The 116822-nt window shown below is 39.5% G+C and overlaps 2 protein-coding genes across 3 annotated transcripts; both read left to right on the top strand.

Moving 5' to 3' along the window:
• The first annotated feature begins 17378 nt into the window (after positions 1-17378).
• NKX3-2 (NK3 homeobox 2) lies at positions 17379-18709 on the top strand. Its single transcript, XM_021554382.1, has 2 exons — positions 17379-17775; positions 18218-18709. Exons 1-2 carry the CDS (start codon positions 17379-17381, stop codon positions 18694-18696), a joined length of 876 nt encoding a protein of 291 aa, XP_021410057.1. The 3' UTR covers positions 18697-18709.
• Positions 18710-43360: 24651 nt separating this feature from the next.
• RAB28 (RAB28, member RAS oncogene family) lies at positions 43361-106078 on the top strand. Of its 2 annotated transcripts, XM_021554453.3 has the most exons (8): positions 43361-43623; positions 50672-50768; positions 55926-56014; positions 64858-64987; positions 96759-96862; positions 99227-99304; positions 104424-104521; positions 105418-106078. In XM_021554453.3, exons 1-7 carry the CDS (start codon positions 43546-43548, stop codon positions 104514-104516), a joined length of 669 nt encoding a protein of 222 aa, XP_021410128.2. In that variant the 5' UTR covers positions 43361-43545; the 3' UTR covers positions 104517-104521; positions 105418-106078. The 2 variants fall into 2 exon arrangements, with proteins under 2 accessions (XP_021410128.2, XP_021410129.2); XM_021554454.3 differs by lacking the exon at positions 104424-104521.
• Positions 106079-116822: the final 10744 nt, after the last annotated feature.

Raw genomic sequence — 116822 nt, 5'->3', positions numbered from 1 at the left:
TATAAAAAATATAAAATGTTTGCCAAAAATCTGAGTTGCCATATTTTATTTTTCTTCAGTTGTTTTACTGAGGAACTTGTCTTTACAAATGTGTCTGGTTGGAGTCATGTCTATAAACTTTACCTGGTTAGTGTCTTTAAAAAATGTTCACAGGTGCTTATATTTTAGGTATGTAAACAGGAGGGAAAGTCTACAACTGTTTGCCTTCCTTAGGACACTATAAAAATGCTCACATAATACTTTAAGTAAGTTAGTCTAAAAGAAGAAAATATCTTAGCTCTGAAAATTATTCCTTTTACTTTCTACCTTAACTCTGCTGCCATATTAATACATGCCTTGGTAGCATACTGATTGATATATTCCTGTATGTTACTAATACTGATGTTTATGCACAGCTGTAGGATATATTAAATCTTCCCTTTTTTCCATTTTTTCCCTTTGCCCCCTGCAGTAGACATGGACCAAAGATGTATATTTTGTTTCAGCCTTTGTTCTGTAAGGCTAAACAGGCTGAACTGTTTGTTTTTCCATGGGTAATTTCCAGACTTTCGGTGGGATTTGGAGTCATTCCCTGCACCTGTTCTGTTTGTTTCCTTTCACCTGAATTCAGTAGTTAGGCTGCTCAGGAGGTCCTAAGGAAGCCTCACCACTGCAGTGTACATTGTTATCATTTATTCTCTCTGCTGGTTGTACCTGTCCTGCTCCAGGACAGCTCATCTTTGCCTGTTTCACAGGCAGAGCTCTTCCGGTGGATTATAATGATTGACAGAGCTCTGACTTGTGTCAGATCTTTTTGACTGGCTCTTGTCTGATATCTCAGTAGATAAAAAGAGCTCTGAAGATCAGTGTCAGTCTCTCAAAGCTGAGCTCCTAAGAGGTGTCCTACTGTCCTTCCCCCTAGTGATGCATAGCATTTAGGAATAACATCTGGGAACATCTTGTGTATGGAACATCTCTTTGATAATTAAGTTATTCTGTAATACAAAGGCATTAAGGGAATTCTTTTTCTGCAGGACAGCCACTTTAAGAGAAAGTAAAAACTGCCAATTCCACAGATTTTCAGCTTATGCATGTTTCACTTACTGCCACCTTCTTTCTTGTCAACATTTATGCTAGGCCACATCACTGTCCATCTATATAGGGAATTCTTTCCCAATATTTTTTTGCTTAGTAGTTTCAAAGTTTTATCTAAATTACTATTGCCCTTTACAGGAACAGTACTAGTCTGCTGTAGTTAAGCAAAATGTGAGAAACTTCCTTGATAAGGAAGAGTTTCTTTACTGAAAGGGTAGTTAAGTGTTGGAACAGGCTTCCCAGGTGGCTGGTGGAGTCACCATCCCTGAACTGTTCAGGAGTGAGCAGACATGACACCGTGCTGTGACTGAGTTCATATGGTGGCATTTGATCGAGGGTTGGACTCCATGATCTTGGAGATCTTTTCCAACCTCCATGATTTTATGATTGAATGTTTACAGCTTCCAATTCTTTTGTAGCTTCTGTCTCCCAGAGCCTTTCCGAGCACAAGACGGAGTGGAAGAAGAATCAGTTCCTTGGTGTGTGGAGCAGGAGTCACATTAAGGCAGAGTAGTAGAGTAGAAGACTCAGGCACAAGTAGTCAGACATTGGTTATGTGGATGATTATGACTGGATTTATTGCTGATACAGTATCCAAGTATTGCCAGTGTAAGACAAGCAGTTCTAAAGTGTTTATATATAAGCAGGAAGAGCTAGAAGTGTTTACAGTCTTTGGCTTTGCAGAATTCACAATTCTAATGCAAGCACCTCTGGAGCTACTTTAAGATTTTATCTTGTTATGTGACAGTTCCTCCTGCAATTCTCACCTGGTTTTCATCTTGGGACAAATCATACTGCTCATCAAAGACAATTGTAAAGTGGGAGAGGGAGGAAGTGCAGAAGACTATCTTCTGCCACAGTCACACCTATCTTCTTCAGAAGTGAGGTTTGTACTCCAGCTTGAATCTTGACATATGTATAAAGCAGTGATACTTTCCTAGCCCGTGCAGATTTAGAGGTCAGGAGAGAAATGCTGTCCTGCACTGTGATGAAACAGAATGTACTGAAAGTGTTTTATGGAGAGCTTTGCTCAGGGCTGTTTGGTGCAATAATGGGGCTAGGCTTCAATTCCAGTAAATTTCTAAACCACTTGGCTGGTTTTTTTGTTTTAGTGGCTGTTTGTTCTTCCAGATCCTTCTCTTGGGACAGCTTCATTTCTCTGAATATTAAAATACTGAGTGTGCAGAGATGTGCTGGTGGAAGACTGAGTTCAACTCCTCCCAGAGTTTTACAGAACAGGACCTTGAGTCCTGCTTGCCATGCCTCATCTCTCTGTGTTACCAGCTGGCTGTTGGCTTATTCTTAGGATCTCTTCATATTTCTGATGCATTCTACTTAAAGGCTATTTGCATCTCTTAACTCTCTTCAACTTGAAATACTATAGTGTTGTCTACTATATAGATTTTAAATCACGTTAGTGGATTTTTTTTAGTTGTGTTTCTTTGTGATGGATTTTTAAACGACCTAGAGGGTCACCAGTTACAAGTTTGCAATTTTCATTTTTAGGTGGGGTCTGGCGAGTTTTTAAGTTTTGCAACTGGTGAAATTTCCCTCTAGAGCCTGATCCAAAGTCAGTAGGTGCACTCAGCAGTTGGGGCAAGATTTTTGCTGATGTTGGCAGTTTTCTATTCCAGCAGCTTCTCTAGTAATGCATCTACTTCTCTCTTGAGAGAGGCAGGGGTTAATCTGTGACATCCATCCCAAATACACGTGTACTGCTTCTCTCCCAACAAATGTTCCAAAACTATCCTATACAAAATGATCCCTGGCCCCGATCCCTCAGAGGCTGCATACAGTCCTGAGCTGCTTTAATCTCTCCAGAAACTCAGTAAAAATTTGCCACAAACACTTGGTTGCCAAGAGCAGCAGGTGTTCCTCGTTGTAGTGACAGTCAGAGATGTCCGCTGTGAAGCAAGTTCAACACCAGCTTGGGTGTCTACACCTAAAAGTGGCCTGATACCTGTATCAGGTTCTGCATTAGGAAAAGATCATTTGCCACCACAGACTTTGGGTACTGCCTTGCTGTTGGAAGAGGCAGTGGCACCTCTGCAACACTGAGCATCACTGGTCTGGAGAGTTGCTGCCCTGAATCTGGGATACCCTGAGTGCCTTTACAGATCCTTCCGAAGCAGCATTTGATTTCCTTGAAGGTATGCCTGTTTATATTGTAAAGAATGAAAGTAACTGGTATGTTTTTATTCTCTTCCCAGTAAAATTTTCAGTTTTAAGGTTTAATGGGACCATCTTGACAAAGGGGATTGCACATTCATACAGCATACACCTACTCCAAACTCTTGATAGCTCTGATATCCTCATAATTCTCTGCTCATTCATTTTGTATAGAGCTGAGAACACTCATACCTTCAGTTTCAACAACCTTCCATCTATTTCATTTGCTTGTAGCTTCAGTTTGGAGGAAATTGCCCATGTCAGCCTTCTGCAGGTCTTGGCAACTTCTTAAAGATACTGTGCTCGCTTCTTCCAGTATATTCCTTGTCCCAGCTATGTACGTCACACTCCATTGATTCCATTGGCTCCTCAAAAATCTGAGGCCTGTTTCAAACAGGGTGGGGTTTTTTCTACTAAAACATGAAAGTTTAAACACCTAGGAAATTCTATCTCCATTCTAATCTCTGTTTCAAGATGTTTCACCAAAATTCCTTGAAAGGGTATTTCTCATTTAAACCCGTTTCCTCTTTCAAATCTCAGCTTTTTAGTTATCCTTGCTGGCTTTGTGAATAAAGTCCAAAAGAAAAACATAATAAAAATAAATGTCTTGCTGGGAGTCCCTGGATAGCTGTATTTAAAGCTAGGAACATAACACTCCTGCCAAACAACCGGGGAATGAAAATATGATTTGAAATGGCTGTAACTTTAGTACAGCATGAATAGATTTTTGGCACTGACTGTCAGAGGGGTGGGGTTGCATGGTCAGACTGTGACTGCAAGACACTTTTCACCTTCCCTTTTCTGCCCCTTTGCCAGTGCCTTTCTCCATGCCAGTGTTGAGTTGTACAGTCACAGACTGCTGGATCAGAGAACTTGAGATCACCTCTACAAAACAAAACTGCAGATTAGTTTTTGATGTGATCATTTTATTAAACCAGCTGCTGAGGAAACTGGAAAAATACTGCTGCCTGCACAAAGAAGATGTCCACATGGCAGAGAGGGGCTGTAAAATCACCTTCCCATTGTGCCATGGATTTGAGTGCCCTTATGTTGATTATCCAGGTGCACCATTAGCTCTCCTATTTTATGGCATTTATGGTACCCTCTCTATCAATAATTGGTGTATAAGTGAACAGCGAGGTAATTTGTGGGCTTTATCCCTTCTAGTGACAAAACAAAAAGAGGCTTCTTGTAAGAAGGCTAGATTATGCACCACCAAGGATGAGATATTTTATTTTCGGTATTTGTTTAGGGTTGACAAAAAATTATACTGACAATGGAAAGGTATGTATCTCTATCCTCACCATCAACATCTCATATCAGCAAGCTCAGGTCCCCTGAAATGTGGGGAAGCTGTCTCAGAGCCCTGGTCCCTGGTGCCACCAAATACACTGAAAATATCTATGCTTTCCACTGGGGAAACATAAACCTTTCTGTCAGTTCAGTCTGGAGATCAACTACCTGCTGCAGTCCTGGTGAGCTCCATTTGGGGCTTTTCCTTGTGGAAGGACAATGCTCACATGTGGCTCCAGCTGAGCCATACACAAAGTGCAGCTCTTATCAGGCTTAACTAGCTGGTGGGAAGATAGCTAAAGTAGAAAAAGCTCTACATCATATTTCAGAATAATTTGGACCCTCACAAACCACATGAATAGACCAAAACTGAACCATATTTTTAAACACAGCTCATTTGCTGATCACACAGCTGGACAGCACAGGCACCGGCTGTACCTCTGTACGTGTACTGAGGATGTAACTGAGAAGGAATAACAGAGCTGTATCAAAGCTATCAGTCCTACTGTCAGCTGGAGAACTCAGCCCTCCAATGATGTCTTTTTCTTTTCTAGATCTCATTGTAACGTGTCACACATGCTGTGCAATGATTTATATAAGTCAACATACATTAAAATGAATTAATAAAGAGGAATACATGAAAGAAAAATGTTCTGTGATCACATTCATGATACTCCAGCATCATTTCCAGTATATAAACTTGAAAATGTTAAAATTAAATAGTCAATCCCGCTCTGGTGCCCAAAGCAAGCAGAGATTTGGAATGTGACTTTCCTTTCAGAAAATGATAGGTTCACTCTGCTCTTTTTATATAAACAAGAGCTAAGGATTGCTCAGTAATATAGTGCTTATTTAACTATATTTATTCAGGATTTTTCATTCTAAGTAAATAGGCAATATAAGGCCCCTTTAAAAAGAAAAATAAAACTTATGATAAAACTTCTTTCAACTAATTTTGAACTTAGAACACTATGTGGCCCTCAATGACAGGAAATATCCTCTTGGGGAAGCCCTAATCAAAGTAAAATGGTAGTCTCCATTCCCAGCAAGATGTCACCTCCTTATCTGGCTCAGAGGAGGGCCTGGGGACAGAGACTGGCATGAAATTGGAGAAGAGGAGCCACCAGATATGAGCATGAAGGGCCACTGAGCCCAGGGGGGCCCTGGAGGTTGTGTCCTTTCCACACCCTGCTGCCGACAGCGCTGGGTGGAACCGGAGCACCAGAGAGGGGGCTGGAGGCTCTGAGAAGGGGCTGAAGGTCCATTTCTTTAGGAAGGTTTGGCACCAGCACCTCTGGAAGTCAGCCACAGAACAGCCACTCTCGTGGTGGGAGGAAAAGACTGGCTGATCCACTGGGCAGGTTGCTCCAGGTTGTTCCAAGGATGTGATGTCTAACCAGATCCCACAGATACCCAGTGATGGCAAAGCACACACCACCTCCATTTCACTCAACCCTTGCTGATTATTAGATTTAAAGAATTTTTTTCTAACCTAAAATTCTCTTTTGCAATTTTTGCCTTTGATTCCCTGTATGACCATATCTCTTTACAGTGAGATCTCACCCCCTTAAGACCTGTATTTTGCTTCATCTAGTTTTGTTACTTTTTTGCTTTCAAAAATAAAAGCTGTATTTGTTTTCAGCTTTCAATGGCTCATATATTTTCCTTCCCACTTTTCCACTGGAAAAAAAAAATAAAAGAGAAAAGGCAGAATAGCATGAAACCCTTAATTTAGGCAGAGCATAAAGCAAAGGTTTCTTCTGTTTTGAAATAAACATATAAAAAGGACAGAGTTCTGCATTAAAAAAATAAATAACTAAAAGATAGGGAGTGCTTTTCATTATAAAACATCTATGGTAGGGGTTTTTTTTATACAACAGCTTCAGATTTTTACCCTGCAGCCATGCTTTGCAGGAATCCCTGGGTTTGCCTTAACCTGGAGCTAGCAGACACAAGGATCTTCTTCAAGAGCATCCAGGAAAGAAGAAAGGCAGCTGTGCCATGTAACACGTGCACAAAGCTTTGCTGTTACAGACATATTGTGAACTTCATTTTTCTTGCATGAACAAAAGACTGTCCAGTTACCATTATCACCTCATGATGAATTTTCACACGGTTTTGTTGTATTTCCAGATTTGGGGATGTTTTACTTCTGAAAGCAGCAATTGGGTCAGTGTGTAACGGATAAATACTTAAAGTACAATTGGTTATTATTTGCTATGATGATTATACACCACAGTGGCAATAACCCAAAGCTGAATAATCTATCACAAGTGAACACAAAGCCGAGTAGATGCTACCAGAGTAAAGGATGTGGGGATGTTCTGTATTGAGGCACTCTAAGAGACAGAGAGGGAAAATTCTTCCATTCCTTTATAGTGGTCTCCCTTTCCAGGAAGTAGAATAATGGGCAAGGGAGGCACTGCACTATTCCAAGTTCTCCTAATTCTTTCCTTAAGATTTTTCTACTTGATCTCTTCAGGTAATGGGATTGTTCAAAGACACCAGTGAATAGAGGGCATGCTTCACAGATCTCATTCCTTTACTCCTCTCCCTCTTTTCCCACCTTACTCAAATTTTCTTAGCTTTTATCATCTCTTTCCTTCGGGAAAAAAAAATGGAAAGTGTCTGGCAACTCTAAAAGGAAAAGGAGTCCAATTACTTTTGTTTTCAACTCAAGGGCATCAGTCTTAAACTGTCCATCTGCACTATGTCTTCAATTCTCAGTGACCAGGGGAAAGGAATGATCTGGAGCCAGTTCAACATAACCATTGGACCAATACTTGCTCTGTGCTGGCCCAACAGCTAGAGTATTTTGTCTTGGTCCAGTTGGGATCTAGCAAAGGTGAAAATTCTAAAATATACTGACAAACAACTTCCAGCCTATTCCAATAATCTGGCCAGAATCATCAAAAGTGAGAGGTGAAGATCCTGGTGCTGCTGAGCTCCCATTTGCCAGTAAGGGAGCCAGCCCAGCAGGGCTGAGGCCTCATTCAGCTGCTTTTGAGATTTTCCCAGCCTTTTCCTTCCATAAAATGCCCACCTAGAAGGCAGGTGAATAACCTAATTGCAAAGCAAGGCCAAACTCTGGGTGCTACAGAAAGGGACACCCACTCTCCACACCAAGCCTCAGACCCTGTGGTTCTGAGCAAGTCGCTCAGGACAATTTTGTGGGGACAAATTGTGCAAATCTTCTCTAGAAAAGCAATTGCTGGCTTGCAATTTGATTGGGAAAAAATGTTTTCCAGGCACAGAGAGTCCTGCAATAGCCACTAGATGGCAACGGGTGCCTGCCAGGTGAACGGCGGGCATAAGTCCAAATCCACCAAGTGTTTTGTTTCCAGATGCGATATTAAATTCCATGTAATATGGTTCTATCTTTATAGGTACATCAAACTTCTCCAGGAACAGTGCATTTAAATTTTTTTTCCTCAAGTGCAATGAAATAGATTTGGTGGTTTAATAGAAGCCATCCATTCCGTTCCATTCTGTTTCCTTGTTTAGGTCCTTCTCATTTCTCTCCTTTTCCAGCCTCCTCTTCCTAGCACTTTTCCAGTCTAATTCCCACCATCCTCACTTCTCATTTGACATCTTTCACTGAATGTCCATTTTTTCCCATCCAAGCACTTCAATTCTCCCACAGGATTCCTCTCAGACCTCAGTTCTTCCTTGCCTTCTGCTTGTTCTTTTCCTTTCCCTATCCCTTTCCCGTTCCCTCATCAGTTTCTTGCACACCCTTGAATCGCATATAATGTAACTTCTCCCTTTGCCCGTATCCTCCATTTATTTCTTAAAAAATCCTTTCTTCAGATCCATTCTTCCCTCATCTCAGTCTTCTTGGTATGACCAAGAACTTTTGTGGGTGAAAAAAGCACATGGAGCTACTGACATTGAACCAGGTTAGCCTTTACCTAGGGGGCCTTTACCTTATTAGACTCAACATCAAAAAGCAGCTGACCCAGAAGTTGGGAAAATAAAACCTGTTCTTCAAGGAAATTATTGAACACTCTCTGGCTCTTGGAGAAAATGTACTGGAGATTTTTCTGCCAGCTGCATCCAAGATGCCGGGCCACATGACAAGGGATATGTATCTGAGCAAGCTACAGCCTGTGACACCCCACTATACTCATAAGTTGGTCTTATCATGAGTCTCAGAATCAACACTTTCTGAAAAGCAGTTTATTAAATGCAAGAGTATGGCACTGCAATGCTCTACCATTAGTACCACTACCACATATTTTGTCCAAAGGGCTGGGACTATTAGAACAAAACAATGCACAGATCCCTGCCATGACATTGATTTGTCTTTTCAGCTCCACAGCTGTTAGACTTGCCTCTTCCTCACCGAAAGGATCTCACTATCTCATTATCCAGGTGTTCTGGCATTTAAAATATCCTCTGTAAACGCAGCTGTTACCTATACCAAAGCAGGTACCTGAGCTGCCCGGGCCTGCTTCTGCAGTCACCATGAAGAAAGCAGCCCCAGGAGCTGTGGGGTGCACTTGGCTACAGGCAGGCCAAGGAGCAAGGCATCTGGGGTTGGAAGGTGCAAGTTCTTCCAACTCAGACTGCAGGGTGTCCACTCTTCCCTCCAGCACCCTGCTGCTCTTCCAGAGCCTGCCAACAGCTCACAGGGATTCAGGGTCAATATTCAGGTCCTATGCTTGCAGAGGTTAGATGTCAAGGACACACTAAAATAAATAAATTAAACCCTGTGAAAGAAATATGATTGTACGTGAAGGGAGATTTTGCCTGTGGGAGATTTTCATTCCCTGCACGATAACTCTGGGTAAAGTCAGAGGTGTGGATATCCATGACTGATCCATACACACATATACCATCTGTGTTTGGAATGTTCAGTCAGCCACAAAAGTCATCACAACACTACAAAGATCTTGGACTACAACAGCGTTGTTGCTTATATTGTTGCAGGCTATACTGCAGACATTTTTTGGAGCTATAAAGCACAACAACTCATTTTATTGACTTGTGTTTCCTGATGAGGGAGCATATCTGATGCAGAACAGTCTCTGAGAGGTGTTGCACAAAGTGTACAGTGTGTGAAAGAAATATAGACACATCTGAAGTCCTCCGGAGATATGAAAGTTGATAGCAACATTTTTGACCAAAGCCTGTGTTTTAATGCTTCCTACAGGCAGCAGTTTACTTTGGTCCTGTACAGGGCTGGAAACCTAAGAGTACATGGATAAAAGCATGGGGTTGTTAATCAGCTCTCATAAAATACAGATGATACTATAAAGCACCAGAAGGTCACACCACAGACTACCCTCCTTCCAAAGCAGGGAGAGCAGAAAGCTCACATTTGTCTGCCAAAAATAACCTCGTCCATAGTGCAGGATATCACAGTTGGCCATCTTGGAAATATTCCTTCCAGACAGCACTCCTCTATTCAATTTCACTTGCAGGCATATTTCTGCATCCTTTAGTTGTGAAAAACCTGGAGAAATAAAAGGATTTTCTTGGTTTTCCAAGGAATCCATAACTGGTGTTTTGTCCACCTACATTTCTGTCCATCTCCCATCACAAGAGTTTTCCACTAAATCACAGGAATCCTTTAGTACTGGATGCTTTTCCAACCATCTCATTCACACTTGGTCATATATAGGGTAGGGTACAAACTGTTTTTCTCATATGACATGTTTTTATTTGTCATCTACCACCTGCCTTAATATATTTTTATGTTAGGTAAATCCCAAAACATGTCTAGAATAAATTCTAGAAATGGCTACTTGTATGATAGGAATCCCTGAGAACCTACTCAGGAGACAACCTAAAATTCAGAATATCTAAAATTAGGCAAAAAGAAAAAATAATAAGGAAGAAAGAAATTCTGAGAGGACAGAATTTAGCATCATAAAAAGAAGATAGAGTGCTTGTTTGTAGATATCCATAATTGACATGCTCAAAGTCTCTTTCCTTTAAGAATATTTAGAAAATAAGAACAATACCTGTATTGCCTGCAGACAACTTGTGTCATGTTTGATTTTTTGGTTTGTAATATTCAGACAGCAAATTAAATCTGCAGGTGTACTGAACAAAAGAGACTCACTAATTTATACGTGAAGTTTATATAAAGTATTTGTATTCTCACTGAGCAAGCCAAAAGAATTAGTGATTTAATGTAAAAGCTGTGTTCAGATGAAATGTACAGTCACTGTACATACAGAACCATTGCCAGTGGAAACAACTCACACAGTGGACCTGCTAATTGCCCTAACTTCATAAACTCAGCCCTGGATCCGAGCTCTCCTGCTCAAACTGCTTGGCTTGGCTGCTCCACCGCAGGTCAGGGGGCAAGGCCAGCGCCGTGAGCCTGCGAGGCAGCTGCAGGCACGGACCCCCATCACACAGCAGGCAGAGCTGGGGTCTTCCCTCCCAGAGGGGTCACAGTGCTCCCAGAGAGGCAGGGCTGCCTCCCTCACATGCACTGACACTCTGGGTCCAAGCTGCTGGCTTCCTTCAGCTGGCCAGCACCATGGAACTCCAGGCACCACTCCATGCTCGGTGAGCTGCTGGTGCTCTGACACCTCTGCCTGCCCTCCAGCACAGGAAGGCAACCACACAGGCCTGGGTCCACAAAGGGACGGATATTCCACAATTCTCATCTCCACAACACTCCATCTTTGAGACACTTGAGTCAGTACAGGAGCTCCTGAGTCAGGTCTGCTCTCAAAGCAGCATCCCAACAGCCAGCACTGATTGCAGGAGACTGCCCAAAACACACACAGAAATGCCACATCCTATCCCCACAGTCCAGGCTTCCTATTCAGTGTGAGAAGGATGTGAAACAAACAAATCCTTGATCTCAAATTCTGAAGTTTTTGGGCAATCAGTGATCTGTGTAAATTTATAAGTCCCAAAGAGTCCCACATTTTACCTTTGGTGGATGTCTACTCCTGATATGAATAATAAAGAGATAGAAATATTTATATAAAATTACTATGACTTGCTATCAATAAAGAGGTGACTCTTAGACAAAGAGGTAAAATCACTTCAGAAATGTAAACAGTGCCAGTATCCTGAGGGGCTCAGTTGATTTACCTAAGCATCAAAAGCAATAAAAATATTTAAATGTTACTGCAATGCAGCCATTGATTTAGTTACCAAGTAAGTCCATCATATGTGAAAAGTGAGCTCAACTCCTTCAAACAAAAAGTAGGAATGGTTATTATTTCTATATAGTTGGAAGCACAGTGGTAAAGGAAACCTGGACTTCATATGATGTTGTACTAAATAAACATCAAATGATTAATCTGTGCTAGAAATGTTCTTAAAAGCCTAGAGACTTGCACACAGCAAATGCATCTGCTGTAATATGGTGGATAGTCATTAAAATGTTCTACTAAATAATAGGGAAAAATTCAGAACAAGTAAATATACTGTATGGATGAAACACATAAATGACATTTCTACCATTTCTACCTCATTTTTTTCTATCAGGGACTGCAAATAAAACAGATTAAAAGCTAAATACAGTGTCTGTAAAAGCTTTACTTAATGACTGTGAGAAGCACCTGGCCGTTTGCATATGCTGATTTGGTTTTTGTTAGTAAAACAAGGTAATCTTATCCAGGTTGTATTTCTATCCTACAGGTAACTACATCCGAAAATAAGGAATATATAGCCATCTATGTCTTTAATAGGAAACCTAGCATGGAAATAAGGAGACAGTCAAAAAGAAGATTTATTTCAAAAGCTGGTGGTGCCTGAAGGCAGATGTGGGACAGGGCTCTCAGTGTGTACAGAACTTGTTGCCTCCTGGCACTAAGCATCAGACACAATCATGCAGCTCCTCTCCTTCCTGAGAGCATGATGTGGTTAGACAGCCTGCATGTCTTTTCCTTTTCAAGGTCTTGCAAGGAGGAATAATTCAGGAGAAACTGCCATGCAATGAAATGAAATGTTGGTAGGTTTATTTTCATGCTTGGTACTCAGCATGCCAAACCTTCACTTGTTAGTGTAAAGATGAAGTAACAAGAGGGAGATTTGGGTTGTTTTCCCAGAAACAGCATCTCTGAGCAATAAAACTCAAGTGAAGTTGTGTCACTGTATGTAGGTATGCAACCAGCAAAATTCAAGCATTCTTTCAGTTTGGTTGTAAACTCTTGTAGAAGTGTTTTTGTTTGAGCCTCCCAGCCCTAAAGGACACAAGCTTTTCCGCATATAAGGAATGAAAGAGATTGTAAAGCAACTATTAAAACCTACTGAGCTAATTTGCTAACAGGTTGTCACATCAGTGAGAATAAAGTTCTCATTGTCAGCATTATATTTGCACATATTCAGTTGAATTCTAAAAATCATTCAAATTTTTGTCTTAATTGTGGAAGGTAAATCCTTCTCTCACTCAAGTCTGGAAACATCTTACAGTTCACATCTCAGCAACAACACAGGATCCTGGTTACAACTGCAAAAAGCAATCTGAAGACTGAGTGTTGCAACAGTTCATTATATGAAATCCCTCATGAAATACGTGGAGAAATCTTGACAGAAAAGTAGTTTAGAGATGTACATCTGTCACCTACTGTGTAGTTGCAGTTACATTTATTGGAAATAAATTGTTATTACTCAACAAATAGAGTCAAAACCTGTACAAAAGCAAATTACATAAGATTTTCCTGCAAAACCAGCAACTTGTCCAGGATATGTTTGTGTGCCTTTGTTGCACAGATAGCAGCACAGATGAGGTAAAAGCCATGAAAGAAACCTTTCCCACTACCAACAAGGGATTCAAATTCCTTATAGAAGGAAGCACTGTTTGTACCACTGCCATCTTCCACCTAAGTCCCTGAAAGACCCAGCCAGAGACTCAGCAAGGATTTGCATTGCTCTAAGTATATCGGGAGGCAAACTAGTTTGGGGAGACAGATTGTGTCTAGAAAAAAATCATCTCTAATAAGGTATGGCAAAAGTAATACCTACCACCATGCAGGCCCTGGGAGGTGCTGCCAAGAGGGCTACAGTGTGTGGTAGCCCCTGGCCATGAAACTCCTTGGCCTGCCTCAGAGCTGAGAAGAGCTTGGAAAGCAGAAGTGGTACTGTGCTGGCTTGGCTCTGCCCCAAAACTGGCACATGGAGATTACACCACTATTTTCTCATACTGAGCAAATCCTACCCTGAAGGAAAAGCTATAACATTTCCTTTTCCCACTGCAGTGTACTCCTGCCCAGGAGATCACCTGGGTCATTTTATACAACGTTATATATTATGGAGAAAATCTGTGCTCTCCACAAAGGCTTTTTTAAGGTTTTGCAGCCACCTTTCCCTGTGCTTTCACATGTGATAAAAAGGCTTTTATAAGCAGAACATATCTTTCCCCATTTCATCACCCCACATGTCATATGCAGTGCTTCTGTGAGAGCGCTGCCTCTCACCTGGCAAGCAGAACGGCTCCGGTGGCTGAGAGAAGCCACCTCCGCGGCAGCCAGGCCGGCTGCCCTCCCGCTGTCCCGCTCATCCCGTGCTTTGTCCCGTGCTTTGTCAGCGGGGCCGCGCCTGGCACCCGTGTGCCCGCACGGCCCGGCCCGGACCGGCCCGGCCCCGCTGCACCGCGGCCGAGCCGGGCCCCGGGGGCAGCCCCGGGCCGGGCAGTGCGGCCGGGCCGCCTCTAGGTGGGGCAGCCCGGCCACCGGCGGCACCGGCAGCGAGAGCGGGGCCAGCCGGGCCCGGGACAGCGAGCCGGGCCCGGGACAGTGAGCCTGGCCCGGGACAGCGAGCCCGGCCCGGGACAGCGAGCCGGGCCCCGGGACAGCGAGCCGGGCCCGGGACAGCGAGCCGGGCCCCGGGACAGCGAGCCGGGCCCCCGGGACAGTGAGCCTGGCCCGGGACAGCGAGCCGGGGGTCTCCGGTGGGCGCGGGGAGAGGCGGCTGTGAGCACGGCGGGTTTGGTCTTTCCCTTCTGAAATGTAATACACAACCGAGAAACGGCGGGCCCGTGTGTTAAGGAGTATCACGGTGTATAAGGTATAAGGTATATAAGGTGTATCACGGCTTGTGGCCGCTTCCAGACGGCGAGGAATGGGAGGTGCGGAGCTCTGCCAAGGGTGGAGGCAAGGTGGGAATCGTGCCCCCCTCAGACATCCCCGTTTCAGGCGCTGCCCTGCCTCTCCACTGTGTCCATCATGTCCACTCCGAGCCTTTTCCAGCGAGCACAGTTTGCGCCGCCGCGCACCGGAGGCGGCCCCGTGCGCCCCGCACGCCGCGGCCGGGCAGCCCGTGCCCTGCGGCGCTGCCAGCCCTGCGCCCGGGTGGCCAGCGCGGTGCACAGCCGGGCCGCCGCTCTCCCCCATCCATCCGTCCCTCCATCCATCCCTCCATCCCTCCCTCTCTCCCTCCCTCCCGCTGCCCGTCTCCTCGGCGGGGCAGGGGCCCGGGCGGGCCGGGACCACCCAGCTGGCCCCCGGCACGCCGGCCCTGCCCGGCCTCCCTCCGCCGCTCCGCCGCGCCTTAACGCCGCTGCCGCTCGCTCTCCTCCCGGCCTCTTCCCCAGGCGTTTTCTCCCCCAAACAGAGGTTTGCTGATCAGAAAGAGGGTGCAGAGATCGCCTGAGTAGGAAAATGAAGAAAAATATTAAGAAAGGAAAAAAGAAAAGGAGGTAGGGGAGAGAGAGGGAGAGCTGAGTAAATTAGCAAAGAATTAGCCGCTGTAAACCGTATGTAGGTATTTTCAATAGCTTGGGCACGAAACTCTGTAAATCAGGGTCTTCCTGGGCTGGAACTCCGTGTCCCGGAGCACAGCGGGAGGCTGCACCGGGCTCGCCCTTCTCCCCGCCGCTCTCCGGCCCCCGGCAGCCGCCCGCTTTGCCCCGCTCCGGCCGCTCTGCCGCACCTGAGCAGAGCCCAACAAAAGAGACTCCCTGTCCGGAGCTCCGCCGTGCCCCGACTTCCCTCCCGGCCATCTACCCAAACCACGACTCCCACGACCCGCACCTCCAGCCCTTCCCCTTGGAAGAGCGGAGCCCTTCCTCTGTCCCCGGGTCTGAGGCCACTCATCTCCTCTGACATCCCAAATTTCATCTCTTGGCTGTTAAGGAGCCTTTAAAACACTCGTGCAGCACAACCTTCCTTGTCCCCTACGTATATTCTTGTAAGTGGATTTCTCGCAGATTCCCTAGATGCTTCTTGTTTACCTCCAGCTCTTAAAATTTCCCCTTTGGATATTTTTTTAGTGTATCGTGAGACCGAAGTCTTTGGTGGCAAAGCGATGGTTTTCCTGGGAAAAATTTAGGTAAAAGGTGAGTCCAAGCAGGGTTATTAAAATAGTCTGAGTTTGTTTAGGAAGATAAAGACAACTCCCGCTTAGTCATGCAGAGGTGCTCTGCAGTTTTGCGCTGTGAATGAAAGTGGGATTATTTGTTTTATTGATTTATTTTTGATGTAAAAAATATGATTGAAAACATTTAATTCGTGCCGGAGTCGTTGCTAATCAATTATTGTCGCTTCGTAGTCCACTGCAAACCGACGTTCATCTCTGTGAGATCAAGCAGTGAGGTGTTGGCGGTGGCCACACGCCTGTGCAGAAGACCGGTGACACCCGGGGAATTGAGCTCATGGAGCAAAGCGGGTTCGCGGGTATCTTTTTTTCTGTGATTTATGTCCTTATGTTGCCGCGTTCACCCAGCACCAAACACCCATGTTCGTGAAGCACGGGCGTTTCATTTCTCGCGTACCTGTTTGATACCCTTGCCGGTATTTTTATTAGCTCCAAGAATGCCAGTAATATTTGAAAAAGAGAAAAGCATGATGCTTGGGCGCATATTGTTATTTTGGCAACGAGTCGCAGATACACAATTCACGTGCGTGTAATAGTTTCCAAAGTCTTCCTGTGTAGGGCCGTTTTCTTTTAGGAAAAGCATCGTTTAGGGAAAAGAGTTTAATCTGCGAGAAATTGCTTTCCTATTACGGGCTTTATAAGCCCCATGGACAGAAGACTGTAGTTAATATAAACCCGACCATATTTTTAAACAAACGCAATAGTGAAAAGCGCATTTTTCGAAACCAGCCGAGGCTGATTTGCGTTTACCCCAACAGCGCGGGCGGCCGGGGGCTTGGGCGCTCATTCCGCCGCGCTTACAGCCCCGCACCGGCACGGTGCCTCGGCCCCGACAGATCAGAACAGGCGAGTTCCGCGCCCTTCCCCAGCGGCGCGCAGCAATGCACGCCCGACCGCGGCGTTGGTCCCGTCCCCGTCGGGACCGAACCTTCCCCCGGCGCCAGGCAGCAGCGCTCTGCCGAGGCGCGGCGAGGGGGAAACACCTCTGAACGACGATCCCACCCTCTCCGGGTGGAAGCCGCCGCTTTCCGCCGTGCAGCGGGACCGTCCCTTCGAGGGTCTCCTCGGCCGCGGCCGCCGGGGCAGGCGGGGGCGCCCCGCAGGCCCCAAGGGGTTAACAGGCGGCGCGCCCCGGCGCGCGCCCCGCGGAGCCGCATCGGCCCGCGGCGGGAGCCAATGGGCGGGCGGGCCGCGCGGGGGCTGCCCAATGGGAAGGCGCGGGGCCGGCGCTGTCGGGCGGCCGTGAGGGATGGCAGCGCCGCCGGCAGAAAAAGCGGAGGGCGGGCGGGGGCGGGACAGAGCGGGGCGGAGGCAGCGCCCGTGCCGCCAGGGACCCGCGGCGGCGCCCGGCGCAGCGCGGTGGCCCCGGTGGCCCCGGCCCTATGGGCGGGCGGGCCGGCAGTGGCGCAGAGAGGCTGCTCCCGCTGGCGCCCGCCCTCCCGGCGGCAGAACAGGGCCCGGCACCGGCGCGGCGGCGGCCGGCGATGCGGTCGCCCAGCTGAAGGCGCGGCACGGTCCGCTGCTCGTCCGCGGGGCTTGCCCGTCGCCGGGCCATGTCCGTCCGCGGCGGCAACGCCCTGACGCCTTTTTCCATCCAAGCCATCCTCAACAAGAAGGAGGAGCGCGCCCGCCACGCGGCGGGGCGGCCGCCGCTCCCGGGGGCGGCCGGCGGCTGGCGGCTGTGCGGCGCCGCCGAGGACCCGCCGCTGCCCGCGCCCGCCGCCCGCGCCCCGGCCCCGCGGACGCTGGCGGGCTGGGACTCGGACTCCGCGCTCAGCGAGGACCCCGAGGGAGAGCGGCGCTCCGAGGAGGAGGGCGCCGGTGGCAGCGCCCGCCCCGCAGAAGCCACGGGCGGGGGGCGGCCGGCGGAGGAGGAGGCGCAGCCCTCGGAGGCGGCGGAGCGGGACACCACCGGCCTCAGCGACAGCGAGATGTCGGCCGCCGTCTCAGGTAAGGGCGGCCCCGATGGCGGCTCCTCCGCACCCGCGCGAGGAGGGCGGGAGGGTCCCGGAGGGCTGGGAACGGGAGATGACCGTGGCTCTCCGCCGGCTCCCCCCGGAGTTGTGCGACAGGCTCGGCTGTGCCGGGGGGGAGTGAAAACCCGAAACGCATCCCGCGGGGCGAGGGAGGGCGGATCGGGGAGGGCCTTTGGCCCGGCTGAGCCCGCAGCTCGCCAGGGCGCCCGGCGCTTAAAGGAGAGCGAGGAGCCGCGGCCGTCCCGGCGAGGGGCGGGCAGCGGCTTGGCGGGCTCTCCGCTCGCCCCGTCGCTGCGGACCGGCCGCAGGGAGCGCGCCCGGCCGCCTGTGCGCGGGTGCGGGCCTCGCGAGGAGCGCGGATGCCGCAGTCCCGGTGCCTGCCTGCCCTGACCGCCGTGCTCTCGCCCTGCCCGCAGATCGCAGCCCTCCGGAGGAAGAGGACGGAGTGGGCAAGTGCGGGAATCTGCTGCCGGGGGAGGAGGAGGCGGCGGCGGCTCCGAAACCGCGGAAGAAGCGCTCTCGCGCAGCCTTTTCCCACGCGCAGGTCTTCGAGCTGGAGCGGCGCTTCAACCACCAGCGCTACTTGTCCGGACCCGAGCGGGCCGACCTGGCCGCCTCGCTGAAGCTCACCGAGACGCAGGTGAAGATCTGGTTTCAGAACCGGCGCTACAAGACCAAGCGGCGGCAGATGGCCGCCGACCTCCTGGCCGCCGCCCCCGCCGCCAAGAAGGTGGCCGTCAAGGTGCTGGTGCGCGACGACCAGAGACAGTACCACCCTGGCGAGGTGCTGCGGCCGCCCTCGCTGCTCTCCCTCCAGCCATCCTACTACTACCCCTACTACTGCCTTCCCGGGTGGGCTTTGTCCACCTGCGCTGCAGCTGCCGGCACCCAGTGAGAGGCACACATACACACGCCCCCGGCCCTGACACCCCCACCATACACACTGGCAGCCAGGAAACCCATCTTCCCTCTGCCACCCCCCCCATCCATCAATCCATCCGTTCTGCTTCTCAAGTCCAGAACCCCAGCTGCAGCTCTCAGTGCCTCGGACAGTATTTATTATTATTTTATTGTTATTTTTAATATTAATATTTTTGGATGGTTCCTCACCTTCTCCTCTTTCAACGTAGGACTTCTTGGCCACCCCCACCCTGACCCTCACCCTCTCCCCATGCTGCCAGCCGAGGACTCTTGCGATTCGGCACAACTTGTTCATGGTATCCATGTTGTCAGTGTATTTGGTGTAGACTTTTTGTTTGTTTGTTTTATTTTGCTTCGGATGGGTAGAGACTCGATCTTGTGTGGAGAAAAAGAGAGAGAAAACAAAGGAGAGGGAAAACAAAGTACCACCCGTGAAACCAAATGCAACTCAAAAGAGGAGATCAAGGACTCTCTCAGTGGATTGTAAGGAAGATTATTTTTGTCGTCTGGGTCCTTGGTCTTCCAACTTGTTGCAAACTGAGTGTGCCTTGTATGGTGCTGAATGTATGGAAGCCTCTTTCAGGTCCCCCTGCTCTTGTTGCCCATGTTATTCCTGTACTCCATGATCCCTGGCAAAGGATAAATATGTCACAAAAGGGTGAGACTTATATCGAAACTCTGACTTCTTGTTTTCCTTTTTTTCCTAAGATCTTTCCGTGTTCGGGGAGGGAGGAGTTATGGATTTTTCGCACTTTCCAGATGTATTAAAGTTGTTGTTGTTATTTTTATATTCAATGTGAATATTTCTAGTCAGGCTTTTTAAGAAATCGATGTAACAGGAAATTTTAATACCATCAGTGCCTTTTACAATTCTTCTGCAGAGCTCTCCTCCAGGGGTAGGGGTTTCTGATCTGCTCAGCAATGTAATTACAGTCTCTTTCTTCCAAGGTAACTCGTTGCTTCTTCCCCCCCCTTCCCCCCCCCAGTTTCTCTTTTAATGGCACTGTGCACTCAACTAGATTATTTACTTCAAATGAATTGTGAATGTTTGTAAGCTACCCGCTGTACTTGTTTTGTTGGGGGTTTTTGTTTGTTTTTTAATTTATAAACTTTAGTTTAACACTTACCTCTGCTGCTTGTGTCGTTCCTGAGAGTGGACATGGATTTCCCCAGTGATATTTTTTCCCCGCAGCAGACCTCAGGGCGTACCTCAGACCACATTCCTGCTTTTCCCACTTGCACGGTGAGGATCGTAGGGCCTGGCGGAGATCTGGTCAGTGCCAATGCCCATTCCCTCTGTGGGAGGCGGAGGGGACCCAGGAGCTCTGGCCGGGCGCCTTAGTCACTTCTTTGGTAATGCCTGTCCCAGATGGAGCGATCCCCCATCTGCCGGAGAACCGGGATCGCTGGCTGAATTTACGGGCGCTGGTAGCGGTGCGGACGCGGTGCAGTCGGAGGAGCCACTGGGACCTCGAGCCGCTTTTCCCGGTCGGTGGCAGCCTCACCGTGCAGCTTGCGGCCACTCTACCGCGGGCCGTGCCCGTTTAAAACCTTGGCAGATCCTAGGGCAAGTGCGTGGGTCGGTGGATTGTTTTCTCTCTGCCGGAGCCCGGCGGAGAGACCGGGGACGCGGGTTCAGGCAGCAAGAGGGGGCTTCGGCGACCTCGACGAAACTGCCCAGGAGGTCTGTGTCCCGACACCGCCGCGATAGCCGCTTGGGGCATCCTCCCGCCTTGGACTGCATCTCCTGCAAGCCTCTGTTGAGAGCCCGGGCCCTCGGCGCGGGGCTGGCTGTTCTCCCCTGCCGCCGGCTGCTGTCCTGGGGCGTCTCCGCCAAGGCTAGCGCTGGCCGAAGGGGAGGGCAAGCTGACCTGGGGTGGGCAGCTTCCCGCGGGGGGCCGGGGCCGGGCAGTGGCGCTCGGAGGGACCGGGCCCGGTGATGGCTGCAGTTGTTTCTCAGCGCCGATGGAGGCCTGCCCGCACCACGCTCATAGGCGGCCGCGCTGCCTGGGCGCCGCTGATTCTTCATCACCCCCGGTTTCTTTCCTTTCCCGCTGGTTCGCACGGGCTTTCGCTGCGGCTCCCGGGCACGGAGGGGCTTGCAGGAAGCCCCTGCTGCCCCTTCGCTTCCCGACCGCTGTGCCTGCAAGCCTCCCCGAGATGCAGCCGGGCTGTTTCCCTGTCAGCCCCTCGCTCCGGCCCCCCCTTGCTGTCATTTCGCTTTGCCCAGGCTCGGGCACCCCGCAGGCTAGATGTCCCCGCGCTGGCACCTCCAGCAGCAGCGGCTGCCCGTGGGCTGCCCCAAGCCCAGCACGGGCTGGGGACGAGCTCTCGTTCCCAAAGCCGACAGCCGTCGTGACGCCGGAGGGTTTGGTTTTGTTTTGTCGAGCGTGTCGGCGGTCCTATGCAGCAGTCCCCTGGCAGATACAGGAGGGCTGACATTTATTTGGCCCGATCCGAAGCTCCTGTCTTTTTTTTTTTTTTTTTTTTTTTTTTTTTTTTTTTTTTTTGTAACTATTTCCTTCCGACATTCCCAACACCACTTTCCTTCCTGGAAAAACGAAACTTTTGGACGGCAGAATTTGAACCCCCGTGCACTTAGGGAGGTAAAGAGGTGCCGCTGCTGCCCGCGATTTGCTTTTTCCTGGCCCCTGGGGACGTTTCTCTGCCTGCAGCCCCATACAGGACGCCGAGCCGCTGACTCCCATCTCAGGTTCGATGGTACAGGTTTTGTCCCCGGCGGGGGTGGCTTCCAGCAAAGTCAGCTGTGGTTCCTATCGGGCCCCCTCTTCGAGGCAGCGAACTATCTCTAAGTGTAATTTTTTTCCCCGCTTCGGTCACTTTGTTGTATTATTTTGATTTATGCTTGCTAACAGATGTAGCGCTCTAGGTAACCTCCTGATATAAAAGGGAAGTGACTGTTATTAGAGGTTCCTTGGTTTGTAACACTGGGTAACAGAATAAAGTGTCAAACTATTTTCCTATGAACCAGGTAAAACTAACGTGCATTTTACTCGAGACAGAAGTTGATGAAAAAGCTGATCCGAGTAAAGTTCCCCGGAATGTTAGTATTGGTATTTAATATCGAACATTTATGCATCGACAGTGTCTTCTTTTGATCTTCACAAAATCCAATACTTGAGAAACATCAGGATATGATACTGGGAAAATTTAATTGTTATTTTAATGGAATTTTTTTCTGGAATTAGAGTATTCCTGTTTTTCTTTATACTTTTCATTTTCGAAACATAAAGCAAACTCTCTGCATCCTTTATCTTTTCTTAATGGCAAACTCTCCAGTAACACACATGTAACTGTATTGAGGCCAAAGGAATTACTCTGTATTTTCGGCGCTTAAGTTATCAGCAAAACCTGGGCTCTAACAAGCTCTCTTCACACACCCTCAAACGCATATTCAGCTCATCAGCACATACACGGCTGCTACGTAAAAATAATTTCCCTAACGATGTGTCCCAATGTCGGTGTCTCTCACAAACCCGAACCGTACAGGGGCTGTGGGAATCATTTCCCATCTGACCATAGGCAAGCTGCAGTCTTAAAAAGTCTTGCAAAGACAAGGGGGAGAGGGGGGAAATACCGCAGCTCCAAGAAATTCGATTGTTGAAATGTAATGTAAATTGTGTATATCTTTGCATATGTCTCCATTGGCGCTTGTGTTTGTGTATTAAACAGTCGCACAGGCGCAGAGTCCAACTGCCTATATTTAGCTACCTCCCGCTCGCTCGCAGGGTAATAGAACAGGAAACCACAGAAAACCCCCCTCGCCCCCATCGCACATACACACACACACACACACACACACACAAACACACTCAGGTAGAAATCAGCGACACTTTCCCGGGAGGATGAGAAGCAGCAGAAGATACCGGGGCACAGGCAGCCCCCCCGGCAGTGCAGCACCTGCCCAGCCTCCCAGGGGCTCCCGGGAGCAGGGGCCAAAGGTGGCCCGAGGTTAAGGGCCTCTCCCCGGCAGGCCTTGGCAGGCTTTTTTCCGCTCCGCTTCTCCTGTCAGTGGGACGGCGACGAGCCCCGAGGGCGGCCCCGCGCCGGGGCCGCGGAGAATCCCGGCCGCCTTTCCAGCGGCTCTCCCGGGTCTGCAGCGCCAAAGCAGCGGGGCAGCCGCTCCTCTGGAACGGCTCCGAAGACAAAGACGGGGGTGCTCCTCCGCACGGCCGGAAAGCCAGACCCCGCGGCCTCTGGAGATCCATCCAGGGCGCTGCCAGTAGTGTCTCCATCGAGCAGCCTGGCTTTTCCCGAGGCATGGGGAAAATAAAGCGCAGGTCTTTTTGTCCCGGCCATATAATCAAGGGTATTACCTCTCCCAGCTTTTCTGAAAGCCACAGTGTGGACTGTTCCTTCGCGTTGTCCGCTGCTGCGGACACAACGTGATTAACCGGGGAGCAAGGTGAACCAGGGAGCAAATGACGCGCTTCCCAGCCGGGGGTCGCGGCAGTCAGTGCCGGCACAGCGCACCGCTCCGCGACAGGCAGCCCTCCCTCCTCCGGGGGCGAGCAGAGACGCCGGTGGGCCGGCAGGCTCTGCCCGAGAGCTTCCAGCCCCGCTGGGGCTGCCGCCTGCGGGACCCCCGCCCCGCGCTGCGCCGGGCAGCCGCGCTGACCCGCACCGGGCGGCTCCGCGCCGCGGCTGGCCGCTTCCTTGCCGAGGGACCGCGGGAGAAGGCGGACTCTTACCTGTAGCTGGGGCTTGCCATTCTCCCAGAACACGTTTAATATTTGTGGTGTGGGATTTTTGTTTTGTTTTGGGTTTTGTTCGTTGTTGGGGTTTTTTGGTGGGTTTTTTTTTGTTTTTATTTGTTTGCTTGTTTGTTTTTTTTGTTTGTTTGTTTGTTTTTTGTTTGTTTGTTTGTTTGTTGTTGTTGTTGTTTTAAGGGAGGGACGGAGTGGAGAGAGAGGGCTAGTTCACGCCTGGGCTGGCCAGGGACGAGGGCTGTCCTCCTCCACCCACACCTCCCTGGCTCCCTCCTAGACAGGTCCTACGGCCCACAGAGGAAAACCCTGGCAGAGGATGAGGGATTTGGCTCCTCGGTTCGAGGCCCTTGGGGTGACTGAGGAACCATCCCCGGCTCTTTCTCCGATGTTTCCCCGGGCCTGCTGCCCCATTGCGGAGCCGCTAGATGTGTTTGGCATCCCAAGTGATGCTGGCGATAGTAAACGTGATCCTCGAAAAGAATTAGAGTGGGGAGTGGTGGCTGCAGAGCTGCAGGTTAAGTCGTTTTGTGGTTCTCATGTGCGCCTGTGGCTTCTTGCCTAAAATCTGACTCGGTAGTAAAGAGGCCACGGCCACGGCCACGAAGGACACGGATGGCAGCCAACAACACATCCTCTGCTGAAACAGAAACTAGCCAGGAAAATCTCCCGCAGCAGTGGCTCGGAGCTGGGAGAGACAGAAAAGGGTTCAGAAGGCGACCCACAAGGATTACCTGATGTCTACATAGGGGTGCAAAGAGCCACCAGAAAATAATAATAATAATAATAATAATAATAATAATAATAATAATAATAATAATAATTATTATTATTATTATTATTATTATTATTATTATTATTATTATTATTATTATTATTATTATTATTATTATTATTATTATTATATAATAATAAATGCTTGTGGGTATTTTAAACATTTTTTCTTTATTTAAAAAAAGTAAGGAAAAAAGAAAAGAATCATGGGAAAGTCAAAAGCGACCTTTTCATGCGCGTCCGATTGACAAGTAAAGCAGTGCTTCCACACCGAGCAAGAATGGTAGGAAACCATAAAACAGGTGAAAAGGAAAAGACGGGTCTGATTTTCAGCTTTTTGGGTCTGGAGGGTGTCAGCTTGCGAGGGGCGCCGGTGGCCGGGCAGAGGGGCGGCTGGGGGGTGGCGGCCAGGCCGGGGCCGGCGCTGGGGCGAGCACTCACGGGACAGAGCCGCTGCTCGGGACGGGGTGCGGGTTATGGCGTTGTTTCCTAAATTGCTCTGTGCTGGAAGCAAATCCTGCAGGCGGTGACGACTCTGGAAAACACCTCTGCCCGCTGCTTCAGAGCCCGAGTCTGCCCGTCGGCTCCGGCGGTCTGAGGATCCCGCTCAGCAGCGGTGATCCGCTCTCCGTTAGAGTCGTCTGACGGCGAAATCCCCGCTGCTTGTCTCCCGGGTCGGGGTAAACCACTTTGCCCAGGGATCTGCACCGCGCTTAAACTGGCCAGAGAAACGCTTTGTGTCGCAAAGGACTTGAGTGATAATTAGGGATGAAATGCGCGTGGAGAGGACTAATATTATTTTTGGCTTGTGCGGGAATAATACAGATTTGCAAACTGTACGAATAAAGGCGGGTAGGCTGGAAGAGGAGGGAGGGAAGGTGGTTCTGCCGGCAGTGCGCTGAGACAGAACTCGGTGGCGGGGTTTGTGCCGGGCTCCTCTGTTCAGGGGGCGAAAGCGAGGGACAGGTCGTGTTCGGGACTTGCCTTTAGGCACTCGACTGCGATACCGGGCGGCGGCAGGGGGGTGGCGGGGTGCGCAGTCCTGAAGGCACCCCCGAAAAGCCACGGGGACATTTTCCTTTGTGCCGTGCACAGATTTACCGTGGCGGCATTGCCACTCTCTTCTGCACGGCAACACAGTACTTCAAAATGACCACATAAGACAAATAGTCTTTACTTGACTTATTATTATTATTATTGTTATTATTATTAATAATAGTAATAATAGACGATTCGAGGTTGTCTTTACTCAGTTAAGAATGAAAAATGGTGGCAAAGGGGGAACTTCTATGGACGTAGTACATTTTCCCAGCGACCAGAACAAGAAAAGAACACGTGCTCATTTGCTGGTTATAAACTCCACTCTGCAGGGGTGCAGACTGTGATTTTGTCAAGCACATGTGAAGGTTCCTTTAATTTGTCTGAAATTTTACTAACTTCCCGGATTAAAAAAAAAAAAAAAAATGTCTGGAAGAAGCAGACGGGTTTCCTCGGTCTTCGTGAAGAGTTTTTGCTTTTTGCTGCGCGGATTCGCGGCCACTGGAAAGTTCTGTTTAGGTGTCCATGTCAGGTCATGGCTAACATAGTTTTACCCAAAATACCTCCAAAAGATACTGAAATAACAGCTTTGTTTTTGCGAACAAATTATTTCACTAAAAAGGAACAGAAAAAAAAAGATGCAAGAAAAGAATCTATCACAAGACCTCTTTACGGGGCGAACTTTAAAAGGAAAACCCCGACATTTTTATCTTGGAAAATAATATATGCAAGATTTGCAATATGGAAACTACTTTTAAACAGATCTCGCCTTGGGAAGAATGTTGTTTTCAGTGGGGTGGCAAAGCCCTCGGCCAGGCAGGCATGGCGGGGGTGAGAGGGGGCAGCGGCTGAGGGCTGGAGAACGCGGAGGGGCCGGGGCCGCCGCACGGTCCCGGTCCTGCGGAATCGGGAGAGCGAGTCCCCGGGCATCCCCTCATACAAAGGACAGGAGCAGCTACGCGGGATGCAGCATGTGTCTGGCAGAAGACATATTCCAGAAGCTCTCCCCATCTTTTCTCTCCTGCCCCTCCGGGACGTGTCTGCTGGCTGCTCGGGACAACTTCCCATCGCTGCCGCATCCCGCTCGGCTCTCTGCTTCTTGCCTCCCTCTCCCTGCAAAACCTCTGACTGATCGAGCGCCTGTCCTCTGTCCCCTCGCCGTGAGCAGGGCCATGCAAGCTGGCGGCAGAGCTCTCGTCGCCGGCCGTACCGACAGCGGGGCGGGAGCTGCCGGCGGCCCGGCCCCGCAGCGCAGCGGTCCCAGCGCCTCTCCCGGGCCCTGCCAGCGCCCCGCGGGGCTGCTCCCGGCCTCCCGCGGCCCGGCAGGGAGGGTCTTCTCAATGCCAGGCCTGTGTATTTGTAGTTTGATTTCGCACGTCAAGGATAATTTCTTCATACAACTTAATGGACGCGGCTTGACATCCATAATGATCACTAATCATTCAAATTATTTTTGCTAGCGCCCAGACATGTTCCAGTTGTTGTGATAGATCGCGTTTCACCCATAATGACGGACAATTACCATTTCTAATTCGCCGGCTTTTGACACCTAAATCCACCCACCATATGTGGCTGAAATGCGCCGGGCTCGGCGGCGAGGTCCTGCTGACATTTGCAGCGAGCCCCTCTCCTCTGAGCGGGGCACCTGGGATGCCACCCACCCCCCGGCACCCCCGGCCCTTCCCCAGGCCGCCGGAGCCCCCGGCGGCAGCACCGCGGCCGTGGCTGTGGGTGCGGCGGGCCGGCGGGGCGCGGAGCGAGTCCCACGCGGAGCAGCCGGGCCCTCCTCTCCTCTCCCCGCCCCGGCGCCCTCGGGGCAGCGGGGCTGTGCTCGCCCCGAGGCGCTTACACATCTCGGAGGAATCCCAGATGGAAAGCGGCTTGATCCGCCAGCCAGGGCCATCCCTGTGGGCTGTTCCCTTCCCGCCGTCCTTATCACCACCACGGCCGGGGAAACCCGTGCTTCGATCCTCCACGACTCACGGCCTTAAACTGTCCTCTGTGAAAGAGATAGCAAAGCGTGACGGGGAGGTTCAGCTGCAGACAGGGCGCTCAGTGCCTTTGCATTGCTTCCATCACGTTTCCTGGGGTATTTACCTCCGCAGTTCCCCTAGAACTAGATGCACACGATGTAAGGTGTCTCTGTGGGACCCGGTGCAGCCAATGGAAGCAGAATCAGCAGCCCCGCGCCTCCGTCCCAGCCCTAGAACCAGTCGCCCGGCACGGCACGGCCGTCGGGGCACCCACACGCTCTGTGGACAGATTCACCCCAGTACTGGGTCTCTTTTGGAGAAAAGGAAATATGAAGATTCACCCTGGGTGATTTATTCGGGATTGTTTGGGTTTATTTGTTTTTGTTTGTTTATTTAGTGGTGTTTTATTTTGGTTTTGTTATTGTGCATAAACGAATGAAGCCGCCGTTGTTTGACTTTAATCCCCGCACGACGGAAGCGCCACTGCAATGTCGACGGCACAACATTCGTGCCCAAACGCTGCAAGGCAGAAACTTCATGTTTCTACAGAGCGGCAGGCATCGTCTGCTTTTTTAAACCCTGGCTATTTCTGCTGCATTAACGTTTGAAGAGTCACATGAAACATTCCTTCGTCAGGAATTACTGACTTTGGATACAGTCACAGTTGCAAGGACGGGCAGAGAGGGAGCAAAAGTCAGGTCCTGATGTTGTGCTGCTCCGCATTGCAATGTCCCCTGACGCAGCCCGATGAGTGGTCAGTGACAGAGAAGCCCAGACAGGGCCACTCAGGCACGCGTGTTTCCAGTGGGACAGCCACGGGGGATGGCGATTACCGGGGTGAAGATCACACATCGGAGCACGTCGGGCCATTACCCGGGCCTTCTCAGTATCCCTGGTGAGATAAGTCCCCAGGCTGTTCCCCCCGAGTGCTTCCACAAAACCCACTCATGACCTCGTTTCTCCGCTGGGGCGGGAGGACCGACGGGCGAGCCAGGGATGAGGACGGGGGCAGCGCAGTGCCACAGCCGCCGGACTCCGGCTCGCTGTGGCGACAGGGAACTGTCATCGTCGGGAAAGTGCTGAATCCGGCCCTGCTGCACCTTCCGCGGCAGCAAAACGGCCCCGCGAAGGGCAGACACATCGACCCCCGCTGAGGTGCAGGAAATGGGTTCTCACAGCCTGTTTAAGCGAACAAGTGCAAGGATTTAGCCGCCCATGCACTTTAAAATAAAGGCTAAAGGGGTTGCCTGTCTGAGGTTTCTCGGCTGCCGAGGAGGTATTTTGATGAGGAGGTTTATTTCTAGTTAAACTTCCAAGGCATGTCTGAGGTGTTATTGCACTTTCCCCAAGAATTAAACAAAATACTTTCTCAGCCCCCAAATTTGGCATAAAGATGATGGGAAAAAAAAAACAAAAAAACAATCACCAGCCCAGTACATACTGAAAAAACCGAACAACTGTGTGTCAGCCTGACCTGCCGGGAGCAGGGCTTCTCACCTGGGCAAGGCAGGCTGGGCTGAAACAGCCCTTCCAAACACACCGCCGGGGGATCCCGGAGTTCCGAGACTGGGGCTCCGAACTGCAGCATGCAAAGCAAAGGACCCACGTCCCTCAGTGGGAGCAGGACTGGGGCTCAGATGCTCGGTAGTACTAAGGCAGTAATGAAGGACACGCCAGTAAGATTCCCTCAAATTCATCAGAACAGTAATTGCTAATGATCTTCCCTTGCTTTGGACATACAGGCTTGATTAAAGGGTTTTAAAATTTTTTCTTCCTAAAATTTCTGCCAGGTGTCTGGACTCAGCTCCATTTCGGGCAGGTTCGGTCTGGGGCTTTTGCCACGGTTTAGATCACGTTCACACCTTCTCCACCCTGACCTTCACATGCACGCCCTCATTGATTATAGCGAGCTTCCTAAAACCAGGAAAAACACCATGGCGTTCAGGAACTAGTGAATAAATTTTCCTATATATTTTTGACAAAGATTATCCTCTTATTATATGAATCTATGTAAAGGCTGGTGATATATAAATTTGGGGGGGGGGGGGGGGGGGGAAGAGAGAAAAAAATAACCTATATGTTCATTCTTTGCTGGATAAGTAAAGAAAAGCAATGTTCCAGAGACAGAAGGTCCCTTTTCCTTGATAACTTTGTAAGATACATAATATTTTATGTCTTAACATACCACCTTAGACTTAGAGATCTCAGTGAATTGTGTGGAGCAAAACCTATTCTGCAAAGCATACTGGATGTTCATTCCTTCTGCAGAGTATTTTGTAGGCACTGTTGGAACAGAAGGGTCTCCCGGCTTCCTAGCAATTGTTCCACAGTGGTATTAAAGAAAGGACGAAGACCTCAGCGCTTCTTGCTTGTCACCTTTCTCAGGAGATCCCGCTGGACGGTCCCACAGTCCCCGGCTGGTACGTGGCGTCTGACACTGCCATCTTGTGTTCTACAGCTCCAGCTGTTATTTACGAAACCAATTTCAACGAAAACGTGTAGCCGAGAACATAAAAGGTGCAGCTGAGACAGTTAAACACATTGTCTCAATGGGAGGTGCCAAGTGCCCGTTTTATTTAAAAGGCTAAGTTTCAATATTTTAGCTCCTAGATAAAGAGCAAAGTTTAAACATATTTGAGCCTGTGAGACCTTCATGAAGATGAGCAGGTATCTCTGTCTCTGTCATAGTACAGCTCTCAGGTACTCTCAGGTCTCTCCAGTGTCGCTTTTCTTCTAGTTATACTTACCATTCTCTAGGAAGAAAGTAGTAGAATTTATTTATCCTGGTCAGACACAAACATGAAGGTCATGTCAATATTTTACTGCATATTTTCTGCCTTTGCTACCAGTGCTGTAACCTAAGACAAATCTGTGCCGACTCACCACGCAGTTCTGGCTTCAGTAGCTAAAACTTCATGAAGAGAAAAATGAAGGAAAATAATTCAGATGAGGCAGGACAAAGACATTTCCCCCATCTTAATAATTCTAACTGATAGGCACAGACATCAGGCCAATGAGGACAGATGGAGGTGAAGTGAACTTGATATACAGATATATGTCAGTAATAAATGTCAAAACATTTTGGGCAGCTGAAGAGTGAAATGGCAACAAAATGGGCATCTCTGGAAATACAAAAGTGCTGTCAAACTGTACCTTTTGTTTTTACCTGTTTTTTCCTTACAGAAATGGCCTAATGGAAGGCCAAAGTTTATTTTATGTTTCCTGACTTCTTTTTTTAATGTTATGATCTTGATTATTTAAACATTGTTTTCTTTTTTCATTAAAATAAGTATAGATTGCAAATCACCGTAACCCTTTAAAAGTATTAAAATCATGTAAGAATGGTGTTATTAGAGTAAGTGATGAAAACTTTCTGGTCAGGACTTCAAAACATGTCAAAATAATAATGAACAACTTGAGTAACATGTTGGAAATAATGTTAATTAAAAGTGTCCATGCGCAGTCCCTTTGAGGGCATGTGAATAAATATCTAGCAGTTTCTATTGGGGTCTCAGTTCATATTGAAAATGAGGAAGTCTTTATAATTCATAACTATTACAGAGATTTTATAAATGCTCTTTCTCATATTTCCCACTGGAAACCATTAGATAATCTGTTTTCATTATATACAGCCAAACATTTGGCTTAATATTTTTGTTTTAGAACAGACCACAGAATCATGGGGATATTAGCCATCCCATAATTTTTAGGGGTACCTTAAAGTCATGTATATTTATTCCTGTCTTGAGAATTTCTTTAAATTACAATCTTTGATCCTTGTTCTTCTAAAAATGTTACCCAAGATACATATAAAACAGAAGTTTCCTACTCTGTGTTTTTTCATTAACCATCTACCTTCCCACCCACTAATGCTGTGAATTTAAGAGTCTACATAATTGAGGCTGTAAATTAACAAAAAAATCCAGACAGCTAGAGCAACCAAGCTGTGGATGGTACATTGGTCTTAATGTTCTTATATTAGCACATTAGGCAAGCAGAAAGGGAGCTTTTCATTCATTATGCCTAGGTGTTTTTATTTTATTTTTTTTAATGCCAGCAAGATTAATTTCTTTCCCTGACCTTCCTTCAAAACCAATATATTTTTGGGGCCAAAGATGAATTAAGAGAGATAGGAAAAGTGTGTGATTGATGGATTATTTTAGGTATCTGAGAAAGACTGTGAGTAGGAAGCAATGGGCTGCAAGAGTAATTCAAACTGGTTTTCAGTGTTCTAAACTATGAGTTATTCAGCAATTCAAACTGACAGCTTGTAAATGTAAATTTTATTAAATGCAGAGCAATAAAATTTTGTAAGTTTCTGTCATTTTGAATTTTAGTGGTTCAAATTGAAGCCTCCAGCCTTTTAAATCACAACTTGTAGGAGCATAGCTCTAAAGCATCCATTACTCTTAAATGTGTGCTTTTCAAAACCTCATTATTGCTTTTGCTCACAAAATATCCTTGTCAGGATCCAGGTCTGCATGTCTCGTGTCAATGACAGGCTGACAGGCTCATGCCCTCTGTTATGTTTACAGCATATATTGTATAAAGTTTTCTGCTCTGCATTCTCACTAGGCAGAAAATAAAACAGGATTAGCAGTGATATCACGCTTCACACCAGCCAGATTTTCTCCTTTGATCTCAAAAAAATTTCTTTACATGTGCAGTGCAAGAGTCTGGCTCAAGGATCCTTGTTTTGCTCTTGAGACAGACATTGCCTGATTCAGGAAAACGCCTACCAGTTAAAGCTGAAATGTAGCAGGCAATGTCTTGGAAAAGTTCTTGCATGACAGAGTGAGATCAGTGGAGAACTTTTGTAATATTTTACTGGATAACAAAGCTTGAGTAGAAGACAGTTTTGCATAGGCAAAGGACTGCAGGACCTTGGCCAAACAACTCAGAAATTTATGAGAATTTTTTTTTTTTCAGAAGATTACAACTGCCATCGAAGAACCAAAGTGAAGTGACAGAATTGCACAGCATCCAACATGTTTGTGTTTGCCAGCAGGGATCTAAAATCCAACCACTTCACTTGATGTGCTCCAGCAGTCAGAGATACATACTGTTTGTGTCTGTGGGTGTATGTTTGTCCATTTAAAAGGAACACTAGCAACTCAAATATCACATTTCCTTTAAAAAACATGTATTCGAGTTACAAGTAAGGATAGAAAAATCACTCCAAACATTTCAAATTGTGTTGAATTATGAGAAGAATTAAAGAGACACCACATCTAATTTTAAGTCTGAATCTAAATTCTCATAGCAGTCTAGATATTTTTATAGTATTCCATTGTCTATGCAATAAGCTGAGTAAGCTCTCAATTAATTGAATACATTGTCAAACTGAATATGAATTTGAGTGTGTTATTAACTGGCAAAAAATTTACCTAAGTAAAGTAAGGTAAACACAACTGATCCATTATAAGACGTTAAAAGTATAGGTGGTGGAATTCTCAGGAAACAGCAAATGATACCTAATCTTTCACTAGTAATAATTGCATGTTCTCAAAACCTTAATTGCAACGTTTCTTCTTGGTCTACTTGAGTACAGTACTAAATATGCAAATTCTGTCACAGTTTTCTTCCAGCTTTTCCTGATGTGCTTCTCCTAATTCCCTCTTCCTTAGTATTTTCTATATTTACCACGTTGCTAATACACCTCTATGGTTTGGCTCGACGTAGATCTGAGATAATCATGCCATAAAGCACTTCATCTCCATCAGAAACACCTACAGTTTTGGCAGCAGTAATAGAATTGCCCTCAATATGTAATGTTTCCTGGGAAGAAATTAGTTTGGAAGAACATAAGTTAGTGTTGAGGAAAAACACTTTGAGTGAGTCACAACTTTTGATACCACATCAGAAGAAACTTGATACAAAGTAGGGGTTTGAAAACCAGTTATCCGAGAGATGTAATTCTGCTGGTCATAGTCTCTTATGGAAAATTGGGAGATAGTTCTGATTTTAGTTTGTCATGGGCAATAAGAAAGAAGAACAGAAAAACTATCAGAAATATTAGTTGTCATTCCAGCTGAGACACATTGACACTGAGCTGTGAACTTTACTGTGCTAAATTATATAAATAATGTCTAAGGAAGCATGTTTATTAGAGCTATGACAGGCCAGCTAATGAACTGGTACCCAGCTCCCAGCCAGGATGTCAGCTCTTCAGTTTGCTGGATGTCATAGCAGCTGAAGCAGCTGGAGGGACTTGTGTCCAGCCTGATTGCTCACACTGTGGCTTAGGTTGCTGATGAGGATGAGCTCAGGTGAGGCTGTGGTGTGGGTTCATTGCTGCCAATGGTGGTAGCAAACCATGGAGAGGGTGTGGATGGTGACATCCTGAACTGCTGCAGCTGTTGGCTCCTGAACACAGTCAGAGCTCTCTCCCACGGTGGGTAGTGACACGCATGCCTGTTGGGCACAGAAGACATTTCAAAGCTGATTAAGGTATTACATTAAGCTATTCAGATGGGGACCATTTTCTGGCAAAGCACACTGGGGTAGTGAGTGCTTTGCCTTCATTTGCTGATGTGGCAATGAAATGGCACAGCTGATGGCTGGCTGGTAAGTTTGTGGACAAAACACTAGGCTTCATCCTCCAGAATACTGTATCTTATATAGACTATAACAACAGGATATAGCTGAGTTGGAGGATACTAAAAGACACTCCACAAATATTTCAAATTAATTTTGGACTGAAATAGTTGTTTGCTTAAGAAAATCAGTCCTGGGTGTCTGTAGGTAAGTGCAAACTTACTTTTCCCATGGAAGTTTCACAGGAAAGTGTGCATCCAATAACTCTAGACTGAGCTATACACCTGACTGCATTGCTTGAATATTCACAGCGGTTAAAATCTGTAGTCAGACATGACGATCTCAGTTCAATAGGTGATGTAGACAGGTATAGCCAATAGATCATATTTGTTCCCTAAAAACTGCAAATTGCAACCTAGGGAAAAAGGAAAAAAAAATCCATAGTCATGGGGGACAATCAAAGAACAATGAGACAATTTTATACAATATGAGAAACAACTGTACTGGATCATCAGTACCTTCCAGCTGCCAAGTACTTATAGATTGGGTTGCACAGTGAAGGACCAGAGGAGTAGAGGCTCTACAGTGACCAGTATAATAAAATCTAATAGTCTGGGGAACTATTTATCTTTGAGCACTCTGAAAGCATGGTTGGCATGCGCTGCAGTGAATACAGACCTGCACTGTCATGACTATGACATCTGCAGTTTAATGTTGGAGGTTAATGTATATTTGGAGAGGCCAAAGTAGGAAACCTGGAGCTCTTTTCTTGCCTTTGAGGCTAGCAACATACATGACTTTGAACAGGTTGTATAGATTTGGCAGAAAGGAGATTGCAGAGGGTTTCCAATATCAAGATTCATTAAACTCATGTGTGTGCAGTTCATTGGATGAAGATCAATAGTGAATAATTATTGCTGTGAAAGCTGATCATAAAAGTGCTGAAAGGGATATATTTGCTATCATATTAATATCAAATGATATTAAATATAATTTGCAATTAAAAATTTATTCAGAAAATTGAGTTTGTCTTCTGAATTGTTCACACAGTCTTCACAGACTGATAGATTATAGAAAAGCTTTAATTGATGTATTTCCAAGGGATTTCTTTTGACATATAGCTCAGAGTGAAAAAGAATGTTAATAAGGAGCCCTAGGCAAGTGAAAAATAGGGTGCATTGCACCACAGGTTTACTTCATGTGTCATATTAATGTGATGGCTGATTTGCTGAAAGATTTTTTAGACATGGACAATTTAGACATGATAGTGTATGGGTTTGCATGTCCTGGTTTTGGTAGCAGGGGGTGGGGGTGGCTTCTGTGAGAAGCTGCCAGAAGCTTCCACCATGTCCAACATGAGCCAATACCAGCTGGCTCCAAGATGGACTTGCCACTGGCCAAGGTCAAGACAGTGGTGGTGCCTCTAGGAGTTAAAGAGAAGGGGGAAAAAACTGCAAAAGTGCAACTGAAGAGAGAAGTGAGAATAACAAATGTGCAAACATCAAGGTCAGTGAAGAAGGAGGTGAAGGATGTGCTTCAGGCACTGGAGCAGAGATTTATCCCCCTGCAGCCTGCAATGCAGACCTTGGAGAGGCAGGTGCTCTGTTGAACTCCATGGTGGAGCAGAGATCCACCAGCAGCCCCTAGAAGATCCATGCTGGAACAGGCAGATCCCTGAAGGAGGATGTAACCCTTGGAAAACCCATGGTGAAGCAGGGGAAGAGTGTGAGGAGTCCTCCCCTGCAGAGGAAGGTGAGGTAGAGACTATGTGTGATGAACTGACCACAGCCCTCATTCCTTATCCTCCTGCACCCCTTGGGGGAAGGCGCTGGAGAATTAGGGAGTGAAGATGAGCCTGGGAAAAAGGTAGGGGTGAAAGAAAGGTGTTTTAAGTTTTGGGTTTAATCCTTCTCTTTCTACTCTGATTTGATTGGTAATAAATAAAATAATTTTCCGAAGTCAAGCTGTTTTTTCCCATGATGGTAGCTGATGAGAAATCTCTCCCTGTGCATATCTCAACCCATGAACCTTATATAGTATTTTCTCACCCATTAACCTTATTATAGTATTTTCTCTCCCCTGTGCAGCTGAGGAAGGGAGTGACAGAGTGGCTTTGGTGGGCACCTGGTACTGAGCCAGGGTCAATCCACCTCAGGAAGATATCATCTGTGTGAATTTTCACAGAGGAGCTACACATTAAGGCAGAAAAATGGAAATCGGTAGATAAGGTGAAGATGGGAGAATTAGATAAAGAGGAAATTATGATGGATGTTACTGAAAGAAGTATCAGGTTGCAGGGGATGGGCCATCTGAGCAATAAGTTTCAGGCACAACATTTTGTAATGCATTTCTTAAAGGGCTGCCCACAAAAAATGGGATCAGGCTGATTAACTGGCAAGAAGATTTGGGAAGCTACAGCAGAGGCTCAAGGTACTGGGCCAAGAGAACTGGATAACTGTGGTCCAAAACCCTTGATGTGGGACAAGATTCAGCCATAGAGATTGCAAAGTCATACACTTAAAAACTAGTAACTAAATATTCTAGAGAAGATGAGATTTAATAGCTAATAGTTTAAGAGAAGAATGAGATGGCTACTAGATCTACTGGAAATGTGATTTTTGTGTGAAAAAAAGCAAATGCAATTATTGTGCACAGTAAAAAAAGCTGGGGGAAACGGGAAGGAAAGTGGACATTTTTGATTATTGCACTTGTCTTCCCAAATAGGCATGCTGAGGCTCTGCCTTCCAGGGAGAATCTAAACATCTGCCTGCTGATGGGAAGAAGTAATTACTTTAAGAAAAAAATTTGCTTCTGTGTGTGACTTTGTTTCACATATTAAACTGTGATTATCTCAACCTTCATTTCTTGTTTTTGTCCTTCTGATTCTCTCCCTGCTCCCACTGAGGGAGGGGGAGCAAGTGATTGGGTGGAAGCTTCTCTGTCAGGTGGGATGTTGTGGTTTACCCCAGCTGGCAACCAAGCCCCATGCAGCTGCTTGCACACTCCACCATCAGCAGGATGGGGAAAGAACTGGAAGGGTAAACCCAAAACATGGAATGAAACCACCAGGTCTTAGAACAAACTTCCAAGAAAAGTGGTGAGAGCACATGGCTTTCCTGCTTTTGTGATGGAACTTGATGGTATACTTCAGAAATTCAACAACAGGACAGCAGTAATTCAGGTGGATCCTTCCAAAGCTGCAGTACATGTTGGAAAATAATTCTAGATTTTCCATAGTGTTATTAAAAAAACCTATTTTTTGAACTGGTAACAGGTCAAGACTATGAGAAAGTTTTCTCCATTCTTCTGACAAGCATTGTGGTTTGGGGACAATAAACAGGAGTTCCCAGTGATCCTCTCTGTTCATGTGGGAAATTCCAAATTTGCACGACCGTCTCAGTAGAAGTTAGTACTTAATTTGTAAATTAGTATTTATTTTGTAGGTCTTTTTGACCCCTTCTCTTTCTCTAACTGTTGTTATCCTGGTTGTTGCTGGACTTTATGCTCTGAGTTACATAGTGTGCTTTAGTGAGAAAAAGGGTTTACCACACTGAAAATGTGGTGTGGCTTTATAAGTGAATTCAGCTAGTGGAAAGACAAGATAACTTGTTTGTCCATTCACGCAACAGGAGAGCAGGTTTCCAATGTGGGTTTTTCATGTTAACTGTGGCTAGAATTAATGCCCATGTCTTAAATACTAGCCAGGTGCCAGTGAGCTATTTCCCTTTCCACAATACAGGGGAAAAGGTAGTGCCTTAAACAAATTAATAAGTTACTGCTGACATTTCTCTCCCCTGCCCAGCAGAGTCAATGTCAAAGGAGATAGTTTCAGTGGGACCACATACCATGGCCACTATTGCCAGAGGGAGGATGCGGTCAGCTTTCTCTTAAACATTTAGCTTGGCCTCTACAGTCTTGTGCTTGGTGAACCTCACTGGCCCTGTTTTACTGGGTAGTTTGTGGGGAACAGCTGGCTAGTGGTTCTTCTCTGTTTTATTAGGCAATGTAGTTCATAAAAGTTGCAGCCTTCAGTTTAACCATATTCCTGTGTGGAAAGTCTTGTTCACTGCAGTGTCTGGGCCAGAGACGTTTACATCAGTGCAGCCAACAGCATTAAAAACAGTTACTCCTTACGTGACCTTAGGTTAGCAGGAAGCAAGATGGAAGAAAGCTCTTCCAAAAGCAAGGATTTCCAACTTGAGTAGGAACTGTTTTCTACGTGTATAAAAACAAGTAATTATTTACCATTTCCACTCAGTTGTCTGTCTAGTCAGGCACATTAATCACTGAGTTTCACTTAAGGCACAGTCATCAAGCAGAGCAGAAGAAAACAGTGTCTGGTAAAGACATTAGAGATGACAGAAACTATTTGGATTTTATTTGCAAATCTGTAGTGCAATTAAAACCAACAGCTGCTCTCTACTCTAGAGATGAGTGGTAAACCCGACATTATAATGGAAGTAAATATATTTTCTTTTTAAATACACCCTCCACTTTTGTGGCAACAATTTTGCTTTTCTTTTCAAGGACACTTTGCTCATTCAAACAAATGGAATGTCAATTTCCACATTTAAGAAGAGGAGGATGCACAGAACCCAGCTACAGAGACTTGAAATAGCAAAACTGGTATGAATGAAACTCAAAAGAGAATGAGTATTGTTGTGTAAGCATGGACAGAAAAAGCAGAACAAATGGATGTTCTGTATTGGTAACAGAGGACACAGCTCATGTCAATCACTCTGAGAAGTGTGTTGTTTCCATCAAGTGCTGTAAGGACAGTGCAGATGACTTGGCAGCTAATGACCCTGCATTCTTGAAGAGAATGGCAAAAAGGTTGAAGGCTCTCACACATGCTATTCCTTTTCTCTCAGTGCAGATTCCACAGTCATCTTGATTCACACCTTTTCTCAGAACTTGGGAGAAGCATACCTCTATTTCCTATGTAGACAATGATTTTTGGTGCTTTTGTAGATACTTGCATAAGGGAGTACAAGCTTATACTATATTCTAAAAAAATCCTTCCATATTCAGAGATCTAGTTTGCATTTGTACAGTTTGCATTTGCAAACATGGAGGACTATGTACGCCACAATTGCTAAGTCACGGTAACTTAAGAACAAGGGGGCAAAGGAACCAAAACTGGAACTGTGCAATTTCTTCTTCAAACTGAAACTGATTATCAAAAATGGTTTTCTAATTAAACTGTAACAAAATGACAGGTAAAAAAAGGAGTATTTCTGACTGCCACCTCAAAACATGAGCAGAAATGAAAATCAATGTCTTGCACTAAAAATTTTAATGGGGATTTGTAGGGGTAAATGGGAAGAAAGGGAATGCGTGGCATCCAAGAACAACACAAAAATTCACAGGGGCCAGGAAGTAAAATTCCTTTAAACCCAAATGAGGTGAGGTCAGGACCTGGCTCTGTCTCTTGAGATGGACAAAGACGTTGCATAAAAATGTGGACTGTGAAGAATGAATAGTAAAAACTCTCACTCTTGTCTCTGATCCTCAGAAATTCCCCCAGATTTCCCTTTCCAGCCCTCCTTTCCTACCTACATATAAGCTATAACTCCTCCACTGCTGCCTGTCTCCTCTCCTAAACATCTCTGACCTGTCCTGCCACGCTCTTGAGACCTTTGTCTCCCAAAAACTAATTCAGAAGTTTTAGAGATTCTACTTAGGGAGAGTTACCAAGCCTTTAAATAGTCAGGCCTTTGCAACTAAAACTGAACTGAAACAATTTCAGTGATATTCTGAAGAACCAAACCAAGTGGTTTTGTTCTTCAGAAGGTGGAAGATCTACTAAATGGCATTAAGCAGTAACAACAATTGATCTTTCAGACTCTTCAAGTCCTCAAGTGAAAGAGAACATCTGTGTAGGTTAAACCAAAGTCCTCTGGGTTTACTTTTCCCTGCAGCTTTCCATGGACTCCTGAGAGGTGTTTTCAAATGCTCACAGCTTCACTGATCAAGAACTATTGAAATGAAGGGAAATGGAGCAATGTAGCTCTTCCCTTGCTTTTTTGGAAGTACGGATATAGAAAACTATCTATACCATTTGTTTCGCATATTAAGAAGTCAATTTAACGCAGTAGAAAATGGTCAAGTAAAGTAATAGGCCAACACTTGACGGAGAATGAGGATGCAATTACTTTCTTGTTTGTAGACTTAATGAAACATGGGAATTTAAAAATTGTTGTAATCTCAGTTATTATTCACAATATTCTCATTTGCCAGTGGGTTAGCAGTGAATTTTCATCACAAAGAAATAGCATAAAGTATATATAGAAATTATGATGAAAACCAAAAAGAGCAAATATCAAAATATAGACAGAATGTCAAATAATATATATTTATTTAACAATAGATATTTATTTTCTGGTGACCCAGGCACTTTTTAGTGAAAACTCCATTCAAAGTAACTGCTCAAGGATTTTTTCTTATTATTTAAAAAACGCATAAGACTTTCAAATTATTTCTATACTGACATACATGTTTTCTTTTACTGCAGTGTTCTGTTTTTTAATTCCAATGCTTTTCAACACACTTTGTGTATTTCTTTTAACTATGAAGTATCAAACACTTTGAGAATAGCTTCCTTTCATCTATAAAATGCTATCCATATTTAGTAAAGATGGCAATGACAAAAATAGTTCAATTTGAAAACCTCCCAGAGGGGATGAGTTGATAGCAAAAATTTGTACCACTCTGTGCAAAATTACCACACCATGCTGTTAATGTACTTGCTGAACATTGCAAGCAAGATGAGTAAAGATTTGCAGTCAGATTGTTTGCCCTGTTATGCCACTAAAGTTAAATAATGGTAAACAACACTCTTTGGTAGTATTATTGTTAAAGCATTAACTCCACCAGGCAGCTTTTTTCTTGTACACTCATCCTTTATATAGTAAAAAATAATTTTAGTACATCCCTGTTATTCACAGATTTAAGCAAAGAGGTTTTTAGGAGCTGAGTTGTCCAATTGCATTACTATGATATGTCCTGGGGTAGTTTCCATTCATTCTTCTTAGTAATCAATAGCAAGCATGTGTGTTTATCCATACCAAGTATTCATTGTATTTCCAAAATTATGCTTTAATACATAACTGCTTATTTAAACAAATCAGATACATGGGCTAAAGACAAATTTAAGCCTGTGAATACAACACTGAAGATTAAAGAGAAGCAAATTAAATTTTGGGATAATTATAACACATGCATTTCTTTGTGGTATTTCAAATGAAAATACACGTAGTCTGGACATGTAAAGATCCTTGCTCTCTTATCATACTGCTTTTGCACATGCAGCTTCTCATCTTGTGGGTTCAATAGAACCCGTTTCTCCTCAAAATCATCATAAAGCTTTAAATTGATATTTCAAAGATTTAAATAAATATTTCATATTTTTACTTAATGTGACTGAGGTGGCATTTCAGATATATGAGCAGTTCCACCAACAGTGGTTTATCAAGCATGTGCCTGCCTTGGAGTGAGATGTGGAGCTTTTAAATGTCTAATGCCAATTGTACAACTACTCAGTATTCCAGAAATCATAAAGGAAAATTCCATGTTTGTCCCTATTGCTCTTCCTTCCAAGAAATGCTGTTCAGCTGAGCCCTGATGTTGATTTTGCTGAAGTGCCAAGTTGAGAAAACCTGCAGTACCATTAGGCTAAAAGATGGTCTGAAGTGGAAAATAATGAAGAATACATTTAATTTGATTCAAAGTATAGAGTGACAAAGGTGTGTGTATTGTTTTTTATTAGAATTTAATGTACTTTATGGTGTATCTGTCCCCTCTCCTTTTTTATTTTTTTTTTCCAGAATGTAATTGGAAAAGCATTTAGCCTCAATTATGCAAACACATGAATACATGATCAATATGGAACTTTCTTGATCCATCTGAAGATTGAGTAGAACAGTGTACTTGTAATATTGGCAATTTCAGACGTACATTTCAAAAAGAACACCTGAAAGAGACTGAAACAGGTATGATTCCTATTCAGTTGTTCTAAAAATTCTTAGCTTGTTATTGAATCCATTAAAATACATCTATACTTTAAAGAGTTCTAGATGTTTCTATTCAAACTGTCATAAAAACAGTGCCCAAAGAACTGTTGTCACTCATACTGGAAAAATATGTCAAATAGAGGCTTGAACAGATTTGGTTTTATTTGATATCATTATTAATGACTTTTGAATAGAAAGTGTAGTTCTTAGACTTACAGATATAAGTAAGTTGGGATGGTTGACATGCATTTTGGAGGACAACATTATAAATAAAATTTTATTGACAAATGTTGCAAGTAGCCTGAAACAGGATTAAATTCAATGAGGAAAGGCAGAAAGTACTACAGTCAAACAGAAATAAAGCTTCAACGTGTATGAAATGCCAGCAACAGGAGAGCATCCAGAGGCTCTTTTAGTAAATCAGGATTTGTGTGAGTCAGCAATGTCATACCGTCAAGAAAACAAACATCATACTGGGATATATAAACAGAAGTCTTGTATGCAAGACACATGAAGTAATACTTCCACTCTGCTCAGTATTCCCAGGGCCTCAACAGAAGTACTTTATCCAGTTTTTGGCACAGTACTGCAAGAAAGTGGAGAGGGGCCAAAGGAAAGCAAGAAGAATAACCAGGAGTCTAGAAAAGACAACCTAGGGAAAGATTGACTGAGGAGGAGCTGTTTAGTCTATGGCAAAGATGACCGTCTGAAGGGACACTGGCAGTTTTCAGCTCAGGGAAGGCTGATGCAAAAGAGGAGATGATAGCCTGTTCTCTCTGGCCATGGTATGTAATAAAAGTAATGGCCTAAAATTCAGCTAGCACTATCTTTACAAGTTTTCTTACTGATTGTCTATATGGATAGAAAAGTTCTGCAGCTCTAAGAAAGTCCCTAGAATTGGGATTGTTCAGTCTGCAGAAAAGAAGGCTCCAGAGTGACCTTACTATACAGACCCCCTAAAGTGGGAATGAGAGCCAGAAAGGGACTGCATGGGAGAAGGGGAGTGCATGTAGGGATAGAACAAGGGAGAGATGGCTTTAAACTGAACGAGTGCAGGGTTAGATTACATCAAGAAGAAATTCTTCACTGTGAGGGTGGTGAGGCACTGGCACAGGTTGCCCAGAGAAGCTGTGGCTGCCCCATCCCCGGCAGCGCTCCAGGCCAGGCTGGACGGGGCTTTGAGCAACCCGGTCTAGAGAAAGCTGACCCTGCCCATGGCAGGGGTATTGGAATGAGATGATGTTTAAGGTCCCTTCCAACGCAAACCATTCAGTGCCTCTACGATTTGGCCGCCACAGCTATTTATTCAGTTGCCATAGCGCACCGCCGCCGCCTCCCCGGCCAGCCCCACACGGGCCGGCCCCCCCCGCGCGCTATGGCCCCGCCCCCGTTGCTTAGTTACCGCGCGCGGCGTCACTGCGGGGCCCGAGCCACCGAGCGTGCGGCCGACAGCCGGGCTGAACCATCTCCCGGCTCTGTGGGGCAGGAGTGGGTGTGTACCGAAGCAGCAGCTGGACTTGTAGCTGTAGCTCCCGCCCTCAATTTACGGTTTCCCCCCTTCTCTCAGCGCTGCTGTTGGTTTCGCCCGTGCGGACCATAGCGACGGAGGGCGCGCCGAAGGAACATGGCGGCGGTGGCTCCGCCGTTGCGGCCGGCTTCGTGAGCGCGGCGCTCGCTCTTCTCTCTGTCCCGCCCTCGCTCCTGCACCCGTCTCCTCCCGGCTGCTCTCAGCCTATCCTTTCTCGCCGGGGCCGTAGAGATCATGTCGGACTCGGAGGAGGAGGAGAGTCCGGACCGCCAGCTCAAGCTGGTGGTGCTGGGGGACGGCACCACTGGCAAGGTCAGTGCCGGCCCCGCCGGCAGCTCCTCTCCCTCGCCGCGGTGCCCGAGCCCCTTCGCGGCCTTCCCCTTGACGCTGCCCCTGGCTGTGCTGCTGAGGAGGGAGCCGCCCGCGGCCGCTTGCAGTCTGCGCGCAGCCGCTGCGCCTGGCGGTGCCTGGCTGGCCGCTGCCCCTCGGCTCCGGGCCCTGCCCGCCGCTGTCCGCGCCGTGCCCGGCAGCCCAGCCCCTGACGGGGCTGCCGCGCCCGAGGAGGTGTGAGAAAAGGAGCCCTGAGAAAAGGAGCGGCGAATAACGTAATTCGTGTTGTGCTGGGGGAGTTTCCCAGGGACCCCCGTGCGCTGCCGATCCGCTCTGGAGGCAGGAATTGTTCGGCTGGAGCCGCTGGAACAGCCCAAAGCCGCTCTCGGGGGCTGCAGTGCCCCGGGCGTGGAGGGCTGGGGTCGGGGCCGAGGCCGAGCACGAGGGTTCGCGGCTCCCCTCCAAAGGGACGAGCAGGGAAGGTCGCTTAGCTGGGTCTGCAGGCGCCCTTCCTTTCGGATACAGAGCTACCGAGCTGAACAGTTTGCATCTAGTGGAGTTACTTTTCCAGAGTTTGGAAAGGCACTGCTGGGTCTGTTTAGTTTTCGTTTGTAACTTTTATGTTTTTGGGTCTTTTTTCCCCTATGTGCAATCACCATAATGAAATCCTCTTTTTAAAAGTTTATTTATCAACAATAATCAAAACAAGCAAACAATAATCAAAGAAATTTCTCTTTGCAAAAGAGAAATGTTGACAAGGAGAGACCAAAGAAGGCAAAAGAAAGGCTGCTTTCTAAACTGTTTAAAATAGTCACTGATCTTAACAATGCATTTGAACATCTCTATTGTCATATGTAGCCTAAATAATTTTGTGAGATATGCCTGAAAATACTAAATTTATTGTATGATTGAAGTACAGAGTTCTTTCCTCTGTTAACTTTTGAAACTACAAGAAGAAGAAATTATGCTTGCTTCACAGTTCATATGAAAAGTGGAAATGTTCGTAGAGCTGGTTTAAATGAACTGCCTTACATTAATAGGAATAAGCTGTAAGTGAAAGTACATGTGGTTTTGCTCACTTACTTATTCAGAGCTCTATAAAGAAACAAAACATTTTTTTTTGTCTCCAGTGATTCTAAACCCAGTCTGAAGTCGTATTGTGTTCATCTGAGTAAGTAGATGGGCAATTCCAACCAGCTGTGTGATGAGAGCATAATAAATGCACAGCATTGACTGTTGAAGTGCTGCTTCATGGGTAGCATTTCCCAGGAGTTTTCCATTCAAATTGAAGAATCCTTTCACTACTGCTGTTGAGCAGCTTGTGGCAAGACCTCTCGCCAAACATGGATTTTCAAGCATTCTTGAGTTTTGATGTATATTCCTGTTGGTTCTTACATCTCTCACAGGAGCTGCCATGCACTGCATCTCCTGCTGACTCTAGGAATTTCACTCTTCCATGGCAGATTCTTGGGCATGACCAGAGGCAATACTCTGGTGGGCTGCTTTTCCTCCCCTTCCCCCTAGATGATGCTGTAATAGAGGCTCCTTCCCACCATCCCTGTTGCCTGGCAGCACTCACAGTTTTATTGTAAGGTCTTGTACAAATAAAGAAGCAATTGGGTCATGGAATGGAATAGTACCTAGTACTATTTTTTACCTCAGAAGACTAAATTGTTGAGGTTCCTCTCTTTTGTGGTCTACTCATTCTGCTTACTTGTTGAAACCTGTGTATGTCTGTGTGCTTTCAGCTCTGAATTGCCTGGCTCTCACATCTGGTTCACAGCTGTTTTTTACGCACAGCATACTTATCTCTCTTTTACTGTGCAAGGTGTTGGTTTTCCTCTTCCTGTCACTCTGGAATCATGAGACAGGAGGTGTGTAGAAAGTGATGGGATATATCTGAAATACTGTATCTTGTATTTAGTGGGAGGTATTCACATTTGGCTTCTTTTACCCCCTCTTTTCCAAAAAACAACAACAACAAAAATTTGTTGCTGTGGGTCAGGTGGAAACTTGCTGTTTTCCTCAACCATTGATGTGACTTGGGTTCTGTGCAAGGATTGGTAGCAGCTTAAAAACAAATCAATGTACGTTCAAGTTAAAGATAATGTTAATGCTTACAGTAGCTAGGAATTGCTCTATTCATGAGGCAAGGGAGGGGTGCTGTGCTTCTATTAATTTGTTTTGAGGTGGTTGAATTTATAATTAGATACTTAGAATTTTAAGGATAGCAATAAGTGCTTCTGGAGCAAATACAAGTAGAGAAGAGTAAAAGTGGAAGAAGGCATAAGAAAAGTGAGACAGAATAGATTCTGTAAAACTCTTAGGGTAAAATAGAGATGGTAGGGTAATGGTAAACTGTGGAAAAGCAAAATTGAGGGAAGCAAGACTGGTTAGTCAGAAGATAATAGAGGATGATTTTAATGAACTAGACAAACTAGGAAAACAATCTAAAAAGCATTCAGAAGTGGGTACAATGTGAGATGAAAAAAGCCAGCAATTATTAATAGCAGTTGGCTCTGTAATTCTGAATGTAGGAAGGACATATATACACAAAACAGCCTTACATGTCTAGGTTTTAAGTCAACCCACTATTGTTTGGCCAAAATTATTTTCCATTAAAATAAACCAACATTACTAGTATGGATTGAAAAAAAAATGATGTTATGATCCCGATATTTCTACTCTTTATGTGCACAGGTTGGCTTCATACTGAAATATACATGGATGCTGATTTGAGATAGAATATTGTGATTTGCTAATGTTGAAAAAGGTTTCATGCCTCTGGAAGTAAATCTCAGAGCTGTTAATGGAAGGGAGCTCCTGAAAAATAGGTGTGCTGAGATTTTCTTTATTTGCTATCTGTTGTACCTGGAACTAAAGTATGGTAGCAGAAACATTCTACCTTTTCTTTCTGGTAACAATGGATGATGAAAATGAAATAATGAATGTTCAAGCTGGTATGGAAGTTGCAGGACCTAAAATGTAGGCTGGCATAAAAAGTAGTGTCCTGCTTACTTGAGGATTTTTTTTGGATAGCAGATTTTGAAGCATTATGCCAATTCTGAATTGTCTTGTTACACTTGGGCTCAAAAACTTCATAGAGGTGACAAAAATATTGTCACTGGTAAGTCTTGCAAATGGAAAATGGAATGAAGTGTTCTGTGCAGATTGATCCAGCTGCATCAAATAGATCTGCATCAACTAGGTCTGCATCAAATAGATCTGCATCAAATAGGTCTACATCAAATGTCAAGAAGTTATGATAATTTTCTTTTTTCCAATGGAGAAAGTTACATTAGTAGTTAGCAGTGGAATGGAAGGACATTATCTTGGACATTTATGTGTTTTAATGGTAGTTAAAGCATTTAATTACTTAGCCTAGTGTTTGTTTTAGTTTTGTTTGTCCTAAAATTCTTGCCAGTAAGATAGAACATGACTGAGGGATGAGCGTAGCTGTGCTTGGATAATGCGTTGATGTTCTAGAAAGGAGTAAGAGAAAGGATGGATACGTGGTTTTTGGAAAGTAGATTTTCAATTTGGGGCTAAAGTTCATGTGTGAATGGAAATTCATGGCTTCAGAACTATGTGCTTGCATCTAATTGAAATTTGGGTTTAGTTTTCTTTCTTACTATTATGATGTTACACTTTGGCACAGCTTTCTCAAAACTTAATTCTATAGGATTTTACTCAAAGATTTGTCATTGGTGGGATTTCCCCTGCAAGTTTCTGGTTGCCCTGATTAGTAGTCATTGTTAGAGCTGGCTATGATTGATTGTTCCATTTGACTTTCAATTTAATTACTTGTTAGTTTATTTCATAGATATTGTTTGCTTTTTTCCCTCTTTATTGTGTATGTCTTCAAGAACAGCATGTCAAATTCAGTTTATGCTGAATTGTTGACATTGAAAAACAGAAGCAAGGAACTGTCATGCCTTTTATGTAAGGTTATATTCCATATTTGCTTCTTTCAAAAAAACTTTCCCAAATATCCTATTGTATTTTGAACTTAGAATACTGTACTTATTTTTTTTTTTTACTGCTTTCATGGTTGCTGTACAGTAGAGGCCAAAGACATTTTCTTGTTTTTAAAAAACCCCAACCTTCAATAGAGTAATTTATATTTAGAATATTTAGAATAGGATGTTGACATTCACTTTGAAGTATTTAAGGCAGGTGTGTGAACCTTCCAAGCTGATGGAATTTTTGCTGGAAATTCTGCTATGCAAGCTGATGGCCTGTTTGTCTTAACAGAGCTACAAAGGAACAAAGGCCTTAATTCTGTCGTACTGTTTTCTGACCCTGACATTGAGGTGGAATTGTATGGAATGCAACCTTTCTAAAAAATGGTCACTGATTACTTATTTATTTTTGCAACTACAGTTCTACTGAACCATTATTTAACTTTCATTAATTCTTATATAGATTGTATTCAGCATATTCTCAGGTAAAACTGTTGAGCAAAATCTTTTCTGGCAAGCATGGCAGCGAACACTTCTGGGATTTGAAGGGAGTATTTGCATTGTAGAGGCACTTGAATATGCATTGACATAACTTCTTTGTTTATTGTTGTAAAGAAGTTTAAACTGTTGCTCTTGCAATTTTGTGGATAAATACTTGTTTTGTGAATAATCACAGGATCCTAGACTGGTAATCCAACACATTCCTTGAGCTCTAACATTTATTAGGAAAAAAATTTAAGGAGTTAATCAATGATTTTGTGTTATAAATTCTTTTGCATTCAAGAGCACAGTGGAGAAAAACTGTTTAAGATGACTTTGCCATGCTGTTGATTACTTGCTTCTCTTATAGGGTGGCTGTTAATTGAATGTATGTTGTTTCTTCTTACTAACAGCTCTAGAAGTCCTCAGGGAATCATGAGTGTCACAGAATGATAAGCTAATATTTTCTGAGCCTTTAAAACAAGAAAGGAGTGGTTACTTATTTAACTAGGATCTAAATTAGTCTGTTGGAGAATATAGAATATATAATAGTCAGATGATACTTGAATAATCTAGGCATTAGTTACTTTTCCAGAAAGCAAAATTCCAAGAATACTGAATGGTATATTCCTGCAGTCATCTCATTCTCGTCTACATCTTTAAGGTCCTGATAGATTAAAGATGTCTTTGTAATCTTGACATGCTAACAATTGGGATTAAATGAATCAGTTCTACTGACTCTTTCAATACTGTAGTCTGAATCTGTATTGAATTTTATTTTGTGTGTGTTGTTGGTATTAGTGTCACATAACTGAAGGCAGAAGAATCTTCTCACGATACATCCTTTGTGGTCTTCCCTCTTTCCACAGGGATATAAATATATAAGCATACTCAAGCTATTTCTAGTTTACTTGCTTTTTACCCCATTTGTTTTTTTTTTTTTATTTTTAATCCTCTTGGGGCTTGAGTTCAGTGAAGTAAATGAAAATGTTGCCGTAGGCTAACTCTGACTTATTGAATTGTTTCCTAAACATATCTTCTGATATTAAAATATCATTAATTATTATATGCCAGTGATATGAATATAAATATGATAAAGAAACATGAAAACAGTAAATATTGCTTTATTTACTTAACAGGAAATCTAGTAGTTGAATAAATGTTTGCCTATTCATACTAGATTGTTCATGCTGGAGCTCTGGTAATCATATTTTAATGCAAAAAAAGGGTTTTTTTCCCTGTACATTTGGCATTAGCCTAATTTAGATCTTTTTAACAGCCTTCTATTCATGCACCTTGCCTATTCTTATTTTTCAGAACTGTTGGCATTATTTTGCTATTGCATTTATAACTAAATGTGTTCTTAACAATTCTGATTCAACAATGTGTTCTTAGCAATTTCTGATAATGATTGGTGTGACTTATCTCTTTATGGCTTGATGAATGGAAACTAGCAAGAAAAAACCCTTCTGGCCTGTTTTGAGTTTTCTCAGATGGTGTAAGGGTTTTGTGAGCCTCCTAGTATTTTTCATTCTTTATATATATAAATAAATATTTAGATTATTTTTTGCTGTAGTTAATTTGTATTTTTATTTACAGAAGTCAGGTCAACAAGAAATTTTTAAATGTACACTAATTTGATTTTGGTTGTATTTTATAAGTTTTAATATTTTGTATTATTTTTTTCACAATACAATCTTTGGAATTATTTATGATTGTACCACTATTTTCTCATTTACTTTTTTATGGACATTATTTATTTATTTCCCTTTCATTTTTCCCCCCACCTCTTTTTTTTTTTGTCTTGAAAGTAGACCTTAAATTGCTACTGACAGAATAGAAGTGCCTTGCTTCAGTAGTTTGCCTAGGTTAGTTGTGTATTCTTTCAGCTGTATATAGTAAAAACTTATTAGGTTAACAGTGTATTGACTTGCTTTCATAAATCTACAGAATACCAACTGAAGAAATAAATTTTCAAATTTCTGCTGAAAGGAATGATTCTATAAATGTACATTTATAATATGAGTTTAACTTCTTTTTCTATGTGCAATAAAAGACTTCCCATTTTAGAGTTCCTGTAATCCCTGATCCTGAAGCTGATGTACAGTGGCAGAAATCTTGCCACACGTAGGAGCCCCCTGTGGGATTCTGCACTATGCTGATCTCTATTCTCTTCCAGAAAATTGGTCATGGTGTTCCTTACCAGGGGAGGACCCTTGTTTTGGAAATGAATGCTTTTTAAAAATACTCAGATCTTCAGGTACAGATGGTGTCACCTAGATTTGTGTCAGTTTGAGTATACTAATGATACCTCCTTCAAATCTGCACAATATTTTGTAATTGGACTGTTGGAGTATTTTTGAAATCTAAGCAAATACGCACCTTGCTTCTTTTTGCATAAATTAGTAGCCTTTGCCACCTCCTGGTATTATGTTGAGACTGACTGGAGTGCTTGTCAACCCAAATCCATGAACACTGTTAGCATTCATTGATTTAAAAAGTGCTTAACTGTATTTCATACTTCTGGGTTAACATAAAGTTTGTTGCTGTTAAAAATGACAACTTAATTTGATACTGTTCTGTTTTAGACATCCTTAGCTACACGTTTTGCCCAAGAAACATTTGGAAAACAGTACAAACAAACCTTAGGACTGGACTTCTTCTTGAAAAGGATATTATTGCCAGGTAAGAGAATAAAAACTAACACTGAAAGATTGGGTGGCAGCAAGACTTGCAGAAACACATTCTTCAGAGTAATGTGTACTAAATAAGCTTAGTGCAGTGATTTTTATGGCAAAATAAATTAAGTTGTTTGGAGAATATTTTGTTCGTACATTCTTGCCAGGTGTCATAGAGTTATGCATTTGAAACTTATATCTCTAAGTAAAACAATGAATTGAAATAAAAGGAATGCTATCTATATTGATGAATTTTAGAATCCCTGCTTGCATGCAATCACTTTCCATGTGGGTAGTGCCACACACAACAATGAAGTGGAATTTTAAACATATTAATTGAAAAAGTATATGTGTTTTGAAAGAAGTATATATATTTTTTAATGAAATACACAACTCATATTTGAGTTCTGTGAGAGAAGCATAATGCAGCTATGGATTCACAGTGCTCTAATATGTGAATGCTGTTTTATGCAAGGCAGCATGAAATTGCTGGCATTTAATAGACCACTAAAATTTAGGGTCCCTCGGCACTCATAAAAATACAGTTTGAGCATTCAAGATGTTTCACTTCACGATGGCAAAGAAACTATTTAGATGCCAGTTGCAGCACACTGCATGGAAAATGCAAAGAAATAATTAAAAAAGAATAAATGCTGGTTGAATTTGTCTATAAACAATTGGGGTTTAAAATACGTCTTTTCACTGATTTGTATGTACTCATATTCTAAGTATGCAAGTATTTAATTAGAAACATTTACTTCTGGATTCAGAAATCAAAAGTTAGAAAAAGTTAGTGTAATTATTAAAAGCTGTAGTGAGATTTGATAAAGTTGATGCAAGTTCTGTAATTCTGTCTTCTCCTTGTGAAGGGTGAGGAGGGAAGCAAACCCAGAAAGTAAGCATTTTTTCTGTAACCTGAAGTTACAAGAAAATGTATGCAGTTCTTGAACTTCTTTTCTTAAAAAACTATATTGCAAATAATTTCTGGATGATGTTTATATATTTTCTTAAGTGAAACGGAATAATCTTTTCAGACTGTCCTTGGGTTCACTATTTTGGTTTGGCCATTTTGCTGTACTGATGAATGATAAAGTATGAAATCCCAGTGCTTATTTCTCCATAAAATCAACAGAATAATTTTTTTATTGTCCTGCTCAAGCCTCTAAAAATACCAATGTGTATAATACTTAACAGCAGTACTTGCAAGTGGAATGTGTACACAAATCATGCAGCGTGCATGCTGAGAACTTGTATTTTGCAAGTTTTTTTCCAGCTGTTAAGCATACAGAAACTATTAGTACATTACTAGGATTCCAAATATTCTTGTTGAGTAGAAAATTTGGAAAATTATCAACTGTTGCTTCATTCATTTTTGTTCATAGTTTATATTGTGTGTGAATTTCATTCATTCATAGTTTATTCTGTAATAAAATCAGAATGCAGATAAAAATAGCACCAAAAAGTCTGTAGATGTTTTCCTCAGAACAGTAGCATTTGTATTCATATTCAGGAAGAAACATTTTTCTGTAGGTTGTCACTCTGGCTTTGCCTATAGCTATATATGTGTTTGGGTGTATATGGCTCTCTGTTTCATAGGTAAACTGGACTAGTCGTGGGTAGTGAGAGGGAGGGAGGTAACATTTCTAAATGCTGGAATGGGAAGCATTACTTTAGTAATTTATTGATTAGTTCTGGGTTTGTGTAGCTGCTATGTTTACTTGACAGTAATATTGATACTGCTGTGCAGAAATTATGTGTGTATCAGTAGGAAAAAGGATTCAATTTCTCTTATTCAGTAGGAGAACTGATGAACAACTGTGGTTCAGTAGTTGACTTTTTTCTTCTTCAATGTAAGCAAAGATTCCAGAAATTAAAATTACAGATTTCTAAATTTGCACAGAAGGTTATATTGGGCTTCATTAAAATATATTAACTTACAAAACAAAGTACTGTTTTTCTGGTTTTTTTTGGTTTTCTTTTAAGTTATTTTTTAAGATAAAAGTGGCATTTGTCTCCAATTGTTTTAGTAACTAATGCAGTTTTGCAGTGAAAATAGTAAATATTTTGCATGGTAAAACAGTACTGTTTAATACAAATCAGAAATACTTTGAAAAATTTTGAATGTGTTCAGTGGTGTTCAACATGACAAATTCACTTCATGCAGTTTGTTCAAAATACTTTTTTTTTAAGTGCTTATCAGTTTCATTATATTTATTGATGCAGAATCTTGTGTAGTCTGGATGGTGTAGGTTTTAGTGCTTAAATAGTGTATCTGTTAGTCAGAGGGTCTGCTGATAGAGACTCTTAAGAACCATAGTTGTATACTTCATGTGAGGTTGTGGGTGCAGTTCAGTAAACAGGATTCTCCTGTTAAAAGGATTTTTTTAAAGTCGTTGGTGTAAAAAGTGTTCAGATTTGTGTTTTTAGTACCATCTTGACTGTGCAGCAGTGTAAGTAAGGTTAACCAGTACACCAAGTGTCCCTCTACAGGGTCACTGCTGCAGCAGCTCAGTGGCTTCAGTTCATGCCAGAAGCAAGCTACACACCTGCACTGTGCTGCCTCGTGTATTTCAGCTTTGCACTTGTGTGCATTTTTACCGAGTAAAGAAGTGCTGGGGATTTTTTTTTCCTTAATAGTGTATTACGTGTTATTTTGATGGGATTCCTCCATTATTTTTATTGGAGTGTTAAGACTATTTCTAAGAACTGTCTTACTATGCATAGTTTCTTTTTGTTTTGTTGTTAAGTGTTTAGTTTTTATGTTCCTGTTAAATTGAAAAAAATAAAAGATTTCAAACTTTTTGCAGAAAACATTTTGTGCTACTATCTAAGTTGCTAGTTAAAAACTTGCTAGGTAAATTGCCCGCAGGTTTTCCTTTTGTCAGAATAATCCTAACATCCTTCTTTCTTCCCCAGCATCAATCTGAGTACAAAGCAAATATTACAGAACCTAACTGAAAAAAAGGGAAAATGAAGCATTTTGCACAGGAGATGATCAGTGTGAAATTTCATAGTTAGTGAGGTCCTAATTAAGGAGGAGTTCACCTTAAATTAACATCTCAATTTTTCCCCCCCCATTTCTTTTTCTGTTGTTAATGAAGATGAATAAATAATTTGTAATAGGGGATTTTTAAAATTTGACAGTCACAGTTAAACTATTTAATTTAACTTAATGCACTAATATTTTTAAGGTTGTTCCATACAGTTATCCAAATACTAAGGCCAGTATGCTGTGCAGAATTATTTCCTTAGGAGGAAAGATCAAGTTGAAACTTTTTAGAGTACTCCAACACAAAATTAGGCATCTGAAAATTACTGATTTTGAAAGTGTTAATATTTATGAAGGGTTTTTTTTCCAATATAGCTGTCATGAATGACACAGTGACTTTCCAGCAGAATACAAAGGGGTAGACTACTACAGCATGGTGAGCCATTGAGCCTGCATAGTTTGTTTACCCACTGAGGATGTAAAGTCTTTTCAGACTGGATGCACTAGTTTATCCATTCCAGATGCTTTATGGAAGACTTTCCTGCATTGTTTGCAATAATTTATGTTATAAACTTTTAAAGTAATTAATTAATTAATACATAGTATATGAACTATTAAAATAAAAAGCTTTTTGTTGATTATAAAAGGGTGCCTCTATTACATTGGGGTGTTTATGATGTGTTTTCTAAGCTCCATGTAGATATTCTCTTGGTATTACATAAAACTCAGAGTAGCTTAATAGTAATAGTACTGTTTCACATTCATCTCTGTATTTTTGAGACCAAAGCAGTAGTTTTGGGAATCTGCTCTTTTAACCAGATTAAAGCAAGGTGCATTATAAAAATATAATGTGGTACATATAATATCACTGCTAGCATATATTCAGCTATATAGTTATAATTTCTAGTTATTTTCACCTAGTACAGTGATACATTTCCATGGAGCACATTCCCTTGTGTAACCAATGCGAATGTGTCAGTTACAAATTTACTTGTGAATGGATCAGATGGTGTAAAATCAGATTGTCAACTACATAAAATAGTTGAATTAAGAATATATCTTTCTTAGCAAGTCAAAATAATGTGCTCATTTTCACTCAGATTTTAATTATTGTGATGTGAAATTTGTTGCATTTTTTTGAAATCCAGGAGTAAAATTAATAAGCAGTTGTGATTATTTGTGAATATGTACAATTTGTATTAACATGTAAGTGTCATGTGAGTTGTATGTGGATTAGAAAAAAGTTTTTAGTCCTTACTATGTTATAGTTTGGTGCTGACAGGTAATCAGTACAGTAATCAGTTCTGAAAACAGTACTTACCTTGCAAAATGTGAGAAAGTATATTTTAATATGTTTGTATGTACATGGTACCATACTTTTCTGAGTATATTTTTGATCTGTGAATTGCTGAGTTATCTTGCACATTATGTATGATTTGTAGGATGTTAAATATTCTGCATTTACACTGATTTTTTTTTGTTATTTCTGCTTTTAAAAACCTCTTTACAGTTTCAACATAGCTAAAAAATTGTTTAGAGTAGAAAGGAAGGTCTATTCTTGGTGTAGATTCTTTGAAGATGAAACTATATAAATCATGTCAAATTTAGCTTCATGCCTTAAGGTGAAGAGTGGAGGAAGTAATCATAGTTTGCATCCTCAATTTAGATGTGTGTCAGAATTTCCATTTTTTTACTCTACAACTGTCAGCATCACTACCAAAAATGAAATTATCATGAAGATTTTTCTTGCTTCTTGATCTGCAAGAAAGGTTTGGAGAGGGGGTGAGGAAGGGACACACAGCATGAAATAATGTGGATAAGTTTGCATTAATTGTGTTACCTTTCAGTTCCAAGTACCTCACTATATAACATTCTTCGTGCAGTTTTACATGTCTTGTCAGTGGAATATATTATGTAATTTCTATTCAGGAGTGTTATACTTTATGCAATTCCAATTATTTTCTGTTAATATTAGATATGTTAATAACTAGCTATAGTTTTGCTGTATCTTAATGGCTTAGCTGGACACAAGTGACTTTTTTCCCAGATGATACAATAATTTTCGTTTCATAATTTAGTTCCTGTTTCTTGTGTACTTGTTAAAAGCTATTGTTGTTGAATATATTTGTATCTAAATTTCCAGATTACACAATATCTGTATAATTTTTTTTCCAGGAAATTTGAATGTTACTCTTCAAGTGTGGGATGTAGGGGGACAAACAATAGGAGGAAAAATGCTGGATAAATATATTTATGGAGCTCAGGTACAGTATAAATGCTGATAATTATATCTTGTAGCAATGATATAAAATTAATTGAAACTTTGTTCTTAAAATTGTACATACATACATTATATATAGCTTTTAGTTGATTGATTAATGAATCTCAAAACTGTTGAATGTCTGTTCAATTTAAACTTAATTTATATTAATATGCTGCTTTAATTTTTTAGAGCTAACATAAAAAGCAAAGCAAGTGTATGCATTTATAGAACTGAATAACTCCCAAGAACAGATGGTTGTTTCCAGGCTTTGTGTCTTGAGTTAAGAAAAGCAATCACAATAAATAGTAAAGGCTATTTGGATATCCACATGGTAGATAGAGTGGCTGCTTTCAGAACAGCTGCCTCCTGGGGGGAAAGGGTAGAAGGAGGAAATTAAGAGCAATCCTATACCATTAAACTCATACATGCAACTGGGGTTATAAGAGGGCAAACAAAAAGAGACTACCAGGTAGCTAAATATTTTTGCAGAACTCCTGTCCAATGAACATTAAATTTATCTTCAGGTTAACTAAGCAACTTAAAGTGGATGGTAGGATTAAGACCTAAGTATTACAACTGTATTTTGAGTCATGAGATGATTTAGGAGGATGTATTATAAATGCCAAACTTCTTAGCATGAGTGATCCTAAAATGTGCTCTGTTCCTTAATTTGGAGTTTGTAATGAGACCAATAGGCATAACATGTGCTATTTGATAATGTTATATAACACAGGAATGGCTAATGAAAGAGATTGGGATTTATTAGTTAATTGGTTAAAGAAAAACTTGTTAATTTAACATTTTGTTACTTTCAAAAAAAGTCAATGTTTTTAGCTGTTGCATCTGTTTATAGCATGTTATTGTTTTAAAGAAAACATGATTTGCTAGCCTGTTACAGATCTAGCAAGCAATAGGAGAAAGTGGCTTCCATGACAGAAGGAATTTGATTAATCACAAATTGTTGCCATATGTCCAAAGTAAATTTAATGAAGGAAATAAAAGGCTATTAGCTTTGTCTGTATTGAATTTGGTGGTAAACTTAGGAGTTTCTTAGCAAAAATAGCAGGTCAAAAAGTTAATACCAGTGCCCAAAAGTGCATAAGCAGTTGATATCAATAGGACTAAAGTTTGATTTTTTTTTTTTGTAATTCAGAGCACATTAACAAAAAACCCCTACGTCCAATCTCTTTGTTTTTAGTCTTCCTCCAGTCCTCATTTTAACCCTATTTTTTTTTAATGGACTAGTGATTTTTCTTTCCTAGTGTTGGCATGTATTGTCAGTGTCTGTAAGAGGCTTCTTATCATCTATAAGAGGCTTCTTATCATCAAAGTTGAGTTCTAACTCACTTTTCTATTATATTTGCAACAGTGGCTGTTAAAGAGGCATAAAATTGTCTCTATTTTCATCTGTTCATGAAATGATATGAATAGTTTGAAAAGGCAATGCTTTCAGCTTATTTCTAGGCATAAGCTTATTTCATGTTGAACACCTGTACCTTTTTATAAGAAAAAGAAGGAAAGCAAAGTAGAACAAGTAGGAGTATATATAAAGGGAAATCCTTTTACATATGGATAAAAAAAATCCTGTGAATGGACAACAAAACAGCAAGAAAGTAATTGGGAAGCAGTAGCATGGAGTTTGTGAGGGTAAAATGTGCACAGCTGACTTGATTGCTGCCTGTAGTTAGATCATTAGCTCTGTGGAGAGGAGAGCAGATGGATGGATGTGAATTACCTTCACTTCAGCAGGGCCTTTGGCATAATCTCCCATAATATTATTACAATATGTAGAGATACTGGTGGAATGGGTGGACCACACATTTACTGAAAATCTGAGTGGACAAGCTGGATTTAAAGGTCTATAGCTCAGTGTCTTATTAATGCTTGATTAGAAATCTTATTTCCTATGGTTGGTACTGGGTTTGTGTCTTTTACTAATTGTTTTATCAGTGGAACAAAACATTGTTTGTAAGTTTACGAATAGCACCAGTTTGGGGAGGAATGGTCACTGTGCCATTGTAGGGCTGCTACTGAGAGAGATCATGACCAACTGAAGGAGTGGACCAACAGAAACCTTGTGAGGTTCAGCTGATGACAGATGCCAAGTCCTGCACCTGGTACAAAATAATCTTATGCAGCTGAGAATCAACTGGAGAGTGTGCAGTGAAGGGTGACAAAGGTGATTAATGATCTGGAGCATCTCTCCTATGAGACAAGACTGAGAGAGCTGTGACTGGAGAATAGAAGGCTAAGCAATATATATACTCCCATGCAGGAAGGATGCAAAGAAGAGAGAAGCAGGCTTTTTTGTATAGTGTCTATTGACAGAACAAGAGCAATAGGCACAAACTGACACAGGGGATTCCTTCTGAACATCAGGAAACACATTTTCTGCTGTGGGGATGACTGAAAACTGGCACAAGTTGACCAGAGAGGTTGTAGAGTCTCCATCCTCAGAGATACTCAAAAGCAGTCAGGACATGGTTCTGAGCAGTTGGCTTTGTGTGACACTGCTTGAACAGCAGCATTGAACCAAATGACTTCTAGAGGTTCCTTCCAACCTCAGTCATTCTGTGAAATGGCTTTGGAGGAAAAGCTCATGGATGGGTGTCTTATTGAGGTAAAAAAACAGTTGAATGGGACTTTACAATGCATCCTTGCAACAGTAAAAGCTAATTGAGTACTGATCTGTGTTAGTAAGAATGAAGTAGTCAAATCAAGGAAAGTGAGTATCATGATCTCTGAGACTGCATATCATAGTACAGTATCATGATTTTTGAAGCTACATTTGAAGTACTGTGTTCAGTTTGGGGTTCCCCAGTGCAAGCGAGCCTTTAAAATATTGAAGTAACTTGAGTAAAGGTTGCTGCAAAAAAAGTGTATGTGCCTATGATATGCTCTTGGTCAGCGTGTGTGGTGCAGCTGGGATTTTAAACATCTTGTTTATAAAGTACACAAGCTGTTCAGATACAGATAAAGCATTTGGATCTGCTGCAGAAATTGTGTATTCATCAAATCTAAATAATTCAGATTTAAAGTATGTGTGGAATTGTTTGCAGTGTACCTATAGTATGTGTTGTGCCTTTATCCAGCATTTGCAGATACCCATAGCCTTTTGTAGATTTCCATCTATTTGATTATTGTGAGATTCAGAAATATAAGCTGCTGAATTCTTATTTTTGTGCTCAGAAATCTATGTGTGTGGTAGGCCTACTTCTAAAATTCTATGGCCAGCTGGAGATAGAAGTTTAGAGAATCTCCAGCAACTGAAAAGATCTGTCGGTCGCCTGATCTTGGTTGAAATTTGATCAGGATTTCAAGAAGAGTAAATGGAGCATCCATCTATACTTTGCTGCAAAAACTTGCCACTGGCAGTTTCTTTTTCTCTAATGAGAGATGAATCAAGTCTCTAGGATAGATCTTTTGATTAGGTTACTGTTAAGATGACATATTTTGATTGAGATCCCCTATTTCTTTTGCCATGTTTTAAAATAAGAATGGTAGATGTGAGCATGAGAACTTGCATTGGTTGCAGTTGGAGAAATTGCAATTCACTTCTGTCTTTAAGCAGTTGCTTTCTCCTTGCACATTTTTTATTTTGTTCCTCTGATACTGCTCATTTAGAACAATGTAGTTGCTGCATTCTATCTTGGTAGCTGAATTTTGGTGGTGGGGCAGAAGAACTCTACAAGCTGTTGGGAAAAGAAGAGCCCTTGTTCTTTATAATTAAAGTGTGTTAATAATCAACACTAACTGAAAGCTATTTAAAACTACCACATTTATCTCAGAATCAAGGGATGCTGAGAATAATTATGTAGTCAGTTGCCACAGCTGTACTGATAGAGAATAAATAATTAAATTATGGTAACTTAATCACATGGATATGAGTGACCATGTCCTCAGTATCAGCAAAGACAGCAGTGGTTAAGTATGTGTGGACTGTAAGCTGCTTTCATTTGCAAAAAACTGTTTTAATCTGCACATTTCTGCAACAATTAAGTTGCTCTTTACTAAATATTTTGTGACTGGAAAAAATACTCTAGAATTCTGGCCTGACTAATTTTATAATATTAATGAAAATTTGAAAGTTTAGTTCCTTGATGCAAAAGTCAGTCATAGGATGAGGGTAGCTGAGGATAAATGAAGAATAAAACATATGTGTTCAATTATTATTTTCTCTAGCTTCCTTTTATTGTGACAGATCTTGACATAAGCTTGGCATGTCTTAAATTTTGATTTATCTGTACAAATATATTGCCTGAGTACAACACTTCCATACTAGCACTTCAGTTTTGAAATAAGGCTGCTGCTGTTTGTATAGTAAATCTTTCAGAAGCACTCCCACAGCTTACCTGTAATTGCTGCCCCTACCCACATATCTAGTTTAAATTATCTTTAAGATCTGGCATATGCTACATCATAAATTGGCTTGTTAATAGGAGTACTGCAGACTCTACTTTCTCCAGGGAGCGGCAAATAATTTCTGCAATATTCTCAGTTTCCAGTGACCTATTTTTGAAAATGCTCTATAATTCCTAAACAAAAAGCACTCACATGTACACTAATGTAGGCAAAATGTCTCTCTTAGAGTGTAATTATGCAAGCAGGGACTATTTGCCATGTTGCTGGAGACTAGAGAATCAATGTGCTGTTCTTGGCATGTCGTCTACCATGTGTTTCAAACCTCTTTCATGGCAGGGAAATACAGTACTTTTGTGTAAAAATGCCAGTGTTAATTTTCCTCCTTAATTCCTCACACATAATAGGGGAAAAAACAGCTTTTATGCTGTCTACTTGGTCTGTACTCCATATACTGTAAGTTTGTGGAAAATATGATGTATTTTTTTTTTTGAAAGCAATTATGGGATTTCTCCGTTAAATTAAAAAAAAAAAAGATTAAATAAATTTTAGCCATGGAGTTGCAACTAGTCTTTCATTAATTGTCTGTATCAAACTAAGTTGCTTATAGAGTACCGTTGTGGTGAAAATCTAAGCAGAAAGTATTCTTTATGACCTGGATGCCATGCTGCCTTTTTTGCATCTATATGATGTTATACCTGCCATCTTTCTTTTTTGAAAGTGCAGCAGATATTGACAAGACTAAAAAAAAGTTTAAGAAAAGAATGTTCTTAGAAGCAGTGTATTAGATCACAGAGAAAGGGACCAAAAGGAAGTTAAGTCAGCTCTAGTTGCAAACTTTGTTAAATGATTTCTTTGATGATAAATCCACTGTGAATACCCTTCATCCAAAGGGATAGGTAGGCTACAGTTGTATAGAGGACATGAAGCAGAGTAGAATTTTGATGAAGAATTTGTTAGAAAGAGTTTGCTAACCTTAAATGCTCGCACTTTTTTATTTTTTCTCCATCAAACTGATCAGTGTTGAAGATGATTTAGATAACCTGCTCTTCTGCAAGCTGGTGAAAGAACTTGACAGCTGGTGAAGGAAGCATTTCTGTGTGCTCTTTCCTCATTTACAACTTCCAGCATTATGACTGGCATTTTTTTTAACCTTTACCATACCTATTGTTTAGATTGAGTTTCTTTTCCACTGAGCATTTAATAATATAAGTATGTCCTTCCTAGAGCAAAGCTTAGATTGTGAGACAATTACATATGTGCCCAGGCATTTGGGTAGTCATAAAAACAGTCAGGAGAAATTAGCTGAGATTAACTTAGAGATGCAAGATATTAAGGAATAAATTGCACCAACATTAGAAGAGGGAAGTAGATGTTTAATATTAGATTTGATTGGTAAAGAAGGAAAGATAGCAAGGGAAAAGTTTGGTGTCATAATTCTTAATTTCCTTGAAGGAACTGATGAAATCTGTTCCTCAAAAATTAATAGCAACTATGGAAATATAAGGAACAAAACCTGAAGTTTGTCAAGGAGTTAACACTGGAGGAAACAAGATAGATTGGTACTGCTGTCATAAGAAAGTAGGAGTTGGAGGGATCTCAGTAGGATCTGTTGCCCTCCTTCAAAGCTGTCTGTGTGTAATGACTTCTAGCAACCTTCAAACATTTTTCAGTGTTGGTGACTGTTATAATGGTGTATTTCAGAGCTTTGCTATTCTTACAGTCTCCATAGAGTTTTTTTTTGTTTGTTGGCTTGCTTTTAGTACACTTGCTATAATCTTCTTGTGAGTTAAACCTTTCACTATGTGTTCTATTGATCACAGATTTGTAAGAAAGTTCAGGGCTGAAGGATGTCAGGAGGTTGGTAGTAAAACACTCTCAAAGTAGGATAACTGAGAGATGGAGTTAGACTGCTCAAGAATCTACTCAGTTCCTGCTTGTAAACTTCTCAGGGTGGAGACTGAGCAACCTCTGGTCATCCTGCTTTATTTTCCTTGTGGTGAAAAAGCTGTTCATTAGTTATTGTTTAAATTTATCTTATTTCAGCTTATGCCCACTAAGTTGCATCCTGCCATGCACTACTGTGAAGAGCCTGGCTCCATCTCCTTCATTGCTTCCTCATGGGTATGGGAAAGCTGCTTTTAGGTTCTCCCAGGGCCACTTCCTCTGCATGCTGAAGAATTTGAGTTTGTTCATGTCTTCCTCATGAAACAAGTGCTTCAACCTCTGATCATCTTGCTAACCCTCTGCTTAAGTTACTCTGCTTCTCTGATGTCTTGAGGGGCCTAAAGATGTGTTCTGACTGGATGTGTTCTTTTAGATACCATCCAACAAATGCTGAGTAGAAAAGTTTGCTGTACTTCTGCTAATACAGCCCAGGATCATGTTGGCCATCCTTGCTGCCAGGGATTGTTGCTGGCTCTTGTTGCAGCTGGATTAGCTCTTAGTAAAGTCCAGGTTTAATTCAGCCGTGTGGTGAGATGTTCGGGGTCCAAGGGCAGGACTCACTGGGAGAGCCCAGGTCTCCTTGTATTGAGAGGCAGGGGCTGAACTGTGTTATCTGGGCAGTACAAAGATGAGGGTTGAACAGCTTTTGAGGGAAACTTCTTGTGTCTCTCCAACCCAGGAAATGCTCCTCAGGGTCTCCACAGGCTTGGATTTTGCCTGCTGTCTGACAAGACCTGCAGGTCATTTTCCGTTGCTCTCCAGCCAGTCATGTGTTGCTCCCCTCAGCCCATATTGTTCATCTCTTCCGAGCTGCAGGACTTTGCACTTACCCTTATGGAATGTTGAAAGGTTGCTGTTCATCCACCCCTTGAACATGTCTACATACCCCTTTGTGGTAACCCTGCCCTAGGGCACATTGGCTGGCCTTCCCAATTTAGTGGCTTCTGCAAACTATGTATAAAAGCATATACAAAGAGAACTCCTGTTATCTTCTCTTGAAGCTTGTACCAGCATCATCATGCCTACCATAAGTCATGTGCTTGTTGAAGCAGTCAGGTTTTTTTTCTACTTTTTTCATGTCAGTCATGGTTTCCATGACTGTTAACCACTGTTACTGGTTTTTTCTAGTGTACCCTTTTTTGACATTCAAGTGTCCAAAGATGGATGCATTATTTCACCTGGAATGTTTTATGCTGGTGTGATATTTGCACAATAGCCTCGGTAAATTCAGCTGTGAGTTGTAACTCCTTGATCCTATTATATGGAACCTGCTAAAGAGCCAGATGCTTCCTATTGTGCACTTGATTATTGCTTCCTTTGAACTTGTCATGGCATTTATTGAATTGCATCTTACTAATTTTACACTGTTTGTCATCATAACATCTGACCTCTCCTCAAATCGTCTTGCCGTCTATACTAACTTATTGCCAAATGTGAAATTATTAAGTAAGTGTACACTCTGTTTTGTGATCTAAGGCTCTCCTTATGATCTAAGGCACTCCTTTTAACTATCAGTTAAAACTGGGCACAGACAAATACCCGAAAAAACTTGAAAAATCTTTTCTGTTGACACTAGGTCATTGACCCAGCTATTTTTGTATGGATCGTATTGTTTTTTCAAAATTTCAGAAATTTTGTGAAAATTTTGTGAGAAACAGTGTGCAGATGCAGAGTTTTTTTGACAGGTGTGAACTCCATGAAAACAAGTGCAATTGAAACTGGTTCTGACTTTATTCCTCATTTACAAGATACTGGCTTTATTAGGGTGTAGTGGAAAGCAGGGGCAGAAGACTCAATAAGATCTGAGAGCTGATCTTAGAATTGTGGAGGGGATAGGGATGACATTTGGACTGTTAATAGGCTGTGCTTTATAGTAGTGGATATTTGTGCTGAGGAAACATCAGCAGTGTCGGCTTTGTATCACCTGTAGCTTGCCCCAAAACCTCAGAAATATATGGGACTCCTTTTTGAGTGCGTACCACACCTTTATGTTCTCTTTTGAAAGCTTCAAGCTTGCCAATAGTTTCTTACTTATCTTCTACAATACTGAAGGAATGGCATCTGGACTTTATCCCCAAAAGACAGCAGAAACATGACAGACAATGTGCAGAAGTGTAAAATTGAAGTGCCTTTTTTTTTTTTTTCAAGAAGGGAACATTGAAACTGCAACTAATATTTGTTAAAATAAAAGACCTTCTCCAGTGTAATTTTTATTTTCCTATTAGTGTGAAATGCTATTTTGATTTATCGTAAAGCATATGCAGCTTGTAATATTTCTGATATAACTAATCGTGCTCTTGACTGTGTTGCCATTTTTTTCCTGAAATGTGCATTTAGAACACATGAAATGGAGGAGAAATACTGTAATAATACGTATAGTATAGAAATTTATAATTCCTTTAACTGAGCCTCAAAAAGTATGATGCCATTTTTTGTTAATGCTCTATTCTATGACAATAATAATATAGACTGATGCAAATCTTACCGTGTTAAACTCTTTTACAATCTGTAACATTTTAAACATGTCTTTTTATTTAGGGTATTCTCTTGGTTTATGATATTACCAACAGCCAGAGTTTTGAAAATTTGGAAGATTGGTATAATGTGGTAAAAAAAGTGAATGAAGGATCAGAAACACAGCCACTTGTGGCCTTGGTTGGAAATAAAAGTAAGTTACTTATATTTAAATATTAATTGAAATACTCTGGATGTGGTTTGCTATTAAAGAAATGACATAAGGTATATATATTTAGCAAAATGCAACTAAATATTATCTTATATGTCTTTGCTGTGTACAGATGACATATTTGGGTATACTTCAGGATTATGGATTATGGCTCTGGGCAGATAGGTTATGTTATGGGACTTGCTGCATCATGCTTTGCCTAGCCTGCAGTTTCTCTCCCTGTGTTCTCTTTGCTTGGAGAGCAGCACACAGGAGTAGGGAGATCACTTGCCCGTGTTTGAACTTTATAGATCCCAGGATATAACCATGACGTGTGTCTGGAATGGAGAACTGGGGAGCATTTCTGGATGTAGTAAAAGGTATATTTCATGGTTCTATATGTTAGGAGACTGCTGGATTAACTACTGGGATATGTTTAAAAAACTACACTATGCATTAGGCATAATACTTAGGAGTTGCTTATCAGACTTTTTAAAAAATGTTATCTGTAGTTGTGCATATGAGGTGATTTGTGCTGTTTTGGGTTTTTTTAACCTTCTTTTTGTGATTACATAAGTATAATATAACAGTTTTCCTCTGACCACCAAAGTATTTTTATTACTTTATATAATCATCACTTAGTTTCCTAATTCCCATTTCCAACTAAAAAATCTTATACAAACATTATTATTAGCTCTTGATCCTGGCTTTCTTACCCATTCTTCTGTTGAAGATGATAAAAGCAACATAAAAAAATTTTAGAATCAAAGTGGTAGAAGTAGATACATAATTTTTAAACAGTATAAATATGTTACTTGAACAAAGAAAAATATTTTATTTTTTTCACTTTCCAAATAATTTGTTTCTGTGTTACAGTGACCATGTCATGAACAAACCTGAGAAAAGGACCTTATCCAGAAAGTTAGAATTGTTTAAAATAATTGATAACAATGCAGAGACAACACTTTCACTCAGAACCATTAATTGTAGTATTGCTACAGTGATGCTGTAACATTTTATGACATTAATTATGAAAGACTAATTTCCTGTGAAGAAAACAGAGAAGGTCTTAGAGTTACAATATATAAATAGCACTTCTGAAAGCATAACACTGACAGTGTTGTACTCTAGCAGACCAGAGTCAATAATACATATTCTGTTGAAATTCAAATGAAAAATATTTTTCACTGGTTTCTATTTTGCCCTAAATTTGGACTTCCTAGCTGGAGTTCTGCAAATCTTACTAAGTATTTGCAGTAAGTTACACTATACCATAGCATGAAACAATGTTCCTTTGCTGAAGTAGCACTCTAGATGTAGATAATGATACATTGGTTTTGACTTGGAGGTGGTTTATTTCTGTTTTTTCTTTTTCACATATACATGCCTACAAATCTTTAATATCGCATGTTTCCTTGGGGGCATCTGGAAATAGAATCTAGTTTCTGGGTGAGTTTTCAGACAAATGCTGACATGGATTAGTGATAGGGCTTTCATTTTATGAAAATAGCAGCTGAAGGAACTGCTTGCTGCCTTGTTTTCCTTCAGAAGCCATGTATAAAGAAAAGCAGCAAAATATTGATTTCATGTGATGCTAGGGACGTTTGTTGCTGTTGCACATGTTGAGCATGCAGGGGATACTGTTTACAGAGGGATGTTTTTATTTTTATTTCAGCATGATAAAAATTCGACTTTGAAAGTACATTGCTTTTCTGAATTCTGTAGTAGGATAAGAATATCTAGGAGGCCTTCCACCCCAATACTAAAAAAATTAATAGTTGGCTCCTGTTGTTACATAAATAGAAAGGAAGGTGTTTATATAGAAGCATGGTGTTGACTCTCACATATTATGAAGAGATAAAACTACTGGTGCTAACAAATTATTACAGAGGAATCAGTCTGTTCGACTTTACTTAGTAAGTGATAAAACACTCATATGCAATGCAAGAGCAATAATAGGTTAAGAGCCAGGAAAAACCATTTGATGAATTGATGAACTTACTTGACCTCATGCATCATTCAGAAGAAATACTCCAGTGAGTGGTTTCTGTCTCAGGATTCTACTTGGTTTTTTTTTGAGCTGTACGAGTCTTTTAGGAAAATATCCAGGTAAGCTCACAGAAAGATTAGAAATGTCAATATCCACAGGCAAGCTATTCTAACACTTAACTTTCTTTCTGATAAAAGTTTTTAAAAATTGCCAAGAATGCAGTTATTTTCATTCATAGCATTTGGAAAGCTTTGGGGTAGTCTTTAGATACCTTGATAAGAATTTGGAAGCTCAGTCTCTGTTTTGAAACTTTGGCTTAAAGTTAGTTGCCTGGGCTGTCCTTTGTCTATTTTCTCTTAGTAATACTGTCTGAAATACATGTGTAATTTTTTTTCATTCTGTGGGAGATATACCTGGATTCTCTCTAGGGAAAAAGCTTCTAAGAAAGCAAAAATACGTACCACAACACAATACAGAAAACTGTACATTTGAATTCTATTAAATGAAAATAATTTCCCTGGGTAACTTTGTCATTGAAAGCAAATTATTTGATACATAGCAGTATATGGTGCATAATTGTTTACTACTGTTAAGTCATGCAGTTTTATAGGTAATTTATTAGTGGTTTCTAGTATCAATTTGTAGTCATTTTGTTAAATGTTAAGTTTGTGGGGATTTCTCTAGTATTCCATAAAACTTGAAGAAATTGTTCAGCGCTGATTTAAATGAATCAGTGCTTGTTTTCACTGTTCTGGTTTATTGTGCATTGCAATAGATTAGCAGCATGAGCACAGTAAGCTGCTGTGTCTGTTTAAAGCATGATAATTAGCTTCAGAGTGGTGTCAAGCTATTAAAATGTCCTGTTGTGATTCTACGAGGTTAAGATTTACTCATGAAACATTGGAAAGGTAATTTCTACTTAAAAAGCTTCAGTCAGTTGCTGGTAGCTCATCCATCAGAGAATTATTTGAAAATAGTAGAGCAGTATGAATTAACACTTAAATTCTGGAATTTTGGAGCTTCCCACTTCTCTTTTTTTTATTTGCTCCCCTTTTTTTTTCTTTGTTTGTTTTTCTGGGTTTTTTTTTTTTATTTCATTAAAATAAATGAAGGAGTTTCATTGCCCACTAATTTATTAAAAATAATTGGGGTGCAAGAGTTTCAGAAATGCAGATCTCCGTTGTAAAACCAGGACTTTATTTAAGCTGTCTGGGTTCATTCTGGGGGCTTAGTTTCAGTTTTCATTCTTTTTTCCTTCCTGTACCTTTTTTCTTTTCTTCCATAGCCTGTCCTACATATTTGGTCAGAGAGAGTAGAAAACTGATTTGAATCAAGATCTTGCCCAGACTTGCTTTCTGCACCAATATTCAATTATCAATTTTGTCAATGCATTTGATGAACAACAGAAGGAATTATAAAATTTAATATAGAACTATTTTTTCCTATAAATTCTAAGTCATAAGATCTTAATAATCCTGAACTTTACAGCTGACATTGAATCTTAAATTTGACTTTTCTAGTAACTTGTGTTGTTTTATTCTTTTTGAATACAAAATATATTTGAAGTGTGCTTATATCTATGTTGCTAGTACCACTTGCTTTGCACTCTTAACTGGGGACTAAACCTTCCTGTTAATTTTAACTTACGTTTTAGAGTTTATATGCAATAACTCAAAACTTTTGTATATGTGTTGCTGTCAAATACTTTGATTTCTGTGGTATAAATGAGACTATAGTTATCAAGTGAATGAAATGTGTTCTGTGCACTTAGGTTCTTTGCTTAAATTAGGTATTGATAAAGTTCAGTGATCACAATGGATCTTCTAGTCGTTAAGTGTGAATTAGAGAGGGTTTACCATGTTTTTTATGATTGATGTGTTTTCTTCCTTTCTACCTTGATGGCTTTATATATTTTCTTCTGCACTAATCTATAAGCAGTCTCCTCAAGTGTCATACCAGCATTTTCAGTGGATATATTGTAAACAAAAATTAACCCAGGTTGCATAGGAGCTATACTGATTTTGATTTATAGCTACCAAGATGGTCTTAGGGCAGTGGTTATCTGTAGCTTATTTAGGGGGTTGGAATTATCAGGTACTGGTGTATAGTGGCCAGATGAATGATTTCTGTTCTTAGAGATATTAACCAGATCTACTCCTCAATAAAGACTAATAACTCAGATTTTTAAACAATCTTCATGACAGATGAGGGCACAGAGGAGAATGCATCAACACTAATTAAGAATGTTGACCGTTTGTTCGTCTTAGCTATGATTAATTGATCTTGGAGTGCTATCTCTGAACAGGAAGTGGTATGCTGTTACATTGTGAAGTTTAAAGGTTACATTTTAGTGTACCCTTTAACTTGCCCTTACATACAACATAAAATGTTTTTACCTATCTTATCTGAGCACAGAAAGAAACATTTTCCAGCCAAGATACAAATTAACATTTGGTGTTCTGTGTACTAATGTGAATCTGGCTGGTCATAGGACTTGCCCAGTCTGCTTTTTGAATCTGTTTCTGCATTATATACTTAGTCTCCCACGTTGTACTTAGAAAATGTCTTCATTAATACTCACTTAGATAATCTGTTTTATATAAATTCAGAGCTGTGCATTCATTCTCTTGTCCCTCCTAACCTCCCGCAGTTTTCTGTTCTTGCTTCCCATAGACTTGCCCTTTTAAGATCCCTCAACTGTAATTAAGACAAGTGTTGAGAAGCTAATGCAAAGACTCCTGTTGTTTAGAGTCTTATGCCTGACCAAACTAAAGTTCCTGTATGCCCAACAGCAGGTCTGGTCACTTGAGCCTTACACATGCTCTTGGGATTGGAGTGTAAACTACTTACATGTAGAGACTCCCTTAAAAAGAAAACCTTGTCCTTTGCTAGTCATTTTACCAACTCATTTGAATAAATGTAGAATGATACCCTGTTTTAAAATATATAGAGAGTGTTTTTCTCAACAACACTCAGCTTATAAGATTAATAGAAAATTGCAGGCCTATGGATTTGTTTCAAAGGTCAGGTAACTTTATTAAAAATTACTTTTAACAAGAACTTTAATTAATGGAAGAGAAAACCACAGGTGAAAATGATTTTTTAATCACCATAATATTATATTTCCAATCCAGTGTCTCAATGTGCTCTGTATTAGTTTAGCAATGGGAGCAACCTAGGAGCACACATATTTTTGAGTGAAAAAATTACCTTGCTTGTCTGAAAAAGCATTTGTCTAGCAAGATTTTGATCCTAAGTCATGCTTAACTTAACATTAATAGTGCTGGGTACCATCCATGTTAAAGAGATCTATTTAATTATGTCTGTTAAATTGCCATGTGGCAATGTGATTAGTAGACAGAGCTTGAATCTCAAGTGGTGTTCTTTGGAAAGGATCTGAGCATACAGAACTTCATACAGGACAAAAGAAGGAAGGTTTATTGCTCTTGTGTAGTATTTACCTTGCCATATTGTATGGTCTGTGAAGGAAAAACACCTGGCAGGAAGGATTACAAGGATCTGTGCATATGTATTCCATTCTGGCTCCAGTCTTTATATGACTTGCTGTGATAAATGAATCTGTTGCAAAGGGTTGCAAATCGGCCCATGTTTTACTTCGAGCCTTCTTTCAGAATCCTTCACTAAGTGACTTGGATGAGAAGGCAGTGGACACAGAAGCTGAGAAGAGTAACCTGGTTAAAGGCAATTTTTTAGACTTCTGGACTTTTTTAGAGTGCTGCACCCATTATTAAAGCATGTATACAGTATAGTTCTTGATGGTGAATCCTTTATCTCATGCTACTCAAAAGATAATTAATAATCCTTATCAAATCTCTGAATTAAGCCCAAATATCTTTAGTTAGTAGTGAGCTTGTTCTTTCACTTTTGTTCTGCTGCAGTCTGGGGTTCATTACAGAGATGAAGCTGAACAATATACACAATTTGCACACAGAAGATACATTACTGTTGTACTACTTGTCTGAGTTTGAGATTTCTACATCTAGAGAGAGCTGACATAAACAGGTGTAGTTCTGTAAAAATAAATGAATTTGCATTCATTTGAACTAGGGCAGTTTAGATCTGGGCAAATCTGGGCATTTGCAGAAAAAATGTTTTCTCATTTGGGTCATACAGTGCTTTTACAAGAAAGTAAGAGTAGTCATGAACTATTCCAACTAATAAACAGTTGTTATGCTACACTGTTTTATTTTAGTGACAATGAATAAACTGATTTCTTCTTCCTACATGTAAGATCATGAGGCTGCGCTTGAGGTTTTTGTTTTGTGCGCTTGAATTTTGCCTGCTATGACTAACCAAGAGCCACAACCAAGTTCAAGGACCTCGCAGACAGTTGTTAGTGTAGTTGGAACTCAAACATCAGTGCTACAGAAGTACCAGTAAATAATATATTCTCATTCCCTAACAGTTATGCTCAAATTGAGAAAAATCTGTAGAGATGTCATTGAAAAATGCAAATAGAAGTAAACTGTTTAAATACAAAGGTTAGAACAGTATATGTATCATATTTTTATAATAATACACAAATGAAATGCTGAGAGATCTCTTACTGTTTCCATGGATTTTGTCTGTGGTTTATTTAGCAATGTAGACATACACCCAATAAAAAAAGATGTTGCATAAACTATAGTTCAGGCTGAATGTGCTTCTGTTTTTGGTTTAGGTAGAAATGTTTTTTCTGGCTGCGTCCTTCATACTTAGGTCTTCTTACAACAAATGGAAAGCCCTTAATTGTACCTAAGGGAATAGTTAATCTATGGTGGACATATGGTGGACAAAAGCTGAGTCTAGTAAATGAAAAAAATTATAAACAGAAAATGTGTGAATGTCTGCACAGTCTGAGAGTCATGGGAGAGTATTGTGATGTTGGATTAGAGCTATTTTAGGTTAATTTGCTATTCTTTTCTATTAGTATATTAATAGAAGTCAGTGGAGCATAAAATACATAGTTTTCAAACCCAGTCAAGTTCATGTGTTTTTTTGGATTGAAAAAAACTACCTGTTTTTAAAACAGGGCAGAATTTCTTTTCTTAGCTGGCTGTCCTGCTCCTACCTTTGCCACATGACATAAATGCAATTTTGATTTCAGTAGTGGAGGGAAACTCTCTGAAATTTTTAAAAGTTATAACATTTGATTGGGGGTAGTTAATCAGCGTTAACCCTGAGCAGCTCTTGGGCTTTATGGATTCAAGTATTATATGTGGTTGCACTGCTCCAGCAAAAGGTTAAGTATTAATGGAAAATGTTCACAGCTCTTTTACTCAAAGAAAACATGTTACTTGTAAGTTTTCTTTTGATTTTACTTTTACAGTTACATTGAATGTCTTCATTCATTTAGCCATCCATAAAGCAAATATTGTTGCACATGCAGTGGATAATAAGTCTTTTTAGGACTACTTGTGTGGTATGTCACAGATCATTAACTGCAAGTAACCACCTGACTTGAGGGAAGTCTGGAAGCATCATTACAGTGAAGTAAGCTTTTATTTCTGTATCACTGCATCGCATTGATTTGTAGGAATGTCTCCCTTAGCTACTGTGGAAATATATTCTCATATATTATTATTGAAGGAAGTTGATGAGAGAGGATAACCAAATTTCAAGTGTGAATAGGACATTACTATTAGGATTTTGGACAAAATGGAGAAAAAGACAAATGCTATTGTAGCATTATTTTCTATTTGAAAGCTAGATAAGTAGTAAATATTTTTTTAAAGCTTCAGAGTTTCAGATTCAGACTGATAAATGTAGTAACAGTTGTACAGTGTTTCAACTGAAATGCATGTAGTAGTTGAATATATTTAATACTCTGTATGAGCAGAAAGTGTGGAAGAGAAATTTATTCCTAACCAGCAGGGAAAACTTCAGCTTTTTCTACTGATTTCAATTAAAAAAAAAAAAACAAACCAAAAAAAAAAAAAAACCAAAAAAAAAAAATACTTTTATTGGAAGTAAACAGTTATTATTCCAGTTCAATTTCGAGAATCAGGGATAGTCTATGCTAATATGGGAATAGTCATAATGGATAACTTTCACTTTCTTTGTAGTATAGTATGAATGATGTGCATGCAGACTGAAGAACAAAGGAGAAAAATTACAAGGAATGCATTGTATGTATATTTTTAAATTGTGTAATTGTCAGGACAACATCATATTTATTGGGGTTTTGCAAGAGAAATGGAAATTAATGGTACCATTTTGAGTTTAGCAACAGTTATGGCTCCATTCCTGAGGGTTTATGATGCCCATTTCAGTACAGGAACATGTGTACTCTGCTAAATGTGTGGCTTTTTTGATAGAGCTTTAAGCATATTAAGCACATATGATTATGAGTTCTTTATTGTTCCAGTATTTGAGAAGGTATGTCTTGATGAGGTACCAATTGTGCTGCAGTTTCTTTTTGCATTCTACTTTGGTGTATTTTATAGATCATGTGGGGAAAAATGGTATTTGAAAAAAAAAGTCATTCCTTATATATGTGTAATATGAGACAGTGAAGATGTTACCATGGGAGTAACTACTAAGCCAGTATCAGGCAGATCACTGAGATAAGACTGTTGGTTAAATGCAGAGCGTATTGTTGTTGTTGTTATTTGCACTCTGTGCTTCCAGCCATTATGGTTTATGGAGGATAACTTCAAAATATGCTTATTTTCAAAGAAGAGGTCTAAAACTTCACATTAAATTCAGTTAAAAATCAATTAAGATTTACTGAAATGTGTTGGTTAAGGAGGGAAGAGTACAGTGATGATGACTGATAAATTAATAATGTAATTTATTTATTTAAAATAAGGTTGTAAAAGAGGAGGCCTTTATGTATATTGCACATAGTTTCCATTTCAAAAATACTGAGTTCCCTATGAAATTTTCATGACATATTTTTGGTTTTTTAAGTCTAGTTTTTTTTATTTTCAGAAGTAGCAATTAAGATAAATTTTTTTGTTGTTTACATGGGTATAAATTTAGAGCACGTTAAGTGAGCTACTCTGAGTTTACTCTGGTGTTTTCATGTTAGTCTCTATAATATTCTTCTGGATTGCCTTTTTTAGTCTGTATACTATGAGGGTTTTCTTTGGTTGTAAATATTGTCCAATATTTTTACCTAATTATATGTGATAACAGGAATATATACTGGTATAATACTAGTATGTAAAATTCTACAGATGGTAGAATTCATTGAAGTTTTGGAATATGTATATAGAGAGGAGTGACATTAACTCTTTCTGACTTTGACTGGAGAACTCAATCATACCTAGGTCATACCGTTTAAAAACTGCCATCGGGACTATTGCTTTTTGTTTCATTTGCTAAACAAAAAGTAATTTAAAAAAAGCAATGGCCTAAATAGTTGAATGGAACACAAAGAACAGTAAAATGCCTTAGGAAAAGCTTGCTTTGGAAAAATTGAGGGATATAATCATGATGTGTATTAAGGACAACTTTAAATTACTGGATTTTATAACCAAGCTTTTTTTTTTTTTTTTTTTTTTTTTGTGGTAGATAATTTAACATGAAGTCTGGAAAAACCAAGATTTGTACAGATAGCACACCTTTGATACTGTGGACAGAAAGAGAGACCCTCAGTTCCTAAAACCTTATTTCATACCCTTACTTGATATGTTTTGTTTTGGCAATACCACTGTGATGTCTCATGGGATGTGCATTTTTATGCTATTCTTCATTCTCCTACAGGCTTTGCTCCTGATGCTATGGGTAGAAAGGCTGGTTTAGTTTTTATTTTTTCCATTATATTTTCCATGATGTAGGTAGGCCTTCTCCTTAGACATGATAGGACTTTGTGAGAGTAGTGCACCATGGACACTGTCCTGCTGACAAATCTAAACTTGGGAGAAAGTGACAGTGTAAGACAAGCAAAAAAAATCCCTCTTGCAAGGCACCATACTGATCTTTCTGAATCAAACTGTTTGGTTCTCTTGATTGGAATTTTTTAGAGAGTTAGTTTTGTATGGAAAAAAGAATCTTTTTGAGCAGAAAAAGTAATTTTCAGTGTAATATACAAGCCCTGGTAGTTCTGACTGATAGTTCTGAACTAGTTCAACTGTACAGCATTTCCAGAGTTTTTGAGTTTAGTTCATTGTTTAATTCTAAGTATACTGTTGTGGTAGTTTATTTTAATAACATTACCCTGTGCACTTGCAGATGCTGGAGAAAAGAAGCCTGGCCTGGTTGTATTATAATTCTGCAAGGTTGAAAATGGCTCAGTGTGAAGAGTACTGACAGTTCTTTCCCAGCAATATTCAATACTGCTTTAAAAAAAATGTTTAGAAAGCACTCCATAGAGTAGCTCTAAAATCTTTTATTTCTTACATTGTCTTAGCTGCAGAGTAGAAGTAAAGGAAACAATATAAGGAAATAATAAAGAGCAGTCATTGTAGAGATCTCTATTGCTAGCAAATATGCTGCCTAATTAATAATCTAGCAATTTTATTGGGCTGACTTCTTAAAGTACATGTGTTAAGATGACCTGCTTTCACACTGTAAGAATTGCAGTTTTATTTTGAGAATGGTGTATACAAAAGTTTATTAGAGAATGGTTACTGGTCTAGTTGCATGTTTCAGTGGTTGATCACTCGGGCAATAATGCTGGTTTCTGAACACAGCCAGCACTTTTTCCAGCTGCTTTATAGTGATATCTTGAAGCTTAAAATGTAATCTATATGGGTAAGCCACAAAAGCCACTATATATTAAAGCAGACTCTGACAATAAATCAAAATTGAACAGCTGGCAACACTACTAAAGTCATAAACTTATTTATTAAAAAAACTAAACAGAAGAATTATATTAAAAAGAGAGGAATATGTTCTACAGACCAGTGGATATAGCTTAAAACCTGGAAAGTGCTGCAGATTAAGGGCCCAATTTATGAACATCTGTTCTGGCATTTTCTGTGAGATTCTCATGTTCTTTACAATAAAAGTGTGAAACATGGTTTTCCCCTATACTAATCATGCTTTTCTGCAGTTCATAAAACTTGCATTGAGCCTTATGCAACTGGGCCTGTCTGCTTTACACACTTGCAGAGTAATTACTATTCATGAAACAGTACTATAGCAACGTTACAATCCCACCATATACACTTACCCTCACTTGTTCCAAGCAGTCTCATTACCTTCAAAAGCACTGAAACAAGACTTCACTTTCCTTCATATTTTTCAACTTAGAGCATGGCAATGAACTAATATTGGAAGCAGGACACTAGAGAGCAAACTGGACAGAAAAATATCTTGTACATTGTTTCTCTAAAATTGAAGCATACTTAACAGTTTTTCACAGTCACTGAAACAACTGTTAACTCCTCTTATCACTTAATTTTGAAATAAATGATCATAGAAAGATTATTTTGTGATGTTTACATGGAATAGTACCCTACTCTTTTTGTCATATTGACCGATATGTGAGGGTAAGTTTTAAGATCTGATCTGCTTTGAGAGGGACCTGAAAAAATCAAAAGTTTAAAACTGAGTGTCTAGTTCCATTGTCAGTGGTAGTGTTTGGCTTTTGACATCAGTGTGACCAAGCTTTGTTTCAGAGATTTTAGCCACAAGCCTTGTTGCATAATCAGGCTTGGTCTGCACAGCACAGGTCATAATATTTTGTTCTCTACCTCTTGCTTCATGTCCAGTAATTCAGACTGAACTAGAGCAGATAATTTTGGAAGGCCATCAGTTTTTCTCTAAAGCAGTACAGACTGCTAACATCCTAAGCCCTGCTGCCATTAGTAAACAAAGTCAGGTTCTTGACAAAGTCTGTGATTAGGAAATCAATGTAGAAGGAATAGTGAGCAAATAAGACCACTTTCCTTGTCCTAAACAGATTATATTGCTCTATTGATGGAAATGGTTACTTTTCATTTGAATTTCATTACTTTCACTGTTATGCCTTATTTATTATGTTGCAAAACCACATGCTTTTGTAGTTGTTTAATCTGAATGGAACACTTCCAGCTGAGAATTCTCAGGACAGGAAAATTTCTGTGTACCTTTTGGTACACCTACCTTCTCATACATTTAGGCTTATACTAACTTACAATAGAGAAAAGAAAGGATATCTGATATCATTTGGACAAGGAAACGTCTTGTAGTAGCAAGGCATTTTCTGTCATATTGGTAGTGTGTATCCATTTCTGAAGTTGCTTGGCCAATTTTTTCTCCAGCTCACTCATGGAATATTAAGAAACTATATTTTAGCAAAATGTATATTGCCACTGATAGTTCATTCTGTCTTTCTACTGAGTGATACTCTTATAATTAGTTTTTTATAGTGCTGAGGACAATACTATTAGGAAATAAAACATAGACTGACATAATAATTTCATAGTTCTAGAAATTAAGTTTCCTTTCTGCTTTGTCTAATACAACACATGAATTGGTGCACTCCATTTTATTTGCAAGTGGTGTCCAGTATATTAATGTCAGCTCTTAAAGCACGTGGGTTTTTTTATAGAAGGGTCAGAAACATTGATGCTATATTTGCTATATCATTGTGTTTACCTGTGGTAAATTTTTTCTGCTTTTAATTTGTTAAAGTGCACAAATGTAATTGATATGCATCTGCATAAAATGTTTCACCTCAGACTGGGGTTTCATTTGTTTGACTTGATTTGTGCCCTGGATTTAGCAAGGAACTAACCCAACAGAAGTCAAGGCTTCATATCATCAAAGACAATATCCCAGAGGCTATTGTCTCAGAGGAAACCAAGGAAGGGGTCCAGGTCACAATACTTTTTATTGGACCTGACTAGAATGTTCTGGATTTCTGGTTTTGATTAGCTCAGATTTCATATTTGTAGTGAGCCTCTTGTACGTGGTTGGACAAAGGAAGCAAGGAAATGACTGCATCACTGTAATTTTCCATTTGCCTCTCTCTGTTAGGCTCTACTGTCCAGGCTGGATTACTTGTTGCTCTTCTTCCACTTTTTCATCTTCCTACTCTTTATACCTTGTCCCTTGTGCTTGTTGCAAAGGCAATGCTCTTAATGTTGTCAGTTTTCTTTTCATCCATAGATGACCAGGAACTGTTGCTGCAGCAGCCCAATAAACCAGGCTTTTGGTTCTCTTTTCTTTTTCTCTTCTTCTTCTTCTTTTTTTTTTCTTCTTTTTTTTCTTTTTCACTAGTTATGTTTTGAGACATGTGGCTTTGCATACTTTTTTACTCTATTAGACATAGGAGTTCTAACAGCTTCTTTGAATAAACTTGATGGATGAACTACTACATTCTTTTGGTTTAAGTAGTAGCTCTACTAGCATACTGAAGAAGATTTCTTTTGGAACTGTTACAGTCTACAGGGTACATAATTCACATGAATTAATGTGGCATTTCCTTCATAATCCTATGCATTTTCTGCCTTACAGTTGCTTTTATGTTTTTGTAAGAACTTTAGTACAATGGACCTTTAAATATGAATTGTTATATTGTCATAGTGTGCTTTTGTACTTAACATGTACATGCAGAAATAAGCTGTGGTATTTTTATTCTTTCTGTGGGTTTTTTGTTAGAATTTAGTATTTAGTGCTGTGTATTAAGTAATTAGGCCAGGAAGGCAGAATTTTTGTGAATATGCTGGTGCTTAAAAATATAGACTGGTGGCTGATGAGGTTTTCAAATGGACTTAAACCATTGCCTAGTTGTCCAGTACTTGCTTTGGTACTTTAAAAAGTGCCTCTAGGAATGCCTGTTTTCATCTTTCAGTCTCTCAGTACTATTGCAAGTGTGACTCTAAATGTTTAATTCTTCCAAGAGGAAATCTAAGTGTAGGGGAAGGTCAGTTCTTTTGATAACCAAACCAGTAAATATATGGCAATATTAATGAGCTAGTTCTGACTTGAGTGTTTGAGTTTTTTGAGTTTCTAAATTAACTAGTGAATAACATTGGAACCTGTGAAGCCACTTCATTCTGTAATTAATTTTAGGATTGTTCCAAGGGAAAAATGTAGTAGACATCACAATTCTATTATATTTGAAAAATACAATTTTGTTTAATTTTGCAAAATGTTTCTGAAGAAACATAGAGTTAGCTTCTTTTTAGTTAATAAAATTACTTGAGTGTGCTGTGCACTTAGTGTAGGGAAACTTAATTTTTGTGTTTACTCTACCTCACTTCTTGTTCTGGAATTCTTTTCCCTAGCATCAGCACAGCTGCATCATCCATTTCTGCAGTCCTTTTAACCTCCACTTTTAATTAAAAAAAAATTAAATCAAATGCTGTTTAAAGCTTCCCATTTAGTTTTGGGAAAATAAAAGTTCACATCTAGCTTAGACGTGTGTGAACAGCTGTTAAAAGCCACAAGCAAAACGATACTTATAAAAGTGGTGGGGGGAATTTTAAGAGCAAGCTGCCTGTTTGAATGTACTTTTCAATAGCTCTTCACTTGCAGCCAAATGGTTTTAACAATAATTTTCTTTGAAAAAAACCTTTTTTATAGAACCAGCAGCCCAAGCAGTTAGGCCAGTGGTAATAGGAGGCAAGTTGCCATTTCTCTTTAACTTTTTATGAAATTTTTCTTTGAATCTGAGGAAATTGCTCATTAGAGAGGTTGGAGGGGCTGATGTCCATGCATGCCCACCCACATGTAAGTACATCTGTCCCCATTTGATTCTAATGAGGGATCTTGTTCATTGAAATTCCCAAGTTCCAAGACTAAGCATAATCCTTCCCTTGCGCCATATTTTGCAGGCATTATAATCCTGCTCATGATTTAAGTATTTTGAGGTATTCATAGGATTTCTCTTTTTTAGTCCAGGTTACTGATTAAAATCAGTTGGACAGAAACAGGCAGAGTTTATCTGATGTTGGATATTTAAAAGAAAGAGACAAAATATAGACTTTTCCTTGTTCAATCCACCTTCTGAAAGAGAAAAACCAAAAAGTTGTTCCTTCAGGAACATTGTGTCTTTACTGATATTTGGGATTGTGGGGCTAGAGTGTAAAATGGTCTATGACCTAGTATCCATGTATACATTTCTCTGGGGTTTGTGTGAGCAAGTTTTTTGATCCTGTTCTGGCTGGTCGATTCCATAAGCGATACGAGGTTGTTGCAAAAGTTTCCCAGATGTCTGGTGGCACTTGGAGCAGGTGTGACTTGTCCCACCCTGTGCTAGGGCCAAACTGAGTTCACTTAGCTTGGGCTTACTGTGTCAGTGCTTGTTCATAGCATAGAGCGTGCATCTGGATGACAGCTGGGGAGCATCTCAGGTGTAGTAATTGAATGTTTTATATAGCGGCAGAGATGCTACTGAAGTTTATTCAAAGCTGCAATTTTTAATTTTTTTTTTTAAATTGAGGTTGTTGGGGTGTCTGTTGGCTTTTAGTTTTAGCAGATTACAGCCTGTCATAACTGGTGCTGTCACTGGTCTTGGTACTTGGTGCTTTGCTGTTTTAGGGTTTCCACATTTGCGGAAATACCTTCAGTATCGCTTTTGCTTCCAACAGTGCGGCCTATGGTGTGCAGCCTTTTCAAAGGGTTGGCGTGACGTTCATTTAACATGTCTTTGGAATATGCCCTTTTTTGCTTTGCATGGGCAGCTGGTGAAGATGAGTTGGGTTGCAATCTAAATTATTTAAGTTACTTGGTCATTGTTTTCTCCCTTTATGTCTGAGTATATTTTGACTTCATATTATTAGAAAGCAAGAAGCCAAAAAGCTTTTTTATCACTTCCAGTTTGTTTGATATATCTCATTTTTATGTTTAGCTTGAATTCCCTACAAATTTCCTACTGTCATTTCTGAAATGAAAAGAAGAAACAAGTAGGACAAGCAAAACGCCAAGTGAGTAATTTCCTTCTAACACAATGTGTATCCCTGGTGTCAAACTGCAAAGCTCTGATGAGACTGGGATTAGAATTTTCAGTGTGAATCTCAGAATTATGCTCAAGAATTGAGAAAAAATTTGATGATCCCAGTTTACGAAGGAGAGCACTGATGCCCAGAGGAATGAAAAAGCTTTTATATGAGTAGAGGCAAAATAGATTGAGTTTCCTAAAAGTCAGAAAAAGACAAACGGGTGTATGAAACCATGAAAAGAGAGGGTAGAGAACATGGCATCTTTTCAATACAAACCCAAGGAAATGTCATGCCTTTTGTTTAAGCAGCAAGCTTAAAATAAATTACTCTTTCACATTGTGAACAACTAAATTGAAGTCCTGTTCATTGTAGAAGCCTGAAGTGCAGATGGCTTCAGAAAGGAACTGCAGAGACTTGTGAAGCGCTGGCCCACCAGATGCTGTGAAACGTTTCAGCTGTATTCCTGGCAACCTGGAGATGGAGTGTCAGGCTGAGGAACTCAGGCTGCCTCAAAGGGGGGTGTGTATCAAGGACTGATCACTGTAGTTGTGCTGTTTCTTATTTTCCTGCCTCAGTTCCTGCTGCTGAATGCTCTTTAAGGGAAGTGGCTGGTGTTGACTATGCTATACCTTCAACTACCGGATTTAAAAAAAAACCCAAATTCACTCTCTTGAGCTGTTGCAACTCCTTTTCCCCAATTCCAAGCTCCAAGAAACCTTCTAGGACAGTGGAAAAAAAACCTCCACGCATCCTTGCAATTTTGACCTTAGTGCCTTAGGTTATGTAGCTATATATATGTGTATTACTTTGTAGCTGGTTGGTTGGAACAGCGCAGGTGAGAGAATGTGATCTGGATTCTGGTGGTTGCGCCACAATCTTATTTATTTTTCAATACAATTGTCTTTGGATAAAGTAATTAAGACGTCTCAGGGACAAGGAGAAGTACTGAGTAATTAGTAGTCCCTGGTAATTAATTTTAGGCCTTCAAGGTCTTTATTTAAAGTATTTGCTTTTAACCAGTTCAACTGTGTGAATCTCACAGGCTCTTCTGAAAACCCTGTGTCTTGCCTAGACTATGTTAAAGAAAATTGTGATACTAAAAAGTTTTAAGAATCTAGCATGTTCTTCAGTATATTTTTTATTAATATGTTTTGAATGGAATTTTGATGTTGACATAAATTTGTCAAAGAGTGGTCAGTGATGGCCTAAACAAATGTTTAACCATTAGCTAAAAAAGTTTATTTACTATCCTGATTTAGAACACTTCATCCCTTGAAACTGCCTGTGGAAACTCTTAATGTATATTTGAAGAGGAGGAGTATTCTAAGTCACAAAGAAATTAGGTCATCAGCAGGGCTGTGCTAAAATTTTAGTAGATATTATCATGGGGTTATTTGCAAGGGACTTGTTAGTTTCTTGATGTAAATTCTCTTTTACGTTTCCAAATCTAGCAATCCTTGAGGATTCCAAACTGAAAAAAATAGATTGGGTTTGTTTCACTATTTGAGGTCTTGACTGACCAAATAGTCTGGGAAAATACACTTTCAGCAACTAATTTCTGCTCTAAGTCAGATGTAGCTGATTTCTTTAGGTTAAAAATTGAATGAAGCAGAAACTCTTAAAATAATTTTTGGTTTTAGGAAGTTTTAGAAAAGAAACATTAAAAAGTTTACAAAAAGAAGTTCCAGCTGAACCCTAACTTACTTAATATTTTTAAATCAAAGTGAATCCTGACAAAAACTTATGAGAGTGCATACATTGTGTTCAAATTTAGCTGTTCTCAGTGATGTATTTCCCACAACACAGCCTGGTCTGAGGTGGTTTCGTGATTGACTTCACCCACTTTCACTTTTGTCATCTGCACTGCATGGAGTTAGTTTTGTTCACTAATCCAGCCTCAAATGAACAGAACAAAGAGGAGCTCTTATTTGAATGAGCATGTGTATTCTTTTTCTTCTGCAGTAGTGCTATCACATGAAAAGCTTTGGAAGTGCTCAGCCAGTAGCCCAGGAAAAGCCTGGATCATACCTTTGATTTGCAATTATGGTAGCTTAAACTACTAAAGAAACTATAATATTTCTAACTGATTTCAGGCCTGGCTCTTCTGCTGAGCCATCTACTTTCTTGATAAAAGTGTTTTTGGTGTGAGATTGGTTTGGTTAATTTTATTTTTTTTTTCTTTTGTGTGTGAGGGAGAAACAATAAGAGGGAGTTGGATTGCTTTGCAAAGGCAGATGGCTGGGTAAGCTCTGAAGAAAGTATGGGCCTTCATTTGTAACAAATTGTGTATAAAGTACTTTTCTTATTCCCTTGGTTCCTTTATGCATTATATAGCTTTTAAAATCTTGGACAAGGTTGTTAATGAGTTTTGTTCAGTCCCTTAAATCTAGCCTGATGACTTGGTTCCCTCTGCTCATCTGAGACTGGTTAATACAGTAAAGTATAATCCGTCTTAGTGTGTCCATTATTTAATGTTTTAAATTTGTTTAGGAAAAGGCTTTTGTAGCTTTTCCTCAATATCTGAATCAATAATAGCTTTCTGTTAAGGTAATGAATTTCTGGACCACATGTTCACATTATGATAGAAATTTATGTCAGGGAAAAATGAACTATATGCTCACTGTGCTCAGAGGCAAGAACAGTTCTTCAATATAGTGATGAACCAACTGATGAAAATTCAGGTAGGTTTTTTTTGCCTGTACAACTAGATTGTGATAATGAAGTATGTGAGTTGGCAAACGTATAGGAGGTTTGTACAGTTCCATTTCTACTGTCTGCTCTGAAATCATCATATTGTTAAGTATAAGTAGCTTGAATTCAGTTCTTTGTAGTCTTTGAAGTGCTGTGGCTCAGTTTAAGAATTAGCTGATAAATTTAATACCATTGATCTGAATACACTTGGGTTTAATTTCTCCTTCTGTATTTACTTTAAATATGTTATAATTATTTACTAAGCAGCCTCACTTTTTTTCTTATAAAAAGTAATTTAATATAAAGTTCAGTTGGGCTATTAATTTTTTAACTGCCAGTTGAAATCAGTTTGGCTTAGTAATAATTAGTTACAAAAGCTTCCAAATGGAAGAAAAACTGGGCTGCTGTTAAACAGGATTTGATACACATGGAACAGTTAAGCAGTAATAAATTGCCTAGTAACTGAGTAATTTCTCTCAGATATGTGCCAGTCTTGTCTCTACATTGAAAAATTTTGGAAGAAGAACTGATGCTTGAAATTGCTTAATGCTGGAAGTTCATTGTAATAACAGTAATACTGACTTGGCCTGATCTTTGAACATTTAAGGCTTGCTTTTATATCCTAGTGAATGATTTCATGTTCATTTATAATTTTTGTTGTGGGAGAGTCCCAGAGGGATATGTAGGAGAAGCACTGTCTCCAACTCCTTATTGCATCTGTTGCAACCACAGAGGAATCAGGCATGGAAGGGCCCTGGAGTTAACCTGGGTTGGCTCTGGTAGGAGCAAGTAATTCAGAGTATTGGATAAAAGCATCACACTGGAGAGGACAGCCAAATATAGCTGTTGGCCTGAAGTCAACAGAAGCATACCTGTGGAAACAGTCTGTAGATGGATGCAGCAGTAGCCATCCAGAATGCTGGCATGGACCCTTTGAGGAATTGGTTTTTTTAGGTAAATGCTTTTTATAGAAGTAAGTTTGATATTAATAGTTCATTTCTATGGCTTCTTGAAATAGATTACTCTATGTTCCTATACGTTATTTGGAAATCACTGTTTTAGGAACTGCTAGGTAAGGATAAGACTTTTTCTTGATGTTCTAATATGCCCAGATTTACTATTTTTTGGAAGAAAGTATTTGTCCAACTGTACTTAGAATGGAAGGGGCTGTATAATGTTTGAATAATAGGCAGAACTGGAAATTGATTCCAAGATTTTGTAGGGGTTTGGTTGGGGGGGAGGGCAGATGGAATTTGTTTTGGTTTCTGTCTATAGCTACAGACTGCATCTCATATCTTAATAAATAGATATCTGCCTTTAATAATATGAAAAAATTAGTTTTTCATATGCAATAATGAGACTTTGTTAACTTGCCAGCGCTTTTCAGTGCTGAGAAGGAATTCAGCCCTTGCAAGCTGAAGGAGGCTGCAATTCCACAATTGGTTGGCCTTGTGATGAAGCATGTTTGCAACTTGAAGTTACCACCGCTGCTCCATGGGAAATCCGATCTGAGACTTGATCTGGGTTAAACAGAGCAGTCAAAAAGAAATGGCTATTTTTAACATGGATCAGCTTACTGAGCTTTGTAAGCTCACAGGAATTGCATGGCCTCCTAAGTAGGTGAGGAGAGAATAGTTCCACTCTGGCATGAAGGTGGGGATGAAGAGCCAGTAGTGGGACAGGTGAGACTTTCCAAACTTTGGTGCTGGCATCAGTACGTCTTAAAACTGTGACTGCAGAAGGAAACAGATGTGAATGACTGAAGGCAGGATGTAAGAAATGTTGTATAAGCTTTCATAAAGATTGCAAGACCCTGAATTTATGAAATTATAGCGAGCTTTATATTTTATGCCTGTCAATCCTGTAAATCTTCATAAATTTTAGAATGTATCATTTAGTAGTCCTCTTAGTACTTGAATGATGATGACTATTCTTTGTCCTGGTGTTGATAAATTCTGTGATGATGTAGTAAATACATGAAAACTAAAGATATTTGAAAGAGATGAAGAAAAGCTGATCCACACATGGTTTATGGATATATTGGACTAGCACCATCTTCTGAATATTTAGCACACTGCAGCTTCATGTTTTCAATAATGCCCTAAAGAACACTTAAAATAATATTCATTCAACTTAGAATTACAAAAATTACATCACTATAATATCTTTTTTTTACATTCTGTTGACCTTTTGAAATTGTTAAGTTTAACCAAAACAATGGACATCTCTATTTGGATTAATAGGAAAATAGGCTTTTTGGTTTTTACCCTTTTTTAAGCTCTGTCCTAAAACATGTCTTTAAAAATATAAGGAGGAAATTTATCTTTGTAAAAAGCTATTGAGCCCATCAGTTTGTCACTAGTAGCTCAGCTAAATCAATCTAACCATTTTTTTAAACTTTCAGTAACAGTAATCCTGAGAAAAATAATTTCATGTTGAATCAGAGAAGAGTGTTTTTTTTTATTTGTTGTTGTTTTTTTTTTTTTTTTTTCTGCCAGGAAATCTTGTTTTAAAGTGATGGGGCAGTCACTGAAGTTCATTACAGGGAACTTTGGAAACTACTATCAAACCCAGTAATGTCTAATCTAAAGAGAAATGTGGTTTTTGAAGTTAGGCACATGGAAATGAATTTGTCTGTATTAGTGCATATGAACACTAAAAAAATATAGTGCAGCCATTGCAGTGTTAAAAATACTCTTAAAAGATTATGAATCAAATATTTATGTGTTTCTTGCATGTTGCTCTATAAAGGATAGTCTTAGACTGGTGAGTGAAAATCTTCATTCTAAGTGGTCTAACTTTTTTCTTGTTGGTATTGCTAAGATGTTAACAATTAGAACATGATGTCTCACTTGAAACTTGGATTTTTTTCTATGTGTATGCCTAATTACTGTGTTTATGAAGGATGCTGGATCAAAAAAGTGAAATACCATATATATCACTTACAGAAAATGTTAAGAAGATGATAAATGCTGCAACTAGACTTTCAGAGATACAAAAGAATTATTACATATTTTCATGCTCTACTGTATTTGAGTTATGGTTTCTCATTAACAGAATTTCTTTTTCTCAGAGATGGTAACACTAATGCTATTGCTGTATAATTTATAATTTCATTAAACATATCCTTGTCTAATGTCAGTGTTTTAGTGTTCCTGTGGGGACTGGGATTAATCTACATGGTATAGGGCATTGTGGATTATGATTTGTGGGAACACAGCTTATTTTTCTTTCCTTTGTTTTCCAGAATCATTCAATAAACGTTTTCAACTGTGTTCTTGCCCTGTGCTGATCACTGGGCCTGCCTTGTGATTTTTATAATTGAACTAATATAGCAAGAAAAATTCAACTGGATTGTGTTCTGTCCTAGGCTTTTTCTCATTTCTCCTTGTCTTTAAGAAATAGCCACTCATAAATATGTTTGAGTCTAGATTAACACATTTAATTTAACTTAAATTTATCATTGGCACAAAGATTAGGAAGTCCTAACACAAGAATATGAAAGATGATTTAGTGCACAAAGCAGTAAATTGATGGCTCAGTGAAATTTCCTGTGATCTTAGCATTACATTTATCTTTTGATATGTGTTTCAATTTTCCTTTGTAAAAATAAGAATGGTATTTGCCTAATTTACTGGGAAGCAAATTAGCCAGCAAATGATCTTTTACTAATTTTAAAGGGTTTGTAAATTAGCACTAGGTCCATATAAGAATCTGACAGACTGGATAAAAAGCAACCGTGAACAAATTGTAATCTCTCCAGGAGGAGCTTGTAATCTTAGGACATGTTTCTGTGTGGAAAGTAAGAACTAATTTCCCAAAGGTGTGACATTAGAGAACAATAAAATCTTGTGATATGATACTTTTGAGAGAGTAGCATTAGTTTGCTAAGGCCAGGCTGTTCATTCTCCATACCAGAACGCACAGAAGTGTTTCATCTTCTTTCATTCTCAACTCCACTTGATTTGTTAAGCTTACCCTAAGGATGTGTTTGTTTAGGTCTGTACACTGCAGTAAACATAGATACATCATAAATCATCTGCACAGAGGTGTGTGCACCACAACTAAACTCTTTGTGCCTTTATTAATGTGTTCTGAGTTCACTGTCTGCTGCCTCAATGGATCTTCAGTGTACTTTTCCACTTGAGCTGTAGGGTGGGGAGAAAGTCAACAATGCCTTTCATCCACCTCTCTTGCTTTCTGTGGCCTTACCCTTTCAAAAAGAAAAAAAAAAAGTAGAGTAGTTCCAGTTATGTTTTAATCCTAAAATAATATTCAAAGTGACTCAAATTTGTATTAGTTTAATAATATAATCTTTTCTGAAAACTAGTTTCCAAAAATGTCAGCATTAGGGGTAGGGGTAAGTAGTACAGGTACCTAACAGAAGAGATCACATTCCAGCTGTCAGTATAGTCTTAGTCCATTCAGTCAAATGAGAAATGGTTGCATGAATTTCTGCCAAGAATTTATTAAAAATGAAAATGGGAAATGTCTAGCTGAGAAAAAAAAAAAATTCTCTTTAATTGTCTCTTTAAGATGTGTAAGCCAGTCATCTGTGATCCTAATTTTGAAAAGAAACTTGGGTGTTTTGTTTTTTCCTTCGTAAGAAATTTTACTTTTGTATTAAAATATGTCTGCTGTTTGTGTTTGCAAAGGTTAACATCTTAAAAATGACCTGCCAACTACCAGACATTAAACACACTTATTATTAGGCAAGTATCCTGTCACACTGTGTCCTCTTCAGTTAGCTGCACTTGGTGTGCTGGGACGGAGGCATTTACTTCTGGCTGTTCTTCTTGTTTTCTGTTGAAACTTATTTTAGATTTTGCAACCTAAGATGCTCATGAGCCACTGTGTTTTAGAGCCTTAATAGAAGTGCTGTAATTGTTTATTGTTTTAACAGTATTTGAAAGTCTCATTTAATATAGGATATTTTTTGTAAAGTGAAGCTAATGTAATAACTGCAGCTACTTTCATAAATACCAATCGGAGAACTTGTCATGGTAAATACATTCTTTTTTATTATATCCTGTATTAGAACAAACTGTCAGCCTCATCAATTTGATTTTAATGTGTGAAATATTCTTATTCCAAGAAGCTCAGATTTTGTGTGTTTGTACGACATTTTTTGGACAAGAAAGATAATTCCACATAAGCTTTGTACATATAAGTGGAGGCCTATATGAGAGGTGTGCATAAAACCAGGCAAACCTCATTCACAGGCATGATGTCTTTCTGTTTTTAACCAGAGACCTAGGAATTGTTCACCTTTCCTTTCCCATATTAGGCATACATTTTCATGTCTTGTGTCCGTAGGAATTAGTCTTTTGGAAGGCACTTGGATCATAGATTTGTCATTTAGAAAGCTGTATTTTTCTTTATTGTAATTGAGAAGCATATTTGCTGATAGCTTTAATTTTTTTAGAGGAGGAAGTGTTACAGTATTTTGTGTAAATTACAAGAGTTTTAAGCTATCATTTTTTTGCTTTCTGAAACCAGTGATTTCCTGTCATAGCTGGACATGTTAAGTGTAGTTTTTAAAGTATTAAAGTGCAGCACCACCTATTATTCTGCCTTAGCAAGTCCTCTAATACAACATTTGATTTGTTACTATGTCCTCATAGGAAAGCATCAGCAGTAGAGTGTACATGACAGTGAGAAAGTAAACACATGCTTGCAATCAAATTAATGTATTTCATCTGTCTTCAATTAATAACAATCTGTCATGCTATCTATCTGAGAAGTGGCATAAACAGTTTATTTTCTGTTTGGAATAACTTCCTGGAGGTAGTTAATGTGACATGTAGTTTGTCTGACATGAGTATAACCAGATCAACACTCTAGATGTTTTCTTGATAACCTAAAAAAATTACTGAGAAAATATGTACTGGAACTATATTTATATTTCCTTTTGAGCTTCCTTAAATCAGAGTAGGGGCATAGTTTTCAGGACTTCCATGAAAGAGTTTTCTTTTCTTGGCAGAATTTTAGTGTGAGAAAAAGATTGAAAGTATTAACAGAAAATTAACTATGGAAAGCTGCAGTTTGCACTCTGACATTTGGGATTGAATATTCGAGAATGTGTGCTGTAGTAATTTAGAAGTACCAAATCAAAACAGATTTTCAAAAAGCTAGCTGATAAACAAAGTCTGGTAGTGCTGCAGACCTGGTACAGTTCATTGGCAAATAAAGTTATTGTTATTTCTGTATAAATCTGATTATATTGATTAATAATAATTAGATATTAGATGCTTTTTTTATTTACACAGAAAGAACATTTCTCTCTAAATAAAAAATGAAAGTGCAGTTGCCTGAAGTTCTAAGTAACCTATTGAAATACACTTTAAATTTTAAAGACATAATGAAATAGCTCCATGTTTTAGTGGGAGAGCAGGAGGTTGCTGGTAAGCTGTGCAGTAGAAAAACAGGGAGGTTTTTATTTCACTTTTTTCTTTGGATTGATGGTAGAATTAGGATTAAACCAGATAATACTGCTTATGGCAGAAGAGGCTTGAAAGGGAGGTCCTTCTGGCCAGAGCAATGGGCCATGCTGAGCTATTCTCTGTAGACATGCTGTGAGACAGAGGTCTGATAAACTGGAAAGTCAATCCTCTTGCCTAGAATTGTTGTCATTGTTCAGCTTGATTTCTGGTTTATTTTTTAGAAGAGTGGATATTTGGCACCTCATGGAGAAATCCCTCTTTTAATTCCCTTTTTCATACACGTTTGCTTACGCACGGAGGAAGCAGAACTGTTCTGGAATTAAACTGACTGTACTTGTTGAGCAGTGTGCACTGCACGAGGACAGTGCTGTATAACAGTGTTGTTCGCAGTCTGCTAGGTTTTCAGGTACCCAAGCAAGCTTTGTTCTTAAGAAATCAGGCAGAAATTATACCAAAAAATAGGATGAAAAAGACATTGTCATATACAGACCCCCTTTTTAGTGACCCTGGAGTATTTTCAGAAGAGAAAATGTGTACATAATTTTAAGCACATGCAAATCAAATTAATAAATTATTAAAGCATTTTACTTGTCATGTCTGTGTGGGCTAATCGTGATAGCTCATTATTTAAACATTATGTAATTGTACACCTTGTGTGCACAGCTGCAAATACTTTGCAGAAAGATTTATATTTCATTTTTCACAGCATACTATAAAAGAACATATTTTTGTGTGGTACCATAGATTAATAAAGATGTTTACTCATAACTTTAAAACTACTCTTAGTTATATTGAAATATGAAATGGCTATAATATGTAAGATAAGTAAAAAACCACAGAATTGTAATTTCATTTATGTGTTATTACCAGTTTTAATGCAAAATACTGTTATCAATTAGAAAAGAGTTCATCTTAGAGAACTGCTCATTTGCAACATAATCCCTTGCAGTTTTTACTTTCATTAATTCAAGGTATGAAAGCAGAAGATTGTCAGATTTTGGTGGAGAGGCATCCCTTTGATGAAACTCTAAACTGTCTCCTGTTTTGTTCCATGCATGTGCTTTAGAAATTGCACAGGTTAGTTATCACTGGTATAATAATTGAAAACAGCTTATGGTTTGCGAGTGTAATCTCATGATCCAGAGAAAGTCCCAACAAACTATTAAACACTCAGACTTGCTTTGCATGCATTATACTAATTTATCCATACTGTCCTCTGCAAGTACTGGTCTCTCAGCTGCTTGGAAGTACCTGTATGAATTACAGACAGTTTTTGTGTTTCTTCCAAAATTACCTGAAAGGAAGATTAATGCAGAATGGATGTTTTCCTACTTAAAAAAACCCTGTAATGTTACCTGGAGCTCTTTTCCCATGATGTTATGAAAGAAGAGACTGGCAGTCCTGAGGGAAAGAGAGATAAATAAAAGGAGTAGCAGCCTTTACATTCTGCACAAATGATGCTCTGTTGTCTTTTATAGTATGTGCAGTTATTTACTTATATGGTTTTGAAAGATGATAAACCCAGAACATTCATAATTCTTCAGACTGATGATACATAGTTTAAAGTACTTCCTGGCTTTGTCTTTGTACCAGTTGTATTGGGTAAATTGTTACATGTATTATTGCCTTAATTTAAAGACAATACAGTTCTGGGATTAGATATCACACTTTACTCCTTGCAGCAAACTGGTGAGCTAATTATATTGGTCCTAGCTCCTGGGTTTTAGAGAAGCAGTTAAGTTAGTTTTTAAGCTGCTATACCAGATATGGTATAGTGGAATGGAAATTATAGTCTGTGCATGGTGGTGTTGTGTGGTTCATTGCAGACCATTTTTTAACTTATAGAATGACACAAGCATCTAAATAGTGGAAGAGAAACAATTTTGACATTAATTTATTTACCACTAGAGCCAAAAGCAGCAGAAGTACTCAATCAAGATGGAATTGCTGTTGAATGGCTGGGTGTGGGTAGATTGTAAAGCACTCATTTCTGTTTTATCTAGTACTTTTTAAGGTTTTTCCATTCCCTTGCCACAGCCCAATAAACTAAAATTTCAGTGACTTAATTTCTCAAGTAAATTCATATAGACTTTTGACTTTGAAGAAGAATTTTTGCTGTCTCAAGTGTTTCCTCAGAATTTTTTAATCATAGGATAGATGCCTTGCAGTATTTTAAAGTATGATTTCCTTTTCCATTTTGATTTATCATTGTCTGTGAGATTTTCACTGCAAATAATTGATGTATAACAGCAATTTGAAGGGTAGTTATTGAAAATCCTTTTATAGATCACCTGAAGATATAACCTAATCAAGTCTCTCTGGTTATAACTGAAACTTACTTTTTTGTCCTTCTTTGAAATGTCACTTGCAGTGTTCTTCTTACAGGTGGGTTTGTTTTTTTTTTTTTTTTTTTTTTTTTTTTTTTTGTTTGGCTGGCTTTTTTTTTTCCTTCTCTGCTGGTTTTGGCTTGGATAGAGTTGGTTTTCTTCCAAGAAATCTTCAGGAATGCCTTAGAGGGAGTATCATTGGGATTTCTGTGGGAGTTCAATACTTTCCTCCAGATTGTGTTTTCTCTTTTCACCTCACTAGATCTCTGTTTAATCTCACCTATAAATCAAAATGGAACTCCCTGGAATTCATGAGAAGCAAGCATTTTAGTAAGTCTTACCTACTTTTGCAGCAGCAGATGTTGATCTCTGCTTGCTCAATCTTTAAGGGGAGATTTCTGTTGGATCTGTTTGCCTTGCTGAGAGCTACATCTGAATTCCCAAAGTTTCTAATCTGTTTTTGATGTTCTGGTGTCTTTATGAGATACCTGTACATACACATGTGTATCAACCTGTTATGGAACAGCAGTTTATCTTGCTAGTGCAATTGAAATGACTCTTCATACTAGAAAAGCTTCAAGATGAAAGTTTACTCTTATTTTAGAGAATCAACAAAATGGACTCTGTAGAGGATAAGCAAGGCAATGGAGATAAATTTTGGAGAATATCTGGCAGCCATGCATTTTTTTGTAGTTGTCACTTGAGGCTTTTAGAGTGTATTTCAGGCATAAAAATAAACAAAACTGCAATAGCTTATATTGTGGATGCTTTTTCTTTGAAAGGGACTTTGAATATACTTTGGAAGCTGATGAGTCCCCTTTTTCTGTCCTCATCAGGCTAGTCAGGGGAATAATGCTATCTCCCTCTCTTTTCCCCATTGCTCATGATGTCCCTCTGCTTCTCTTGATACAAGTTTTCATGTAAATATTCCATTCAATGCAAATATATTAAGTAGTTCCATTCTAGGCAGGGAATTAGCAATGCACTCCTTTGACATTTTAACTATTGCTTTCATAATGTATACTTTTAACTGCCCCTTCTGCCTGTTGATCCCATTTTTAAGACATTTAGAATTTTTGAAATGACAGATCAAAGAAATACCCTCACTGCATTCTCCAACATTTACACATCTTGGGCTTGCCTTAGCTTTTCATGATCAGAAAACATACTTTAATGCAGATAGGAGAGTTTGTATTCAATCCATGACCAAAAATACTGGTTTGTAACATTTGTGTGCTGTAGAATGTCACTGTTTGCATATAGTTCAATCTCTACTTTTCAAACTTGTGCCTTTTTTCTCCTTTATTCATTCCATTGTGAATCTCTAGCCATCAGTTTATATTCTATTTGGTAAAAATGAAGCTATTAAATTTGCCCTACTGTTACCCTCTTTCTGGTTCCCTAAAGATGAAGAGGATGACTGTACCATCTGGCACATAAACTTCACTTTGGGCCTTTCTCTAAATGTTTGTGTTTGATGTGTGGCCAAATCTTGCAGATTCCTTCTTTGAGACCTTTGTTAGATATGGCCTAGCATAGCCATTATCAGAATTAAAATGTTCTCATTTTGTATCTAAATTTCAATAATTCCTTTTTCTTGGCCATTGCTATGTTATCTAGTCATTTAGAATATTCTGCAAGATCATTTTCCTGGTTTATAAAATCAAATGGTATTTATGTAACTTATTCGCTTTCTTTCTATCCAAAACTTATTCGTCTTTGCTGTTAAACTTTTCATGGCTTAAGTGCATTCTCGTATCATTCTTCATCCCAAGATACCTATTCCTGCTGTTAATTGGCTCATCATATGAGCCCACATTGGCCAGCTGTTAGTTTTCTGTCTATAAAGTCCCTGCATTCCTTATAAACATCTTTTTCAGAAAATCACTTTTCTCCTCCAAAGCTCTCCCTAAAGTCTTTTTTCTGTGATGTCTAAATAAAAGCTGGACAAGACTTATCTCCCGGTGTGCTAAGAATTTTGCCTGTTGAGCTGACCAATGTCAGATGTTAAAGAAAAAGGAATGGAGGGTAACTGTTCACTGTCTTTAGCTATTTTCAGTAGCTCTATGATTATGCCCTTGGCCTGTGGGCAATGCAAAGGAATTGGACTTAGGATCATTGCTCTTCATTGACTTCAAACTGTAGTTTTGGGTAGTTAAATATTTATTAACACTTGAAACTCTTCTTGTGCTAAAAATGTGCAGTTTTTCACCAAGAGCTAACGTAACATGAATCACCTGGTATTTTCTGTGGGCTTGCACCTGGAAGTTCCCTGCATGATGGTACCTGCACTTTTCAGAGCAGGCAGCCCGAAATTCAGGAGACAGAAAGTGAAATACTTGTGACTGGGGAGAAGGACTGAGAAGCATACAAAGTTCTAAAACATAATTACACCTTGATTTTTCACTTTCAGTCTGTTTCTATGATCCTCTGTGCTTTAATTTCTCTTCTGTAGTGTATACTCTACTGGCTATATATTATAGATGTTTCTTCATAGAAGAGACATTTGAGGGTGATTTCCAATATGGCTGTGGCATTTTTCCTGGAAATTCATCAACCTTTTAGCCTGTTATTTTCTTTGCATACTGTCTAATACTCTCTATTCTTTCCTTCCTGGGAAAGAGAGTTTGAGAGAGATTGTAACTAGTGAACTTATTTTTATGCATTTATGTAAGCATATCATGGTATTTTAAAGGAATGTGGTGTAAATGCTGTCTATCAATCTATTTATTTAGTTGTATTGTAATTGTGTGTAGGTTTTTTGAGTTCAGGTATAATCAGAGAAATATAACGAGTGAAATCTGGAGGTTGGGTTAAAGTTCCTTTAAAAGTTCATGAAATGAAAATAAAGAAAATAAATTTTTTATTTTTCCCAAAAGAGTAATCTGGTTTTTTTTACCAAGCTGCACTTAAAACTAATATGTGAAACATAAAGATAATAGTTAATAATTAAATGTTTTAGGCAGTATACTGTATTTTATTCTTAAAGGCATTTCAAAAGAGTCTATTATCTTGGTAGTTACTTTTCAGAGAAAAAAATTAAATGCATGAGTTTTTAACAAAATTGTTATTTACTTCAGGCTTTATTTTAGGAAATGTATTTGTTCTTCCCTTTTTTTAATGAAACTTTATTATATAGTGGACATTTAGTAATATGGAAAAACTATACTAGAAACATTAGTTTTAATAGCTTAGTATTTTAGTCCTTCACAAATTAATGTCTGTGGTAACTGGATGATTTTAGGCCTGTTCTTACAAACAAGGCTTTACTGATGTGCAAGGAACAGTAATACGTGTCAAAAACTCCACATTAACCAAAGTAAGCAGTATAAATGGGGTGTAGGAATCCTCTGTTAGGCTAAAAATCTCCAAGAGAAAATCTCCAGAGCCTACAAATTAAAGACCTCCAATATCATTTAAAAATAAAACCTTTTATGTAGTAGGAGAGCATTTTTTCAGCTGATAATCAAATAACACTATTATACAGGCTTACTAGATTTGCAAATTTACAAGTTTTTACAAGTCAGTTGGGTCCCTTCCTCAGGAAATCAGTTGAAGTTTTTTTTTCCTGTATTAACTCAAAGAGTCTGCTTGTCCTTAAATCCTTCTGAATATATTTGCCTTATAATTTGACTACATTGAGTCAACACCCTTATAGAAACCGTAATGCAATAAAAAAAAAGAGAAACTGTTCAATATAGTTTCCAATTACCTTAGGATCAGATTGGAGAAACTGGAATGTACACAATAAAACCTGCACAAGACTTGAGTTCTGTGAGATTTTGGAAGCAACAGGGCTTTTCAGCATAAAATACCATTTGAAAGCTTTACTCTGCTTCCAATGGTTGTAAAATGATAAAAATGAAAATTTGTGTGTGTCCTGAAAGGTGCATTTTACTTTTTGAAATTTATTGAACCACACCTTTGTGGAATTTAAAGCCTTGTATGTGAGTAACTAAGCATCATTGCTTTTCCTCTGTCAATTTTTTTTATTATAGTGAGTGTTTTTGCATTGCCATGTTCTGCAATAAAATTCTTTATAACTTTTTTTGCATTTTTACTTTGCAAAAATATGTCGATTCAGATATGCTTGGTGAATTTATTTTGTAATTCAGGTTACACTGGAATTCCCAATATACATCTTGGTTGCAAGCAGAGTATGGAATATTAGTTCTGTCTTGTTTTAGTATGTAGCTCACAGCAGAGTTATTACAAAGTATATGACTGTATCTAGAAATAAATTTGTACTTCGAGATATACATTTGTTGTATTTGGCCATAAAATTTTAATTGTAGTTTCATTTTAGTTTTGCAAATAAAATTAGTCTGATATAATTCATTGCTTTTATTTTAGCAAATGATTATATAGAGAAAGAAACTTGCATTTGCATATACCTGTAAAGGAAGGTATTATATCTGATATGTTTTCAATGAATAATTTCTAAGGTGAGTAACTAAATGGGCTCCAATGTAATAATTTTTCATTTCTTCAACTTATTTTTAGTTGACTTGGAGCATATTCGCACAGTGAAAGCCGACAAGCACCAGCGATTTTGTCAGGAAAACAACTTCAGTAGCCATTTTGTGTCAGCCAAGACAGGAGATTCTGTAAGTAAGAGAAAACTTCAAACTTGTAGATGTCTGTTGTTTTTTTTTTTTGAGATGCAGCAGTTTTATTATACTTTACATAACCAACTGATGAGAACTGAGTGCTGCAGGCCCTTTTTCGATCCCTTAGTTACATGAAAAGTAGATGTTTATATTAATTAGTCTGTATTATTCTTATTAAATTGCAGTGGTTTCTCATCTGATTTTCAGTTTGAGATGCAGATTTTGATGGAAAAGGTCTGGCTTATACATCAGCATGAAAACTGCTAAAATCTCTGTTTGCTGTTAGTCTGTAGTTAAGTATATTTCTTCATTCCAGGTGGAGTCCCATCTATAGACAATCAATATAGAATTTTCCAACAACTGGTAAATAATGTGACAAGACCCTGGTGCAATAAAAGATTTTAATATGAGTCCTGAGCCATGAGAGACATTCCCTTAGCAGCTCCATTTAAATTTGAACATTCTGGCATTTGTACTAGATGCTTTGCAGAGTACATTTTTGAACAATCTTTTGACTCTGAGCTAACTGGGTTATTTGTTTTAGTTGGAAGCATATGAAAGAAAACTTTCAGATGACATTATCAGTCAAATTAAATCATACTGTATTGTTTTGCTTGATTTCTGTCTCATGCCTAATGAGTTTGTCATTCCCATAAAACAATCTTGTATTTGTCTCCTTAATATTACTGTTGACAAGAAAGTTTACTTTATTTTAATATTTTTGAATAGTAAGACCATGGTCAAGTACATGGAGGTATAGTCCACAAATGGATTAAGGTCTTTGATGAATCTTGTGCAGTGAACTGCCTAATTTTGTAAGATAATAGTTTTTTGATAAAGTGTTAACAATACTACTGTTACAAATGCAGTGAGTCCTGATTCTCTTTATAGTTTGTGTTAAATCTTTCGCATATTTTTTTGTTTTAAGTGTGAAAATACAGGCTTTTAATGCTAGAAACAGAAGAAAAAAGCATACTGCTACACTTAATAAAATATGCATCTGATAAAATGTATTCTTCTCTCAAGGCGACCATCAAAATCAGTTCATTTTTATAATTGATAAATTTATAATTGCTAATTATGACAGACTCTTTATTTCAGCTTTTTTATTAAGTCATTATTACATCAGCATTCCACTAGATACACTGATGTACTTTTCACAGCTTACTGTTTAAAAACAAAAGTAAATCTGACCATGCCTAGAAAACATTAACAGGAAATCTCTGCCTAAATATCTACTAACAAAAGAAGTAGTTTCAACAGTTCTTTTTTAGATTCAAGAGAAATTTGAATTATCCCTTTCACTGCTGCTGCACACTGATCTTTCAGAAGATGGAGTGTTTATCCTAGACAGTGATTTAAGAAGAGGCAGCCATTGCTACTGTGAATATAGACTAGAGGAGTCTTACTCAATTAAATGATTTGTTTTGTTTACATCAGATCTTTTCAACAGACTTGTTTGACAAAGATGATTTTAGAAAATTCTGAAAGTCATCTCAAGGGCAGGAATATGTCATGGAAGATTTATTATTACTAACTGTGTTACTGTCCACCAAATCACATAGCTGAAGCATTGCACTTGTGCTTGATGTTTTTTTGCACAGAGTGTCCTCAGGGCAGGTGATGTAGCTCAGAGCACCTGAGAGCTTGGTGTGGGTTAACCTCAATCTCTGAGCCTCAGAATCTCTGTTCAGTGTGCCCATCCTTGTTGTAGATGTTGGTAGAACAGGCCAGTACTACACCAAGGAGTTTAGACAAAGAGCAATTTTTTTAGAAGTGACCACACGTCATTGGTTGTGCCACTAATTTATTTCTGGTTTCCATCTTGGGTGTTAGAAGAGATTGTGCAAATAGTATTTTTCTTAATTTTCACTGACAATGATGGTGAGCATGTCCGTAGGTAATTTTTTTTTTTTTGTGGGTGACAGCTGCATGATGCAAACCAATGTTTGTTAGGTATTTAGATGGTGAGCTCAGATGTTTGTTAACACCCCTGCAGATAAAATGTAACTTGTAGTGTTCATCAGCAGTGCACACTTATTCATATTTTATAGCACCGAGAGTAGTATTTGAGAGGTGGGTTGTGTAAAAGCTTGTTTAAACTTAGGTCTCTGGAGGCAAAGTAGAAGTGCTGCTTAACAATCCAGCATACTGTTCATTCCTTGTACCATTGTTGAGTTATTTTCTCAAATTTTTAAACAAAATTGAAAGTACCAGATGAGGTTTTTTTCAGATTTGTTTTGCACAGGTCATAATTTTATATATCATTGTTTACTGTTCAGGAATGGTTTGATATATTTGAAAGAACCTCAAGGATGTCTGTTTTTAATCATTGAAATGAAATTTATTTTTTTTCCATAGGTCTTCCTGTGTTTTCAGAGAATTGCTGCTGACATACTCGGCATCAAATTAAACAAAGCGGAATTGGAACAATCACAGGTGATTTTCCACAAAGACATGGATTTTTTTAGTATTTTATTTAGTATTAAAAGTGATCTTGTTGTGGATTTGTTCTTTAAATAAATCTTCATCTATTGTTCTGAAGGTAATTATTCAATTTCACAACAGCTTTCTGAAATATAATAATTCCTTACTTATCCACCATGATCAACTCTCTGAAACAAGAAAAAAACATGTTCAAAAATGAAGAAAAAAATTTGGTTCTAAGGATGTTTTTTTTAAAATAGCACTTCAGATTAGTTTAGAAATTAAATACATATCCATATGCAGGTAGCATGGAAGATATTCATTATATTATATGCATGGGTTTAAACTGAAAAATTTTTCTGCAGCCCAGTTTTGGAAACCTATGAAAGAAAAATTATACTGCTGAGGCAACCGTGTGTAATGACATTTGAGATTATAATTATTTAAATTTACTTAGTGAACCAAAATGTTGCTATTCTAGTGGTGTAATATCCTGAATCTGCTTTTCAATAGCAGTGTTAAACAAGTACCACAAAATAAGTCAATAAGTTTATTTAAAATAAATGGCAAAGCATTTCTTACGTACAGCTTGGTCTCCTTCTTTTTGAAATAGACAATAAATATGTAATTTCTGAAAGTGCTTTGCCACAGCAGTGTTTGCAATCTGTGTTGAAGTGGTTAACTAGAAAACTGTATTGCAAACAGTAAAATTGTAAAATAAACTTACAGAGCATACTTAACAAGCAGATTAGTTTTAAAAAGCTGTAATTTATAGGCAGAGAAATACTAAGTGTGTCTTTTAAATGTTCTTTTACTATTAAAGTACCATCCATCTATTACTTTAAGCTTTGTGATTATTTATCTCTAAATAATTGAGCACATAGAGCTCTTAAATTTTTTTTTGGTTGTTTATCTAGCACTGGAATATCAGTCCTTGACCTCTCTGTGCTGTAAGTGGTGTTCTTTAACTCAGGTGTAAGGTTGTAGAAAGGTGTGCAAATACCTTAAATTTAAAGGAGACTAATGATAGGGTTATACATAAAACTGGATCATTCTAAAGGAAGGGTCTGGTTTTAGGTTGTTTTTAAAGTAGGAAGCTCCATATAGCCCCAGTTCAAGAGCACATAATTATGTCAAACTGGTATCAGATTTAAGTAGGCTTCCTTCTACTTTAGTATTGTAATTAGCCTTTAATTTTATTGAGTAGATCAAACAAATAGGCAGTATACGGGTCAGACAAACTTGATATTACACAAGTTGTATTAGCAATAGCCTGAAATATTTAATTTGCATAAATTAAATACTGTGGCATATATTATTATTGATGTGAATCCAGGCTCTAATTATCAAATAAAAAAGGTAAAAAAATATCTCTGAAGAACCACCACCACCGACAAAAAAACAAAAGAAACAAAGCCAGGAAATTAATTTGGACAGAAGAGAAACTTCACTGTTGCCTTTCAGGTACGGCAGAAGTCACTACGTGGTGCAACAGTATGTGTGTAGCTAAAGAGTGTGAGATGCTTAATTTGCAAACTTCTGTTAGTGGAGCATAATTTCAATCTACTCCAAACAAACAATAGCACTTTGTTATCAGCAAAACCTTTGATCCTTTTGAGAGGGTTATTTTGAAGAGATGGTAAGAGTTTCCCCAGTGAGAATTGTATTGGAATGTCTGTTAGGCTCATTGTTGTATGGAACCAAATTCCCCCGTTACTTCATAAAAATAGAAAAGGGAAAGTCTCTACATAATCTGGAGAGCAAAAACTTGAACTTTCATATCCTTGGGAAGATAAATTCCCTTTAGATAAATTAATTTGTCTGCTGTAGAAAAGCCAAACTGAAGTGATGTGTAGATGCTGTTTGCCAAAAGCATGCAGCTGGTCTCTTGGCTGGAAGGAGGTGGTGTTAGAGGACAATGCCATAATTAGATTTCTGTTTTACCATTGACTCTTGTATGACAGATGCAGGTCCCTTCAGTGTGGTGGTGGTGGGAGTTTTTCCCTCTTCTGTCTCTGAAATGGGCATGTGTCTTGCTTAATTTGTGGGACAATTATATGATGTGTGTTTCTTAGTTTTTAGGCATTGAATAGCTACTGGGCTGTAAAATTCAGTGTATAGACAGATGCTGGATAAATGGCATAAAGAATCTAATAAATACAAGACAATAGTAAATGTATCCATAAAGTATACAAGTGCTGACTTGGATTTAATATTTAAATAAGGATTTTGGTTTTTACAAATGTTCACTATTTACACACTGGATTATATATTTGAATTTTTGTATTTTGTGTAATGTGAGATTTCCTTATTTTGAAAACTGAGATGGTTCTTGCTTGAATCTGATTGTCAGAGAACATCAGATATGTTCATTCAATATAGGCAGTAGCAAAATATAAGATTAAATACTGAATTTGTGTAAAATGCCAACAGTCAAATGCTATATGTTTTTTTTTTATTGTCTAGTATTGAGAATATGCTTTAAAATTATTTCTAGCACTTGGTTTTGTGGCTGAAGATCTTATTTCTTGTGTTTAGAGTCACTTATGATTGTTATAGTCTGAGAAGGTCTTAAATGCAACTCATAGGTGGAAACAAATAAGTAATAGGAGTCCCAAACACAGTTTTGTAACTTGTATGAGCATGTGGGGTTTGGCTCATGACTTTTGAGCTTCAATGACTAGCAGAACTGCAGATGCTCTTCTGAAAAGTATATGAGATTCTTGGTCACCTTCAAATTAGCAGCACGACTTCTGTTAATTAACTACAAGAACAAGTCTTAGAAATTGAATTATATTTACTCTGCATTGTTTCAGAAAACAGCTGTAGCAGTTTAAGATATTAATGCAGCCCAATCTATTTGCTGCTGCCCTTTTGTTGGAATGTATTGCTCCCACATCAGAATCAGAAAATGGAAGGTGATCATGTGCTTTGGCCACATCAGGGTGAAGTTGAGCAGCTTAGCTTAAACTGCTGCTGAAAGTTGTTTTAAGGACAAGCTGCCAGACTGTGCTGAAGTGGATGAGGTGCAAGTACATGTTACATTCCACCAACTCTCCTTTGGCAGCAATGATCTCCAGCAGAGGAATAGGACAGACATTTGGGGGTGGTAAGTTTTTAAACTATCTCAGCTAGAGCTACTAAACCTTGTCTGTTAACATGCTGAGATGACTGTTAATCAAAACTTTATTTGGACAAAACTGTGGTGAAACAAAGAACTAGATTACTCTTCATGCTTGACTGGAAAGTAGAACATGTTTTTTGAAATAGAACAGTTCCAAAATAAGAAAATTGCAGATTCTGACTTATTTTCAGTCCTCAAAATACTTTCCCTTTTAAATTGCAATGGTCTGATGAAATGTGAGGAAATAACTCCTTTATTAATCAAATATTTTTCTTTCTGTATTTTTTACTTTCAACTGTAGTGTAAAAACTGCATGGGGTACAGCTTTGTTCCTTGGCATTGGCAAGAGCTAGCATTTTTGTGAGTGATGTGTAGTTTTCTCTCTAACTAAATACCAGCTCAGCAGACCGGTGTGTGTGTGCCAGCTTTGTACCATAAAGTGTTTGGCAGATAAGTCAGATGTGGAATACAGAGCACCTGGACCAAGAAAGGTTATTTCTCATTATTGACAGTGATTTCAACCATGGCAATGATACACTTGATGTAGAATCCGATGCAAAGAAGCCCAGGTTTTTAATTACCAAAAAATTAATAAAAGAAATGTTGCAATGATATTTTAAACTCTTATTTGGATGAAATTCCATTAGATAATCCAAGTCATTTATGATCATCAGGTTTTTGCTACAGTGTACCTAAGCATAGGTCACTACCCTGCCTGTGTTTACAGGATGGGATTTGGACCAATGTTTGAGGAACAATTAATTGCCTACTGATTGCAGGACCTTTTTTTTTTGGGTTTTGTTTCGCCCCTCAGCTCTAGTCAAAAGATTGGTATGAAGAAACTAGGTCCTGTGAGGTCAGATAATGCTGTTTAATGCTAAAACTCCTACTACTGCCCTACATGGGATTTGGCAGCCTTTCTCTTGATAACATCAAGCCAGGAGTCCAGTAAATCATGAGTGTTGTCCACTAGATAAGATAATATGAATGTGATGAATTAAGCTCAAGAAGAGTACTTCAGCAGATAATAAATCCAGGTCCTTTGCCAGCCTGTTCAATTATTGTTGCTTGTTTGACATACAGGTTTTATTTACAGAGTTAATCTTTAATGTATACTGTTTATATATTCCTAATCCAGTTTATATATTGTTTCCTTTAAAATAATATAATTTAAGTATTTATTAATTAATTTTAACCTTGAAAATATATTGTAGGAATGTTGAAGTATTTAAGAAAAAATATTAAACTGGTTTAGGGTGTCTTTCATAGCAGACTTACCTCCTTTGCTGCTTCATCTGTTAATGTTGAATGAAATTGTCCCATGAATTTTACTTCCTTTTACATGAAGCCTGTATTGACCCTGTATTAATAATGACAACTCTGTATCCATTACCTGTATTAATAATAAGAAAACAGTTTTGTTTGTCTTTAAGGGGAATAATGAGAACCTTTTATTTTTAAATGAAACAAAGAAAAATCAAAACTTAGAGCATTTTGATACGAGGTTGTTAATTTGGTCACTGCTTTTGGATTATATATTTAGGTGTAATGTAATAGTTATGTGATGGAAAAGATGCATGTGTACAGCTAATGCACTTGCTATGAGCTGATAATGTAGTATTTAAGTATCTTTGACCTACAGGAGGAATAGGCCACTGTCATCTTTTCTTCCACTGCATTTCCTGCTTTTTTATTCTGTCCCTTCTCTAGCCTTAATACACTTTTGCTGGTTGCATGTATGAGCCTTTCATTTTGGTGCTTGGAGAGGGCATGTTCTGGAAAAAGCTTGAGAAGCAGCCCTGGTGCTGAGTGCTGCTTCCAGCCAGACATGTTGCTGTTATATCTGCCTAAGGCCTGAAAATGCACTTTCATTTTGCTTCTGCATAATCTTATGTTATCCATTCATTCTTTTCAACTACTGATTAATCTCTTCATTGTTTTCCTTCTCTTTTCTTTTTACATTCTTCTCCTTGCCCTCTATCCATCATGTTGATACATGGTTAACAGAATGTTGTCAGGGCAGAACTAGTGAAATATCCCGAAGAAGATCACCAACATCACACTTCCAACTGCCAGAGCAAAGTCTGCTCAATGCAGTAGTTCAGGTATTGATGGAAAACTTGGTTTGTTCCTTTTTTATAAGCTGCATTGCTTTTACATGAAGTAACAACTGTTAAAGTAAGTTCTTTTGGAAGATTGTGTTTTATATGTGTAAGTACATGTAATATTCAACATATTATTTTGGAACTTTGTGTACAATTAATTACAAAGTGTCTCTAATAATCAGATAGTTTTTAGAAACTTTTAAATTCTTCATGTTACTGTATTCAGTGATGTATATTCAAAATATTACATAGCTGTCTCAGATGGAAATGGATGCAAAATTATACATTTATGTCTCCTTATGTAGGAGAGAGCATCAGTTTTATCAAATGCTTTGTATGGAATGTTTAAGATTTGTTAGATCTGTATTAGAGAATAAATATAGTATGCAGAGCTTCTTTTTATGTTAATGTAATCTTTAGCCAGTATGCCTATCAAAGCTTTTTTAAAATATGGCTGTATTTAAAATTTGCTTTGAATTCAGTCCATATTTGCTGATGAAATGCTTGGAGTAAAGGCAAAAAGACTTAGGTACAATTTCCAATTACAATTTAGGCAATTATTATTAAAGAATGAATGGCACAACTTTTGCAAATAAATTCTGTTTTATTACTCTTACACAAAAAAAAATTAATGGAAGTAAAACTGTATTCTCTGCTTTAGCAAGAAAGTTCTACTCCTTTTGTAGTGTTGTGATAACCTACCAAAGCACTTACTTCTGCTTAACATGAATAAACCTAGAATTATCATGAAAATTATAAGGTTTCCTGTAAGGTAGTGAAAAAAATACTGGTTTGTTTGTTATTTTCCCCTTTGTATTTCATAAAAATCCCATTGAATGCTTTGCCAGTATGCAGTTTGTGTTTTCTGATTGTTACTGTGTTTTCTTTCATGACAGAGAGTGGTGAAAGCAGATATTGTCAACTACAGTCAGGAGCCTGTGACCAGAACCATTAATCCTTCCAGAAGCTCAATGTGTGCAGTTCAGTGACCACGCTGTTCTTCTCTGGCCTGATACCTTTGCAGTCCTCCTGCCTTGACACAGGCTCTGGGATACCAGGAACTTCGTTTTAACAGGGACCAGCACAACAATGCCATTAGAGGTTTCAGAAACACATTGTCCATTAAGAAGCAACAGACAGTTTTTTGACTGGCTCAAAATCAAACATGAGACCACACACTTGAAAAAATTCAGTCTATATTCTTTAAAATTATATTTAAAAGAAACTATGTTTAGATTTCCTCCTCTCTATTTGACTGATACCAGAATAAAAATGGATGAGGAAGCCCTGCATTCAAAATGCTTCTAAAGACATCACCATGGAAGGGTATTTTGCCAATGCATTTTTATTTTTTTTTCTCCAGTTATTTGAACTAACACTCAGCAAAATGTTACTTGGAAAAAGCTGTTGTTGTAATAATTTTAAATACATATATTTTATCTAGGGATAATTTTGAAAATGTTCCATTAATATATATACACTTAGCACAAAATGTAACTTGTATCCAGTGAGAAACAGTGCTTGAAATAAAGCTGTTATTATAAAAATAGTTACTTCTCTGAAGTCTCAAATTGTCTTCATGGATGCTCTGAAAAATGCTAGTGGTTTTGGGTATTTTTATTACCACATCAGCATTACTTCTTGCACTAATAGATAGGCTTATATGTCTTTATGAATATGGATGAATCTCAGTCAACAGTTTGGTCTGTAAATGGTGAGTGATATATTCAACATGTATTAGAAACTGTTGATAGATCAATTAGCATCAGTCACTTTAAATAACTTAACAGAATGACTTTTGGCCTGGTACTCTTTTCTTTCAAATTTAGAATAAGTGACAAATAAAAAGCTGTGTGTTCTGTGATCTTCACACTTCTCCCCTGTTGCTTTTCTAGCAGTGCACACAGTTCTCTGCTGGCACATCTGAACAGAAAGATAAGGAGAGAAAAAAATTAAACCATCTAAATTCCCAAAATAGAAATATTTTCCTGTTTAAACTCTAGAATGTGCTTTCTAATATCTGCAAGGAAACATTTGGAGATTCAAAAAGTAATGAGGCTATGAAGGGGGCATGTATATCACAAGTGAAAATTATGAGGTTCTTATGAGTGAGAAAAATGAGAGAAAATTAGGAATGAGAGAAATGAGAGAAAATTAGGAATGAGAGAATATATGAGAAAATTATGAGTGAATGTTGCTTTTAAGCTGTTCAAGCAAGTGCTTATTAGTTGGAACAATTAAAAAATTAGTAGTTTAACAAAATAAACTATTTTAACCATGTTAGAAAAAGATTGCAGATGGCAAAAAAATCTTGTTTATTACCTTAACACATAATTATATAACTCTGTGATATGACTTAGTGTGTATTGTTTAGCATTCAGATGTGGGAAATTCTAAGAAGCTGAGATACTGAGAAATTATGCTACACTCAGGTAGGTGTGATTTGCAGTAAATTATTTATTCTAGTCTGACTTCTTGCTCCTTCCCATAGGGTTTGTGTCCCACTGCATCACTTTACTGTATAGTTAACTGCAATTGTAAGGAGAACTCACTTCCACGACCACCAGATGAGAACTTCTCTTTAAAGAGTTTTTCTTAATAGTCATTCAGTTCACAAGTTTATGGCCTCCAAGGCAGGTGGAAAGTTTTTTTATATCCTTAAATTCCTTGGTGTGTTTGTGGCCTCAGCTCTGCTTGTCTGTTCAAATATTGACAAGAACTGCTCCCTCTGAGAAGCTGAGCACAACGTGGCTCAGTCAGGTGGCTGTGGTCTTTCTCTAGTCCATGTGTGTCACCTTCATGGTCCTGCTTCCCACGTAATATGTAGCATTGTCTTAAACACCCAACTTCTTGGGTTGTTTAGGTTTTTTCTTTTAAAAACTTCTGTAATTTTACTTTTCAAAAAAAAATTTTTTTTTTGTAACTTCATATGCAGAGTCCATTATCAGCTTGAATAGTAAAAAAAATCCGTTTTTACATTTTGGGTATCTGCAGTATGAAAAACGTTATACATGTCCCAGTACAAGTTGTTTTATAGATAGATTTTATGTCTCGGTGTCATCACATTTTTTTATTCTCAGTGCCTATTTTTCTAGCTGTCTTTTACTTGTACATCCTTTTGTATTTTATTCCTCTTAATCTCTTCACCAACTGCTATGTTAAAGGTATTTTTGTTTATATTTCCAGACTGCCCTCATTCTTCCTCCCTAACATACATGTATACTATTTATGCTAACCAGGAATCTCCTCTCTTCTGTGCCCTCAGCCCCTCCTTTTGCTGCCCCTCTTAACCTCCTCAGCTTTTTGTATTGTATACTGACTTCCACTCTCTCTGCTTTTCCCTCTCCTTCCTGCCCCATAGAGATCCATTACCTGTCCACCTTTTAATCCTTACAAATGAGCTTTGCTCTTTTTGCTCAGCTCTGGGGTCCCCACCTTGAGCCTTCGAATTCCAGCTGCAGTCTAAACCCTTGGCTGTGGTAGCTGCCTTTGAAGTGCTGCAGCAGCTACGGTTGAAGAGTCAATGCTGCTGTTGCTGGTGCTACAGCACAAGTTCCTCCAGGCAGAGCAGAAAGGTTAGAGATGCTTCTGGAGGATTAAGAAGTATGGAGAGTGGGAATAGACTGTCCTGCAGGGAAGGCAAGGGCTCTGGTGGCTGGAGGGATACACACAAATCTGCTCAGAGAAGGGCTGTTTAAGGACTTTGGGTTCAATTGCCTTCTGTAGTGTCCCACCACTGCTGATTCATGTGATTCACGTATAGTAGGGTTGAATTGTGCTATATTAATGCACTTAAAAAGTTTTTTCCAAGGTGAGAACTGGTGAAAGGCAATTCAGCAAACAGTTATGAAGTAAAAAATTCAATGCTCTGCAAAAGTGAGGTGACATGTGCTTAATGTCCACTGACATGGGGAGTGGGCTGGGACAAGTGAAACATGTTTTTTTCCTGAAGCTGAGGCCAGATGAAGGGAAGAAACATGTTCAAGCCCTGATCTTACACAGATGCACAGTGGTGAAGTGATGTGCCTGCTCAGAGTTCTTGTAACTAATCATTTCAGTAACAGCTCTGCAGTTAAAGGTTGTTGCTAAGTTCAGCTCCTTGCTAAGGTCAGTCTCTGTGATGTGGTGGATACCAGTAGGTTCATTGTGTCTGGCTGCATGGTCGAGTATCAGTGCTTTTAAAACATGGATCTGAAACACTGTTAGACTCATACAACTTGTGTTTTGTGATTTTAAAGTTTGGTGCAGTCAAATTGAATCTGTTTCACAAACAACAGCGTAAAGTTATTTTCCCTTGCAACCAGATGCTGTGAGTGCCAGAACCTGTGATGAGCTCATGATCTCTCTGAATACATTGTTCTTTTGACAATTCACAAAAGTCATAAAAACATGTGAAGCTGCTTTTTAACTGGACTTTTTTTAATGTTTAAACACATACAAGGTCACTTTCAAATTATGTGAAATGTGCTCATTTGAGGAATTTGATAATTGTCAATTCTATCTATTTGCATCATTAGGCATCTGAAAACCTCAATTTCTTTAAATCACTGCTTGATTTTCACTAAAAGAAAAAGACTTTTGCATCAGGCAGCTTCATTTAAATGCAAAGCTAATTTGTTTGTCAGTAGGTGCACCTAATAGCCTGATATCCAAAATTTTATAATAATTTTGTAAAGAAAAATATCAGTAATTATTTGAAGTTGGTTATTCTGCTTTTTTTTTGAGAATGACAATTTAGATAAATTGCAGTTGTATTTTTTCCTTTTTACATGTATTTCATATCAGGAATATGGTTGCTTTTACAAAGTCGTAGTAGAGAGTACTGTTTAGTAGGCAAACATTGGTATATCTAACTTGGACTGTACTGTGCTGCTAATGTTTTGACAGAAGATTGAAGTGCTGTTCTGTAACATAACTAACAAGTTTATAATAATGGGAAATTTTCTGCAGGGGAATTTTTCCTATTTAGAATACTTACATGAATTTTTGATGTAGCTTAACAGTTTGTATGAGGGGCCTGATGGATGTATTTAAAGAAGCATTGACTTTTATAGAAGTTATATTTACAAAGCTGGCATGATTAACTACTTTTCTTTCTGGAATTTGCACATTTTTTCCCAAGCAAAGATGTTTTTCTATAATGCTGTATTCTTTTCTTTCTCAGTTCAAATACTACTGCTTAACATATAATCTGATTTCTTTAGGCTGTCTTTACTTAAAACCAACTCATAACCACTTAAAATGTCAAAATAGCTGAATGTTGCTGAAAGGAAAAAGCCAAAAGGTATCCATGTTTGCACAGGGGTAATGGCATATGTGTAAGATTAAAACTCCAGTCCAGATAATTATCTGTAGGAAGCAAATTTATACTCTGATTTCAGATGCTATGAATAGAATGTGATTAGAATTTAATGTGCTGCAGTTTTATTTGCAAAATACACAGGTCCTGTATAAAACCTCTTTTTATAAAGTACTCTCTAGAAGCCTTGGGGATCCCTGTTTAACTTGCAAATGCCGAAGTTTGATCTTCCCCAAATAGAAGATAGTGAAGCTCCTGAGTTCCATGAACTGATTTCTATTTTCAGCTTCCCATAGAGAGCTGACTGTTCAGCCAATTTAAACTCTTTTTTTTTTTTTTTTTCTACTCCACTTCATCTTCATTCATTTTGGCACCATTTTGAACTGGAAAACTTCCAGTTAGCTAATTGGCCATTTGCCTTGTTTTATGTGGGGGTGATGTCAAGTGCTGAAATAACCGACTGGCTGAAAGCAATCTTGTTTCAAAGGCTGGTCAGAACCAAACCTCAGAAGGTACAAATTTCAGGTTTGTTTTGTATTTAACTGCTACACAGTGGTCCTTATCCTAGTGGACGAACCTCAGTGAAGAATATAGATTTGAGGTCAAGAGCTGGTGTTTGCTCAGATACCACATTTAGAGCACTGAATTCTGGAGGAAGTAAGAATCCAGATTTTTTTTTTTTAATATCACTTTCAAGACTTCCTCTACTTCTACTCTGTAATGTCATACTAGCAATCAATGCTTTTAAAAAATATTAATTCAAGTCTTCATTTAAAAAAGAAAAGTGGTAAGTATACTTTGGTTCAGGAAAGTTTTTCTTTTAAGGATGAGTGGAAAAAACTGCTTGTTGTATGAAATATCACTGGCATAGTTGAAGATATTTAATATACATTAATATTAATGTTTGGTTTTTATGATTTGTTAAATATCCTATATTCTGCTTTTTACTTTTCTTATTTAAAGTCTTCTTTAAATGATAATGATTATAAATATAAAACAAAATACCAAAGCAGTTTTAATTAATTTGTGCCTCAGAAAAAGTCCTTCAAACTGCTTCAGGCAAGCATTTTTTCTTTGCTAGCTAAACTCCATTTCTGTCCTTTCCTAGGCTGATCTATACCAGGTAGCTTGGAGGATCATGACCTACTAATCCTTTTTGATTTCTGGTGAGCCTTTAAAAACATAGTAGACCAAGAAACATCAAAGGAGGATTTAAAAAACACACACTGTGCCCTGAAAAGTAAATGTTGCTTTGGATGACATTCTCTCCTTTAAAAAAGAGGTGAATGCTGTGGTTCAATACTATTCACCAAAAACACTTAAGCATATGCTCAAAATTAAGCCTGTATTTAAGTTCCCTTGAAGTCTATGCTGTTTAAGTACACACTTGAAGCTAAATACGTTCTGTCATACTTTGCTGACACAGAAATTTTGGCTCCATTGAAATAAATGCCTTTGAGGATAAAATTCTTTCAGGAATTTCAGTGTTGTTACTTAAATTTTCTACCCATTGTGAAGGGTATAAAGCCACTAAAGCCACTAAAACTAAATCCAACCCCAAGTTAAAGAGAAAAAAAGCTGAAAATAGATGTTTCTCATATGATCAGTCGTTTTTTCTGATATTTTCTCTAGCATGAATGATATGGAAATTGAAAAAAAATAGAAGTTGAATTGTGCTTCAGTTTTGTGAGCAGAACATTTACTTGACATTGGACAAGTTGCTGTTTTTGGAACAAATGCTTCTCAGATCCATAATGAATCAGAAACAAAAGAATCTGGAGGCCCTTGACAAGTCTTATTGCAAACTGAATTCCAACTGATTGTGCAGGAAAACATATCAAGTTCCCATTTGTAGTGTCTGAATTGCAGATCTGACATGGAGGATAAACAAGAGCTGGTACTTCTTACTCAGATTTGGGGAGGTATTTGATCACCATCTTGGAAAAATGAAGTGTGATTTCTGGAAATATTCCAGTATTTGTCAAAGAATGGTGAGGCAATGTTTAACTGCATAATGGAAACTGGAGAGAAATGTTGACATCCCACTCATCAATCCAATTGCTTTTTTATCTCTCCACTGTCTTGGAAAGAGCAAAGTGTAAACCAACGTTTGGCACAAATGGGCTGTCTGTGCCATTTAGGAGCAATTTGCATGTAATTGGTAACAATTATACAGACAACCCATTTATAACAGGGAGTGAGCTCACAACCTAGCATAAACTACAAGAAAACGAATCATATCCCCCAGGAATCACACACTGATGTAAGAAAGGAAGTTTTTCAGTTGAACCTCTTCACTGGTTTTATCATGCAGAAATTCAGGGATGCAAAAAAGCCTGTATTCAACAGGTTATACAAAAGTGCAACTTGTGTTTGTGCCAGTAAGCTTGAATATAATCACGAGTCTTAAAGAGGGTGCTCTTTATCTTTTTTATCTACCTTGTGGTTCTGCTAATCTTCCTGACTAAATAACCAACCTTTGAAAGTTCAGAGTCTAACTCTGTTTCCATATGGTCAGCTGCTGAACTGATGAGGTGGCTTCCCAATCTCCTCTGCCAAGGGCACCTGGTGCCAGCCAGGTCCCCAGCAGCAGAGGCTGAGGTGACAGGTAGTGTGATACTGAAGTGCAGCTGAGCAGTCTTGGAGAAGCTTCAGCCAGACACTGCAGTTGGGAAAGTGTAAGTTAATTGACTGAGATACAATTAGTTTGATTTGTGCATGTCAGCAGCATTAGAATGTCTTCTGCTGTCTTTTGGGTAAGACACCAACTGACTTTTTAAACGTTACAATTATTATTTTTTTCAGGCAGGTGTAAACTTACTGTAGTTTTTCTAGTTGTGACAGCAGGTTGGATGGTTTTGCATTCTCCTGCTGTGGGCAGTCTTTTCCTCTTTGGTTGAGAAGCTTGTCGCAGTACAGACTCACTAAGCATACTGATTCAGGTTGGACATGGTTTCTGATGAAGCTTTAAGAAAGTCTGAATCCAGATCCTTGTGCAGGCACTTCATGAGCTGACTCTGAGGAGCATTCAGTATGGTGCTGTAGTATCCATTCAAAGGGGGTGCTATATGCAGCTCATAATAATTCTGGTCTTTGTGATTGTTGCTCTACTCCTAATCCCCTAGTGTGGTAGAAGTGCTAGGCACTGAAAATTGGTGATTGGTGAGTTGGGGTTTTTTGCCTGTTTATAGGATCTTATTAGTCTAATAGGTACATATTCACCAAGAAATCCAGATGACAATGTCTGAATTTATTTGGAGCTGGACATTGCAGGCCAGCATTTTCAATGGAAATTGGCAGAATCTTTGGCTCTGAATTTGAGGAGCTGCACATGCTCCCTGTGTGCATTTGTACAAACCACTTAAGCTGTCTATGTCTTGGAACTCTTTGCAGGCTGACCACAGTCCTCCATCCAGTGGGCTGCTGTGGATATTTGTGGGAATGTCCTGTGCTTGTGTACTGTGCTGGAGTGGTAGCTTTGACTGGTTCCTTGTTTAGACATGGGAGGCATCAAGCAATATTTTCTAGGATTCTTATCAATGCTTCTATTGTGCAAGTGTACAGTCTGATGGTATCCCTCATGTAGCCAAATACTTGGGAGTGACCTGGACAAGGTGTGTTTCAGGTAACAAATAGGCCCAAGTTTGTGAAACTTATTCCAGCAAGGTTAATTGACTGTTTACATCATGCAAGCCATAAACATTAAAAGATGTTGTCTATTTTTGCTCTGAAGACACACAGCTGGCAGCTGAAGACTAATGCAGGTGATCACTGAAGCATTCTGGCAAAGCCTGGGAACAGGTGAATGCTGTGCTTAAGCGTGCCTTAATCACTTTAGTCAGTCTTGGGATTCCTTTAAGTTAATGAAAAAAATAAGTCTTTTTTCTAGTCTGTTCCTTTCCCTAATTATTTTTGTAAAAACTGAAAAGTTACCAAAACCACTTTTAAAAAATATTTTTTTCTTTTACTGTTCCACTCATTGGAGCAGTGGTTTCTGTTGTGCCCTTTACATCTGCAGCCACCTTCAGCAGCTTTCATTCTGAGCTCTTTCTTCTGTCCCTTTGTGCTTTTGCAGGACATTGTACTGCTCACACACACATGTACACACATGTACATGTGAGTATATAAATATATAGTAAACTCCATGCACTTTGGTACATAATGAGTGTCTTATTAGTTGGTGCTAGCAAAGTTTTAGGTGTTGGGTTCTCTCTTCACCTATCTCTATTTACTGTTTTAAGCCAAGTGTTTCAGTACTGCTAGAAGCATATATTAGACTATGTGGCTAAAACTTGGAAATACCTGCAATATATTATCTATATCTCTCTCTAAGCTATGTTGACTACATTGATACAGTAAATAAAGTAGGTCCAAGGAGCCTTGCAGAATGTTGTTGCTTGCTGTGGAGCAAAAATGGCATGCCTGACCAGAACTCACCTTCTTCTTTTATTTACATTGTTCAATAAGAGCTGCAGTGGGAAGATGATTGGAGAATAGGAATGCAAACCACCTCTCACTGTCATTTCACCAAAACACTTGGATGTTCACAGCAGTATCAGACTACAGTATTTCAAATCCTCCCTCCACTTCACTGTCATTAAGGCAGCACAATTATTTATGTTATAATATAAACTGGGAAAATGATCCAGCTTAAAAAATGTGGACAAGAAGCATTAGAAGACAGAATCAATGTGGCCTGGCATGCATTCTTGAAGCATGCTGAGATGACATCTAGAGCACAGAGGTACCAGTGATCAGTGTTTAGTGAAGACAACTCATGGAATCTCAGACCTGGCAAAATATGTACCTTTTTATGACCTGCAGTCCTTAGGCCATCCAAAAGTTGTAAAGACAAGTGACCTTTTTCTCATCCTGCTCACCACTGTATGACTTCCTCTTGACATGAGTTCCACCTGCAGAAGGCCAGTCTGCAAACACATCCTTTCCTGGGCTCCTAGATATTCAAACCATCATTTGTTTTCCCTTTCATGTTGCTGTTAATGGCATAAACACAACAGATACTGATTTTCAAGATACTTTTTTAATCAGCTGCCTCATCAAAGAATATCTGGCACCAAAAGACAGGTCTGTCTGTGTTTGATATAGGAGATATTTCAGATGTGTAAAATGAGATGTGTATTTGAACACCTGGTTCCAAGGCTAGGGTTACTTCAGGTTTTGAAAATGGCTATCTTTAACTTCTTTTTATATAAAATTGTGTTTTCTTTTTAAATATAAATTTCAATGGAAAAAAAAAATTATTGCCATAAGCACAAAATGGCCTACCCTTTTTCTGTACTTTAGTGGTTTCTTGAAACAGCAGAGAAGAAAGAGAGAGGACATGCACAGAATTCCCATTCAGCCTATCTGAAATCCATTGCAGAGAAACACTTTACATTCCTCCCTGTGCTTTCTGGTAACTTTTTTCACAAAAGGAACAGTTGCAGTTTCCAGTGTACCTTTCTATTCTCTTCTTCCATCTGAAGGTGAAAAAGTGACTTGAGGAAGGAAGTGTAACTTTATGGCATGTATGACTCCATGTATGACTGGTTAGAAGCTTTCTTGTATAGTTTTGTTCCTGGATCAAGAACAACCATGTGGGAGAATCATGTATTTAGCACATGGCTGTCACTGACTAATGTCATTATCCTCACCTGCACCAATGCTGAAGTTGCCTGCTTTCATGGAAACAGTCCTCATGAATAGCCTGTTAATTTGTATTTGCCATGTGAGTATGTCATGTATGTAAATGTTTATGTCACATAAGTGAAGATGCCATGTAAATGATATACATTTAGTCAAATCAATCAAATCTAGACATTTCTCTTTGTGATTTGGAGAGTTTCTTTGCTAGGAGAAACAGAAAAATATCTATTTGTTATCTTTCTCAAAAAGTGCTAAAACACCAGCATTGTCCTGGAATTTGCAAAACTTGATGCTGTTCAAATGCAGAAATAAATTATGTCCTTGTCACAAATTCACCTTACAGGTAGGACTCAGGAGCCAAACATGGATGCAGAGATAAGGGTGAAGAGATGTTCGGATGTACCCTTAGAGGTGGAAATAAAAAGCTCTGTAGGTTGGATTTTGACAAAGGCAGCCCACTCTTCTGTGATCTGTGATGCTTGTTGATATTGGATTTGCTCATTAAAATTACTTAGAGGTAAAGGCTGACTAGCCTTTCTGTTTCTACCTCTCTAAGTGGAGACCAAACAAGGCTTCCTGGATTCCCAGGGAAAGCAAAGGGAGTCTGTCCATAAATTCCTACTCTTCAATGTCGCAATCTGAGGTATTGATGATTTTGAGATTGTAGAAAATCTCTGTCTTTCTGCCCCGTTGCCAAAGCAGAAGCCATAATTGGTCTGTGCTGGTTTCAAGGTTGTTTATTCTGTTTAACATGTTCTGCTGCCCTGCCCAGCTCTGTCCTGCAGGGCAGCGTGTGGGGCTCTGCCCTCAGTGGGATGTTACAAACATTAAATACCAGAAACTCCCTGGGCTGGATTTACAATAACGTGCCAATATCTGTCACCTACGTTGAACAGTGTGTCCCCAGCCTAAACCAATAGAAAAATGCCAACACCACAGTGAAACATGGAGGGCATGAAGAAGAAGAAAAAGGACAAGACACACCCAATTTCCTTCATCTTGTCCCCTTTGGACCCCTAATCTAGAATCCTAAAATTTTACTTTTGCACCTGTGCCACACTTAATTATTACTTATATCAAACAGAGCTGGTAATTCATCCTGTAAGATTGAAAACTCTTTTCCATGGAAAGAGATCAGAGACAGTGTCTCTGGGGGCTCTGTCCAGGGGGTTCCTGACCCCCTGCCAGGGTCCCAGACCTTCCAGGGCAGCCAGAGGGAAACCCTGGATTCCCACACTTCAAAATGCTATATTCATGTGAAGTGTGGATAGCAATGCCCACAATATATGTTCAACGTGAAGAAGTTACATGGTGGCATTGCAACACTGTCTTAGTAGGAGGCAAGAGCTAGGGACA

The sequence above is a fragment of the Lonchura striata genome, chromosome 4 (genome assembly GCF_046129695.1).
Source record: "Lonchura striata isolate bLonStr1 chromosome 4, bLonStr1.mat, whole genome shotgun sequence".
In the NCBI taxonomy this organism is placed as follows: Eukaryota; Metazoa; Chordata; class Aves; order Passeriformes; family Estrildidae; genus Lonchura; species Lonchura striata.
This window is presented reverse-complemented; position numbering and strand designations above follow the sequence as displayed.

What these genes read in the sequence shown, in the direction of transcription:
- NKX3-2 (XM_021554382.1), top strand. Translation starts at nt 17,379, where the DNA reads ATGTCCGTCCGCGGCGGCAACGCCCTGACGCCTTTTTCCATCCAAGCC. An exon ending in GATGTCGGCCGCCGTCTCAG is followed by an intron (nt 17,776 to 18,217) that starts GTAAGGGCGGCC and finishes CCCTGCCCGCAG; the next exon opens with ATCGCAGCCCTCCGGAGGAA.
- RAB28 (XM_021554454.3), top strand. Translation starts at nt 43,546, where the DNA reads ATGTCGGACTCGGAGGAGGAGGAGAGTCCGGACCGCCAGCTCAAGCTG. An exon ending in GAAAAGGATATTATTGCCAG is followed by an intron (nt 50,769 to 55,925) that starts GTAAGAGAATAA and finishes TTTTTTTTCCAG; the next exon opens with GAAATTTGAATGTTACTCTT. An exon ending in AATATATTTATGGAGCTCAG is followed by an intron (nt 56,015 to 64,857) that starts GTACAGTATAAA and finishes CTTTTTATTTAG; the next exon opens with GGTATTCTCTTGGTTTATGA.